This window comes from Rhinoderma darwinii, chromosome 4, assembly GCF_050947455.1.
Source record: "Rhinoderma darwinii isolate aRhiDar2 chromosome 4, aRhiDar2.hap1, whole genome shotgun sequence".
Classification (NCBI taxonomy): domain Eukaryota; kingdom Metazoa; phylum Chordata; class Amphibia; order Anura; family Rhinodermatidae; genus Rhinoderma; species Rhinoderma darwinii.
In genome coordinates, this window is record NC_134690.1 from 373,571,016 (window position 1) to 373,675,842 (window position 104,827).

A 104,827-nucleotide genomic window follows, 5' to 3' on the forward strand; every position below is an offset into this window, starting at 1 on the left:
TATGCTGCAGATTTTCTGCAAAGAAATTCCATTGCGGAAAATACGCAGTATTTACATAACTGTGAACTGACCCTAAACCCCGAAACACCCCCCCCCCCCCACCCCCACCTAGCGGTCCATGGAAAAATTGTCTTGCATGAAACAGGTCCTTGGTTAAAAAAAAAGGTTGGGGACCGCTGCTGTAGACCACAGCACATCCAATAAGAAGAAGGTTTGCCACCATCCACTTGTGTTCAAAACTAAATTGGTGCATGTACATAGCAACATATGTGCTGCTTTCAGCAGATGGCAATAAAGTCGCTGTAAAGTGTCACTATAGTGTAACTTATTTTAGGACGTATTCACAAGGCCATATTTTCTCCCCATTTTAGATCTGTGCATATTCCTTGTCAAATGCAGAAGTCGATCAGAGAAAACTAGGAAATCTTTTCCATCTTTCCTTTACTGCATGATCTGAGCCAAAAGGTTGGGGACAAGAAAACTCACAACCTGACAACTGCAGTTTTGAGACAGGAATTTGCTCACTAGCAATAATAGCAAGCGGGGGAGGGGCAAGCTAGGAGAACCTTGAATATAGTCAATTTTGCAAGTTACTTTCCTGTTAAAATGTATTTTTTCCCACTATGTTCAAATGTGTAAAACTACTTGGTGACTTTTATCAATCTATAGCTGACATTCACCTGCAATGACTATATTGTACTGGTATTTCTGATTAGCTGTAGTACAAAACTAATAGTAATGTTAGTAAATGATTATTTAGATTACACAGGAGGTAGATTAACTTGCTATATAACGTGATCAATAGGAAATGAGTCACGTGAAATCTGTACAGTACACACTGTGTTCTGTATATTTACTTGCGAAGTACTTATTATGTTCTCTGTAACCAGAGGGATCACATGGAAGACAATGATAGCTTTATGGATAGGAATCTTATATATCATGACGAAAGTAAAATTATTCATTGTTAAAACACTCTTTTGGACAGAAATAATTACATTTTTACATGCTCAGGCATTCTAATATATATTATTCTTTTTCATTCCACTTCTGTTATAATGACAGATATTTATTTTTCATATAGGACAAGCATTTGCTGCAACACTGTACAGATATTGTTACCATTTCCATCAGTCCCAATGGGGCTCACAATCTAATTTCCCTGTCTCATACACACTAGGACGTATTTCATAGGAAGCCAATTAACCTATCAGTATGCTTTTGGAGGGCGGTAGGAAACCCATGCAGAACATATAAACTCCATGCTGATGATATCCTTGGCCTGACTTGAACCCAGGACCACAGTGCTGCAAGGCAACAGTGCCAACCAGTCGGCCACAGTGCTGCCCAATGGTTCTTGTGAGTTATATCTATAACAAACTAACAATGTTTTTGGGGTATTAGTTTAATTTTTCTGAGCATTTCTCCAATAACAGAGGTCCTATTCATAAATAAATGGGTCAAACCAAATTATATGGGCATTTAATACAGGGTGAATCCTGTGAAGTGATAATGTCACAGTGCCCTATAACATAGCCAGCCACAATGCCCTATAACATAGCCAGACATAGTGCTCCTCATAGCATAGCCAGCCACAGTGCCCTATAACATAGTCAGACATAGTGCTCCTCATAGCATAGCCAGCCACAGTGCCCTATAACATAGCCAGACATAGTGCTCCTCATAGCATAGCCAGCCACAGTGCCCTATAACATAGTCAGACATAGTGCTCCTCATAGCATAGCCAGCCACAGTGCCCTATAACATAGTCAGACATAGTGCTCCTCATAGCATAGCCAGCCACAGTGCCCTATAACATAGCCAGACATAGTGCTCCTCATAGCATAGCCAGCCACAGTGCCCTATAACATATTTAGTTACAGTACTTTATAGCATAGCCAGCCACATTCCTCTATAAGAAAGCCAGACATAGTGCTCTATAAAAAAAAAAAAAATGAGTCACACTTTCCATAAGATATTCAGACACAGTCATCTATAACATAGACAGCCACAATGCCCAATATTTTCTTTATTCAGGAGCTTTTAGGACCGGAGCCAGGGAGAATGTGGAGAACGGCATCTCAGCGCTGGACTGGGGGGGAACTTCAAGCGTGGGAAACTGCTAGTTTATTATTTTACCCCAACCCCTGCCCTTCAGCCGATTTTGAAAAGTCCCAGAAAACCGTTTTAAGGCTTTGATCAGTTCTGCGTCCTTGTTTTTGTTCATAACGGAAACCAGAACGCAGTGCCGGATCCATCGTACGACAGAAATCACTGGCGTCCAACAGACCCCATTGGCTTATGGGGCCTGTTGAGTTCCATTATGGTGGCCATCATTTTGGCACATGCATCAGGTTTTTTTCTGTCATATATGATGCACTCTTTAACGGAGCCTAAAACGCAGATGTGAGCATATTCTTACTGTATTATTATATTAAGTCATTTCACCTAAAATAAAAAAATAGATATAAGGCTTTGTGTTGTTTTTTTTCCTCCGTTTTGGAAGACAAAAATTTGCTCAGTCGTTTCTTCAACATAACTGATTCTTCTCTGTGTTTTCCAGAGGTAACAGCAGTCATTACAGGTCCTATATGGGTTGTCATCTAGCTTTTCTAGTCAAGGATCAAGCATTGGTATATTGACTGAGAAGCTCTCTTCAGAACCCTAGTAGAAGCAATGCATTAATTATGGACCCAAGGTAAAACACATGAACAGTTCAGGTACATCAGAGCAAGAACTGTCCTGGCTCACAGGAGACACCCTCTATGAGATCCATAACAGGGCATATGAACAGGGTTTGTCTTTATGAGACAACCCCTTTAAAGTTGAATTTCTAAAGGAATTTTGTTTCTAAAGGAATTTAGTTACTGCCCTGGGGAAGCAAAATGTGCATCTATAGCCTTAAGCTATCAATAATAAAACACATTATACATTTAAAATTCTTGGAAATATACAGTTTGGGCAGCTTAAACATTTTCCCTAAGAAACACCAGAGCCTGCAGGCTACATATGTTATCACTTGTCCTGGAATGTACAGGATACAGTAAAATGTGGCTATCCTACATTTTTACCAATATTATGTGCAAGTTCTCAATAAGATAAGTTATTACTCATGTAGCCCAGAGAAGTTACGTAAACTGCACACTCACAAGTATCCAAATAGCTGAGATATGATGTCTTACAGTCTGCAGTGATTATGTAATCATTTTATTAACATTACGTTCTGGCCTGGCCATTGTGGATCACACATGTTTTACAGATAACTTCATAATATTGGAAACATGTTGGATAAGTCAGCATCTTGGCTCCTGCTTCAGCTCAGAGGATCTGGAAGTACCTGAATTGGCAACTTCACAAACTACCCCAAGAGTAATTGGAACAAACTTTTTATGAGCATGTGCTACGCTTTTCTTGACTGAAGTTATAGCGCTGCACGAAATGTCAAACAATTCAACTTCATGTAATGGGAAGAATAACAGCTGACGCCCAGTAACTGAAAAAGCAGATTTAATTATTTTTCTTGGCTTTTCTCTGTGTTTCTAAATGTGGTAAACGGTAAAAAAAAGACTTGCTTCATATTGGTGGCTATTAGTGATGAGCAAATCGATTCTACACAAATTGAATTTGTTACAAATTTCCCAAAAGTTTGGGATTTTGGGTAATACACAACTTTTGGAATTCATCTCGCATGAATCACTCAAAATGGCGGCCACCATTTTACAAATCAGAAGCAGACAAGAAGACAGAAAAGGAGGATCACATGACCACATATTGGTTTGCAGGCAGTCCTCCCTCTAGAACACCCAATCATGAGGGGTATAGGTGTGAGTCACTGAAGATTTGGTGGATGACAGTCATATGAATCATAGCCACTATAAACAGCTCAATGAGGAAATGCTGCTGCTTTGTGGCTGGGGATACAGATAGGAGAGAGAGGACATCGACAGAGAGTGAGAGATAGTAAAACACAGAATACAGATAGTGTAAAGGATCTGCCAGACACAGCTTCTGTGTCGACGCCCGTGGTTAGTCAGTCTGCACCTGCTCCTAAGTCTGGTCGAGTGACCCCTCCTTCTACCAATCAGGCTGGGAGGTTGAGGAGTGGGAGAGCCTATCACAGCCTGGCCAGACGGAGCTAGCTCCCGCCCTCTGTCTATTTATACCTTCACTTCCTGCTCCTCCAGTGCCTGTGATTCTGTCTGTTTCCTGGCTCTGCTACTGCTGCTTGTACTTTTGTCCTCTGCTCCATATAGACTTTGGCTTACAGACTATTCTCCTGCTCTGCGTTTGGTACCTCGTACACTCCTGGTTTGACTCAGCTCGTTCACTACTCTCCTGCTCTGCGTTTGGTACCTCGTACACTCCTGGTTTGACTCGGCTCGTTCACTACTCTCCTGCTCTGCCTTTGGTACCTTGTACACTCCTGTTTGACTTGGCTCGTTCACTACTCTTGTTGCTCACGGTGTTGCTATGGGCAACTGCCCCGTTCCCCTAGCTTCTGTGTACCCTTGTCTGTTTGTCTGTCGTGCAGTTGTACGCCGTCGCCTAGGACGGGCCGTTGCAAGTAGGCAGGGACTGAGTGGCGGGTAGATTAGGGCTCACCTGTCTGTCTCCCTACCCCGGCATTACAGATAGATAGTGGATTAGTGTCAGAGAGTGTGTTTCATAAAGAGGAGAAGAAAATAGATAGTTAGAATTACAATAATTTGATTGAGAGATAGATTTTAGAGAGAGATAGGAGTCAGTCCATGCAGTGTGGTTTTAAACAGGTTGTTGTTATTACCGGCTACCATCCATTTACCGAAAGCCATATATCATACCTTCCAACTTACAAGTAATGCAAAGACGGACAACAGATGCAGTGGTCATTGCAAAATTTTCCCCTGTTAAGCCACCCCTCTAGCCCCACCCAATCCCCGCCCATACACACCCAGTTCAGCCCACACAGTATCATCCTCCCATAGTACCTCCCAACAGTATAATGCCCCCATAGAGCCCACACACACAAAGTATAATGCCCCAAAGTGGCCTACACACAGTAAAATGCCTCCATAGTGGCCTCCACACCATATAATACACCCATAGTTGGCCCCCGCACATCATAATGCCACATAGTGCCTGCCACACACAGTATAATGCCCCCAGAGTGCCCCCACATAGTATAATGCCTCCACACAGTATAATGCTCCCATAGTGCCTCACACAGTATAATGCCCAATAGTACCTCCCTTGCAGTATAATGCCGAATAGTGGCCCCCACACAGTGTAATGCCCAATAGTGTCTCCCACAAAGCATAATGCCCCATAGTGCCCCCACAAAATATAATGCCCCTATGGTGGCCTGCACATAATTATGATGCCCCCCTAGTGCCTCCACATAATTATAATGTCCCATAGTACACCCATAGGGGCTTCCACATAATTATAATGCCCCCATAGTGCCTCCACACAGTATAATGTCCCCATAGTGCCTCCACACAGTATAATGCCCCCATAGTGCCTCCACACAATATAATGCCCCCATTGTGTCTTCCACACTAGTGCCTCTGAGAACACAGATACAGTTAAAACCGGGACATACCACCGGCCACCCTGGATATGGGTAAATTTTGTCGCTTGTCCAAGTCACTCAGGTCCTTATGCTTACCCATTTTTCCTGTGTTTAACCCATACACTTCAAGTACTGACAGTTCACTTACCAGTGGCGGATTATCATATGGGCGGTTCGGGCTACCGCCCGGGGCCCGAGGCTCACAGGGGGCCCATAGCACATAGTCTTATAAAACTATTCAGCACACTAGCGCTCCTAAATGCCGCTGCGGAGATGGGGAGAAGGAGCAGGGAATTGGCCGGGATAGTGGTAGGTAGCAGGCGTTAAGCACGTATGCTAGTATTTAGGACACGCCTCTCAGACACTGTGGGCGCCGCCATTGAGTAACAGAAAATCACAAAGCTGGAAGAGAAGAGCAGGGCAGTCACCGTCGGTGAGGTTAGTGGTACTGGCTGCCGGTTTATCCTCCTGCCCAACTAACAGTAAAGTCATTGGCTGACGCTAAGTGGGGGATTATGCAGTAAGGGGGGGTCTAACCATCTGACAGCAGCTGGCTCTATGGGGGGGATAATAGTTTCCCCCCCTAGAGCGCTCTTCAGTCAGTTAGATGTTTTTATTTTTTTTTAATAAAAATGTGTGTTTGGTGCAACTTTGTAATGACATTTTATTAAAAAATATTTTTACTTTTTGAGATACAGCTGCTTTGTATCCTGTATCCGTCAGGTCAGCGGGACTGACGGGATCAGTGACACGGGTCCTGCACTAAATTATAATCTTAGATGTGATAGATTAGAGGTGGATCCTGCATGTCAGAGACACGCAGGACCCGTGTCACTGATCCCGTCAGTTCCGCTGACCTGACGGATACAGGATACAAAGCAGCTGTATCTCAAAAAGTTAAAATATCCTTTAATAAAATCAATCAATCACACTAATACACACACATATAATATATATATATATAAACGAAAGAAATCCCACAGCACTCTGATGGTTCCAAGAAGTATGTGATTTATTCAGTCAACAGCTGCAACGTTTCCGTCCTGCTATAGGACCTTTTTCAAGACTGAATAAATCACATACTTTTTGGAACCATCGGAGTGCTGTGGGATTTCTTTCGTTTATGCCTTATAATCCACGGATCTGGATTACCTGTTTGTACCCATTACCGTGTTGGAATCTGTCGCAGAGTGCTGCTCATCTCTACCTCTATATATATATATATATATATATATATATATATATATATATTATAATATAACGTTTATAAATGTGTATATAGCCTTTAAGTTATGGGCCTATTTTTTCTAATTATTTTAATATGTTCCCTAATGTAACAGTATTTATTCATGTTTTTACTTTTGTGAGGGCAGCCATCTTTATTAGCATCTGTTTATGTGTCTCTGCACGACACATACACAGGTGCTATACGCAGTGGCGGATCATCATTAGGGCGGTTCGCCCGAACCGCACAGGCCCACTCATGTCCGGTGGTGTCACTAGCACCGGAGGGGGCCCTGGTTCTAGCGACAGCCACATTCACTTGTATCTGTGTCCGCAGGACACAGATACAAATGAATACCATAGGCTGCAGGCTACGTTAGGCCTGCAGCCTATAAGGCACTGGGAAGAATCCCTGCGCAGGCCGCCTTGATGACGTCACTGCATCACGCTGGTCTGCACATGCGTCCCGCCTAGAGGATGTGTAGCACTCTGTCCGTCGCGGGAACAGGGCAAGGTAAGTACAATATATATTTTTTATCGTATATATATTTATTTATTTGGGGGGGTCCAGTGTAGCAGGGGGGGAACGATGTGTGGCAGTATATACAAGGGGGCAAAGCGCTGTGTGACACTGTATGCAAGGGGGGGAAGCGCTATGTGACACTGTATACAAGGGGGGAAGCTCTGTATGGCACTATATACAAGGGGGGAGCGCTGTGTGACACTACAAAATAAGGAGCTATATACAAGTGAGAAGCGCTGTGGGGAATTATATACAAGGGGGAGCGCTGTATGGCACTATATACAAGAGGGGAGCGCTGTGTTGCACTATATACAAGGTGGAGCGCTGTGTGGCACTATATACAAGGGGGAGCGCTGTGTGGCACTATATACAAGGGGGAGCGCTGTGTGGCACTATATACATGGGGGAGTGTTGTGTGGCACTATATACAACGGGGAGCGCTGTGTGGCACTATATACAAGGGGGAGCGCTGTGTGGCACAATATACAAGGGGGAGCGCTGTGTGGCACTATATACAAGGGGAGCGCTGTGTGGCACTATATACAAGGGGGAGCGCTGTGTGGCACTATATACAAGGTTGGGTGGGTGGCACTATATACAAGTGGGGTGACTGTGGCGCTATCTACAGGGGCTGTGTATGGAGCTATCTACATACACACAGGGGGCTTTACTTTACAGTGTTTGGTACAATTTTATTCAGGGGCGCAGTGTGTGGCACCATGATAATTTTATCTTAGTTTATAGGTGTGGAAATGTTGGAAAAGTGGGGAGCCGAAGACTTCTGAGTGGCAAATTGCAGAAATGGGTCGTGGCCGGGAGAAGTAGTCATGAAGTCTGGACTGGATGGAGAAGAAAAGAGGAAAAAAACTGCTAGAATCTGAGAAGTCGTCACCTGTGAGTCACTAGATTTATGGAGAATCTGTCACCTCTCCTGACATGATTGTTATAGGAAATTCTTGTATTTCACATAAAGACTTTGTGCCATCCAGGACTGATAGACAAATGCATGTTACCATTCCCCTTGTCAGGTGGATGTGTCCCTGCACAGTGTGATACTGTCAGTGATGGTTGGAGACTGTCAGTATGTAGGGACACGGCCCTGTGACACGGGAATCGTAACACCCATTTGTTAATGCTCGCACAAAAAGGTGGTGTTAATAGTAGATACGGTGCGGCGGTGGAGAAGGGGGGCCTATGTTTGGGTAACAGCCCAGAGCCTATGGTCTACTTAATCCGCCACTGTCACTTACTGCCTAATATATTCCACCCCTTGTCAGGTGCCATTGTAACAAGATAAAAAATGTTATCCACTTCACCTGTCACTAGTTTTAATGTTATAGCTGATAGGTGTATATACAAAGACATAGAGATCTTAAGGATAGCCAGCCACCTGGATTATCCTATCAAGTGTTCCCCTCTCATCAACCTGATGCGGAACTTGTATCTTCTAAATGTTATATTTATGTACCTAAATGACCCTGTGCTATTGTAAAGCTTTATTCAGATGTGAGTATTGTACTTATGTTTAAAGGAGTTATCTCATGAATAATTTTCATACCAAAAGTCCAGAAATGCTGTTTCTATCTGTTTTAAAGTAATCTGCAGTGTTTCTAGCATATATAAATACATTTCTCTTTTTTTTTTCCTTCCCTGTGTCCCCATTGGTGCTGCTGCTAATCTATACTACTGGGGGAGGGGCTCTGAGTTGTATCAGTCTCCTTCCCCCTCTGCCTGCTGACAATATAGTTCCTACTTCCCCTTCAGATAGGTAACATGGGAGTACTGAAGATATATACTGTGTTACTTCCACAGTATGCACTCCCTAAGAAAGCAATGCAAATATAATGACATAAAACAATAAAGACTGAGTAGGCATGTGCAGGGTTCATATCAGATGTCAGAATGCAGAGCTTTACAGTCCTAGCATGCTGAAAAGAAGGAGTCCTCTCAGCTATGCTGCCATGCTACTGCAGGGGATCTGCTCCTTCCCTGACAAGCAGGGCAGAAGGCTATTTCTATTGGCCGCTCTGCTGTGAATAGAGAATCAATATGCAAAGACCTGGTTGTGAGGTGAGTGAACATGCGTGTCCACCAGCACTGGGTTCATTAGGTGGACGTGTACATTGCTTTACACTTTAAACACCAAGTAGCGCCATAATATGTAAGTAAATATCAACCGCACTGGATGGTTGTTGTTGTTTTTTTTAACAGCATGCAAATGTCAAATTGTTCATTTTTTATGATCTATGGAATTAATATGAAATTTAATGGTGGGAAAATCCCTTTAACTATTCCGGATGTAACACTCGGACTGCCCCACTGTTCTTCTGGACCAGATTTACAGCTTCATAAATCTCTGTACGTTCAGTTCAGTAGAACTGTGGGGGGTCTGTCCGAGGATCCGGAAAACAGACAGTTAATCAACTGAGAAAATCAATTACCAACTGATGCATATTGGGAGAAATGACTTGTTGAATAAAGCAATGTGAAGAACAAATGTGAAAAGAGATGATTCAGAAGTGAATGGGGGTTGTTACTATTTTAAATCACTTGGTGATGTGTGTCTCTTTGTGACATCAGATCACTGGCTGACATATGTGGCTGTTGAATTAATGTACTTTGTTCCTGGAAGTGAGATAATTCTCCTACTGCGGGATCAGAGGGATTCTTCATATAGGCAGCAGCCGTCTGTGAATAGTGGGAATCAGTTTGTCATATATCCTGGAATTCTGATGAAGCAAAATAATAATAAAAAAGAGTAGAAATTGTTCATTAAAGAGGTTATCCCACCACAACTTATCACCTATCCACAAGATAGGTAATAAGCATTTGCTCACTTTGGGGCCCACCGCTGGGACCACTACCAATCAAAAGAACAGAGTTTCCGAGTCCCATAAATGAACAGAGCGGCGGTCGCACATGCGCGATGCCGCTCCATTCATTCTCTAAGGGCTGCCGGAGATAGCTAAGCGATGTATTCGGCTATCTCCAGCTGTCCCATAGCGAAAGAGTGAAGTGGCAGTGAGTGTGGCAAAAGCCGCTCCGTTCATTCACGGACTCCGGACCCCCATTCTCTTAATCTGTGGGGAGTACCAGCGGTAATACTCCAAGAGATCAAAAATGTATCTCCTATCCTGTGGATTGGTGATAAATTGTTGTGATGGGATAATCCCTTTAACCACTTAACGACCGGCGTATGGCCTTTTTACATTGGCCATTCGGAGTAGTTCTTCTGAAGTGCCGCCTTTTCACGTCGGCACTTCAGAAGAACTTTTCCCACATTGTGCGGGGAGCTGCTGAAGCCCGGGCTTTTGCTAACAGCCTCGGGCTCCAGGGCAATGATCGGAGACCACTAGAAGTGGTCTCCGATCATATTTAACCCCTTAGATCCGGCACTCAATAGCGAGCGCCGCATCTGATTGATTTTAGAGGAAGGGGGCTCCTTCTCTCACCCCACTGGCACCTCGCGTGCATCGCGGGGTGCCGATGGTTTCTATGACTGCCTGGGGCCCCCAGGTCTCCCTTTAGTGATTGCCTGTTAGGCTATGCCAGAGGCATGGCCTAATAGATGCCTGTCAGTTTTACACTGACAGGCAACAACACACTGCAATACAGAAGTATTGCAGTGTATTATAATAGCGATCAAAAGATCGCACAGTAATGTCCCCTAGTGAGACTAATAAAAAAGTTAAATAAAGTTTGAAATAAATAAATAAATGTCCCATGTAAAAAAACAAACACTTTTTCCCCTTACAAAATACTTTATTATGAAAAAAAGTAAAAAAGTTACTCATATTTGGTTTCGCCGCATCCATAACGAACCGAACTATAGAACGATTACATTATTTAACCCGCACGGTGAACGTCGTAAAAAATAAATTAAGAAACAATGCCAGAATTGCTGTATTCTGTTCGTCCCACCTTCAAATTTTTTTTATTAAAAGTGATCAAATAGTCGCATGTACTACAAAATTGTACCAATAAAAGCTATGAGTCGTCCAGGAAAAAAAAGCCCTCATACAGCTGCATCGGTCAAAATATAAAAAAGTTATGGCTCTTAAAATATGGCGACACAAAAACAAATAATTTTGAAAAAAAAGTGTTTTTACTGTGTAAAAGTAGGAAAACATAAAAAGCTGTATAAATTTAGTATCGCCGCAATCGTAACGACCCGCTGAATAAAGTTATTATGTTATTTATACCACACAGTAAACAGCGTAAAATTAAGACGCAAAAAAACTGGCGAAATGTCTATTTTTTTCAAGTACCCCACTAAAAAAGTTAATCAATAAATTATATGTACCCCAAAAATGGTGCTATTATAAAAACCAACTTGTTCTGCAAAAGAAAAGTCCTTATACTGCTATGTCGACGGAATAATAATGAATGCAACGATAGAAAAACTTAAAAAATTGCTTGGTCATTAAGGTTTAAAGAGGCTCTGTCACCAGATTATAAGTGCCCTATCTCCTACATAATGTGATCGGCGCTGTAATGTAGATAACAGCAGTGCTTTTTATTTAGAAAACTATCAATTTTGACCAAGTTATGACCTATTTTAGATATATGTTAATGACTTTCTTAATGCCCAACTGGGCGGTTTTTAGCTTTTGACCAAATGGGCGTTGTACAGAGGAGTGTATGATGCTGACCAATCAGTGAGCAATTTGGGTCATACACTTCTCTCCATTCATTTAGTCAGCACATAGTGATCTTGCGTTGTTCACGATGTGCTGTCACTTACTGACACATTAACGTTACTGAAGTGTCTAGAGAGTGAATAGACATTTCTTCCAGCCAGGAGTCGATGTCTATTCACAATCCCGACACTTCGGTAACGTTTGTGTGGGACTTAGGGCTTATTTAGACGAACGTGTAATACGTTCGTGCAGCGCGCGTGATTTTCACGCGCCTCGCACGGACCTATGTTAGTCTATAGGGCCGTGAAGACTGTCCGTGAGTTTCATGCAGCGGGTGTCCGCTGTGTAAAACACACGACATGTCCTTTATTTCTGCGTTTCTCGCGCATCACACACCCATTGAAGTCAATGGGTGCGTGAAAATCACGCGCAGAACACGTGCTTTTCTGTTTACAAACATACAGAGTGTCATAATGATGGCGGCTGCGCGAAAATCACGCAGCATATGGTGATGACACACGGAGCTGTTAAGTAACTTTTGCACACGCAAAACGCACACGCTCGTGTAAATCCGGCCTCAATGACAGCAAGCGTGATCTCGTTTGCGAGGTACTTATAATGTGGTGACAGACCCTCTTTAAAATACCTTCGGTATTAGGCCCCATGCACACAACCGTGTTCGGTCCGTGATATATGGTCCGCATATCGGCTGCATTTCCCGGACTGAACACAGTACAGGGAGCCGGGCTCCTAGCATCATAGTTATGTACGATGCCAGTAGTCACTGCTTCGCTGCGGAAATACCGTTCCGTGCTGAAAACATGATTACAGTACGGGACAGTTTTCCCGCACCGAGGCAGTGGCTCCTAGCATCGTACATAACTATGATGCTAGGAGCCCGGCTCCCTGTACTGTGTTCAGTCCGGGAATGCGGCCGACATGCGGACCATATATCACGGACCGAACACGGTTGTGTGCATGGGGCCTTAAGAGGTTAATGAATTATTTCTGCTGATTTTTACTTAATGTTTATTATTATTATTATTATGCTTTTTTGAATAGCACGTCTTCGTGAGGGGGGTGATGTTTGGAGCAGGCTCACCCATTGAGCCCTCTCCGTACGCAGCGGGTGTCATCTGCATATTACACAGCGATCGCGCTGTTCCTGGCCATTTAACCCCTCAGATGCTGCGATCAATCACAATCGCACCATCTAAGAAAGAGAGAGCTCCCCCTCAGACAGCTCATCGGCGCCCACGCAACAAGATCATGGGGTGCCGATGGTTGTCATGGCAGTCTAGGGACCTAATAAAGGCCCCCAGGACTGCCTTTCTTCATCTCCTCTGGCAGGGGTTTAACAGGAGCCTATAAAAAATACAATATACTGCAATACATTAGTATTGCAGTGTATTGTACCAGCGATCTAACGATCACTGGTTGAAGTCCCCTAGGGAGACTAATTCAATGTGTAAGAAAAGTTTCATAACGTTTTTGGTAGAGTCAAAAAAAAAATATTAAAAGTTAAAAAAAAAACTTTTCCCATTTTTCCTCTGAAGTAATGTCAAAAAATAAAAAAATATACAAAATTGGTATCGCTGCGTCCGTAAAAGTCCGAACTATTAGAATAAAGCATTATTTAATGCGCAAGGTGAAAGCAGTAACAAGAAGAAAATATAAAATGCCAGAATGACTGTTTTTTTTGTCACTTCATATCCCACAAAAAATGGAATCAAAAGTGATCAAAAAGTCTCATGTAGATCAAAATGGTACCAACAGAAACTACAGCTCAATCGACGGAAAAATAAAAAAGTTATGGCTCGAAGAATGTGGAATTAGTATCTTCTTTGTAAAAGTAGTAAAACATAAAAAATTCAAATAAAAAAAAATCGTATTGACCAGTAGAATAAATATAACATGACATTTTTACCGTACAGTGAAATTCATAAAAATGAAACCCCTCAAAAATTGAGGAATCACTGTTTTTTTCCTATTCCACCCCACAAAGAATTTATTTTCCAGTTTCCGAATACATTATATCGTACAATAAACGCCCATCATGTATGGTCCGATACCCTGCTACGTCCAGGCTTCAACTGGTCCCTCAAAAAAACAAGCCTTCATATGGCTTTATCGACGGAAAAATAAAAAAGTTATGTCTTTTGGAAGGTAGCGAGGAAAAAATGAAAATACAAAAATATGGCTGTAACGGGAAAGGGTAAAAGGGAACCTGTCACCAACATTTCACCTATTGAACGCTGGCTGCTGCTGTCAAAAGTTCATTGCCATTATCTCTCCTCATTCCTCATTGAATGCCAAAATCTCGTCTGAGATAGAGCGCATGCGCCCGTTATATATGGTCTGATACCCTTCCCTGCTTCGTCCGGGCCTCAAATATAGTTACTGCGCATGCTTAGGTGTCCCGTTGTGCGCACGCACCAGAACAGGACATCGATGCACAAGCGCGAGATTTAGTTTGTGCTGGAGGGAGGCGAGGATCTGTCAATTAAAAGTAAGGAGGTGAGATTAACTTGGAAATGCTTAAGGAATGAAGATATGACTCTTTTATGCTCTTTAGCATAGGGCACTACAACACTAAAAAATGGAATACTAAAGGTACAGAGACTACTTAGAAGATAATTATATGTTACATAAAAAGATATTGCAGGTTTAATAGGTGAAATGCTGGTGACAGGTTCCCTTTATGCGTTTTTACAGTGATTTGCCACGATTTTGCAAATTGGCAGCCGCACTGCAAAAAACGCAGCAAAACCGCACCTTGTAAATACACCCTAAAAGAACAAGGCTTAAAGGAGTTTTCCAGCCAGTAAAAACTGAGGGCCTATCCTCAAGGTAGGCTATCAATAGTTGATGGGTTGGGGTCCAACTACCAGGACCCTCGCCGATCAGCTGTTTCGAATGGGTTACAGCGGTCAGACGAGCGCTGCTTCCCCTTCATTCACTGTGAATCTTCGACACGCATTTAGCGCCGATCCACAAGTATTGCAGCCTTTTCTCCCATTGAAGTAAATGGGAGTAAAGGCTCGAATACCTGTGAATCACCGCTAAATGTCGAACATTAAAAATTACAACCCGTTCCGCAAAATAAAAGTACTGACTAGGCTATAGAATGTTTCATGTCAAACACATGCCTGGTGGTTGAGACGTTTGCTCTAAAATTTGTGATCGGAAGGCATGAAAACTTGCTGCACGTCCTCATTAGTCACAGGTTTTTAAAAAATAGAAATGGCTGGATAAGTACAATGTAGGGGAGATTTCCTGCATTCTGGTAAAGGAAATGACACAGGAAGCCATAATAAAATTGTGTATGTGCAGAGTAATAAACCAAATGATCCCTAGTGCAGCACAGCATTCCTGACTTGTCTGACCAAGGGTTGCAAAACTGATCAACTAAAACCAAAACAGAAAAGTTTCAATTTCGAGATTATACTAAAGTTCCACCTTAATACCATCATTATAAGCCGCAGCCATTTTTCAGATTTTCATTTTAGTTTATTCCTCTCCACCTTCGAAAAGCCATAACTTTTTTATTTTTCCGTCGATATAGTCCTATGAGGGCTTGATTTTTGCGGGACGAGTTGTAGTTTTTTGTAGCACAATTTATTGTGCCAAATAATATACTAGGAAACGGGGAAAAAAAATATTTGTGGGGTAGAAAATGAAAAAAACAGCGATTCCTCCATTTTTTTTTGCGCTTCGTTTTTTTTCACTGTGCAATTAAAACAACATGTTAACTTTATTCTGTGGGTTAATACGATTACGGCGATACCAAATATATATAGTTTTTTCTATATTTTACTACTTTTACAAGTAAAAACCTAAGTGTAAAAAATAAAATTTATTTTGCGTCGCCAAATTCCGAGAGCCACAACTTTTTTATTTTTCCATCAATTAAGTGGTATGAGGGCTTATTTTTTGCAGGATAAGCTGTAGTTTTTAATAATACCATTTTGGGGTACATGCAACGTTTTGATCAGTTTTTATTTAATTTTTTTGTGGGAGATGAGGTGACCAAAAAATAGAGATTCTGACATTTACATATTATTATTTTTTTACGGTGCACACCGTGCGGGTTAAATAATTATATATTGTAATAGTTCAGACTGTTACGGATGCGGCGATACCAATTATGTTTATTTATTTACTTTACTACTATGCTCTAGGGGGAAAATGGGAAAAGGTTTTTTTTTTTTACTTTTAATATATATATATATATATATATATATATATATATATATATATATATATTTTTACATAATAAAACAACTTTATTTAACTTTTAGTCCCCCTAGGGGACTTCAACCAGCGATCGTTAGATCACTTGCCCTATATACTGCAATACTAATGTATTGCAGTATATCGTGATTCTGACAGGCTTCTATTAAGCATTGCTGGGGGCACGATGAGTTGTTAGAGGGGGTCGCCCCTCTTTTTCTAACAATTTAAATGCCGTGGTCGCTATTGACCGCGCCATTTAACAAGTTAAAAAAACGAGATCGTGCTCGAGCGCGATCCCGCTCGTTACTCTGATGTGTCGGCTGTAACATACAGCCGACACTCGCATCGTATGGATCGCATCGCATCGTTCCATACTTCCCCTACTCGACTTAAGCGTATGGATACGTCAAATGTCGGGAAGGGGTTAAATGGTCACTAACCCTTCAACAAACTTTGCAACAATCAATAGTACAAGGCGAATATAAGAAACTTTGTAATATATCCTATTAGAGAAAAATGCCTTTTTCTCCACTTATCAAGCACTACTCCCTCTCGCCCCTGCCTCCTGCACTAATCATTCACTCTCAATTCACTAGTAAATCGGATTCTCAGGGCACTAAAGGATCAGGTTACAGCTGTCCATAGAAGTCTATGAGGAGGGGAGGAGGAGGGAGCAGCTGCATAGTGAGGTTCATATAATATTGCTGGTATTGAAAAAGTAGAAAAATCTAAATTTTATTAGATCACAACAAATATTAAAACTGTACACAGAGAATTCAAATCAGTATAACTGTATGGGCGACATATAGAATCATCCACATCAAATAACATCTCATATGTAAAGAGTTATATAACCATATCCAAAAAGAAGTTATGATGTGAAATGCCAAACATAATGGGTATGGAGTTCCTATTCTGGGACAATAAATCACAAGTACAACGTTTGCCAGAAAATGCATTTACCAAAGAAATGCAGAGATAAATATATCAATACATAGTAGTAAAAAGTGGGTTCTAATTGAATCCACAAGATGAGGAGGAAAGAGAGTGAAGGTATGAATCCTAAGTTAGTCTGCAGACCATACAGTGGAGAAACACAACATGGACTGGTGATGTGGACTATCGTATAGAGGGGAAAGCCTTCTACCCCCAATCAAAAAGATAGTGTCCCAAAGGTAATTAGAAACCAAGTGTCTTACCCATAGCGATGGTATGTCCTGTACACCCAGGATATGCCCGATGCGTGTTTCGTGTGGTTAGCTTTACCAAGGGGTACTACAGAGATGTTCATAACACAGTTAAATATGGTGCTAGATGAGTCAGGTAGTATTATATGGACCAATGAAGTACCTGGTCTATGGCACCTGTGAGCGATTTAAAAGATCGCAAGAACACGGTCCCAGGCCGTCAGAACTCTATTGTGCATGCGCCGCTCCCAGAACGTGTTACTAGGGAAACAGCGCAGAGACACACAAATGATGGCTGGAGCAGAGCCTCCGAAATTCTGGTCACGCTCCATGTGCAACCCTCAGGTAGTTCAATGTAATAAGGACAGAGGGATTGTATATACATAAAGATAATTGTCAGAGAGACCAATAAAGCGTGTAAAAGATCCACACTCCAACCCTAAAAAAAAAGAGCCTCCTCCTCAGTAAAAGCACCTTGTGGGAATTACACAAAAAATTACTTATAGAGGCTTTGTCACCACATTATAAGTGCCCTATCTTCTACATAATATGATCGGCGCTGTTACATAGTTACATAGTTAGTACGGCTGAAAAAAGACACATGTCCATCAAGTTCAACCAAGGGAAGGGAAAAGGGAAGGAAAAATTTCTACACATAGAAGCTAATATTTTTTTGTTCTAGGAAATTATCTAACCCTTTTTTAAAGCCATCTACTGTCCCTGCTGTGACCAGCTCCTGCGGTAGGCTATTCCATAAATTCACCGTTCTTACTGTAAAGAAGCCTTGTCGCCTCTGAAGCTTGAACCTTTTTTTCTCCAGACGGAGGGAGTGCCCCCTTGTTTTTTGAGCGGGTTTTACAAGGAACAGGATATCACCGTATTTTTTGTATGTGCCATTAATATATTTATATAAGTTAATCATGTCCCCCCTTAGTCGTCTTTTTTCAAGGCTAAATAGGTTTAATTCTTTCAATCTTTCCTCATAACTTAAATTCTCCATGCCCCTTATTAGCTTCGTTGCTCTTCTTTGTATTTTTTCCAACTCCAGGGCATCCTTTCTATGAACTGGAGCCCAGAACTGAACTGCATATTCTAGATGAGGCCTCACTAATGCTTTGTAAAGTGGTAATATTACATCCCTGTCCCGCGAGTCCATGCCTCTTTTAATACACGCCAATATCCTGCTGGCCTTTGAAGCAGCTGATTGACACTGCATGCTGTTATTGAGTTTATGATTTACAAGTACACCCAGATCCTTCTCAACAAGTGAATCCGCCAGTGTAGCGCCCCCTAGGACATATGATGCATGCAGGTTGTTGGTACCCAGATGCATAACTTTACATTTATCTACATTAAACTTCTTTTGCCAAGTGGACGCCCAAACACTTAGTTTGTTTAAATCTGCCTGTAATTCATGAACATCTTCCATAGTCTGAACTATATTACATAGCTTGGTGTCATCTGCAAAAATAGAAATAGTGCTATTAATCCCTTCCTCTATATCATTAATAAATAAGTTGAATAATAGTGGTCCCAGCACTGAACCCTGGGGTACACCACTTATAACCGGTGACCATTCAGAGAAGGAATCATTGACCACAACTCTCTGGATACGGTCCTTGAGCCAATTCTCAATCCAATTACAAACTATATTTTCTAAACCTATAGTCCTTAATTTACCCATTAGGCGTCTATGGGGGACAGTGTCAAATGCCTTTGCAAAGTCCAAAAACACTAAATCCACAGCGGCCCCTCTGTCTAGACTTCTGCTCACCTCTTCATAAAAACAGATTAGGTTAGTTTGACAACTTCTGTCCTTAGTAAAACCGTGCTGGCTGTCACTTATAATGATATTTATTGTCACATAATCCTGTATATAGTCCCTCAATAGCCCCTCAAACATTTTCCCCACGATGGATGTTAAGCTTACTGGTCTATAATTACCCGGGGAAGACCTAGAGCCCTTTTTGAAAATAGGCACCACATTTGCCCTGCGCCAGTCCCTTGGCACTATACCAGTCACTAGAGATTCTCTGAATATTATGAAAAGGGGGACAGAAATAACTGAACTAAGCTCTTTAAGAATTCTAGGGTGTAACCCATCTGGTCCCGGGGCCTTGTGCACATTTATTTTATTTAATTTAGCTTGGACCATCTCCACATTCATCCAATTCAGTATATGAACTGATATATTAACAGCACTGGCACCGGCTACATCAGCTGCTCTTTCTTCTGTTGTATATACAGAGCTAAAGAACCCATTTAGTAACTCTGCCTTCTCTTGATCCCCTGTGATCAACTCCCCATTACCATTATCTAGGGGTCCTACATGTTCAGACCTTGGCTTTTTTGCATTTATATGCTTGAAGAATTTTTTAGGATTTGTTTTACTATCCTTGGCCACCTGCCTTTCATTTTGTATTTTTGCTAATTTTATTACATTTTTACAGATTTTATTAAGCTCTTTATATTTTACAAAGGCTACAGCTGTACCCTCAGATTTGTATTTTTTAAATGCCCTTTTTTTGTCGTGTATTGCCCCTTTCACAGAAGGTGTAAGCCATTTGGGGTTTAATTTGAGTCGTTTATACTTATTACCTGTAGGAATAAATTTTGCACTATAATAACTCAAAGTAGATTTGAAAATCTCCCATTTATCATTTGTTCCATTATTTGACATTAGTTCTTCCCAGTCTATATCCTGAATTGCAGCCCTCATCCTGGGGAAATTGGCTTTCTTAAAATTAAATGTTTTTGCCCTCCCAGCCTGTGTTTGTTTTTTACACTATAGGTAAAATGTAACTATATTGTGATCACTGTTACCGAGGTTTCCACGAACATTGACATTCCCAACAAGATCTGCATTATTAGAAATGACCAGATCCAACAGAGCTTCACCTCTAGTCGGGTCTTCCACAAACTGGCCCATAAAATTTTCCTGCAACAGGTTGAGGAAATGTCTCCCCTTTGCAGTTGAAGCCGAACCATGACACCAATTAATATCCCGGAAATTAAAATCTCCCATTATCACTACAGTACCCGCCTGTGCAGCCTGCTCCATCTGTTTATATAGCTGAACTTCCATCTCCTCAGTTATATTGGGGGGTCTATAGATTACACCAAAAGTAATTTTTTCAGTGTTTACCTCCCTTTCTAGTTCCACCCACAAGGTTTCAACCTCCTCACAGTCTTCACCCACTATTGTCTCTTTCACACTCGCCTTCATATCACTTCTCACATACAGACATACACCACCACCTTTCCTATTTGTCCTGTCTTTACGAAAAAGTGTAAAACCCTGTAGATTTACAGCCCAGTCATGTGAAGAGTCCAGCCATGTTTCAGCAACACCAACTATATCTATATTTTCTTCCAGTATCAAGGCCTCCAGCTCCCCCATTTTGCTTGCTAGACTTCTGGCATTTGTGAACATACACTTTAACTTGCCTGTCAGTTTTTCACTTTTATTATCAGAAATGTGATTTGACATTAATCGGTCCTTTTTATTTACACTGATGTTTTGTAACGAAAGGATCTCCTTATCTTGTTGTCTAGTCCTTTCCCCACATTCTGTTTCTCCCCCCACCAATATAGTCTGACCCCTCTCTAACCTGGCTACCCCTTTTTTTTCTACATTGACCTCCCTCCTCAGCCCTAGTTTAAATACTCCGCCACCCCAGCTAGAATTCTCTCCCCCAGCACAGCGGACCCCCTTCCATTTAGGTGCAAATCATCTGCAGAATACAGTTTGTACCCCAATGAAAAGTCAGCCCAGTGCTCTAGGAACCCAAATCCTTCTCCTCTACACCAAGACTTCAGCCATGCATTTAACTCCCTAAGCTCCCGCTGTCTTTCCTGTGATGCGCATGGCACAGGCAGTATTCCTGAGAATACAACCTTGGAGGTCCTTCCCTTCAGCTTGTAGCCTAGTTCTTTAAAATTATTCTTAAGGCTCCTCCACCTATCATTTATTCTGTCGTTGGTACCGACATGGACCACGACAGCTGGATCATCACCAGCCCCTCCCAGCAATTTGTCCACCCGTTCCACCACATGCCGAACCCTGGCACCAGGGAGACAGCAAACCATTCGGTTGAGGTGGTCTTGGCGACAAATAATTCTATCCGTCTTCCTGATTATAGAATCCCCTACGACTATCAATTGTCTTGGCTTACCTGCATTACCATCCCGCCGACTACTAGCTGGGCTGTTCTCCCGGCTGTTAGGGAGATCAGTATCCACTAGGGCTGCCATTTCTGAGACTGACACCCTCGCATCATCACCCAACTTGGCAATTTTGCCTGGAATGGCAGAAACCGGATCGGCCTTCCTTGTCTTTGACCCCTTTCTACTGCCCCTAACTACATTAACCCAGCTACTTACCTGATCCTGCTCACCCATGTCTTCACCCTCCAGTTGTAACCCACTAACTGCATGCTCTGTGAGCAGCAAGCTCCGTTCAAAATTGTCTATCCTCCTCAGTGTTGCATTCTGCTCCTCCAGATCTCTAATACGAGCTTCCAGGTGAACAATATGCTCACATCTGCCACAGAGATATTCACCCTGGAACTCCGGCTCCAGTCGTGCATACATATGGCAAACTGTGCACTGAAGAAAACCTCCAATTTTGCTGTCCATTATCCCAGTTACAAAAAAACAGCGAACAGGTGTTAATCAAAAAGATAAAGAAGTAGAAGAGCACTTACTTGGGCTTTAACTCCTCGTTTGAACTCCGGTTTTTGGAACTCCACTTAATATACAAACCACTTGCTATTCAAGCCACAGAGCAGAATGTAATGTAGACAACAGCAGTGTTTTTTTATTTAGAAAAACAATCTATTTTTACCTATTTTAGCTTTATTCTAATGACTTTCTTAATTTTCTTAATTCACAATCCCGACACTTCGGTAACGTTTGTGTGGGACTTACAGCACAGCAAGGGTGATCTCGCTGTAAGCTGTCATTTACAGCGTGATCTCGCGAGATTACGCTTGCTGTGCTGTAAGTCCCACACAAACGTTACCGAAGTGTCGGGATTGTGAATAGACATCGTGTCCTGGGTGGAGGTGATGTCTATTCACTGTCAAGACACTTCAGTAACGTTAATGTGGGTGTATGTGACTACACATAGTGATCTTTCTAGCTCATGATGTGCAGAGTAAATCAATGGAGAGAAGTGTATGATGCTGATTGCTCACTGATTGGTCAGCGTCATACACTTCTCTCCACAACGCCCACTTGGTCAAAAGTTAAAACACGCCCAGTTGGGCATTAAGTAAGTAATTAGCATAAATCTAAAATAGGTCATAACTTGGTGAAAATATATTGTTTTTCTAAATAAAAAACACTGCTGTAATCTACATTACAGCGCCGATCACATTATGTACAAGATAGGCCACTTATAATGTGGTGACAGAGCCTCTTTAAAGTGATTGATTATATTAGATTATTACAAGACATGTAAAAAAATAACATCTCTATTTTCGTTCTGTGCATATATATATATATATATATATATATATATATATAAAATGTTGACATATGTGTAACATATAAGTCACCACAACTGCAATACGACATATCTAAATATGTCCTTAATTGCATCGTACATAAATTAAACAGTATATAAACCCATGAAGATACTGTAATAAGTGCCCAACAATATCAAGTACTGTCCTGTACAGAAGCCAAACACCAATTAAACGTATGCTTCATTCCGGGCATTCATTTCCCTGTATGTCTCTGTAGTGGTAGCAGCTGCCTACCTGAGGGAGAGCAAAACGCACATGTTACTCTCTCCCAGAATCATGATCTTGTATACAGGGCATAATGCTCAGTATATAAAACAGTGATCTGTTGTGATCTATGTGAGCTGATGACAGGTCCTCATAATCTGAAAATCCCACAACAGAGTGAAAGTTTCATTTACACGACCGTAAAAAAACTCAGTTTTTGCGGACCGCAAATGCGGTCCGCAAAAACTGAGCCATTCACTTTCATTGAACACGGACACCTTTCCGTAGCACTACGGAAGGGTGTCCGTGCCGTGGAAATGTTCCGGGAATTATGGAACATGTCCGTTCTTTTGCATTTTGCGCGCCGTGCTCCCATACTTTGTATGGGAGCACGGCCCGAAAATGCGGCTGTCAGTCGGCGGCCGGCTGTGCCGGCAATCGCGGGCCGTGATTGCGGGCACGGTCGTGTGCATGGGGCCTCATTCTTTAATAATAGCCTATGTTGTACTAAATAGGCAAAAAAAGAAAGAAAAAAAGCTAGGGTTTTTTCAACGCTTCAAGAAGTGACAAGTTACTTCTATTTACAAGACTTCTTTTTACGAGGCGTTTTTTAAATTCAGCAGCATATAAATACACCTCATCTGAAAAGCACAGTGTATTTCCCATTGAATTCAATGGGAAGGGGTTTTGTTAATGTTTTTCCAGGTGTATTTCAAGGCTTTTAACCTCAGAAATACACCTGAAAAAACTATGTGTGAACATACCCTAAGACACATAACTTTTTTATTTTTCTGTCCATGGCGCACTGTGAGGGCTTGTTTTTTTGTGAAGTGAACTGTAGTTTTTAGTGGTACAATTTTGGGTACATGTGCCTTTTTGATCACTTATTATAAAAATGACAAAAAAACAAAAACAAAGCTTGCATTGTGAATTTCGTGCCAGTGTAATCAAACTTTTTTCTACTCATGGGAATAAAAGGAAACGTGCGAAATAAAGAAAAATTCAATTGACCCCATCATTTTACAATGATCTTCGATGTATAAACATATATTTATATAGGAATATATTGCATAATTTCCACGTGCATTTTTTTGTAAAGCTGCAACGGAACCCATGAACGGAACCTGACACGGATGTGAACGAGGCATAATGTTCCTTTAAAATTTAAAGTGGCTCTGTCACCAGATTATAAATTCCCTATCTCCTACATAATCTGATTGACGCTGTAATGTAGATCTAAGGCCTGATTTACACGAGCGTGTGCGTTTTGCGCGCGCAAAAAACGCGGCGCTTTGCGTGCGCAAAAGGCACTTAACAGCTCCGTGTGTCATCAGTGTATGATGCGCGGCTGCGAGATTTTCTCGCAGCCGCCATCATTATGACACTCCGTTTGGATGTTTGTAAACAGTGGTGCTTTTCTGTTTACATTCAGAGTTTGCCAGATGTTGCGCGAATCACGCAGTTCGCACGGAAGTGCTTCCGTGCGGCATGCGTGGTTTTCACGCACCCATTGACTTCAATGGGTGCGTGATGCGCGAACAGCGCACAAAGATAGGACATGTCGTGAGTTTTACGCAACGCACTTGCGCTGCGCAAAATTCACGCACTGTCTGCACGCTCCCATAGACTAATATAGGTGCGTATATTACGCTCGTGTAAATGATGCCTAAAACTGTATCAACTTCAAGATAGAGCACACTATTCCTATTGTTTTTCATGGATAGTTATCCACCACTCAAGTGAAAAAATTGGAGATAAAAAGGAATTTGCCTACAAATGAAATAGATGCAAAGAAAACAAAATTTAAAGAACAAACCGGCTTTGTTCATATTTGTGTCTATTGATTTTAGAAAGTCAGAATAGCGTAGCATGCTGCACTATGAGGCAATGTTCACATGTAGGTTAAAGACTCCGGGTTCAGAGCCTCCGTTGCTGATTACATCCAATTTGACAGGAAAAATAGAGCTGCATGCAGCACTATTTTTCACGGCAGAACGACGGACACGTTGGCGGTACCACGGGAGAGCGCTGTGATGCTTCGTTTTTGATCGGCTTTTCTCAGTAAGCCAAGCAAGTGGTATAGGGGCTCAATAGAAAGTGTCCGTACACCGCTTGCTCTGCTTTCCGAGCAAAGCCGATCAAGAATAAAGCAGCACAGCGCTGACCCGAGTGTTTCTGCCGCTTCGTTTTAGCAATTGGCTGAGTTTCAGTGGTCGGACCCTCACAGATCAAAACTTCTGACACGTCACTATGATGTGAAAAGTTCTTTATACGTTTAGTTACCCTTCAATGTAACATCTGGCAGCACTAAAAAAAAGCAGAACAAAAAAAGCGCACAAAAATGGCATTAAAAACACCATCAAAAAGCTGTGAGTGAATCCAGCCTTACGCTAGCATTTTTAAAAGCGTTTTTCATGTAGTTTAAATTGCCCGAAAAAAAAATCTGCTCAGCAAATGGAGATTCACTGGCCCTTTAAATTTTTACTACCGAACTACATTTCCCATGATGGCCTTCTCCGGACGTGCGTCGCAACGTTCCAGGTAATGGCTCTCTTCTCTGTGTTTATGGCCGTGCGTGCTGACGTCACCAGCTAGCGATTCCTTTCGCCTCCAGCAGTATCTCCGTCGTTGTCGCCGTCGCTGTGTAGCAGTTCCTGCCTTGCTGCCGGGAGTAGTGGTTACTGTGCTCTGCCGGGCGGCCCCGTCCAGCCCTGGGAATTTAGGAGAGAGACGCCCCGCTACGTTTGTCACTTCTTCACGGCCGTTCTTGTCATTATTCCGGAGGAGCGGCTCCATAGACCACCGTCATCGTGACAGCGCCAGGCCTGTGACTTGTTCTGTCGTCCACTGAGAGGAGCGCCGCACTCAGCCCTATATCGCTGTAAGTCGTAGATAACACCCGGGTGCTGGGTCACTACCATGCCTGGTGCGGTCTTAGTGCCCGCCTGATGCACTCCCAAGCAGAGGCCACATCCTCATATCAGCTGCTGTCACCCATTGTATAGGAGCCAGGCTTTGTTCTCCCCAGTCTAATGTGATTACTCCAAGCTGCTGCACATAGGAAGGGCTCACTGTACGGCAGAGGGGTAGAGCAGGCACTCACCCCAATACCGGTCCCCTAAATATTGTTCAAAAATCGCCGACTTGCGCCAAATTTATGCACAAATTTACCCTGACTCCATTTTCCCATGTTGTAGAAAGGGGCGTGTTTATATATTCACCCAGAATTTTTACGGATGCATCAGACAAACCGCCGCGTGAGTAAACATCAGGCTACACCTGTCGTAGTCACTCCACGCCTAAGACAGGTCTATAGGTCATGTGACTCTTTCAGGATTTGGCGCACAGACCGCGGTGGTTTTAGTGTGACCGTATTGATACATGACCCCTTCCGTGCCGGGTCTGCGTGCACGTCTATACGTGAGATTTCTGCCACGATGCGACATTCCCTCTATTTGTTTTATGGCTTTTATTTGCTCTAATTTTACAATTATTGTTACTAACGATTGAGCCCTTAAAGGGGCAACGCGGTCGCCATAGAAGTCATTTGCCGTTTATTCAATTGGTAATTGCCAATGTAAATGCCGTCTCCTTGCACGGTTATGGTGACCTGTAAGCAGAGCGTAAATATAATCATGTCTCGCGATCATCTGCGAGTAAAACGGTGACACGTAGCTCATATCCCCCACAGTGCGGTGGGTGGTCTCGTTTCTAGTTGCATTGTCTTCAGTATCTTCACTTGAGCAGATGTAAAATCTTATGTCTCCCTTTTGTTATGGCAGTCTGGGACACATTTCAAGCTGGCTTTGGCTGTGTGTGGAGGACGCTGCTGTTCTGTTAACATCCGGCTGCACGATATTTAGGATTGGATGTGTAGGGTTCTTATATAGCATTGGTCGGGGTCTTCTAATGGGAGGCCGGTCATTACTAAATGTGCCGAATCTTATTACAGACCGCAATAGGACGTCTTCGAGTCATGACCTGATTTCTTATATCTTTTATATGAAAATTATATCTTTTCAGGTCATTTAGTTGCCGGATTATCCATTGACGGCGCCAGGGTTAATGAAACTGGACGCCACATCATAGCCCTTTAACCCAGACCTGGCTGCTTGATGACCACTCAGTACATGAAGGGTTATTGCATTGATTATTGTATGCAGAATATTTGCTATTGGCTTTTTATTGGGTTGTCTGCTCAGACTTTTGGTTTTTAGTGAACATTGTCTTTCCAGATACTAACAATCAGAGTGGTGGAGGAAAGCGAGGCCTGTTTGTAACGTGCGGCTGTCCGTTGGCAATGAAAGGGTCAAATTCTGCTTTGATTAATTTTGAGTGTGCCACGCTGCCCCCTCAGGAGGGGCATACATCTGTCTTCCTTGGCAGGACTACAAGTCTTTGTCATGAAGGCTGTTGCCTTGGGATTCGGCTTTTTGACATCTCCTCCTCCCTGTCATGTCGGGGGCTTCCTTTTTGTTTTGTTACTTTTTTTTTTTTTCTCAGAGTTTAATTTTCTTCTATGTTTAGACTTTGTTTCATGTCTTGTGTTCTTATTTTGATCTGTAGAAAGTTTGACATGACCAAAATTCTGTAATCTGCCTATCAATAGTGTACGGAATAGAAATATATCAAGACCTAGCGCAAAGGGAAAAAAAAGATGGGGCAGTTGCCATAACAACCAACCAACCAAATTGCAGCACCTGTTTTTCCTTTGCACTATTTTTAATATTCTCCAATTCACAGACACTTTAGGGTATGTGTACACGGGGGAGGGGATTAGCTGCGGATTTTCAGTTGCGGAAAATCCGCAGCGTATTACAGTAGCAGTAAAGTGGATGAAATTTCAACAAATCTCGTCCGCACACTGCAGAAAAGTGAAAAGCATGTCCGTCTCTCTTGCGAAAACTATGTGGAATTTCCGCACAGAAAATATGGTCGGAATTTCCGCAGTGTTTACGCATTTTGTGGACGTATCCTTAGTATATACGGCTCTGTACACACAACTTTAGGTCATATGCAGCAGAGCTGTGTGTGCGGAGGCTGTACTGAGGCACATCGAGTCTCTGGTTCTGTACCATGTGCTGCTGTATGGTACTTCGTGCAGCAGAGGTCTTGTTTTTACGGAAGCTGTAGCTTGGAGATACAGCGTCTGATAGAACAGAATCAGACAGCGCTTCCATATGAAATCTGAGTCGCACAGAAGTGCAGTAGGACACTAGACGTTTATAGGCACTGTATTACGACTCTGTACATCTTGGATACACTTGTGATCAGTAACCCTTATACGATTGTATGTAACAAAAACAATCTGTTAAGCGGAACCGATAAAAACGTAACATGCATGTTATAGGTGACATCGGGGCTAAGTGCTTGGCTAATGATAGCGGTAGCCAATATAATATATATGGCCGTGTTATGTTCCTTTTTTTTTTTTCTTGATGATTTAGCCGTTTGAATGAAACCCAGTGATGCCAAAGAGTTAAATCCTGTCCACTATGACCCCCGGTCTATGTAGCCATCTTGGATTCTGTGATCTGCATTATATAGAAAGCTGCTGTATTTCCTGCAAGCTACACGAAGGAGGGAGCCTGATAAATGCTGAGGGGGAAAGCCTGTCCGTGCCGACATGAAAAGTGACTGAGTTCAGTGGTAGATGCTCGAACATAAAAACTTGGTTACTAATATTCTTTACTGTGCGTTGATCATAGGCAGCCACTCGATCCGCTGTTCTAGTTCTTCAGTCTCCACCATTGCTTATTGTAATGAGGATCTGTTTGCTATAATGCTCCTAGGGCCTTATTCACACGAATGTGTCCAATTTGTGTCAGCAAAAAACGGGTCCTTTTTCGTGCATATGACTCTCCGTGTTGCGTCAGTGTGGTTTCCGTGTTTTTCACGCACCCATAGACTTCAATAGGCGAGTCTAAAACGCAAAAAAGGACCAGAATACGACATGCAGTGCGTTTCACGAAAAGGACCCGCTTTCTGCAAAAATACACGTGTGAATAGCCCCATGAATTTGCATTGGTCAGTGCGCTGTCCGTTATTGAAATACATTCATGCCAATCAGGCCTAATAATAAGATCCTGTATTTTTGGTGTTTGTTTTGTTTCATGATTTTTTTGTTAATATTTTTTTTTTTTACCACATGTCTTATATTTTTATGCCAGCTGGGTATAGTTGAAGTAATAGAAAGACAAACAATATATCTGAGAAGTAAAACCACTGCGATTGTTGTTATACTGAGCCCTGGTATTTTTTGTTACTGGGTTGGGGCAGATTACCTAACGCTGTGTAAGATTTACACCTCAAAAACGTATAAGTTTGGCGGGCCTTCAGACTGCTTGTTCTAACTGTGGCGCACGCTCTATAATATATTTGGTGCATCTTGCTAGAAATGCTTGACCCTCTTCTCTTCCTTATACCAACTCTTGGTTGGGTTCGTTTTTAGTTTGCCACATTCTGGCTCATTTTAAGCCTTCCCGCTACGCCATGCCCCTCTTCTAGACTCTATTTTTATAGTGTATTGTGCGGCGCAAACATTTGTTCTTAAATTACTCTAATAAAGTTCGTTATTTCTAGATCAGACTATTTCACTGTTCCCAATGCTCAACACTGCAGCGCTTCCTGTTCAGATCGGTTGCCAATGTACCGCCGACGTAGAGTTAAGGCCCGTTTACACGGGCCAATTATCGGGTAAACGAGCATTGATATGAACGCTCGTTCCCGAGCATTGCCCTGTGTAAACAAAGCATCGATCAGTCGATGAACGAGCGTTTATTCAGCATGAGATATTATCACTGTCGGCAGCAGATCTTCCTGTGCGAACAGGGAGACGTGCTGCCGCCATTATCGAAATGTACTGGGACGAGTGATTGTAGTAACGACCCTTCATCCCCATACGTTACTTGTGAAAGGAGCAAACAAGCGCCGTTGATCGTCTGTCTCGTTGATCGGTGCTCGTTTACACGGCCCATGAGACTGTCAAAACAAACTGTCTGGTTTTAGAATCCATATTACGGCGCAACACCCTGACTCAGTTTAGCGGTGTGGGGTTTGTGTCTTTCGGTTGTAATACTACTGCTGAAAAGTCTTACGGCCGTGTGGAACAGGTGTTAAGCCGGGTTCCCACGTAGCGTACAGTAGCAGCAAAGCGAATGAGATTTAGAAAATATCATGCCCACGCTGCGGGAAAAAAAAGCACAAAATTCGTGCCGGAAGTTTTCCGCGGTGCGTTTTTCAATTCCGCAGCATGTCAATTTATGCTGCGTGTTCTGTGCGGAGAAGCTGCGTGTTTGACCCATAGAATTCAATTGGGAGCACAATTTTTGCAACAGATTTATTTGCGATCTTTACAGCGTTTACGTAGTGGAAACGCAGTAAAAATGGATGGAAATCCGCAGGTGCACATATACTTTGTTATAACCAATGAATTCACAGGCAAAATCGCACACAAAATGTGCACCTACCCTGCGTTTATGCAGCATTTTCTGCTAGTGTAAAACAACCGTAGCTACCACAGAAAACGCTGCGGATTTTATATTTTCCGCAGCGTTTTTTCTGTGGTGGAAATTCCACAGCGTTTACGCTACATGTGAACCCAGCCTTAAGGGTGTGTTCACATGCAGCTGAAATGCTGCTGATTTTCCGCCTGGATTTGTGGGCTAATAATCTGCAGCATATTACAGTAGCAGCAAAGTGGATAAGATTTAATCTCATCCATCCGCTGCATAAAATTATCACGCGGAAATTGACCTGTGGAGATTTTAAAACCTGCAGCATGTCCATTTCTGTTGCAGATTTTTCCAGCAGATTTTACGCCCTTCAATGAAATCCGCAACAAATTCTTCAGCAAAATCCGCCATCGGATTATTCCACTACGTGTGAATTTAGGGATGACCTGTCACCTCTCCTGTCTATTTTAGTAAATACTTGCACTCCCCATGAAATACTGGATCATCTTTTCTCAATACTTTGCCTTTAACGTTCCTTTGTTTTAATTTTTCCACTAAATATAGGTCTCCTGCAAGAGGTCACTATACAGAGGTGTGAACGAGCCCCAAGTTATATCTTTATCTGCATGCTGGGTGACAATCGATATAGCTGCCTCTCACCAGCCAAAATGGGGGAGGGATTAGGAGGATGGGGCTTTGCATGCCAGGTTCCCTTAAGGGCTCATTCAGACGAGTGTAAAACTCATCCGTGTGCTGTGTGTGAAAATCACGCACAGAACACTGACCCATTGATTTCAATGGGGCCATTCACACAAGCAGGAGTCTTCTCGCAGCGTGTGTCCGTTGCATGAAACTCACTGCATGTCCTATATTAGTGCGTTTTTCACGCACCCATCGCCCATTGAAGTCAATGGGTGCATGAAAACCACGGATGCACATCCGTGTGCTGTGCGTGATTTGCGCATCAATTCAATTGAAAATAATTTAAAAAAATGATGTGCTTTGCGAGTGCGTGAATAACGCATGCCCCTCACAAAGCACTCTGATGCATAACGGATCAGATTCTCGCGCATTTTTCACACACGTGAATCTGATACGCTCGTGTGAATGTAGCCTAAGACCATTGCATCTTTTGTGCTCTACATTTACTGTCTCGGTCAAAAGGTAGAGTTTTGATTAAAAAAAATGTGCAAGTACACAAAGTTGGTCTCCCAAAGCAACTAATGCAATGTAAGTTGTTCTCTTGCAAGCAGGGATGTCAAAATGTATTTTAGTCTGGTTGGATGAGATTGTTTTGGTGACATTAGTTATGTTTCTCAATAGCGCAGTCAACTACAGTATAGATTCCGTCAAAACAACGCAAACCTTACACAACGGTGACAAATGGAAACCATTTGCATCGGAACCGTCACGATTAAAATCAATGGTGATGCAAACGAAAACCTATGGCTTCCTATGATGGTTTACTATGACTTCAATAACTAGATGTCCCTGATGGTTTTGACAGACAGAACGTCTTCAAAGGTTTTGTCTGAGACTTGTTGTTGGTACTTAAGTAGTGGTTTATTTAGGCACTCGACTTGTCTTCACGAAACAATCTGTGTGTATGCTAAATTTGATAAGTGGCTCACAAGGCCCCAGCGGTGGAAAAAGTCAACAATAACGGCGTTTGATCTCAAGGTCCTATTGACCAAAAAATATATTTTTATCAAGTTTCCTACAACGTAGGATCACACGCACGCATTTTTTTTTTTTAGCCAAACACAGGAGTGGCACGGAAGAAGGGAAAGTCATCAGACTTTTCTTTATACTTTATCTTTGTTTGTTTATATCCACTTCTGGCTTTGGATAAAAAAAAAATTGCACCAATAACTGCTTCAAAACGGCATGTGTGAACCTGGCCTTAGGCCTCATGCACATGGCCATAGCCGTGCGCAGAGGCTGTGATTTTGCGCACGAACGTCCGCGGAGTATCTTCAGCAGGCCGTCCACAATTACGGACCACGCACAAACAAGATGTGCATAAAATGTTCGTAGCGGCCCGGGCTCACGACCAATGCACGGACCGTGGAAACCATGGTCGTGTGCATGGGCCCATAGAAATGAATGGGTCCGCAATTCGTTATTTTTTTTTTTTTTTTGATGAACTGCAGACGCAAAAAAAAAACGGTTGAGTGCATGAGGCCTTGGGGTTTTTCTGACATGGCCGACATGGGCCGTGTGAACGAGAGCTCATTGATCGCTGCTCGTTTGCTCCTTTCACAAGAGGCAATGCATGGAGACGCTCGTTTACCCGATATTTGGCCCGTGTAAAAGGGCTTTTAGGCTCAGAACATAAGAAGCTCATGGCTAATGAAAGGCACTGCCTGGTACCTGTACCTGCTTCTACGTTTCCTTACAGACCATGTATAATCAAGCTGCTCTTCTGTAAATGCTGCTGCCTCTTTAGGCTGGGTTCACACGTTGCGGATGCAGATCACATCCTTTTGCATTGCAAAGAATAAAATCCGCAATGAAAATCCTTGACAAATCCTCGAAATGTGAACTTCGACTAAGGCCAGATTCACTCGACCAAGTGGAAATTCGAACTTGAAAAACTGCAGTTTTTCACATCCAAGTTGCACCCGTGCGGGACCCGTTTTCACAGATCCCACATAGACTTGAGTCTATCGAGGGATCCGTGAAAATATAAAGAAAATAGGACATGGCCCCATTGAAATACATGCGTCCATGTGACGGACGTATGCTATGGTTGTCTGAATAAGCCCTTAGGGTATGGTGTGCTTTTTCTTTAGTTTTTTTTTGTACTATTTTCTAGTAAGAATTTTGTAAGCTTTCTATTTTTTTTTATTTTAGCTTTTTCAAAATCTTTTTTAGTATATAATGGAGCAAACAGACCTTCCCATTCCATAGTTTACCTGAACTCCATTTATGAGCTGTTCTTTTAAATCACAGCACTTTTCTCCTATTGCAGACTGACTATAATGAACAGGACTTGGCGTGGCTTCCGAGATTATAGCCTCATTTCACAATGACAACCTTCAGAAGGTTTATCCATCCAGCTGCTGGTTATAGGACATATAGCCGATAACCTTTCTCCGTAATCCATATGTACAACTAACGCTACATTCACATGAGCGTGTCCGATTTGCGCATGTAAAAAAATGCAGCGTATTTCCAGCAGTTCATGTCCGTGTGCGTTGCGTATGTCATGCGTTTTTCACGTCCGTGCAAGCACTTTTTTTAAAAAATGTCTGCATTTCTTTGTAACTGATGTGTAAAACACGGACAGCACACGGATGTCGGCGCACTTCAATGGGCGACAAGGTGCGCAAAAGCGGTGTCGCGTGCTGTCCGTTATTTCATCGGACAGCACACGGACGAGTATTACGCTTGTCTGAATGAGCCCTAAAAGAGCTATCTCGTTTAGATAACCTTTTTTTTAATAAGAACCTCTCACCTCTCCTGAAGTCTGTTTTAGTAAATAATTATATTTCCCATGAAATAATATTTCTGAAGCATCTTTTCTTATAACGCTATATTATCCCATTTCTCTGTTATTCGCCCTAGAATATACATGAATAAATTGACAATTTGGTGTCACCAGTTGGGTGTGTGTCCATAGACAGACTGACATATTGTCCAATCAATGCTGGCAGAGTAAGGCCTCGTGCACACGAACGTATTTATTTCCTCCCGTGAATACTGGTGTAAATACGGGCCCTTTGTCACACGTATTCGACCCGTATTGCACCAGTATTTACGGACCCGTGCCCGTAAATACGGGTCCGGTGTCACCAGTATTCCACCTGTATTTACGGACCCGGTTTCTCTGCACTAATCGGCAGCCCCTTCTTTCTATCATTGCTGGAAAGAGAGAAGGGGCAGCCCTTTCGGGCAGAGTTTCCGCAGCGATTGAAAGTAAAAGAAGTTCATACGTACCGTTGTCTTGGTGACACGTCCCTCTTTTGACATCCAGTCCAACCTCCCTGGATGACGCGGCAGTCCATGTGACCGGCCTGTGATTGACTGCAGCGGTCAAATGGGATGAAACGTCATCCCGGGAGGCCGGACTGGAGGAAGAAGAAGCAGGTAAGTTAGCTTTTAATACTATTAACTACAGCGATAGTCACTGTCCCGGGTGCTGAAAGAGTTACTGCCGATCAGTTAACTATTTCAGCACCCTGAACAGCGACTATCCCCTGACGTTGCCTAGCAACGCTCCCGTAATTACAGGTGCACACACGTAGCCACCCGTAATTACAGGAGCCCCATAGACTTCTATGGGTCTGCCCGTGCCGTTATTACGGCCTGAAATAGGACATGTTCCATATTTTTCAACGGCATGGGCACCTTCCTGTAAGCATATGGGAAGGTACCCGTGGCTAATAGAAGTCTATGGGCCCGTAATTACTGCTCGTAATTACAGCCGTTTTTTCATTTGTGTTCATGAGGCCTAAGACTGTGTATGGACACACACCCTTGACAAGGGGAATGGTAACACACAGCTGTCAACTTATTCATAAATTTCCATGAGGAATAACAGAGGAATGGCACAGTGCTGAAAATACATTCAAGAATTGTTATTTCATGGGGAAGTTGGAACCTCTCTGTAGTTTTAGTTTGACATTCGTAAATAGGGCAGGTGGCAAAAGGGTGCTTGAAGCAAGTACCAATTGAGGGAAACTATAAATGTTACATGGCCGTCAGTACTGTTGGTGTGATAATGATCTCCATTCCCGAGCAGAATACACAATGATGTTCTCCAAAACGGATACATAGACTTAGGAAACGAAATAAAATGACTTGCAATGTGACGTACGTTATGTTATTTTGAACTAGGACTTATATGTTAACTCAGTGACCCGTTTCCTTCCTCCTTGATAGTTACTTTATTTTCTCCTTGGAGAGAACGTCTTTCCTGTTCATGAGAAAATTCTTGTGTTTATTTATTTTTGTGCTCCGTTAACTGGATTCTAGTTTATGGATCAACCACCGTTCCTGAGGATGCCCGCACAGACCACAGATGTAGCAGAGCCCTAATAGCTTTCTGGCTGCCATCTTCTGAACTGTCATTTACACTTTTATTATATTAAATAGGTTTAGCTTGTTTTGTTTTTTTTTTGTTTTTTTTCTGGTTTCCATCAATGACAAAAAAAATTTAACTTTGCTTGGCCTCATGCCCACTTCAGATTTTTTTTTCATCAGGGTGCGATCCGTTTTTATAACCGATCGCACCCTAACACATTTCAGTGGGGCCATGCACACTTCTGTTTAACGGAACCGTGCGGCCATTCCGTCAAAAATAGGACAAGTCCCACTTCTGTCCGCTTTTGACTGTACAGTCTCTGCCTTTTCATTTATTTAGGCCTCATGCACACGACCGTATTTTTTCCCACCCGTAAATACTGGCGTAAATACGGGTCCGGTGTCACACGTATTCCACCCGTTTTGCACCAGTATTTACGAACCCGTGCCCGTAAATATGGGTCCGGTGTCACCCGTATTCCACCCGTATTTACGGGCACGTTTTTGGCGGCAAAATAGCACTGCACTAATCGGCAGCCCCTTCTCTCTATCAGTGCAGGATAGAGAGAAGGGACAGCCTTTTCTGTAATAAAAGTTAAAGAAATTCATACTTACCCGGCCGTTGTCTTGGTGACGCGTCCCTCTCTTCACATCCAGCCCGACATCCCTGGATGACGCGGCAGTCCATGTGACCGCTGCAGCCTGTGATTGACCTGTGATTGGCTGCAGCGGTCACATGGCCTGAAACGTCATCCAGGACGTCGGGCCGGATGTCGAGAGGGACGCGGACTGGAGGAAGCAGGAAGTTGTCGGTAAGTATGAAAGTCTTTTTTATTTTTATTTTTTACAGCTTTATACTGATCGGTAGTCACTGTCCAGGGTGCTGAAAGAGTTACTGCCGATCAGTTAACTCTTTCAGCTCCCTGGACAGTGACTATTTACTAACGTCGCTTAGCAACGCTGCCGTAATGACGGGTGCACACATGTAGCCACCCGTCATTACGAGAGCTCCATAGACTTCTTTGGACTGTCCGTGCCGTTATTACGGCCTGAAATAGGACATGTTCTATCTTTTTCAAAGGCACGGGCACCTTCCCGTGAGAAAACGGGAAGGCACCCGTCGCCAATAGAAGTCTATGAGCCCGTTATTACGGGTCGTAATTACGACCCGTAATAACGGGAGTTTTTACGGTCGTGTGCATGAGGCCTTAGTCCGTGAAACAACTGACTGCACATATAAGCCATCAGTGTGCGGTCCGTGTTTCATGGAATAGTCATTAGCGGCCGTATTACGGCCGACGGAAGTGTGCATGAGGCCTTAAAGGGAACCTGTCACTGGTTTTGGAGCCAATAAAACCACCAGCATGTCGTTATACAGCTGGAATATAGTGTTCCAACCATGCGCACGTCGAAATCGGCAGCTTAGGCGATGGTTAGTCAAATAACTCACAAGTTACTAAGTTCAGTCCAGGAGCGGCATTGGATCCAGGATGCACAGTGAAGTGAGATGTGCACATTGCGCCTGATGCCGCGGGACTCCTCAGTTTAGTGTCTCCAAACCTAGTGACAGATCCCCTTTAAACTGTCTCGAGTGCCATATGACGCGGTGCCTCTCGTTGCCTATGACGCGGTGCCTCTCGTTGCCTATGACGCGGTGCCTCTCGTTGCCTATGACGCGGTGCCTCTCGTTGCCTATGACGCGGTGCCTCGCGTTGCCTATGACGCGGTGCCTCGCGTTGCCTATGACGCGGTGCCTCGCGTTGCCTATGACGCGGTGCCTCTCGTTGCCTATGACGCGGTGCCTCTCGTTGCCTATGACGCGGTGCCTCTCGTTGCCTATGACGCGGTGCCTCGCGTTGCCTATGACGCGGTGCCTCGCGTTGCCTATGACGCGGTGCCTCGCGTTGCCTATGACGCTGTCTCGCACTATAAGTTTAAAAGAGAAGCTAGGAGATGCAGTCTGTATAATGCTGGAGGTCTCTCCTGCAAAGTCATTTCAGTGTCACATAGTTGATTTGGCAATAGTACTGTTGTCTCCCTCCGTCACTTTTAGACTTCTGTCGGGGTAGTTTGGACATATTTACTGCCTATCTCCTATATTTGTTCAGCCCTTTTCTTGTAGACTGTGCTACTATAACTTGTTTCATATCCTGGTTGCATCTCTGTTGGTATTATTGGTAGGTAATGATGGGTGGTTACATCCTAGGTAACCAATGTACTGAGAAATTTGTTACTTGTGTCTAACTTTTTGGGTTGTCAGAAAAGTCTCTGCTCAGTTGCATCTAGCGCCTCCTGTTTTTGCATACTTTTTATTTTTTTATTTTTTTTCATCCTTTTAGGCCTCATGCACACGACCGTAAAAACTCCCGTTATTACGGGTCGTAATTACAACCCGAAATAACGGGCCCATAGACTTCTATTGGCCACGGGTACCTTCCCGTTTTCTTACGGGAAGGTGCCCGTGCCGTTGAAAAAGATAGAACATGTTCTATTTTTTTATTTTACGGGCCGTGCTACTATACTTTATAATGGGAGCACGGCCCGGAAAAAACGGCCGGCTGCCCGTGGCCGTCCATGCCCGTAATTACGAGCCGTAATTACGGGCACGGTCGTGTGCATGGGGCCTTAGCCTGTGTTTACAAGACAGAACAGCTCCAGGGAAGAGCAGGATAATAGCCTGGGTTCACACAGAATTTTTTTGATGCAGAAACCGCGCCGCAAAACTCGCCGAAAATGCCTCCCATTGATTTCAATGGGAGGCGGAGGCGGTTTTCTCCCACGAGCGGTAAATCCGGCTCGCGGGAGAAAGAAGAGACATGCCCTATCTTTGTGCAATTACACCTCTGACCTCCCATTCACATCAATGGGAGGCAGAGAAAGTGTGTTTCGCGGCGTTTTATGCCCGCGGCGCTCAATTGCCGTGGGCGAAAGACGCTGCGAAAATCGGCGTGCAGGCAGAGGAAAATCTGTCTCAAACTTCCAAACGAAGTTTTGAGGCAGATTTTCCACCTGCAAAAAAACTCAGTGTGAACCCGGCCTTAGGCTATGTTCACACGGGGTCTTTTGCCGAGTTTTTTGACGCGGGAACCGCGTCGCAAAACTCGGCAGAAACGGCCCGAGAACGCCTCCCATTGATTTCAATGGGAGGCGTCGGCGTCTTTTTCCCGCGAGCAGTAAAACTGCCTCGCGGGAAAAAGAAGCGACATGCCCTATCTTCGGGCGCTTCCGCCTCCGACCTCCCATTGACTTCAATGGGAGGCAGGAGAAAGCGTGTTTTATGCCCGCGGCGCTCAATGGCCGCGGGCGAAAAACGGCGCGATAATTGCTGTTCACACGGAGTATTTTGGGGGAGGAATATCTGCCTCAAAATTCCGTTTGGAACTTTGAGGCAGATATTCCTCCCCCAAAATACTCCGTGTGAACATAGCCTTAGATAGGAAATCTTGCTAGTATATATTTTGGTTTGAATTCCAGGCTCACAGTGTCACAAACATCATATCAGTGGGGTCTGGCAGCTAATGGCAAGAACTGTCTGTTCATGTGCTGCTCTTCTCTGAAGTATATTAACTATCGGTTATCTGTGAGTGAGTGCTAGTAGGTTTCTGTTAGGACCTGTTCACATCAGCATCGGGCTTCCGTTCATCGGTTCCGTTCGACCTTTCGGTCGGAAGAAACCATGAACAGAATGCCAAACGGAAACCATAGCTTACGTTTGCATTACTATTGATTTTAGTAGTAATGCTTCCGTTGCGGTTTCCGTTACGCAAAAATGTTTGTTTTATTTATTTTTGCCAAAACAATAGCGTACTCTACTACGCTATTGTTTCCGTGAAAAGAACAGAAACTTTACGGAGCGGAAACCAACTGCAATGGAAGCATTACTACTAATATCAATAGTAATGCAAACGTAAGCTATGGTTTCTGTTTGGCTTTTCGTTCATCGGTTCCTCTGACGGAAAGGTCGAACGGGACCGATGAACAGAAGCCCAATGCTGATGTGAACAGGCCCTTAGTGTGCCTTTTACATGCTTCAATAATGCGTATGACTACACGATTCTTCGCTTGTGCGACGGAGACCTACTGACACTTTGCTCTCTCAATTTTTTTGACTTGAACATGTCAAGTTAAAGGGGTTTTCCCACCAGTGACATTTGACATATCCACAGGATATGTCATAAATGTCAGATAGATGCGGGTCCTCTGGGACCTGCACCTATCTCTAGAACGGGGCACCCTAAACCCTGCTCTGTGTTGCAGATGCACTACGACCATAAAGAAGGAAACCGTGTAGCTCGCTGAGCTACGCTGTTTCTGTAAGTCCCATAGAACTGAATAGTAGTTACGGAAACCGCGTAGCTCGCATGCTATGCTGCTTCCGTAACTGCCATTCACTACTATGAGACCTACGGAAACAAGCTACCCTGTTTTCGGAACTAAGAATGGGGTTTTGGGGGCCCCGTTCTAGAGGGATTTGGGTCCCAGAGGTGGGACCCGCATTGACCTGACATCTATGACTTATACTGTGGATATGTCATAAATGTCCCTAATTGGAAAACTCCTTTTAACTTCACCTTTTTCGTAAAAGTTTCCCAAGTAGGTACGACAGATATCCTTTAAAAGTTCCAGCACTAATGTTTGTCACCTTAGAGAACAAAGCCCCTTTACATGAATAAATAGGCTTTTTACTGTACTTAAATGTTCTTTTCAAACAAGTCTCTACATTCACAACTTGTAAGGCCGTCTCTACGCTGAATGGCTTTTATTTTTCCTGTATACACAATTATTGTATTTTCCTTGAAGCGGACTAGTATGTTTCTCATCAATTGTTTGTTGTAGGGCTCTACAGTGAAGTTTCCCTAGCTCAGGGGTCTCAAGCACGCGGGACACAGAGCCGCTAGTATAGACTCAGCCCAGAGAATCTGGAATTCCCTGACATCGCTGTTCACATATGAACAGCGATGTCTGGGGCTTCCCCAGAGCCGGTGTCCCGTGCAGAGCGCTAGTACAGGCTCTGCTCCGGGACTCTGTGGAATTCCCTGACATCGCTGTCCATATATGGACAGTGTGTCAGGGTCTTCCCCAGAGCGGAGACCCCGGGCAGAGCGCTAGTATCGGCTCTGCTCCAGGACTCTGTGGAATTCCCTGACATCGGTGTCCATGTTTGGACACACGATGTCTGGGGCTTCCCCAGAGCCGGAGTCCCAGGCAGAGCGCTAGTATAGGCTCTGCTCTGGGACTCTGAGGAAGCCTCTGACATCGCTGTCCATACATCGACAATGATGTCAGGGGCTTCCCCAGAGCAGGAGTCCCAGTGATGTCAGGAGCACAGCTGGAGTCCCAGGAAGAGCCTACTAGCACTCTACCCGGGACTCCAGCTCTGGTGTTGCCCCTGACATCTCTGTCCATATATGGACAGTGATGTCAGGAGCAGAGCTGGAATCCCAGGCAGAGTGCTAGAAGCGGCTCTGCTCCGGGACTCCAGCTCTGGGCAAGCCCCTGACATCACTGTGGCAGCATCTGCGGAGGGCACTGTGGCAGCATCTGCGGAGGGCACTGTGGCAGCATCTGCGGAGGGCACTGGGGCAGCATCCACTCTTCACACACTGATAGCAACACCGCAGAAGTAATGCTAACACAGGCTTCCAGTATCCGTAGTTTCAGTTGCTGCACATCTCGTATCATCACAGCATAGACAATTGCCTTCAGATGACCCCAAAGATAAAAGTTCATATAAATGGCCCACCCTGTAGTATTATTATTATTATTATTATTATTATTACTACAGTAATATAGTGTTATAGTAGTTCAAATAACTAATTGATTAACAATAATTTTGTATTGTATCAAATTTGAAAGTAATGCAGCCCGTCAACTTCCCATTTTTTCTATATGCGGCCCACTTACCCGGCCGAGTTTGAGACCCCTGCCCTAGCTGATAGAATTCTGTTCAGTCTCCATTGAACCAGCCATGTTGTTGTAGCCGCTCTTCGTCCTTTGAGAAGTAGACTCCTGTAGACTTTACAGATTGGCATTGGTGACTAGAAGGTGACTTCTGGGCTGATCCATTGCACAAACAGCATAATCTATTTATTATTTCACTTGTGTTTGACCTCTGTTTACTTGGGCTTCTAACCCGTTTGACGGCAATGTGAAACCATGGGATCTTCTTCTGGAGTTTTGTTGCTTTTTTTTAACCTATAGGGAAATTTTTTAATGTTTTTTTTCATTTGGCAACCAGTGATACAGTTCATTAAAGTGTAAAGGCGACCCCTCTAATTTTGTCAAGATTTGTCTAACAATGTAACTCCTATCGGGGCCACCCGACTCTACTTTGATGGCGGCATGTTGAGTTTTAATTTGCCAGTTCCTGTGTTCTCACTGATAAGCTGCTGCCAAGGGTGTCTGGTGGTGGCTTATGCCCCTCTCTCCAGAAATAAAATAACGTGTATTGCCACTTTTACGATGTGGAAGGCATTTGACATTATACGCTGTGAAAATGTAGTTCTGCTGTCCAAAAAAAGCCAAACTGCTCTCATTGTTTAATTTTCATTTAAGGTGTTGTCTCATGAAGATATACCCCCTGTCCATATGCCCAAATGTGGCTTATGGATGTCATAGAGGTTCTATGTCTGCTCTCTGGCAGACTTGAGGTATGTATTACATAGATGGTCAATCTTCTGGCTAGCTGCTTGTGATTCCCAACTCCACCGGCAAATAACAGGTAAAGTCGTGGTGAAATCACATCTTTGCCTTAGTGACCTTAAAGGGAATGTGTCGCTAGAAAAATATATATATATATTTTTTTTAGTTAAACTGTTAGTCAATAAATGATTACACATTGTTCTAATTTTTTCACAAGTCAGGAAATATTATAAATTAGATTCTAATTTATAAAATTTCCATGTGCTGGTCACTAGAGGGAGCAAATCCCAAAATTGCAGCATTGCAATGTGGTAAAGCAACCTCATTGCTATATGCTGCAAATTTGGTGTAGACACACGCTCTAGTGTGCTCACACAATGCCCCCACCTTTATCCTGGCTAGTGCCAGGAGAAAGGAGGGGGTTGAATGTTCAAACCTCCTAGACTGTGTGCCGCCATTTTTTGAGCGAATGCACAATGTAGGAGGATTAGATACAGTGGTAATCAGACAGTATAACACGAACATACACAAACATAACTTAACCAGAACAAGAAACAAGTCACGACCAGGTGTTTGAAAAAATACAAATAATCTTTATTAAAGTCAATTAGACACATGGAGACAACGTATAACACTTAGACATAATAAAATGCCATGGACCCTCGAACACAAACGGAATCCGAACGTAAAAGCAGAGTAGCCCCCCAGATGTAAAAATGGTCTGACACAACCTATATATGGCTAAAGTGCATAAGTACATATTAATGAGCAGGTACTAGGCATGGTACGCTTTGCACAGATGAACACATAAATAAGTATAGAGAATATATATAAGGTACAATCTAAGTAAAAACGACATGTAAAGTAGTATACCTACACCTGCGTATAAGAAGATAAATAGGAGATCAAGACCAAGAGGGGGACCTCTGCTTAACCCAACGCGCGTTTCGCTGGTGCTTCGTCAGGGTGCTTCGCTGGTGCTTTCGCTGGTGCTTCGTCAACCCCTGACGAAGCACCAGCGAAACGCGCGTTGGGTTAAGCAGAGGTCCCCCTCTTGGTCTTGATCTCCTATTTATCTTCTTATACGCAGGTGTAGGTATACTACTTTACATGTCGTTTTTACTTAGATTGTACCTTATATATATTCTCTATACTTATTTATGTGTTCATCTGTGCAAAGCGTACCATGCCTAGTACCTGCTCATTAATATGTACTTATGCACTTTAGCCATATATAGGTTGTGTCAGACCATTTTTACATCTGGGGGGCTACTCTGCTTTTACGTTCGGATTCCGTTTGTGTTCGAGGGTCCATGGCATTTTATTATGTCTAAGTGTTATACGTTGTCTCCATGTGTCTAATTGACTTTAATAAAGATTATTTGTATTTTTTCAAACACCTGGTCGTGACTTGTTTCTTGTTCTGGTTTAGTTTTAATTAGTCACTAGGACCACTAGTATCATTCGGGGTATTATTCGGTTTACAAACATAACTTACCTTCTCCTGCCGCTGCCTCCTCTCCGTCTGCTCCCTCCGCTCCTAGTCCTTGCTTTTGAACATATGGACGGAAGCCGCGACCTGAAGTAGTCATCTTACTGTCCGGCCGCAGCTTCCGATCCACATGAAAATGGCGCCGGATGTCGCTCGGCCGAAGACCTTCCTTTTGGACTGTGTGGGAGTGGCGCATGCGCCGTTCCCACACAGACGGCATACGCTATAGTGAATGGAACGGCTCCCGTTCGCATTCACTATGGGGATGTATGTGCCGTATTCCATCTCTGTATGTGTCGTTAATCGACACATACAGAGATGAAAAAAAATGGCAGCCCCCATAGAGAAGTAAAAGAGAGAAAAAAGTAAAACACAAAAACACAAATAAAATTGATTTTATTAACATACTAAAACCAAAAACATATTAAAAAATGTTTTTTCGCGACACCTGTCCTTTAATGATCTCCTATGGGGGGAAAAGCCACAGACCTCTTGCAACAATCCCAAGATTATGTGTGTGGTGCTATCTACTGTGTGTGTGTCGCGGTCTACGAGGGGTGTGTGTTTGTGCATGGCGCTGTCTACGGTGTGTGCGTGGTGCTGTGTACCAGGGGGGGGGGGTGTGCGTGGCGCTGTGTACCATGGGGGGGGGTGTGTGCGTGCGTGGCGCTGTGTACCATGGGGGGGGGGGTGTGTGCGTGGCGCTGTGTACCATGGGGAGGGTGTGTGCGTGGCGCTGTGTACCATGGGGGGGGGTGTGCGCGTGGCGCTGTGTACCAGGGGGGGGGGTGTGTGTGCGCGTGGCCGCTGTCTACCCAGGGGGGGGGTGTGTGTGTGGCCGCTGTCTACCCAGGGGGGGGGGTGCGCGTGGCCGCTGTTAACCAAGGGGGGGGGGTGTGCGTGGCCGCTGTCTACCCAGGGGGGGGGGTGTGTGTGTGGCCGCTGTCTACCCAGGGGGGGGGGTGTGTGTGTGGCCGCTGTCTACCCAGGGGGGGGGGTGCGCGTGGCCGCTGTTAACCAAGGGGGGGGGGTGTGCGTGGCCGCTGTCTACCCAGGGGGGGGGTGTGCGTGGCCGCTGTCTACCCAGGGGGGGGGGGTGTGCGCGTGGCCGCTGTCTACCCAGGGGGGGGTGTGCGTGGCCGCTGTCTACCAGGGGGGTGTGCGTGGCCGCTGTCTACCAGGGGGGTGTGCGTGGCCGCTGTCTACCAGGGGGGTGTGCGCGTGGCCGCTGTCTACCAGGGGGGTGTGTGTGTGCGCGCGTGGCCGCTGTCTACCAGGGGGGTGTGTGTGCGCGTGCCCGCTGTCTACCTGGGGGGGGTGTGCGTGGCCGCTGTCTACCAGGGGGGGGGTGTGCGCGTGCCCGCTGTCTACCGGGGGGGGTGTGCGTGGCCGCTGTCTACCAGGGGGGGGGGGTGTGCGCGTGGCCGCTGTCTACCGGGGGGGGGGGTGTGCGTGGCCGCTGTCTACCAGGGGTGTGTGCGCGTGGCCGCTGTCTACCTGGGGGGTGTGCGCGTGGCCGCTGTCTACCAGGGGGGTGTGTGCGCGTGCCCGCTGTCTACCTGGGGGGGGTGTGCGTGGCCGCTGTCTACCAGGGGGGGTGTGTGCGCGTGCCCGCTGTCTACCGGGGGGGGGTGTGCGTGGCCCGCTGTCTACCTGGGGGGGGGTGTGCGTGGCCGCTGTCTACCGGGGGGGGGGTGTGCGTGGCCGCTGTCTACCGGGGGGGGGGGTGTGCGTGGCCGCTGTCTACCGGGGGGGGGGGTGTGCGTGGCCGCTGTCTACCGGGGGGGGGGGTGCGCGCGCGTGGCCGCTGTCTACCAGGGGGGGGGTGTGCGCGTGCCCGCTGTCTACCTGGGGGGGGGTGCGCGTGCCCGCTGTCTACCGGGGGGGGTGCGCGTGGCCGCTGTCTACCAGGGGTGTGTGCGCGTGGCCGCTGTCTACCTGGGGGGTGTGCGCGTGGCCGCTGTCTACCAGGGGGGTGTGTGCGCGTGCCCGCTGTCTACCTGGGGGGGGGTGTGCGTGCGGCGCTGCCTACCAGGGGGGTTGTGCGTGCGGCGCTGCCTACCAGGGGGTTGTGCGTGCGGCGCTGCCTACGAGAGGGTGTGTGTGGCCTAATCTACAAGGAATGTGTGGCACTATCTTCAGAGGCTGCTGTGTATATATGTGTCCGCTGTCTACCAGGGGGGGTGTGTGCGCGTGCCCGCTGTCTACCTGGGGGGGTGTGCGTGCCCTGTCTACCGGGGGGGGGGGTGTGCGTGCCCGCTGTCTACCGGGGGGGGGGGGGGTGTGCGTGGCCGCTGTCTACCGGGGGGGGTGTGCGTGGCCGCTGTCTACCGGGGGGGGGGGGGGTGTGCGTGGCCGCTGTCTACCAGGGGGGGGTGTGTACGCGTGGCCGCTGTCTACCGGGGGGGGGGTGCGTGGCCGCTGTCTACCGGGGGGGGGGTGCGTGGCCGCTGTCTACCGGGGGGGGAGGTGTGCGTGGCCGCTGTCTACCGGGGGGGGGAGGTGTGCGTGGCCGCTGTCTACCGGGGGGTGTGCGTGGCCGCTGTCTACCGGGGGGGTGTGCGTGGCCGCTGTCTACCGGGGGGTGTGCGTGGCCGCTGTCTACCGGGGGGGTGTGCGTGGCCACTGTCTACCGGGGGGGGGTGTGCGTGGCCGCTGTCTACCGGGGGGGGGTGTGCGTGGCCGCTGTCTACCGGGGGGGGGGTGTGCGTGGCCGCTGTCTACCGGGGGGGGGTGTGCGTGCGGCGCTGCCAACCAGGGGGGGTTGGGCGTGCGGCGCTGCCTACCAGGGGGGGTTGGGCGTGCGGCGCTGCCTACCAGGGGGGGTTGTGCGTGCGGCGCTGCCTACCAGGGGGGGTTGTGCGTGCGGCGCTGCCTACCAGGGGGGGTTGTGCGTGCGGCGCTGCCTACGAGAGGGTGTGTGTGGCCTAATCTACAAGGAATGTGTGGCACTATCTTCAGAGGCTGCTGTGTATATATAGGGTCACACACTGGGGGCATAAATTCTATATGTGGACCCAAATAGGGCCTAACTTCTATATGGGGGCACAAACTGCTGTTTTCGGCCACCATGAGGGGCCCATTAAGTGTGTCGCCCAAGGGCCCACATAAACCTGGAGCCGACCCTGGGTACAGCTACTCTGTTTACAGAATACAGAGCAGCTGTTAATCTAAAAGTAAAAATAGTCTTTAATAAAAACTATTTATAAAGTTGCACCAATCGCACCTACTGACAACCTCCTATGTTCAAAAAAAAAATAAAAATATGCCATTCAGAGGTTTACCTTTTAACAGGCGAGTACTTTTTTTTTTTTGCTTTATTTTTCTCCTTTATAAAGAACATTTGCTGCCGGTTTGTTTTATTTTTTAACTCTTGGACTGACTCTGTATGACGGACTCCCTAAGAAATAATTACAATGGGAGTCTGTTTTAACTGGAGTTTTCTCTTAAATCAGTCCAAAACTGTAGAATGTTTCTTGTCAAGGATTTGCAGTTCCCTTCTCGAGCGCTCTTCCTTGGCTTCCTCTAGTTTAGCACAAGGTGTTCACATTAGTCTTAATAGCTCCTGGTGTCTTCCAAAATAAATATGTCTGTGTTCAGGTTTCACGTCCCTGTTCAGATCAGTGTTGCTCAGTAACTAGGTCAAAGAATCAGAAAACAGCCTCTTTCTCAGATCAATTGTTCATATCTCACGATTTAGAAAGGCATTCTTAGCTTGGTTTGTATTGGCTTGTGTACATGGCTGCTGTCCAGCATAAAATCCGTGTACAGATTTGTTCTAGGGACACCGACTATTATTCCATGGAAACGAGTACTGTACATGGGGTTTTCCTTACCGTGGCAGTAAAAACCCTTGAAGGAAATAAAAATGCACACTATGGGCTTGTCCACGCACAACGGAATTGTTGCAGAAAATTTCTACAGCAATTCCGTTCAAAGTCAAAGGCTTTCCGCTGCGGCAAAAATGCACCGTTTCCTGTGGTTTTCATGGCAGAAAATGGGGTGTAAATTGCTGCGTTTTTCCCAATGTTAGGAGACCTCTCCTCTGATAAACGCAGCAATTCTGGACACTTTCTGCAGCAGGAATTGACCTGCTGCGGTCCGAAAAATAAGTACTGCAAGTCCATGTCGGCTTGGAAATTATACGCAGTGTGTGGATGAGATTTGTTAAATCTCATCCACTATGCTGCTGCTGTATTCTGCAGCGTTTTTTCCGTCCGGAATTCATGCCGGAAAAAACGCAGCGATTCCGCAGCATGTGGACAAGCCCTTACTGCTGAAAATCCGCAGAAAATACAGGAGCCGCAAAGTGGATGAGATAACACATCTCATCCACACGCTGCGTAAAGACCCGCTTCGAAGGCGGTGTGGAATTTTATTCCGCATTATGTCAATTGTATTTGCGTAAACTCTGCTTATTTGTTGCGTGTTTTCCCCATTGAATTAGATGGAGGTAAAACTCGCAACAAATAGCAGTTGTTGCATTTTTTTGCAGCGGGTTCGCAGCGATTCCGCCGCAAAAAACGCAACTCCGGAAAAAAATAAAATCTTATGCTTACCCAGGAGTCTGTGATGACCTTTCATCCCATGTGATCGCTGCAGCCAAGCACAGGCTGTAGTGGCGGTCACATGGGATGAAACCTCATCCTAAAATGATGTCGGAGGGCCAGCCTCCTGGGATGACGGTTCATCCCATGTGACCGCCACTGCAGTGAATCACGGGCTGCAGCGGTCTCCTGGGATGAAACGTCACTTAACTGCTGCACAGGACAGATACGTTGCGTGCTTTTACGCAGCGTATCCGCCCCGTGTGAACTCAACCTAATGAGTATTTATTTTTTCTAAATTATTAAAAGCGATATATAATTGCTAAACAAATATAGAACCGCTTTAATTTGGGACAGACGTTAATTGCAGAAGAACATCAGATAAACTATTCTAAGACTTAAAGTGAATATACACCCTTGAATACCATTTTGTTTTTTAATCTGAATAGGTTAATAATTTGGTGTCGATTAATTTCCTAACATATCTTTATAGCGGTCTGAGCTATGTTTTTCTGCATAGAATTACAATATAACATTCTGACTGCCTGCTGCCACCACTAGAGGGCGCTTAAGAGCAAACTACATACTGTTCATACATTGAATGCAATAAAACGGTATGCAGTAATCCTCTAAACCCCCTCTAGTGGTGACTGCAGGAATTCCAGAATTTGTAGCTCTGTATCAGAAAAAAACAGCTCCGTCTCCTATAAATGTATATTAAGAAATTAATCTGCACAGAATTTTTAACCCTAAAATGCCCATATTAAAAGGTGGACATTTACTTTGCACTGGCCATACACATTGGTTAGAAGGTGGAGGGTCTATGGATAACAGGTCAATTTACATGGATACCTTTTTGTAATTTTGTGTTTTTATAATCTTTTTTTTTCCATATTTTTTTTTTGCATAGACTTGGTGGGATTAGATATTAGATAGGGCTGCCTTCCAAGTTACACCTACTGGATGGATCATAACCGCTTCTTTTTTGTTTTTTATTAGCGTGCTCGCTCTGCTTTTTTTCCCCCCAGACAGCCACTCTTCCTTACAGCTATAAAGACCTACCAGTTTATTTATTACCCTTTTTTACATTCATGTGTTTGATCACGTGTCAAACATAGTCTAACACAGCCATGGATATAACCAGCGGAGACCATGAGTAAACATTATTTTGTTACACCTGGTGTTCGTGCATGCTTCCAACAGGCGACATGTGAGAATATTTGATTCATGCCATTTAAATACGCTCTTTGGGAGTTAAAGGGATTGTTCAAAATGTGGACCATCGTGTCTGCTTTCGTTCAAAAACACTGCCACACCTGTCTATAGGTTGTGTTTGGTACTGCATCATAGCTTTATTGAAGGGTATAGAGCTGTTCTGCAATGCCACTCACAACCTATGAACAAGTCAGGTGCTGTTTTTGGTAGAAAGTAGCCATGTTTTTTCTAATCCTGGAAACCCCTTTAAACAGGATAGGCTCTTAGGGCTCTTGCACACGACCGTGTGTGCCGTCCGAGTCCCGTCCGTGATCTGTGGAAAGATAGGACATGTTCTATCTTTCCGCGGATCGGCGAGTCAGGTCAGTTTTAACGGACCCGATTCACCCACTGAAGTGAATAGGACAGTGAAAACTATCGGGTGCCACTCGGATGCCGTGAAAAACGGCCCGAGTGGCACTCGGTCGTGGGCAAGAGCCCTTAGGATAGTCCATCAGTGTTTGATCAGGTGGGGTCCAACTTTCACTGTTTTAGACAGGCACAGCAGCTCATCACTTTACTTATTTATATATCGTTGAGCATATTTCTGGTTTAAAAAAGAAAAACAAAACCATTTTGCCTTGATATATATATAGCATTTTTTTTTTCCATTGCCAGCCTTACTTATCTGGAGTCTAGCTTTAGGAAATGTTCAGCACTCTCCAACACATGACTACCATTTGTTGAGATACAGGATAGGAAATACTATGCAGTAGAGGGCATATATCCTATGCAAAATCTCAGGTGGTACATGACCATGCCACTCTGAAGTCTGCCAGGCAAAACAATGCTAGATAACCGAAGAACTCTAGGTAAATGAAGGCCCATTTACATCGACCAATGATTGGGCAAACGAGCGGTTGTATGATTGCTTGTTCCCAATAATTGACCCGTGTCAACAGGGCAGCGATCATCCAACGAATTAGTAAATGCTCGTTCCTTGGCAGATTGCATCTTTTATGCAGCCACAAAATCGTAGTTGTCGGCTCACCAGTTAAACCGGGAACGTGCTGCCAACAATATGTAAATTATATTAAGACGAGCCACTGTAGTAAAACGTTTGTCCCTATACAGTTTACATTGGTCTGTGTAAAGGGCCTTTAAACGAGTGCCAATCAAGCTGTTATTACCGTTGTTTGTTGTGGGCCGAAATCTGCCTGGGTAAACCAATCTTAAGGCGGGCTTCCAGGTCCAAGATTGTCATACTTTAAAGGGGTTTTCCAATACTTTTTTTTTTTTTTTATAATCACTGCAACGCTTCTCAATTTATCTATTCATGCCCCCTGAATATCGTTATCTACATTTTTATTTTTTAATTTACCATTATTCTCTTTTGTTTGCATTGAGAGGTTTGTTACCTCTGTGTGTTCGTTGTCTTGCTCTTCCGGTCATACAGTTCCCGCCATGCACCGCTTGTGTCCCAGCATGCAATCCAGCCAGAACGCGATGTCTATTCACACTCCCAACACTTCGGTAAAGTTTCTTGGGGACTTACTCACACAGCACGGCGTGATCTCGCAAGATCACGCTGTGCTGTCCTTCACAGAAACTTTACCGAAGTGTCGAGTGTGAATAGACATCACGTCCTGGCTGGAGGTGATGTCTATTCACTCTCAAGACACTTCAGTAAAGTTAATGTGGGAGTATGTGACTGCACAGCGTGATCATGCTGTGTTGCGAGTACTGCTAAAAATGAATGGAGGGAAGTGTATGTCCCTGATTGGTCAGCGTCATACACTTCTATTTACAACGCCCAGTTGTCTATTAAGAAAGTAATTAGCATAAACCTAAAATTGTGCATAACTTTCTCAAAATTGATCGTTTTTCAAAATAAAAAACACTTCTCTACATTACGGCGCCAATCACATTATGCACTAGATAGGGCACTTATAATGTGGTGACAGAGCCTGTTTAAAGAAGAAATAGAGGTGAGAAAAGAGTAGGGGAAAAAGGTCTGATCTTGCAACATGTCTATTAAGAAGGGTATCAAATGAAGAGGGACTGAAAGTCATTAGATCCTTTAAATGTTATCCAGTCTTACCAAGTAGGCAAAAATCTGGCACTATCCCCCGATCGCTCCGCCGACCACTCCTCCATCCTAAGTAATGATCCATTTCTGTTTGCCATAGTGGGGACTTCAGCAGATCTCCAGTGGCGAGGTATTACTGTTCTGGCTGCTGTAAGTCAGAATCTTAGAATATTTTTCTTCCGAAAACTTATGGATCTAGGCAGAATTGAGAGCAGAGCGATCCGAGGAGCAGCAGTCAGAGACTCCCCACTAATTAATTGATACGTCTGGAATATTTTATTCCAGAAGGGTGTAAGTTTACAACAATCCCACCATATGTGTGACATAGTGCCTCTAGCAGTTCCACAGCGCCAACACATCTCTGAGACAGCAGGGTACATGAGATATAAGCGGGTAGGATATCTATACCTTCTCGTGACTATTTTATAATTATTTTCCTTTGCTGCGGAAAGTTTGTGTGTAAAAATAAAAGCTTTTTGCCATTCAAGAGACGAAATAGCAATGTCTAGAGCTTTTTAATGCTTGTACATAGCCCAGACTCTCTCTACTTGCGTCTTGTATCAGAAGGCTATACAGAATTGAGATTGTTTGAGTGGGGGAAGCATTCTGTAAAAAGATCCCCCTCAAACATTGTGGGTGTAGATCCAAAGGAGCACCGTTCCCCCAGGGAACCAATGTACGAGCGTAACTGGGTATACTCGAGTCATAACAAGTGAATCAAGGGGTTTTGAGATTTCATGTCTGCAAACGTTGGGAAAGATGTATCAGAGGCAATATGGTACCATCTTATGTCATCTATTTTTTCCCATAAGAGAAAGGTGTCTGTTAAATCCAACAGAAAAAGCGGGGTTATAAAATAACGGCACGGCGCGAGAGGGCCATTATAACGGGACAGGATATTTTTAAGAACCAAGGAGTCCCATACTTTGAGCAGATCTCAACAGAAAGGCCTGCGGTTCAAGTCGCAGTCTATGTGAATGGTGGAGCCACGGTAGGTATTTTAATGGGATAGTAGTGAATACCTGTTCTAGTGATACCCATTGTTTTACATCGCCAGAAAAGTGCCAATCTAAGAACCGAATTAAGAGCGACGCAGTGTGATATAATTTACACGTTTCATTTTAGACTCCTTTTAAGACCAGGTCTTCGTGCCTCACTATACACTTTTGAAAAGGGTCTTAGAAACGGGACATGGCGTTTAAAATTCACCAAAATTCTGTTGCAAAATAAGTCAAAGTTGGTATACGGAGGAGAATAGTGTCTAGCTAGATGCGCCAAATTAATCATGCAGCATGCACAACTTTGATCAATTTGGCACATCTTCTGACTGCCTGGTCTAAGCTTACACTGTCTAAAACTTACACGGTATTATAAATTTTTGCCCCATAACGTCTCTTTGAAAGTGTCTAGTTGTATGGATCTGTAATATGGCGTCCATAGAGGCCGATGGGTCAATACTGTACGTCTGTATGCCTCCGATTTTATACAGTGTTTTTCTTGGATTTATCAGATTCCATATTACTGAGGTATTTGACCCTAGAAGTAGTGCTGCATTTTATCACTGCTAATGTGAAAGGGGTATTCCCAGAATCCATGGGATAGATGGTGGTTATATGATCTATAGAGGCCCCACAGAGTGTGAGAATGGGGGTCCCGAACACCCCAGTTCCTCCTCACTTCTCGACCGCAGTGAGGAGGACATTGAATAGAGCGGCAGTCGAGCAAGCGCGCTGCGGGAGATGCAGTGAGGAGGATCTGGGGTTTGGGATTTCCCGTTGTCCTGATTGGTGGGGGGTCCAAACGATCAGACAATTATCACCTATCCCCAGGATAGGTGATGATTGTCAATTCTTTTACCTATAGGGTGTGTAAAAATTGTATGGTTACACGCTGCTTCATGTGTTCTCGATTTTGGGCCTGCAAAATAAATCTGATAGTGGCTTAAAAAGACTGGCACCTCTTTTGTGTGCCTTCTGTTTGTTTAGACCAATGCATCAAAACTAAGAGGGAATACAAGCCCGTGCCTTTTTATCCTTGTCATTTTTTTAATCTTATTTAGTCTTGTAATGAATCCACTGTCGTGCATGGACACTCAAAAACCTCTTGCGCCTAATGACTGAACTGCGTATCACATGACAGCGACAGGCTTGTATTCCAGCGACTTGCTCTCCATCAGCACACTCTGCTGTCTGTGCTATGGAGGAGGTGTACGTGTGTTAGGAGCTGTTGGCAGAGTCGTGCATCCTTTTACTTGGTCTTCTTCCTTTTGAAGCCACATATTATATGGAAGCTCATGAGCTATGAGTCAGATCCCAGGCTGTCCTATTGGTTGCAGTATGGTGTTTACCTGTTTTGCATAGCACCTTCCCACCCGTCTGAGTCAGCACCCTCACGAAACACATAAGTAAAAGAAAGCAGGCAATCCGGATATTGTGCGTGCCAGCAGGGTAGCAGGAGGATATTGCCACACTTTGCTCTGGATTGTATTTCTCTGTGCTCTCTACATCGGACTCTTTACTGTGAGCTATAGAGGTAAGTGAATATGTACTGTGTATGAACGTCTGATTTATACACCGTAGGTTTATTTAAGGCCTGGTTTTGCTTACAGTATGGACTCCATACTCTGTTTCCTATGAGATCCGGGTTCTGCATGCCGAAAACAAGGCGTAGGGTCTACATTGAATACAGTATCTCTTTTTCACAACCTTCTTAAAGGGCCTGACCGTGAGGAAATGTTATCGGGACACGAAAATTTAAGTCGATATTATCCCCATTTGCTGTACAGGTGAATACTGTCATCTGTTCCCTGTTATCAGCCACTTGAAGATGGTAACTGTTGTCTTTCAAAGGGATTACAGAAAAGAAGTCGAGAAAAATGCCCGACCTGTCTGACCTACTTAGTCACTTCTCTCCAGTTGTGAAACCTTTCCAGGAATGTGTGTCGATCAGGTGCTCACGTTCTAATCTGTTGATTCTCGGTTTGGTGATCAGTAGATTGTAATGTCCTTTTACTTTGTGTCCTTAGTTTTAACATTGTTATGGAATATGGCAAACTATGTTTGTTTGGTCTATGTAATGAAGCGTTTCTCAATGTGGACGATATTTTGTTTTCTGGCTTCTAAACGTGAATTCCTGTAAGTGACTCAGTAAATATGTTTTTTTCCTTTTTATTGTTTCTCTAATATGTTGCTCATGACAGATGAGGTGACTTATCCAACACTCATCGTAAGTGTTGGGTTTAGTTAGTAATCGGAAGGTCACGTGGTTATATTGGGGGTAAGTATTGTCGTCTATGTACCCGAACTGTAAAACTGAAATGATGGTAGCCATGCCTACACAATATATTACAGAATGAAAATGTATAAAATAAAAAATGGATGTTTACGTTTATAGGATCCTTTTTCTGTCCTCTTCCAAGTTGATAGATATGGGTGTAAATATAGTTATATCTGTATTTAATAAAGCTTTGCGAGTTTTCATAGAGGCCATATTAGCCAAGTTCTGAACTTTGTTTTCCCAGGGGAGATGGGGCTGAAGAACCGTATTTAACAGCTTGACAGAAGGAGATAACTGAAGAACTTGTACAGTCCTGTGGTTTTCTGAGGCTGCCACAATGACTGTTATTTTGCATACATATTTCTTGTTGTACATCATGTAATTACGAACATCCAGCTGGCCCCTTCTGACTACTTTGTGGATCTGCAGGAAGGTTGCCAAAGGTTGGGAGACCAAATGCCCCACTTGGTAGCATGTAATAGGGGTTCTGTGACAGCAAACAGCTGCATGGTCTATGCGGTGGGACAGATGGCTTCTTTACTGAGGTCCTCCTACACTTTGCCACCTGTCACTGTGATTTTCTAAGGTGTAAATTCACACCGTAAAGCTAAACCAGAGCAGAATGGTGCTGGTCTGATAGATGTTTACATTCCTCTGGGTAAGTGACCTCCAGCCGTTATTCAGCTCCACGGGTTAAATCCCAGACGATTGCGCACATGACGTTGTTCTGCGTACACTTTTACACCAGGAAGTTATTGATTTTACTTATTCTATACCGAATATATATATTTTACTATATAATTGCTTCAAGGGGGTCATACGCTTTCAATAGCTCTTGGCCGAACGCTGACCGTTATTCCTCCTGACCTAACCATACACGCTTGGTTCGGCCCAGTGTGCACATGTCCTCAATAAGGAGTGGGGAATTAAGCTGCCACTGGAGGTGTCCAGTAGCAGATATCTCCCTTGAGAACAAAGGATCGGGCCTGTTGGAATTCAACATATCCGATCCTTCTTTTTTTTTTTTTTTGACCTTTGACCATCTAATATGTATTTGATGTTCAGCTGATTTTTGTTTGGCAGTCTGTCCTGCCGGTGGGTTTAGCCGACGTTATTCTAACGTGGATGGACCTTTACATGTATCTTATGTATGATCTGTATTTCTGACCAGTAAGTACTATTAGGAAAAATGTAGATTATTATTTTGCCCTAGGACTTGTGTTTTTGTGATGTTTCACTGTACATACAAAAGACCACCCCTTAATTGAGACCAGATTTTCAGTTCCATCATATACTATGTATATTGGCCATCTTCTTTGAGAGGACCCCTCTAGAACACCAGTTTTTAATGCACTTTTGGGTGGCCATCTCAAAGAAGTTTCATTGTATTATGTACAATATAAATCTCAAACGCTTTTCTGAGGTACCAAAGCCACTAAAAGAAGTCCAAAACTCCAGTTTAATCTCTCTTTTTTTTTTTTTCTTAAATCCTCTGGAATTTAGGCCCTACTTATATTAAACCATATTCTTTAACTACTTGGTCAGAATGAGGTTTTAATGTATGCAGTTTTTGCAGCAACTACTGGGGCATTTTTTCTAAAAGGCTGTTAAAGAAAAGATTTATAAAATAGCTTCTATAAAATTTAAAACGAACCCAGCGTATTCTGCAAGAAATCACAAGGATAGGCCATTCAAAAAGAAAAAATGGCGTTTGCCCTAAAATCATGGTGACTGGAGTTTGTGAAAGACAATTCACTTAAAGGGGTTTTCTTAAACTTTTATATCTCCGGAGCATCTAAGCCCAGTAACGAAGACTCCCGACGGTCCTAAACAATGGCCATATTTGGTCCTGGACATTACTGGAGAAGTGGCATGTGGTGGTCTCAATAACTCCCGTTCATTTCAATGGAGAGATCGTGCATATGCAGACAATTCTCCACTGATGGTAGATAGGAACCTGCCTGTTATGATCAGTACCTCACCCATCACCACCACAGATACAGAGACACTTAGGACCTATCCTATTGAAATGTCAAAGAAATCGAATTTGGAAAAACTCCTAAATGTGGAGTTTACCCGTCCGTACAGTAAGCAGCCAGATTACCCCTCACCTCATGGTGTGAACATTTTCCGTGGACCCCGAGCTTGTAAATCAACAGTTGCTGTGGTGTAGGCCTGGGAAACAGCTGGTAAACGAAATGTGCAAATACAGATTGTATTATTTTGTTGCATCTGTTCAGTCTTTAGTTTGGGATAGTTGATGTGGGACATTTACCTTCATAGTAGCTTAACTGGAGAACGGCTTCAGTAATGTGCGGTGAGAGCTCCGCTATCGTGGGCACATATTTGACTTTTACGTGTGGGCTTATCTTTTTGGTTCTGGTAAATTGTGGCAGCTGCTTTTTAAATATCCATCTTATTAACATGTTAAATGTTCCAGACAGCCCACACACAGTTCTGAGTCTCAGCAATGTATTGTGGAGGAAGACTGCGTGGCTTTATGAGGGGAGAATCAGCTGTTCCCTACACACTTCATACAGGAGGGGGGATTTGTTTTAAGCAGCAAGTGCCATGGGTGGTCCTTTTATACTTTCCCTAGTGCTTTTCTCTTTTTTTTTCTACTGAATAAGAGGGGGGATTTCTGCAGTAGGTGTCCATGGAGAGTTAGACCTTTTGTAGGAATTTTACCTCAACATCAATGATGAAAAAGTAGGTTTTGCCACCTTTTATAGGGCTTCACCTCTGATCACTGTTTGGACACTGGTATCTGACTATTATGGTCATTTATACATTATATGGACAAAAGTATTGGGACACCTACGGGTGCTTTTATGACATCCCATTCTAAATCTATTGGCATTAATATGGAGTTGGTCCCCATTTGCTTCTAAAACAGTTACCACTCTTTTGGGAAGACCTTTTTTGGAGTTTGTGGGAATTTTTGTCTGTTCATCCAGAAGAGCATTTGTGAGGTCAGACACTGATGTTGGACGAGGAAGGTCTGGCTCGCAATCTCCGTTCTAGTTCAGCCCAAAGATGTTGGTTTCACGAATTGCTGCAACATTGGCATCTTATTTCCGTGCCACACTCCGATTTAGAGTGACCCATTCTTTTACAAATGTTTGTAAAGGCAGACTGCATGGCGAGGTGCTGGATTTTATACACTTGTGGCGATGGGACTGAATGAAACGCTCGAATTCAATGATTTTGAGGTGTCCCAATACTTTTGTCCATACAGCGTAGTGCGTAATGCTTTGCTTCGTCTTTCTCAGTCATACCATAGTGATAAACATATAGAGCCAGTCTTCTAGGACTGTCCTGTGCAGCATGGAGAATCCCATTTGTTCTGTTCCCTAAATATCTGAAGCTTGCTGCTTAACCTTCTTTTCACTTTCTGACGACATAATGATCTTTGATTTACAGAATTCCTCACACAAATGGACAGGTCACTGCTTGCCGCAAGAACAACACACATCTTCTTTTGTAATCCATACTGTTGTGAACTTGATTATCCGATTAGCTACAAGCTTCTCCGTCCATTTACCCCTTAATTAAGAGATGAAACCGTTAGATTAGATGATCAGCATCTTTCCTTCTGTACAGAGCACTTCTTAGTAGTTGTTTTAGATTACAGCCAAGAGACTAAACTAGCTGTTACACTGGCCAGTCATTGGGCAAACGCTCGTTCATCGGCTGATTGCATCGTTTTAACGCCTTAATGACCGCCCACGTCTTTTGACGGCAGTGACGTCTTTTGGCGTCGCTGCAGAAGAAGCTGATGAGCACTCACAGCAGCCTGTGTCATAGTGACACAGTATGATGTATTAGCATGCAGGAGTATGCTAAGACATTACAAGTAAAAAATTGTTATAAATAAAGTTACCCCTTAATGGAATTAAACAAAAAAAAAAAAGTAACAAAAATAAATAAATAGAAAAAAGTGCAAAAAAATAATTATTATTTTGCATAAAATATATTTTACTGCCCCTACACTAAATAAAAACAACCTATACATATTCGGTATCTAAACGACTGTAATAACCTGAAGAATTAATCAAATTAGCGTGAAACGTGAACAGGATAAAAAATAAGAAAACTCCGGAGAATCGCTTTTTCTTATATTCACGCCGTAAAGATTTTTTTCTACCTCCAAACTATGAAAGAAAATAAATACAATTTCTCCCGCATAAAACAAGGCCTCATATGGCCACGTCAATGAAAAATGTAAAATGTTATGGCTGCTAAAATGTAGAGGTAAAAACGGAATAATGTAGCAGGTCATTAAGACCTTTTCAGGCCCGGTCATTAAGGGGTTAAAGGCATAAAATATTATCGTTGTCGGCAGCACATCTCCCGGTGAAAACAGGGAGACGCGCTGCCGACATGATAGAAATGTATGGGGGCGAGCGATCGGAGTAACTAGTGCTCGTCCCCATACTAGGTCCTTGTGAAAAGAGCAAACGAGTGCCGATCAATGAGCGGTCTTGTTGATTGTCGCTGGTTTACACGGCCCACGTTGGTCCGTGTCATACTACCTTTATATTACGAAGTGTAAAAATGGTTTTTCACTAGGACTTACAGATGAATTAGATGTGATTGTCAAATGAATTTTTACTGCTTGACCAGTCATATTTGTGTGAATTTTAAAGGGGTTTTCCGAGTCATTCAAAATAGTGGAAGTAGTAGGAGGGATGCATTAAAACAAAGAACCATTACTCCCCTCACAGATCCCCTGCATACCAGCGCAGCTGTTCCTCCCTGGCAATATTTATTGGCATGGCTGCAGCGATGACGTGTTCGTATACCCACACATGATCGATGCAGCCAATCACTTGTCTCAGTGGGTATCCGGCACAGGATCGTTGAGGCCAGTGATTTGCTGCAGCGTTCACTTTGGGTATATGGGCACATCATCTGCAGCCATGTCAATAAACCGCAACGGGGAGGACCAGACCCACGGCGCTGGAACGCTGGGGATCTGTGAGGTAATGCTTTTTTTTTCTTTTTAAATTCATCCCTCCTACCTTGGCCAATTTTTTGCATAACTTAGAAAACCCCTTTTAAGTGCATGCTATACTTATACTTACTGCTTCCTCGACTCTTCACCTCTGCCTCGCTACAACCATTTATCTTAATCTGCACTTTGCTCTGAATTAGTTGCTGACGGTCCTGGAAAATGGTTGTTGTCAGTGCTGGGAGAAATTTTTTCGTTTCTTGCCAGTGGAAAATGTGTAACAAGTAGATTTCTGGTCTATTATTTCTAATTTGTTATTGCAGTTACTAGTAGAAGCCTCTTTGCAGTTTCTCCATTGGAGGGTCTGTCTCAGTTCAGTAATGACCCATGGCAGACATCACCACTGCACTGCTGTAGTGGTCCTGCTGGAATGAGGCTGAGTGTTCGGGGTCTATGTCCTAGGCACTATCCTTGTACCCACTTGGACATCTTCGCTCTGAGCAGAAACTAGGGCTTCCAGTTGGTACCAAAGCCCAGGAGACAAAGCATGTCACCTACAAATTCACAGCTGAGGTTTCCAATGCAGAATAATTACCAAACTGAGGTACAGAGATACTGCAGTAACGTATTAAATGCTACTGTGCTTGGAGGTGCGCTTTCATACTTAAACAATAGAAACTTAAACACCGTTATGCTGGAACTGTAGGAATTTTTGCTGTTAGAGCAAGATCAATCTGTATTGCCTAGCTAGCATAGTGCCTAGAGATCCACATGATTTGCCAAATATCTATGAAGCCTGGCAGACCCTAGCGTAGGGGTCTCAAGCACGCGGCCCACGGAGTCCAGTGCAGAGCGCTAGTATAGGCTCTGCTCCGGGACTCTGGAATTCCCTGACATCGCTGTCCATATATGGACAGTGTGTCAGGGTCTTCCCCAGAGCCGGAGTCCCGGGCAGAGCGCTAGTATAGGCTTTGCTCCGGGACTCTGTCCATATATGGGCAGCGATGTCAGGGAATTCCACAGAGTCCCGGAGCAGAGTCTATACTAGCGCTCTAGCTCTACCCGGGACTCCGCTCTGGGGAAGCCCCAGATATTGTGTGTCCGTACATGGACACCGATGTCGGGGAATACCACAGTGTTGTCAGGGTCTTCCCCAGAGCAGAGTCCCGGGCAGAGCGTTAGTATAGGCTCTGCTTTGGGACTCTGTGGAATCTTCTGACATCGCTGTCCACATATGGACAGCCATGTCTGGGGCTTCCCCAGAGCTGGACTATGGGCAGAGCGCTAGTATAGGCTCTGCTCTGGGACTCTGGGGAAGCTTCGGACATCGCTGTCCATACATCGACCGTGATGTCAGGGGCTTCCCCAGAGCAAGTCCCAGTGATGTCAGGAGCACAACCGGAGTCCCAGGAAAAGCCTACTAGCGCTCTGCCCGGGTCTCCAGCTCTGGGATTGTGATAGAAGCGGCTCTGCTCCGGGACTCCAGTTCTGGGTAAGCCCCTGACATCACTGGCCATATATGGACACTGATGCTAATGGCTTCCCCAGAGTTCCGGCACAGAGCCTATACTAGTGCTCTGCTCCGGGACTCCGGCTCTGGGCTTGCCCCTGATATCACATTCTGGTCCAGGAGGATCCCCTGATGTCACTGTGTATGGACATTTGGCAACGCTCTGGCTGGGGATTCCACTCCTAGAGGGAGCCCAAATGGAGCTATCTACTTGAGGTGTGTATGGCAGCATCTGCAGAGGGCACTGTGGCAGCATCTGCAGAGGGCACTGTGGCAGCATTTACAGAGGGCACTGTGGCAGCATTTTGAAAGTAATGCGGCGCATCAACTTCCCATTTTTTCTGTATGTGGCCCACTTACCCAGCCGAGTTTGAGACCCCTGCCCTAGAGGGCTGCTATTGGGATTACAAGGTCTTTTTGAACACTTTAACATAATGTGTGTTTGGCCATCACTTTTTTTTTTTAGAGGTGTTTCTATATTCAACACCTGCATACAATATTGGAAACCATATGCCCAGCACGGCAAAATGACCAGTGGAGCAACAAGCATAACTGGCCATGAACTTGCAGCTGAAAAACGGATCTTACACGTCGCTCAACCAATTAAGGAACTGATTGCCTGATGGACTGTGTAAAAACTTCGTAAGGGTCAATGCACACGATGCGTATTACGTGTGATTTTTGGCACGTGGATTTGCGTGCGTCAAATCCACAGTGTAATACAGTACCAGCATAGTCTATGAGATTCCAGGAAATCTTATGTACACACTGCAGTATTTTTCGGGGCTAAAATTGACATGTGCGTTTTTTAGAATCCGCAGCGTGTCTGTTTATCTTGCATTTCCGCTTGTGAATTCTATCTACCTAGAGCAGAAAAAAATCGCACCAAAATCCGCAGCATGAAAAACGGGGAAAAAACGCATCGAAAAACGCCCCTACAGGTGCGGTTTTTCCTGTGAATTTCTTGTGGCTTTGCTGCGTATTTTCCGCAGCAAAATATGCAAGTATTGCATGTAGCCTAAATAGTACTTCGTACGTAGACCAACATTAGTCATGGTTATGCTGTGGTTGCACATAAACAAATGTGGATAAAAAAAAAATGCATCACAAACGTCCTGTGGACACCCGGCCCAATGGGGGAAATGGGACGAATAACTTTTAGCTTCTTTTTCGGCTGCCAGTTATGACTTTGCAGATGGCCATAAACAAAGGAGGTTAGAATTCATTTTACATGGGTGACCTGGCCATTTGTTATGGCTATTTTAAGACCTTTTGGGGGGGGGGGGGTAGAAATGAAGTATTATTGTTTTTATTCAAAGTGTTCATGTAAGATGGGGTAAATCTCAACATTTGTTTACGTTTATATGTCCACATTTTGTCATCATTATTGACCTTCATTTGCAAATTCCAATATATTCCACATCGAGCAGTTGCTGTAGAACACAAACCTAGCAGGAACCCGTCTCTTCCTGGTCTCTGGGCCTTTTTTTATTTTATTTCTTTAAACAGTAGTTTTTAGTGCTTTTTCAATAAGACGTACAACGTTGTCACATTCCAGGTAGAAGGAGGAGTACCATAAAATAAAGTTGGTGACCCTAATCCTGGCTGACTTATCAGGGCTTGGGACTATAATGTAAGAAGGGGTCCATAGATAGAGGACCAACAATCGTAACGACTTAAGGTCATTTTACATTGGCCAATATGGGCCGTAAAAAAGAGCGCCGTTCAAAGAGACCGCTTGTTGATCGACGCTCGTTTGCTCCTTTCACAAGGAGCTGTGATCAGTAATGTATGGAATCAACGACCGTTACTATGATCGTTCATCCGCGTGCATTTCCATCATGTCGGCAGCACATCTCCCTGCTTATACAAGCGTTTACTCGTTTATCGGCTGATGCCCTGTTTACACAGGGCAATGATCGGGAACGAGCGTTCATGTGAACTCTTGTTGGCTGATCATTGGCCTGTGTAAAAGAGCCCTAAAGAAATATATATGTAGGTCTATGAGACTATAGACTTGCACAGAGAAACTGGCTTCTGGTCCACACATTAGCCGGTGTGTGAATCGGCGAGTCAGTTTACAGATCACGTGACAGCTCGGGGGGAGTCGAATGGAGCCTATGTATTGAAAGATAGAAGCTCGGTGAGGAAATAAATATTGTTTACATGTGCAAGATGCCCATTACAAACGGGCAAAGAAATAAAAAGTGGGAGTTCTTCTTTAAGGCTAAGCTTGGACTAACAGCCTAGCCTGTAGAGCAACCAACAACACTCCATAAAAGGTGCTCAAGTAGCTGGGGAGGTAGAGGCCCTCCAAGGTTCTTGGATAATGGGGCAGAGCTTTGCTTGCCTCGTCTCCATTGCAGACAAAGCATTGTATCAACGTGATTTAGCATAGTTAGTTATTCACATACATTGGCAGCATTGTTTTGTGGTACAGAAATGGATTAAGGAAGAAGTTTATATCCGTGTTGCTCTTGTTTATTTTTGCACTTTGGGGACCCTTTAAGGCCATTTTTGAGATACATTTGAATATTAAAAGCATGAGTGTGTGCCCTTTGGTGTGTATCTTGGCCTTGGTGGTTACATTGGCATTATAAAAGATCAGGTGCAGACTTCCATACACAGTGCTACCTCTGTGAGCTATAATGTAGACTTCTACTGGAAAGCAGCGCTCCCTGTATGTCTTCCAGAAATAATGAGTTTACCTTCGAGGAACTACTGCAACGTCTTTTACCTTAGTTGGTCTTCAGTTGCGGCGGGTGAAGCCTAGTGTAACAAATGCTGCCTTTTATATGTGCCAGCTATTGGCCTCAATATAGAGGCTTTACTGTGTATTGTGGGCTAGACTTAATCGGAGCATTGTTTCAGGATCCAGCACATCTGGGGTTTAATTATTCATGAATGTAATTATACAGAATGAGCTGTAGACGCTCTTTACACCTGGATCTTAAGATTCGCTTACCCTTCAGGTTAAATAAAAGTAAACTAAGAAAAAAAGCAACATGCAGCTCGTTCCTATAACAGTCATTTGCTTACGTCTTAAACACGCTTGCCTGTTTTGTTTTCTACTTAAACAGGACCTGTCACCTCTCCTGACATGTTTGTTTATTTTAGTAAGTACTTGTATCTACGCTGAAATAATAATTCTGGGACTTTTTTTTTTTTGTGCCGTTCCTCCGTTATTCCTCCTAGAAGTTTATTAATTGACAACTGGGTGTTACTGATCGCTGTGTCTGTCAGCACTGATTGGACATTGTCAGACTGTGCAGGGACACACCCCCTGTGTAGGGACAGCTTCTCCTAAGAGCCTCTCCACCCCCCCCCCCTAGCTGCACAGATTAGCAGCAGCACAAAGGGGAACACAGAGTAACAAAAGGTTTATATTTGTTTTTTTTTTCTTATGCTAGAAACGTACTTTAGAACAGCTATTAAGAGCATTCTGGACTTTTGGATTGTTTCATGGGATAACCCCTCTAATTATGCAATGCTATGGAGTCTCTTTAATCAATCTCCAAGACCGTTTTATTAATGTAACCTACTTAAGTGATCATTAATGTGAATCCTCCATCCTAATGTTGTAATCCTGTAGTAAAGTCCCTGACCAGTAGTGCTGCCGAAATATATTTGCATTGCCTCTTCTAACTTTCTGTTAATTACTAGTTCTTTTCTCTGGCGGGATGTTGGGAAGATAATTGTACAATATTGTCCCGGCTAATGTTCTTCAGAGCTTTAGGTTCATTCCTATACTGAATTAATGGCACAGGTATATAATTGAACCACACATCACATCCTCCGTTCATTTTTACGAACGTGTCGCTTGTAATGAAGCAGCGGGGTGCAAAGTCAGGTCTGAATCATGGTTCACAGGAGCATATAATGATAGTGCAATAACTCCCACTTCTCTATCGTTCTTTGTGCCACAGACTTCTTTTGATCTATTGCAACCAACTAAGTTTATATCTCCGGTGTCGTGCTGCCCATAGTTACTGTTGCTATGTTCTGGAAGTTGGTTTGACACGGCAATGAGGAAATGTGAGCCCAAGTCTCCTTGCCAGATTAATGCACTGCTATCCTTTACTTTCTAATTAACCCTTTGACTGCTAATAGGGACGAATGTCAAAATGACATAGGTAAATACCATTGGTACCTGAACAGCAGGTGTCGTACATTTAACGTTTGTGACGTGAAGGGCTTCAGAAAATAGTGGAAAGGCCCACTGATCATGATGGATCATACTGATGGAAGCGCATCCGATTCAGTGAGCACCTACTGTCCACTACAGGGTGCCCCTTTTACTTTGGGCCCTAATGTCATTTAACAATTTGTTGTTTAAGGCCTCATGCACACTGACTTATTAGGTCTCTGATAGAGGTGCATGGGGCCTTACTGAAACTCCATATGCCTCAGGATGTTCTTTTCTCTGTATGCTGTGTATGGGAGACATAATAGCAGAACATTATGCACCAAATGTTCTACACTGCATTGTGTAAACCTAAACTGGGAACACGAATGCAATAATAAAGCTACAAGACATTACACATTGCTGTACTGCAAGTCTAAAAAAAAATAAGTGGCACATTTCCAGCCACATTGGCTACCTGGCTCCTAGGATCTGTCTAGTTCTTCTGTATGCATGAACCCTGCTGCATTTTACTTTGGTGCCAATCCAATTATTTATTTCTATACAAAATTAGATTTCCATTTGTCTAAAAAGTGTTGTACATATCTTATCCTAGAAAACTAGAGGTGGGTGTTGAGAGGGTGTCTAAATACTGAAGGATATCTGCACCCACCAAAAGATTACAAAGACTGCTCCTAGCCGATAGCATAGAACATCGTGTTCAGTGCAAGTTCTTTTCGGTCTCTGTTACTAATTTAAGATTTGACACCATCCAAAATGTAATTTTCCTGCTTGCATTTATAATTCATATTTCATTTCAAAATTAAACATTTCACCCAGGCTGAACATCTGAGCAGGTCATAATTTAACTTCAAATGCAATGAATAAGCAGTAAAATCCTGACCATTTCTATTGCGTTTGTTCCGTTATTTAAAGTTACCCTAAACATAATATACAAATCACCTATATGCTAATAACAAAAAGTTGGTGTACTTTGTAGGCTTCATTCACATCTGGGTTATGGCTCCGTTCAGGCGTTCCATCTGAGCTTTCCATCAGAACGGAACCCTGACTGAGACAAACAGAAACCATAGGTTTCCGTTTGCATCACCGTTGATGTCAATGGTGACTGATCCAGTGAATATGGTTTCCGTTAGTCACCATTGTACAAGGGTTCCGTCGTTTTGATGGAAGCAATACCTTAGTCAACTACGGTATTCGTTCCGTCAAAATGACGGAACCCTTGCACAACTGAGACAAACGGAAACAATTTGCACCGGATCCGTCACCATTGAAATCACTGGTGATGCAAACAGAAACCTACGGTTTCCATTTGTTTCAGTCAGGGTTCCGTTCTGATGGAAAGCTCAGACGGAAAGCCTGAACGGAGCCATAACCCAGATGTGAATGAAGCCTTAAAGGGGTTTTCCACGTTCCACCGGATAGGTCATTAGTACGTGATCTGTGGGGGTCCGACACCCGGGCCCCGCACAGATCAGTTGGTCCGGTGCCCCTCGCACACTGGACAAACAAGCCAGAAGCAGTTACAGTGAAGGAAATAAGTATTTGATCCCTTGCTGATTTTGTAAGTTTGCCCACTGTCAAAGACATGAGCAGTCTAGAATTTTTAGGCTAGGTTAATTTTACCAGTGAGAGAGAGATTATATAAAATTAAAATAAAAACAATAAATCACATAGTCAAAATTATATATATTTATTTGCATTGTGCACAGAGAAATAAGTATTTGATCCCCTACCAACCATTAAGAGTTCAGCCTCCTCCAGACCAGTTACACGCTCCAAATCAACTTGGTGCCTGCATTAAAGACAGCTGTCTTAAATGGTCACCTGTATAAAAGACTCCTGTCCACAGACTCAATGAATCCGTCGGACTTTAACCTCTACAACATGGGCAAGACCAAAGAGCTTTCTAAGGATGTCAAGGACAAGATCATAGACCTGCACAAGGCAGGAATGAGCTACAAAACCATAAGTAAGACGCTGGGTGAGAGGGAGACAACTGTTGGTGCAATAGTAAGAAAATGGAAGACAACTCACCGTGTTTGGAGGAAGAGAAATGCTGCCTATGACCCAAAGAACACCGTCCCCACTGTCAAGCATGGAGGTGGAAACATTATGTTTTGGGGGTGTTTCTCTGCTAAGGGCACAGGACTACTTCACCGCATCAATGGGAGAATGGATGGAGCCATGTACCGTCAAATCCTGAGTGACAACCTCCTTCCCTCCACCAGGACATTAAAAATGGCTCGTGGCTGGGTCTTCCAGCACGACAATGACCCGAAACATACAGCCAAGGCAACAAAGGAGTGGCTCAAAAAGAAGCACATTAAGGTCATGGAGTGGCCTAGCCAGTCTCCAGACCTTAATCCCATCGAAAACTTATGGAGGGAGCTGAAGATCCGAGCTGCCAAGCGACAGCCTCGAAATCTTAATGATTTACAGATGATCTGCAAAGAGGAGTGGGCCAAAATTCCATCTAACGTGTGCAAACCTCATCATCAACCACAAAAAACGTCTGACTGCTGTGCTTGCCAACAAGGGTTTTGCCACCAAGTATTAAGTCTTGTTTTCCAAAGGGATCAAATACTTTCTCTGTGCACAAATAAATATCTAATTTTGACAATGTGATTTTCTTTTTTTTTTTTTTATATATATAATCTATCTCTGGTAAAATTAACCTAGCCTAAAAATTCTAGACTGTTCATGTCTTTGACAGTGGGTAAACTTACAAAATCAGCAAGGGATCAAATACTTATTTCCTTCACTGTAGCTCTGGGAACGGAATAGCAGCCAAGCTGCAGTACTGCAGCTCTGCTCCTATTCAAGTGAATAGGAGCAGAGCTGCAGTTCTGATGCACAGCCACTATGCTATGTACGGAGCCAACTGCTTCCGGGCTCCGTACATAGCATTATGTGCCACAACATCCGGTGCCCGCAGGTCACCGGAGCGGCTTATCGGTGTAGGGTCCGGGTGTCGGACCTGCGCCGATGACATACTGATGACCTATCTGGTGGATAGGTCATGAGTTGTCAGAAGGTGGACAACCCCTTTAAAGTTGAAACACTTTCCTATTTGTCATTATGCAAGCTCTTGACGCAAACAGCCTTGTAAGAATTTGTCAGAGAGAAGAGGGTTCTATCTCCTCCTGATGCTCTTCATCAGCTGGGGACTGACTGAGGGGATGTGGCTGATCTTGCCTGGTCTCGGGAAGTAGGTTTCTGATGCAGCAAGCTGCTTCTAAGCTTGACCCAAGGCATTCTAGGCCCCTGCCCTTTTCACAAATTGACCTGCAATACACACTATGGAGTTTCAGTTCACCTTCCTAACCACCCCCTTATTCATGCTTTTATATTTTCTTTTTTTAATTTCTTTTCTTGCAGACAAAATAATGAAAAAAGTGCACCAAAACTCTTGATAAGACTGGGGTATAAGTAACAGCCACACTCATGTTTTCTCCAGATCAAGAAAACCACCCTGCTAAAGCACCTGTGAAGTATGGGGAGCTTATTGTACTTGGGTGAGTCTGTGAATATCCATAGAATGTACAGCAGCGCATACAAGTAATATAACCAGCCTTTGAGGCTTCAGTCCTTTTTGTTCTACTGAGTGCATTAATAAGAAATGATAGACCTAATATGCACATAGAAAGAAAGCTGTGAAATGTATAGAGTGCCTGCTCACAACCGTAAAGGTGCAGTCACACGTGGCCTTGTATTTCTGTACTTACCGTATATAGCGTACAATCTCGTGGAAAAATATTACACAAATACGATAGTTCTTAATTTCTTGCGTTGCAGAATATTTTTACCGTAGGCTTACGTTGGAAAGTTCTACTGCAGTGTATTTTTATGCTGTGGAAATACAAGGCACGTACATTACGTGTGACTAGACTGTTACAAGGCAATTGGGGGGCGGTCCAGACAACACAGCCAGACTAATGGACAACTGAGATTTTTTTTTCAGGCCGTGTGCCTTATGTAGCATTGTTGTCCGCAAAAAAAGGCCAATTCGAATTCACGAAGACCACGTGTTACACATTAACAATGTGCTTTTTTTTGTCATCTTTGTACTTTATCTTGGCTTATCTTTTAAATTACTGTAGATACAATGGCTCTCTACCAAATGGAGACAGAGGTAGGAGGAAAAGCAGGTTTGCTTTGCTGAAAAGATTGAAAGCAAATGGTGTGAAGCCAAGCACTGTTCATATTGCCTGTACGCCACAGGCAGCAAAGGTAACTGCTCTCTACAGCCAAACAATGGGTGCCCTGTAATGCATTTATATAGAAACTCCCAGTCTCTTCTCCCAGCACCCCCTCTTAATGCAAAGTTCTATTTTAAGTATCTCTGTATGGACCATAGTTGGTAGGTTTAACTTGTATGAGAGCCGGAATTACCCCACTGACCATGCTGTCAGGTAGCAGCTATCTGCCATGTTGGATTTTCTTGGTCTTTTCTTTAATTGTTCTATCCGTGGTTGAGAGCAGTAGAGGTATCTGGCAGCCAATCTCCCCTCCTTTATAGAACAAAAATGCATTCGCCATCCTTTCTGCTTGGAAGGATGTACATGCCCAGTACCTCTATAATGTGTTCCTTTATGAAAAGGTTTCAATGAAGACCCTATTCAGGTTAATGATCACGTCCGTGTGCTTTCTGAGTGTAGAGCTGACCGCACATGGACTGGACACTGACACATGAAAGCTAATCTGCCCATTCACAAATCCGATTTTCTGCACGGACCATCAGTCCGTCGGCACTAAAAGTGCATCAATAAGCAAGTCTAATGCGAGTATCAAACAAAAGTGTTTGATACTCGTGTTAGACTTGCTTATTCAAGTCCATGGATTTGTGAAGAAAATCGGACCGCACACGGACACCATTCAAGTGTGGTTCGTTTTCACGGATGGGTTGTTGGAGATGCTAAAAAGAGGCAGGGAGTTGTTTTTTTTATATTTTTGGCGCTGTCTGCCAATGGAGTGGCCCACAAGTCACTCTGCCTTGGTCAGGGTATTTAGATAATTTGTTAGTGCAGTAAACTGAATCTATGCCCAGCTGTGACTATAGCTAAAATCTATTGATATGTGATGTAATATGTGTTACTTGTTTGTTGTAGGCAATAAGTAACAAGGACCAGCACAGTATATCTTATACTTTGTCACGGGCACAAACTGTGGTTGTAGAGTACACACATGACAGTAACACGGACATGTTTCAGGTAAGGCTTTTCTTATGTCTATAAAGTGTGTTTGTTATTTTAATTTAAAGGGCATTTAAAGTCCAACATTTTTACTTTAAAATAGAATTCATTCTATTCTGGTACAGTACATTTAAAGAGGACCTGTCACTAGTTTAGTAACGCCCAATCTTCTAGCTAATCTAATAGGCGCTGTCACACTGATAATTCTAGTGAAAATGGTACCCCAAAACGTTTATTTTAGAAGTTATGAGCTTTTTTTTCTAAATATGCATATGAGGCTATACTAGATTAGTGGGTGTCAACACCAGCGATTCTCCTGAGGTGGAGCCTCCTCACAGCCTCTGACACTGTCCTATCACCATAAAGCTGCTTCACGCCTTGAGAGTGACTGAGGCTGGAGGGACTCGGAATCACTTCAAATAGCCATATCTCTGGCAGAACAGTGGTTCTGGTGCCATATGAAAGATGAGATTCTATTCTTTCTTATGCCACCAGGATGGCAGTTCTAGCTGTGACACAACCGGAGATATTACCAGTTGAAACACAGTTGGGAATGGAAGCTGTATACTATATGATCACACTGTGTTGCTGGGCAGGGAAGGAGGAGAAGCTGTGTGCTGATTGGACAGCGTCATACAGAAAACATTACACCGCCCAGAGTGAAAAGAAAGAGTCCCCTCTTATTTGGCTATAAGAGCCACATTAGCATATTTAGAAAAATGCTCATAACTTGGCAAATGATAAACTTTTTGGGGAAAAAAGTGACGCTGTAGCAATCACATCACAGCGCCTGTTAGATTAGTTAGGAGATAGGGAATTAATAAACTAGTGTCAGATCCTCTTTAATATTGCAGTCACACAGTTTTCCAAGGACCCTGAATTGGGGGTTAATAAACCATATTGGAACTGCAATGGCTGCCATTACTATTGGTCATTCATCATGATTCCAGTACTTTATAGAACAATTCCTTCATAGATATTACATGTGATTTTTATGCTGTAATGAAATATATTTCCTTGTTTATTCTCTAGAAATATTTCTTATTTGTAATTCTTTATCATCCTGACAAAAGCCATTCACCACTTATCTGCTTCTTCCACTGATTCCGATCTCTGTTGTAATGCACTTCTAGATTGGAAGGTCTACAGAAAGCCCTATTGATTTTGTGGTAACCGACACTGTTCCAGGAAGCCAGAGCAACACCGATACACAGTCCGTTCAAAGCACCATCTCAAGATTTGCGTGCAGAATCATATGCGAAAGGAACCCGCCCTTCACTGCAAAAATATATGCTGCAGGCTTTGACTCATCCAAGAACATTTTTCTTGGGGTAAAGCTAAAACTGTGTTTATTACTGAACTTTTTGTAATACATTTTTGTATTATTTTTAATAAATTAAAGCATACTTGATTTGCTCTCCGCCCCCCCCCCCCCCCTTTAATAGGAGAAAGCTGCCAAGTGGAAGACTGTAGATGGACAGATGGATGGGTTAACAACAAATGGAGTCCTTGTTATGCATCCACGCAATGGTTTCACCGAGGACTCAAAGCCAGGGGTCTGGAGAGAGATATCTGTGTGCGGAAATGTATTTAGTTTGAGAGAAACCCGCTCAGCCCAACAGAGAGGAAAAATGGTATGTGTAGCCTGGTAGTCACCTGAAAGGTGATTATTTTTTTTTTTAATTTAGGGGTCTATTTTCTCATGCTTGAAATATATTTATAGCACTTTTCAAGTGAATTTAATTTAGTCGAGCTCCGAACATGCTGTTCTTCTAAGAAAAAATGTGAATACTGTTTGATGATTCATCTTAACATGTTTTCCTTTATATAACTGGGCTGTTCTTTGACAGATTGAGTTGAAAAGGCCTGGCATTTGACGTAGTTTCTATTAACCACTAGGCTGCTGTTTTCGAAATCCGTATTTGTGGCATGTTAATAGGAACTTGGGCAAGCACACTTTTCAAAGCTGCCACTTGCGTTGTCTGTGTGGGATTATGATCCCTACTGGTCATTGGAGCACACTATAAACAGGAATAACTCTTCCAAATTTTGTTCCTGTCTCCATTCAGTTTCATCCAAGGGGGTGATTGAAGCACCAATGCAAAATCTGTAACCGGTCGCCCCACCTATCATGTGCCATTTATAAGATCTGTGTTTTCTTATGTGGCAAAGAAGCTTTAGGACCCTCTCCGGGCTGGCACTGCCACATCTGATACCACTCTAGTTACACCGCTAGTTGCATCAGTAGATCATCCTTCTAGTTGATGCGCTCGCAGCAATTTAATGTCCTGTACTCCCATATTTTTAATATAGTGAGTTATTTCTGCATTACACATATGCTCAGGTTTTCATTGGGTCGAGGAGAAAAATATTTTTGCATGCCATCATTTCAGGTTTAAATCATTTATAAGCGATTCATGGTCTCCAAGAAAGGCTAGGTTTACATAGGCCAATTCCAAACCTCACTCCTAATCAGACGGATGTCCAGATAATTTAATATCTGGGCGATGAGCTGAGCTTTGTCTCTACAACAAGTAGTGTTCTTCTCAGTTTGGAACAGGAATTCCCTGCCAGTCATAGTTTACATACTACTATTGTGTTAATACTGGTGATCTGATCTGGAAAAACATTCAAATCATTTACACATCGGGTTTATTTAACCCAACATTGTGTAATCCCAGTTTAAAGATTGGTTACAGAATGTTATAGTTAATAGCATAATTACTGTTTGGTTAAAAATCTGAAGTTTTTAACCAGCTCATACCTGGTTAAATGTGTGGGTGCTTAGAGATGCCAGTATACTTCTCCCAGAACCAGATCTTGGGGGAACTGTATAGGTTGCCCGGCATCCAGCTGAAAAGGACATTTGGGAGGAGCATTGTGGACTGCTGTCTGCTCCTCTCAGCCAATCGGCATTGCTGAGATCACTCCAATGATGCTGAATGGTCACTGACATATTCCAGCAAATATCCTTTTCAGCTTGATGATAGAATATTAGCTGAACCCATTGTTAGTATTGTTTAGATGCCTTTGTTTAAAGTGTCTATCACAGTGGCTTTTTAAAGAGGATGTCTCCGCAATACATCTTCTATTTAAAAAGAAGCTGGCCCCCTCGGACCAGCTCTGAGTCGTGTCTAGCCATACGTTTCCCATCCTCCGATGGCTGAGCATGTATGAGTGCAGAATCCAGTTCCTCCAGACCTGGGGTTCCCTCTCTGACATTGATATGACGTAATAGGACATATACACAGGAGTTGTCCTTTGTATAAACATTTTTTCCTTGTGCTGTATGTTGTCCACAAGTGACTGAAATTCTCACATTTTACAGGTGGAAAATGAAAGCAATGAACTTCAGGACGGCTCCCTCATCGATCTATGTGGAGCAACTTTGTTATGGCGTACTGCTGAAGGGCTTTCCAGAACTCCAACTGTGAAACATTTGGAAGCCCTGAGACAGGAGATCAATGCCGCAAGACCTCAGTGTCCTGTCGGCTTTAACACACTAGCTTTTCCCAGCATGAAAAGAAAGGATGTTGTTGATGAGAAACAACCTTGGGTCTATCTGACCTGTGGACATGTTCATGGCTTCCACAACTGGGGGAATAAAGAGGAACGGGATGGAAAAGACCGGGAATGTCCAATGTGTCGTTCAGTGGGACCATATGTTCCTCTATGGTTGGGCTGTGAAGCTGGATTTTATGTGGATGCCGGGCCTCCAACTCATGCCTTTAGCCCCTGTGGGCACGTGTGCTCAGAAAAAACAACTTCCTACTGGTCCCAGATTCCACTTCCTCATGGTACTCACACTTTCCATGCAGCGTGTCCATTCTGTGCACACCAGCTTTCAGGAGAACAAGGTTACATCAGACTCATTTTCCAAGGACCTCTAGACTAAGTGGCTTTTTTGTCCGACACTGAACACTTAAAGCTAAGATGGGTTTAGTTTGCTCTCCAGTGGACTTTCCTGAGTTACTAGGACCCCTCAGCAAGTTTTCATCAGGAAGGAAGTAAACGACAGAAGCGTGGAGAACCAAGAAGAGAAATGGAAAATGTCTCTCTTTGCAAACAGACATTTCAAAACGGGAATATGCAGATATGATTTAAATGCCTTCATTACTCTTTCTGAATGACCCACCTCAGTATTAAATTATTTTGTGGAAACTGGGGAGAATACAGTCAGCTCAAACTACATTAGTTTACAGTTCAGCATACATTGTAAGATCGCATATGACAATTTTGTATTCCACTTTAGTATGGAAAATTCCCAGTGACTTGATAGAACCGTCCTTCGTATTGACCCATGTACTTTCAATGCTTAAATTAGCCCAGGGACAATTCATCCCAAGACAAAAAAGGACCGTGTTTCTTTACTTTGTTACGTCTCTCCGTCACGGTATGGGACGGGCACTTCTTACCATTGAATCATGTAACAAGTTCACCAGGGGAGTCTGAGGGATCTGTAAATATGCAGCTCATTGATGTCCCCCTTGTTTAGTCTTATCAGATGCTAGTCCGTTTGCATACGTTTGCAACATTTCAGGGTTTTATTTATCGTTCGGAACTTTTATTCAGATTTTTATTCCTGAAGTACTTGTGACATAAGGTGTTTGTTCCTTTTCAGCCATTTTGGGTTTCATAATTTTTTTTGAGCAGGCCAGAACCTTTGCACCCTTGTACACTTGGATATTGTTTGTAGCATAGTATTAATTTTAAAACAAAAGGTAACAAAAAAATAAGCCTTTTTATTGGTGGTGTTTGTGATCATGAAAAACAATACAGACAAACACGATTTTTTTTTTTAAAGAGGCTCTGTCACCAGATTATAAGTGCCTTATCTCCTACATAATCTGATCGGCGCTGTAATGTAGATAACAAGTGGTTTTTATTTTGAAAAACGATCAATTTTGAGCAAGTTATGAACTATTTTAAATTCATGCTAATTAGTTTCTTAATAGACAACTGGGCGTTTTTTAACTTTTTACCAACTGGGCGTTGTACAGAGGAGTGTATGACGCTGACCAGCGTCATACACTTCTCATCGTTCCTGCCCAGCTTCTTTCAATGCACACACAGCGTGATCACGCGGTGCTGTCATTCACAGCGAGATTTCGCTGTGCTGTGTAAGTCCCACAGAAACTTTACAGAAGTGTTGTGAGTGTGAATAGACATCGCATCCTGGCTGGAGGTAAAGTCTATTCATTCTCAAGGCACTTCGGTAAAGTTAATGTGTGAGTAAGTGACAGCACAGCGTGATCTCCCTGTGAAAGACAGCAGTGTGATCTCGCGAGATCACGCTGTGTGTGCAGTGAAAGAAGCTGGGCTGGAACGATGAGAAGTGTATGACGCTGATTGGTCAGCATCATACGCTTCTCTTTACAACGCCCAGTTGGTAAAAAGTTAAAAAAAACGACCGGTTGTCTATTAAGAAACGAATTAGCATAAATCTAAATAGTTCATAACTTGCTCAAAATTGATTGTTTTTCAAAATAAAAACCACTGCTGTTATCTACATTACAGCACCGATCAGATTATGTAGGAGATACGGAATTTATAATCTGGTGACAGAGCCTCTTTAAATTGATTTGCCAGCATAGTTTTTTTTTGCACACACTCAGGAAAAAAATAATTATGTGGGTATCTACAATATTTTCATTGTCTAGGATGAAGATCAGATAGGCATCCAGTTTTAGTTTTGTATCTATTCTGGTATTTGTGAAAAACCAGAGTCAGAAATATCGTCATGGAGGGCATTTTAAAGGGGTTATCTAATTTTAAAAATTATGTCCAGATGGTTTACATGCAGGAATATCTCTGATTTACTAATGTGCTGTCTGTAGCTGCGATGCCTCTGTGAGACAGTCCTACATGCAGTCACATGAGCATGCTCCTGGTCTTCATCTTCTGCCTGTATGAGGTCTCGTATACTGAACAAGTAGTTATATCCCCTCTACCCTTACCTGTAGTATGGGACATCACACATTACATGATTCTTATCGCTTCTGCTCCCTGGTTTCCCCCTTCCATCCCTGCTGGGATATTTTTCACAGATCAGTGTTCGTGTGAAGACCGTGAGTAATTACAGCACTACCTTACACCTTGTAATGTAGGGGCATTGTAGGCAGCTGTATAAAATGCAATGTATGAGAGAAATCATGGAAACTATAGTCCTATATGCCAACATCAAATCAGAGCTGCTATACAGAGCTGGGTAACATAATGAAAATTAATATGAATTACTTGTGAGCTATGGTGGTATCACCTAGTGATCAGTCAGACACATACAGGTACGTTTCTTTATTTCTCCTAACCCTGGATAACCCCTTTAAGATTAACTATATACATTAGATTAATTCCAGCAGATCCACCATGATGTAATGTGTGTGACGGCTGCCAGAACCTCTCTGCTGTCTGCTCTCAGTGGTGGAATGGGCTGTGTTGAATATATATATATATATATATATATATATATATATATACATATATATATATATATATATATATATTGTGAGGGTTTAGCATCAGGAGAGGTTGGTACAGCGGTTTCTTTGTAACCAGAGACAGGGACACCGTGCATTAAAAGTCATAACAGGGCTTTGACTGTGTTTTTATTCTTGTCAAAGAAACAGCCTCTTGTACAACAAGGCAAAATACTAAATAAATCCTGCTCGTCTGAGCACTAACTAAACAAGATATTATCTAACTATACCGAGTGCCTTCCTAACAGGCATTGGACACAAAGTAACACAGGTCTTTACTCATATAGCATACAGGCTACTCCAGTCTACTTTTATACACAGGATACATGTGCAGCTAATTGAGCAGCAGCCTTGTCCTACAAACAGAGATGGACTAGGGATTGGGGAACCCGCCCTGCTCTTCTCCAATCCAACTCCAGGCCCTTTTTCCGGCTTTCCCTTAAGCCGAGATTGGAAGGCTAGAGCTTTCTATTGCAAGAACTACTCATTCCCTGGAGCCTAGGATACATATGACAGGATTCTAGGGGAAATGTACCTTCACTCAATGACTTTACCTGTCACTGTCTCACAATATATATATATATATTTTTTTTTTGTTACCAATTTATTTGTTTCCCTCATTAAGTAGAATGGCATCAGAGGAATCACCAAAACACCCCCTATATGAGCTGACATACATATTTGGCTGAGCCGAATGTGCATGTCTATGGAGGAGGGGGGACATGGGAGGTTATACCGGCCAGTTTGGATATATTTTATCTGGCTGTTATCTTATGACAATGGGTAGCTTTAGTGTGTGCCCAACTTATACAGGAATGGAGGACAGCCATTTTCTTTTTTTTTTCTGGGAATGTAGCCTATCAATCCACTAGGAAGTACGTGGGTATGTGTCGTAAACATAGCAGTTCTTAGTGCATTACATTTTAAAGTAAATGTCCATGTAATAGATTTTTATAGCGGTTTAAGCGGTGTTTTTCTGATACAGTGCTTTAAATCCCCTGCATAGGGGACATAGATTTAATACACAATATTCTGGCTGCATGCAGTCACCACTAGAGGGAGTTTAGGAGCTTACTGTATACATTGAACTCAATAATAACAATATGCAGTAAGCTTCCAAGCTCCCTCTAGTGGTGACTCAAGGTGTGGTGTATGCAAAGGATTTGGTGCTCTGTATGAGAAAAATTGAGCCCTATCCGCTATTAAGTTAGATTAAACAATCACTGGAACGACATCATGATAAAAGGTCTGAAGAATGGCTGCAGTCTGTGCACATGACTGATTCGCGTTTAAGCTTGCTTACTGCACCCAAGAGCTGCTTTGTATTCCGAAATGTAAATAACCTGCAATTATTATTTTTTATATATATATGTAAAGAGTCCATACTGTAAGATTGAGTTATATTTCATTTGCAGCATAATTTATTTACTTGGAGACTGAGATCCGGCTTTCGATTTGGGAGAAATACTTGTAGAGGTTGTAAGCATCTATTCATATTTTATGGTTTATGGGCATTGGGGTTGGAAGCGGGTTAATGGGAACCATCCATGATTTTGCAAAAACTTAATTTAAAAAAGGGAAGAAAAAAAAAAGGATAAAATTGTCTTACTATGCATTTACTTACTGCATAAAAAGATTGTGATTGTAGTTGTCTATGAGTTAATTTTTCTCTTGCTTTTTGTGGCGGCTGTGGCAAGATATTTGGATATGAATGTTAAATTATGCAATTTCTGGTCAGCATTAGGATGACTTCTGTTTCCGGTTTACACCTGCAGCCTGTACATTGGTGATTGTGTATCCACATTTAAAGAGATATCCGGAATATCTTTTGTATTAAGTGGAACATTTTTATTTCACTCATTTATAAAGCATTCCTTCTACAAGAACTCTTTTTTAGAGCTAAGCCATAATTGGTGCCCTTTGTGCAGACAAGCATACTGTGTATGAAACCTACATCGAAAATATCTATGGGGCAGTTACTGAGAAACCTTGAGTATCTTTGCATATTAAATGAATTATGTGAAACTTGACATTCTCCTTATAAGCGTCCAATTTTATTAAAGTGTTTAAGCATGCGACCTCTTAGGAACTGGTTTAACTAATAAAGGAGAACTATAGGGGTGGCCATACAAGGGCGGGTGTTTTGCAGATGAAAGCGAAATGTGATCAATCTAAGGCCTCATTTACACGAGCGTAATATACGCGCGTGCTTTTCACGCGTGTCGTACGCACCTATATTACTCAATGGGGCAGTGCAGACGATGCGTGAATTTTGCGCAGCGTGAGTGTGTTGCGTAAAACTCACGACATGTTCTATAATCGTGCGTTTTTCGCGCATCACGCACCCATTGAAGTCAATGGGTGCGTGAAAACCATGAAGGTCGCACGGAAGCACTTCCGTGCGAACTGCGTGATTCGCGCAAGAGCTGTCAAACAATGTAAACAGAAAAGCACCACGTGCTTTTCTGTTTACAAACATCCGAACGGAGTGTTTTAGACATGAGCGAACCAAACTTTACCGGGTTCGGCCGAACTCGTTTTGACCGAACCCGGCAGGAGACAGTCACTGTGCAGGGTGCTGAAAGAGTTTAAACTGGTTCAGCACCCTGGACAGTGACTTCTGATTCCAATATACGTGAACGTGTAAAAAAAAAAAAGTTCTGACTTACCGATAACTCCCGGCTTCTTCCTCCAGTCTGACCTCCCGGGATGACAATTCAGTCCAAGTGACCAAGCCAAGCACAGGCTGCAGCGGTCACATGGACTGCCGCGTCATCCAGGGAGGTGGGGCCAGATGTCAAGAGAGGCGCGTCACCAAGGCAACGGCCGGGAAGTTCTCGGTAAGTACGAACCGCTTTTTTTTTTTAAACCGGTTACTCGATATGGTGATCGGAATGCACTGTCGAGGGTGCTGAAAGAGTTACTGCCAATCAGTTAACTCTTTCAGCACCATGGACAGTGACTGACGTCGACTAGCCTCATCTCTATGATGGCGGCTGCGCGAAAATCACGCAGCCGCGCATCATACACGGATGACACACGGAGCTGTCAAGTGCCTTTTGCGCACGCAAAACGCTGCGTTTTTTGCGTGCGCAAAACGCACACGCTCGTGTAAATGAGGCCTAAGTATGAGGTGGTAATGGCGTGGCTCTCTTCCATATCAGTACTGCCCATGTAACTATACCCTCACTTGTACTTGATCTAAAGGTAAGGAAAGACACCAAGGCCCAAGCTTTTCCACCAAGTATGGTTACAAAGAGGACCTGCACAGCCAGTAGTTGAAAGCAATAAAATAGTCTCCATCATGTTCTGCAGTATCTTCACTTCTGAAGTCGCATATGTTCTTGTTCACACGTAATGGAATTGCTGCATATTTTCCATCCGGAATTGCGGATGGATAATACGCAGCGGGATGCAGTAGCAGCAAAGTGGGTGTAATTCAACAAATGTTATCCACACGCTGCAGAAAAACTCAGTCCAGAAATTCCCCTGCGGTGCGTAATTTTAATTCCGCAGCATGTTTGGTGCGGAAAGTGGACTGATTTCCTGTGTTTTTTTGATGTACTGCAGAAACAATGGGGAGTTTCTTACAGGAGTGGAAATGACCTCACAGGAAGAAGAAATCTCACCATCACATAGCCCTTGGGAAAAAAACGCACCAAAAATCGGCAGTATTTTCTGCAGTAAAAAAAATGCATGAAACTGTGCAGATTGTCTACTAGTTGATGCGTAAATGCTATGGAAACTTTCTGCAGCAAATACGTTGCGTGTGGACAAGCCCTAGACAATGCAAAGAAAGCCATTGAAAAAAATTGTGCTATGATCAAGACTGTAGAATGCATCTTAGGAACTGTTCACATGTGCGTTGGGGTTTCCATTGTTCTGCTCTGTCAGAAGAACATAACGAAAATACTGGGAGGGCCAGTCCCGTTGAATGCCGGAGTCAGCCGGCGCCAGATGGAACCCATTGACTTGAATGGGTTCCGTTGGGGTATATGTGGTTTTACAGGAAAAAAATAGCACAGCATCCGCTGTATTTTCAGCCAGATCTGCAATGGTGGCCACTAAAAGAGCCTTCCACGCAGATGTGAACAGACCTTTACTTAGTAGGTCTCAGTGTATGTGAGTCTGGTAATACTTCTGGACTGTGAGCAGTTCCCTGCATTGTATCAACCATCAAAGCATCACGTTTGCTCATCGGTGACATTACAGAATTGTCTACATTACTTCTACAGTAACAGGCATTTATACTGTTTTATTGAACACATAAAGGGAGTTTCTGTTGAACAATGTTAGTTAAATGTATGTTGCGGCTAGTTCAAAGTCCCTATTTAACCCTTTCGCTGCCTGGGCAATTTGACATGCACAAAAAAAACTTGAAATATAAAATAAAAAGGCATCCTATAGTACCCATATATTTTCTGAAAGTAGGTATCTGGCCCATTGTGAAAATTCTACCTAGTACTTTAATCTCACTGTCGCCTTCATGCAACTTTGTTTCAACCTGTAACGATTTGTAAAAAATACATAAAAATTCATGTTGGTTTCTTAAAATTTGATCCAAACAGAGCTTAGATGCACAACATCTTCTATAAAAAAAAAAATAGTTAGAGTTCATATATGTCACGTATATATCCTTATGTCTACATGTACATAATCACCACAACTGAACAGGCCAAAAATCTCCACTATCCAGATGGTGGTAGACATTTGCGTCAGTTAAAGAGACTTTGTCACCACATTATAAGTGCCCTATATCCTACATAAGGAGATCGGCGCTATAATGTAGGTGACAGTGATGCTTTTTATTTAAAAAACGATTTAATTTCACCACTTTATTAGCGATTTTTAGCTTTATGCTAATGAGTTTCTTAATGCCCAGCTGGGCGTGTTTTACTTTCGACCAAGTGGGCATTGTACAGAGGAGTGTATGACGCTGACCAATCCGCTTCATGCACTCCTCTCCATTCATTTACACAGCAGCATCGCGTTCTTACTAGAACACGATGTGCAGCCACATACACAGACATTAACGTTAATCAAGTGTCCTGACAATGAATCGACATTACCTCCAGACTGGACGTCATGTGTATTCAGAATCCTGACACTTCTGAATCTTTTCTGTGAGATTCCAGCAAGCCACGCGTAATCTCGCGAGATTACGATGTAAACGAGATTTCGTTTCCGTTGCTGGAAATCTCACAGAAACAACGCCCACTTGGTCGAAAGTAAAAACATGCCCACTTGGGCATTAAGAAACTAATTAGCATAAAGCTAAAAATCGCTAATAAAGTGGTGAAAACAGATTGTTTTTCTAAATAAAAAGCACTGCTGTCACCTACATTATAGCGCCAATCTCCTTATGTAGGAGATAGGGCACTTATAATGTGGTGACAGAGTCTCTTTAACAATTGGTCTCATTAGGCGCAGGCGCTGCCTATATTCTCGCCTCTACTAGGTCAAAAATTACCCCCAAATGTGAAACAGAACACCTATCCTTATTGGTAAAAGAAAAGTTCCTATATAAAATCCCCCCGTCCTTTCTGGGATCACTGGGAGGCTGTGATTGACCTTCCTAGTGCACAGAACTCGCAGCCAATGAGATGTCTCTCCTGCTCCTCCTACACTGAAACTCCTGAAATCTGCAGCTACATCCCCCTCCTCCCCGTCTTCTATTTACTGTTTTACACTAGAGAGCTTGGAGGCAGTGAATGGGGAGCTACAGCCTGCTGGAAGGTAAGGAACATACTACCTTTCTCATGTAACTTGTTTTTCAAAGTATCACATGATCACGATTTTCAGGGACATTCAGGTGGCACCACTACACACCGATGCATCTGAGAGAGGACGACTTGGTGCTTTTTTGCCTTGGATGTATTTCTTACTGCCTTGATTGCTAACATTGTAGGTCCTGTGGAGATGGGGGCCCTGCAGAAGTTGGTACCACATATTAAGGATGAGGCCAATTTCGGCAGGGGCAGCTGTATGGTGTGCCTTTATGGTACGTACACCCTTGGTCAAGTTACTGTTGAACTCTGCATCTTAAAGAGGACCTGTTACTAGGTCATATAAGTTTGCGTTGTTTACTGACCTGAATAGCACTGTCTCCCTGATTTCCAATGTTGTTTTCTTTCCCTAGACACACGCGCGCACGCACACACACACACACACACACACACACACACACTTCTACGGAGATATTGCCTGCTATTGTGTTGGCTCTCTCTATACTAATTTGCTGTAGTAGGCAACAGGACGTGAATTACACTCCAGCTGTCTTGCGTGGATTGGTTAGCATCAGAGACAGGAAAGCTAGGTCCACCCCGCTGGCTAACTACAGCAAATTAGCATATAGGGAGCCAACACATCAGTAGAATGGGGGGGGGGGGGAGTCTAGGAAAAAAACTAAAACCAGCGATGGAATCAGGGAGACCGCACTATTCAGGTCAGTTAAAGAGAACCCTTCACTTCCCCATACATGTGCAGCGGAGTGCAGCATGTAATGGGGAGGGCTGCACAAACCCTGGGGCACATTAAAAAAAAATTCTACCTCTCTCCGTTATTTAGATTTCGGTGCCATTGTATTTGGTGCCCAATATTTAAATAACCCCCTGAACAGGCAAGGGGGTGTGTTACTATGGCTGTGACACTGTCCTATCAGATATGGACAGTGCCACAGCAAGAGCGGGGAGAGAGCGTGTGATTGCAGTCTTTTCACCCGAACTGGCAAGGGGGCGTGTCACTGCTACTTACAGTGTAAGAGTTGGGGAGAGGAGAGTGTCTCATCTCTTCAGCTCTTGAGAGATCAGTCTTGTACTTTGTCTGCTGAACTGGCAAGGGGGCATGCCACTGCTACGGACAGTGTAAGAGCTGGGGAGCGCTTACACTGTCCGTAGCAGAGACACGCCCCTTTGCCAGTTCGGCAGACAAAGTACAAGACTGATCTCCCCAACTCTTACACTGTAAGTAGCAATGACACGCCCCCTTGCCAGTTCGGCAGAAGACTGATCTTGAAAGCTGAAGAGTGAGAGAGTGTGTGTGCGCGCGCACTCTCCTCGCTCTTGCTGTAACACTGTCCATATCTGATTGGACACTGTCACAGCCATAGTAACCCGCCCCCTTGCCAGTACACGCCCCGTTGACTGTTCAGGGGGTTATATAAATATCGGGCACCGATATCTAAATAACGAAGGGAGGTAGAATTTTTTTTTAAAGTGCCCCAGGGTTTGTTCAGCCCTCCACATTACATGCTGCACTCAGCTGCACATGTATGGGGAGGTGAAAGGTTCTCTTTAAGGCTATGTTCAATTTATATGATCTAGTGACAAATCCTGTTTAACTATAATCTGGCATAATGTATAAACTCTGGAAGTCATTTAATACATCATTTATATTTAGTCAATATAGAAAGTTTCAAGTACACAAATCAGATAAATATACCATGAAAATAGGTTCTTATAAGGAACTACACACCACTATTAAAGCACAGAAGAGTTGGGTCACATTCGGTTATATATTGTGTTCTGGTTTGTATCTGTAAATACTGATACGAGGATCTTTACTGGAACTGACGTTTAGAATCCAGTAAAATTATCATAAAGACTTGACAGTAGATGGCACCTGCAGGATTCCTTGTGCTACCCTGGAGAATACATGAAAATCTTAATTCTATTCAGAGATATCCAACTCAGGAAATCTACATCACAACTCTCGTCATCTAGCACCTCTGATGTAACTTTAGCTGTGTTTCCCCAGACATTGACAGGTTGTTTGTCGGCACATAATTTATGCAGCCGATAAAATTGTTGTCGGCAGCACAGCTCCCCGTGTAAACCGAGTGATGTACTGCTGACAATGATGCAAATGCATGGGGACCGAACGATCGTTCACCTCCATACAATATCCATAAAGTATCAGCCCGTGTAAAGGGGCCTGTAAACAAGAGCCGATTGACTTGTTATATCGGCACTTATTATGGGCAGAAACCTGCTCCTGTAAACCGGCCTTAACACTCTACAGCAGTGGTCACCGACCCGTGGCTCTCCATGTGTTGTAACATTAGAACTCCGTGCTTTCCGGGACAGCCGCAGACTCGGAGTTGTAATTGTGCAACAGCTGGAGAACCACAAAAGATTTAAATGAGAAATTAATACAGTATCTCACATAATGGGCAGATTTACGAACGTTATTGCGCCTAAAACTTGTCGTAAAATGTGGTGGATTTTTGGTGCGTAATATTGCATCAAGTGTTAAACCTATTTATGAAGCAAATTCACCAAAAAGAACAGATGTTTGTGCCCCACCTTTTAAGTGTCTCAAAAAGGTGGTGTGGCTTAAAGAGACTGTCACCAGGTTTATGCTCCCCTGTCTGATGGGAGCATAAAGTAGTGCCAGAGACCCTGATTTCAGCGATGGGCCACTTAATAATATTTCGTTTTCATAAAATCCCTGTTAATATCCCTTAGCGTGAGCGGAGCCAGGAGTCCTCTTACTGATGTCCTCAGGAGGTTTTGATATTTATGAGCTTGGCTCCGCCCGTTGATTGACAGCTTTCTTGCTGCGCACAATATGACGTGAAAGCTGTCAATCAACGGTGGGTGAGGGAGCCACAGTTCATGAATATGATCAGCTCCCACTGCACGAGATAAACAGATTTTTGTGAAATCGACTGAATATCACAAAGTAGGTCCGGGTCTCTGGCACTACTTTTTCCTAACCTCGGGGCAGCAAACAACTGGTGATAGGTTCCTTTTTAATTGCACCCAAAACTGTGGTGCGCTAAGCCAACCAAGAGGTGGTGAAAGGAACAGAAAAGTGTCTAACGTCTAGCAAGATGCACCAAATTTATCATGGAGCCAGCACCACTGTGATAAATTTGGCGCATTGTCTGACTGCCTGATGTAAGATTACGCTGCCTAAATCTTAGACTGCATCAGTAAATCTGCCCTAATAAGTCTAAAGCAGGGGTCTCAAACTCGGCCGGGTAAGTGGGACACATATAGAAAAAATGGGAAGTTGACGGGCCGCATTGCTTTCAGTTATTTGAACTAAAATTTGAGTTTTCCAGTTTGTGTCGCTAAATACAGTGCGGCGGCTCAGTTGGCAGTGTTTGGCAGACACATGTCGAGATTGGGCAGCCCCTTTTTAGATCCTGCCCTCTGTGGATGCTGCCACAGTGCCCTCTGTGAATGCTGCCACAGTGCCCTCTGTAGATGCTGCCGCAGTGCCATCTGCAGATGCAACACACCCCTAGATAATGCCAGTGTCCTCTGTACATACTGCCACAGTGCCCTCCGTAGATGCTGCCACAGTGCCCTCTGTAGATAATGCCACACACACCCCAAGTAGATAGCTCCATTGGGGCTCCCTCTAGGAGTGGAATCCCCAGCCAGAGCGTTGCCGACGCTTTGGCTGGGGATTTCTCTACTGTTGGAGCCCCTGACATACACAGTGACGTCATGGGATCCTCCTGGACCGGAATGTGATATCAGGGGCAACCCCAGAGCCGGAGTTCCGGAGCAGAGCACTAGTATAGGCCCTGCGCCGGAACTCTGGGGAAGCCATTAACATCAGTGTCCATATATGGACAGTGATGTCAGGGGCTTGCCCAGAGCTGGAGTCCCGGAGCAGGGACGCTTCTAGAACTCTTTCTTGGATTCCAGCTCTGCTCCTGACATCACTGTCCATATATGGACATGGATGTCAGGGGCAACCCCAGAGCTGGAGTCCCGGGCAGAGCGCTAGTAGGCTCTTTCGGGGACTCCAGCTGTGTTCCTGACATCACTGGGACTCCTGCTCTGGGGAAGCCCCTGTCATCACTGTCGATGTATGGACAGTGATGTCAGAGGCTTCCCCAGAGCTGAGCCGATACTAGCGCTCTCCCCGGGACACCAGCTCTGGGGAAGCCGCAGACATCGCTGTCCCTATGTGGACAGCGATGTCAGAAGATTCCGCAGAGTCCCGGAGCAGAGCCTATACTAGCGCTCTGCCCGGGACTCCGCTCTGGGGAAGACCCTGACAACACTGTCCATATATGGGCAGCGATGTCAGGGAATTCCAGAGTCCCAGAGCAGTGTCTGTACTAGCGGCTCTGTGTCCCGCGGGTTGCAGATGACAGCCCCAGGGGCCGCATGCTGCCCGCGTGCCTGAGACCCCCTGGTCTAGAGCTACTTGCTCTTCTAGATTGTTCCCAAATTGACAAAATTTCCTTTAGAATTTTATGGGAATGTTCCTATTGCTGAGAAGCAGAAAAACTGGTTTGAACTCCTATGTACGTCTTTAATCTGTGCCGTATGCTGTGGCACTTTTCATACCTCATGACCTCAGAGTCCATACAGATTTATAGAACCGGTTGTACAACAGTTTGTCTGATTTTTTTTCTCCAGCTATCATATCTGAAGAATTTCTGCGGCAAGCCATAAACTCTTTATATTACAACACTGCAATCTTCAATATGAATGTGTGGACATTTACTGGCCTTCAAAAGATCTGAAACTATTAAAAAGGGGACCAATATATGTTAATCAATGGCTTCTCGGGATACTAAATATGTGTAGAGAACGTATTCTATGTATAGATATTCCAAAATAATACAAACCAGTACTGATCATGATATTCTCCTCTTCATGTATTCTGTTATGTACTATATTGCTTCTGTTTGTGACCCAGGAGGCATCCATTGTGCCCCTTATCCTTCTTCCCCCATAAAAGCATGGACTATAGAATTAAGGGGGTTTTACACAGAACTATTATCGGGCAGACAAGCGTTCATAGAATGCTCGTTGCAGATAATTGCCCAGTGTAAAAAGGGCAGCGATCAGCAGATGAATGATCGTCGACCGACCGTGCCCGTAATTACCGGTTGTAATTACAGGCACGGTTGTGTGCATGGGGCCTTACCGTTTGCACAGCCAGATTTGTGTAAGAGAGGGAGGTGGAGGAGACACAGGTATGCACATGGCTTCTATCTCTTCCAGGACTTCACTAGTGACAGCTACATTACCTTCAGCATCAGCTCCAATATCCCCAGTTCAGCAGTCACTCTGCAGCCAGTCAGCACAACTCTTAGGCCCTATGCACACGGCCGTGCCTGTAATGATTGCGGGCACGGCCGGCCGCCGACTGCTACCCGCATTTTCGGGCCGCGCTCTCATACAAAGTATGGGAGCATGGCACGCAAAATGCAAAAGAACGGACATGTTCCATCATTTTCTGAACATTTCTGCGGCATGGATACCCATCCGTAGTGATACGGAAAGGTGTTCGCGGCCAATAGAATTGAATGGGTCCGTAATTGCGGACCGTGTTACGGTCCGCAATTACGAAGAATTTTGTGGTCGTGCGCATGGGACCTTAGAAAATGTGAAAGATTACTTCTGACAGGACAGAAGCATTGTGTTCACACAGTGGGACTGGAATGATGACTCTGGGATACTTTGGAGGCATTCCCTGACTGATCAAAAACTGGAGTCCCACTTTACAGTTTAAGACGCACAGGGCTAGAGCATTGAGAAAAAGGGATGAGAGTAGAAAAAAACACCTCATGGGGAACACCCACTGAGCTCTAAATTTACTGCTCCGCAATCAGGCGTTTAACAATAAGAGACAGAATTTAACCAACATCAGTGGTGTTTCTTCACTTCCTGCAAATAGTTTGTGTTGGGACATCATTGCACACAGTCTTTGGCATTGTAAAATACCTATATAAGTGTCGTGTGACATAATATTTTCGCTGCAAGACATTAGGTGACAATGTGGCATCTCCGGTTGCCTTAAAAGGGTTGTATCAATAAAAAATTATCACCTTTCTACGGGATAGCTGATTAGTTTTTGATCATTGGGGGCCCCACCGATCCTGAGAAGGGGAGTCCCGAACGTTGAATGGATCTGCGGTCGAGCACTCTCTCACTCGCTGTGTATAGGTGATAATTTTTTATTCTGGGAATACACCTTTAAAGTTAGCACTCCGAAACAGGCTTAGTATATATGCATTACAATAATACCATACAAAACAGCTTGTATACATGCAGTATAAGATTCTAAAGTCAAAATTTTAATTTTTCATATTTTATACTTCTCATCCCTTCAGCCCACTTCATAGCTGAAACTTGAATGGTAAAGAGAGGAGAAAATCTGTTGCTGGATGAGTTGGTACATCACCCCAATATAACCGACAGTTCACTGTATTCCTTAAGGCACATGAGTTCTTAGGCAGCGCTGGGGTTCCCTTTTTCACACTGCCATTGGATCCTCCATCGGCAGTTCCGTCACATTTGACAACAAGATTAGCAGCTTAGCGTGCAGCTGTAGTCTAGCCGTCAAAATGCCAGAATCCCAATGGATCCTATTATTATTTTTTCCATTGAGATCCATAACGATGGTTCCGGAACAGCATAGCGGTTTCCATTTTAAACAGAAGCCACAACCTAGATGTGAACGAAGCCTAATTTTGCCAGGCCAACCACTCCTGGGAAGATTCACCACTGTTCCAAGCCTTCTCCTTTTGTAGATTGTGGTTCGATGGAGTCCCAGAGACTTTGTAACATTGATTACAAAGTTATTGAGGAGTTCCTTAACAGCCAGGTCAATGTATGGCTGAAAGTATTAGATGTTACTATCCCTTTAAAAAAACTAATTTGGCTCCATTCAAGCCCTGTTAAATCAGAAACCTTCAAATATATTTAAGTAAATGTCGAATTTTCATCAAACGCTCCATGGTCTATTACACCACCACAAATGAGCGTGATGAAGTAGTGTTCATGGATTGTTAACGTTTCACTCCAGCTGCCTCTGAATTAATGGCGTATTCATGGTTCTGACCCAGCTGCTCGCCCTTCCTAATGACATTCTTCTATTTGATTTTCAACTAGTGCTATGTATTCACGAAACACAACTGCACTGAATGGTTATTTATAAAATGTACAAGACGCGTCAATTACATCTCCTTTCACACAAAGACTTCTCATTAAACATTCTGCATCCGTAGTCGCATGTGTATATACATGAGAGACAACACTAAATCGTCTCTGTCCCCAAAACACCAACCTAATCCTCTACGTGGATTAATATGAGCCAAAAATGATGCATTAATGTGTTAATTATGTTATTCCTACACAATGGGATGGGAGGAGGTTTTCGCAAATTATTCCTTCACGAACGCTACACTAGATCATGGCTGTCATTTGAAAAATATAATTTTCAAGTTATAGTCCCTTAAATTGCTTGCTATGTATTGATTTTATTTGTCACATTAATATTTTATTTACATGTAATTAAAGGGATATTACCGGTTTAGCATCTAAAGCTTATTCATTTTAAATTGAAAGGGTATTCTTTCTGTATTAAATCCTCACAGTTTTCAAGATCTCTGCTTTCAGTACTTGTTTATTGCCAGGGTATAAAATTCTGTCCGTGGTTATGTGATGGACACTGCTTATTACAAAACAGAGCACTGAAATACATACGGTAAGGCTGTGGTCAGACGCCATGGATCACGTCAAAACACAAATGGACTGTGACGTAAGAAGGCAGCATAAGGTTATGTTCCCAGGGTGCATAAAAGTGTGCAGAACATCCGACCCAGGACCCGCAGGGAGTTCTGGCCAAAAAAACACCAAATTGTGGTGCAGATTTTAGGCCAGAATCTCAGCTGCGTTAAACAGTCCTGGTAAAAAAGAAAAGAAAATACTTCCCTCCTCCCCTCCCCCACCCAGGCATTGTCATCCCTCTCCCCCTCCCCCACCCGGGTGTTGTCATCCCTCTGTTCTCCGTGCAGCTCGGTCTGCTTTGATGACGATGCAGCCCATGTGACTGCTGCCGCTCGTGATTGGCTGCAGTTGCACGCGGATAAAAAGTCGTCCTAGGAGGCCAGGCTGCATGGAGAACAGAGGGACGCGCCGCTATGACAATGCCAAATATTGTGTTTTTTTGTTAATTTTAATTTAAAAAAGGGTTTTGTTTTTTTAAGATTTGCATTTTTTGCAGCAGAATCGCAGCGTTTTCACTGCAAAAATCGCAACATATACTATTGCGTGTTTTACCTCCTCATTGAATTCAAAAGGGAAAACCTGCAATGTTGCAACCGCACCGCATGTCACTTTATAAGGGCATGGCCACACTTGGTGGATTTCCTCCGCAACTGTCCGCATCAATGCCGCACAGAATCTGCGTTGCAGATTCTGCGGCGGATCTGCCCAAAATGTGCAGTAAATTGATGCGGACTAGCTGCTGCGGACTGCGGGAAAAGTGCTTCCCTTCTCTCTATCAGTGCAGGATAGAGAGAAGGGACAGCACTTTCCCTAGTGAAAGTAAACGAACTTCATACTTACCGGCCGTTGTCTTGGTGACGCGTCCCTCTTTCGGCATCCAGCCCGACCTCCCTGGATGACGCGGCAGTCCATGTGACCGCTGCAGCCTGTGATTGGCTGCAGCCGTCACTTAGACTGAAACGTCATCCTGGGAAGCCGGACTGGAGACAGAAGCAGGGAGTTCTCGGTAAGTATGAACTTCAATTTTTTTTACAGGTTGCTGTATATTGGGATCGGTATTCACTGTCCAGGGTGCAGAAACAATTACTGCCGATCGCTTAACTCTTTCAGCACCCTGGACAGTGACTATTTACTGACGTCTCCTAGCAACGCTCCCGTAATTACGGGAGCCCCATTGACTTCCTCAGTCTGGCTGTAGACCTAGAAATACATAGGTCCAGCCAGAATGAAGAAATGTCATGTCAAAAAAGCAAGACGCATCCGCAGCACACATAACATGTGCATGACAGCTGCGGACTTCATTGTGGAACTTAGAATCTCCATTGAAGTCAATGGAGAAATTCCGCCATGAGTCCGCAACCAGTCCGCCACAACTCCGTAACATCCCTTGCATGCTGCGGACACCAAATTCCGCACCGCAGCCTATGCTCCACAGCGGAATTTTACGCATCGTCTAAACGAACACTTCTAAATAGAAGTGGAAGTCAATGGAGAAACGGCTCCGCTGCGGATTAACGCTGCGGAGTGTCCGCAGCGGAATTCAAGTGAAATTCCGCCACGTGTGAACCCAGCCTAAAAGTTTTTGCAGCATATTTTTTCTGCAGCGTGTAAATGAGATTTATTCAAATCTCATCCACTTGAGATGGATTTTCCGCACAGAATTCCGTTGCGGAAATTCCAAAGCGTTCAGACTACGTTGGAACCCAGCCTTAGGGTATGTTCACACGCAGTGTTTTCAGGCGTATTTCAGGGCGTTTGCGCCTCGAAAAACGCCTGAAAAAATGGAAGCTGAACGCCTACAAACATCTGCCCATTGAAATCAATGGGAAAAACATCATTTAGTTCATACGGGGCATCTTTTTATGCTACTGTTTATAAAAAAGAAGCGGAAAAAGACGCTCCGTAAAAAGAAGTAGCATGTCACTTCTTGAGGCATTTTTTTTAGCTAATTTTTCAATTGAACACTATGAAAAACGCCTCAAACAAACGCCTGAAAAGAAGCCTCAGGGTATGTTCACACACTGAGTCAAAAATGTCTGAAAATACGGAGCTGTTTTTACAGCCGGTTTTGGAGCTGTTTTCAATAGAGTCTATGAGAAACGGCTCCAAAAACGTCCCAAGAAGTGACCTGCACTGTCGGAGCAGAACGCCATTTTTCCCATTGCAATCAATGAGCAGATGTTTGAAGGCGTTCTGCTTTAGATTTTTCGGCCGTTTTTTGGGGCGTTTACGGCCCGAAAAACGGCCGAAAATAGGCCGTGTGAACATACCCTCAAAAGAAGCTCCTAATTTCATTTTCAGCTTCAAAAACGCCTGAAAATCAGAGGCTGTTTTCTCTGAAATCTGCTCCATATTTTCAGACGTTTCTTGTTAAGCGTGTGAACTAACCCTAAGGGTATGTTCACACGCAGTAGCAAATTACGTCTGAAATAACAGAGCTGTTTTCGCCTCAAACAAACGCCTGAAAAGAAGCCTCAGGGTATGTTCACACACTGAGTCAAAAATGTCTGAAAATACGGAGCTGTTTTTACAGCCGGTTTTGGAGCTGTTTTCAATAGAGTCTATGAGAAACGGCTCCAAAAACGTCCCAAGAAGTGACCTGCACTGTCGGAGCAGAACGCCATTTTTCCCATTGCAATCAATGAGCAGATGTTTGAAGGCGTTCTGCTTTAGATTTTTCGGCCGTTTTTTGGGGCGTTTACGGCCCGAAAAACGGCCGAAAATAGGCCGTGTGAACATACCCTCAAAAGAAGCTCCTAATTTCATTTTCAGCTTCAAAAACGCCTGAAAATCAGAGGCTGTTTTCTCTGAAATCTGCTCCATATTTTCAGACGTTTCTTGTTAAGCGTGTGAACTAACCCTAAGGGTATGTTCACACGCAGTAGCAAATTACGTCTGAAATAACAGAGCTGTTTTCGCCTGAAAACAGCTCCTGATTTTCAGGCGTTTTTTAACAACTTGCGTTTTTCGCTGCGTTTTTTTTACGGACGTTATTGGAGCTGTTTTTAACTGGAGTCAATGAAAAACGGCTCCAAAAACGTCCCAAGAAGTGACATGCACTTCTTTGACGCGTCTTTTTACGCACCGTCTTTTGACAGCAACGCGTAAAATTACACCTCGTGGGAACAGAACATCGTAAAACCCATTGAAGGCAATGGGCAGATGTTTGTAGGCGTAATGGAGCTGTTTTTTCAGGCATAATTCGAGGTGTAAAACGCCCAAATTACGTCTGAAAACTATGAATGAAGAGATCTTGAAAATTGTGAGGAATTGATGGCGAAAGTATATTGGATAATAGCATAACTTTTTATTATACAAAGAATAAACTTTATTTGCTGAAACCGGGATACTACTTTAATGGTGAAATCACGATTGTCCTCTTGTGTCAAGATCTTAAAAATCCTACTCCGCAGCTTCCTAGTTATATCTGTTTCTGGGAAACCTGAGTGACAGCCAAAAGTTTGGTGACCGTTCACGAGATAGCTATAATGGCAGCCATATTGGTTGTCACCCAACTAGCAGACGGATGGGTAGACTTTTCAAAACCCTGAAACAAGAGGATAATTCAATGATGTTTTTACTTTAGGGTGGAAATACTGTTTAATTCTTTATTCACATCATACATCATGTAGTTATTCGTAGATGGGGAGACTGTTTCCAAACCGCACATGTGGTTTATATAATTCATCACTTCTGTCCAAGATAAATATTTGCATTTCTATCTTCTCGCAGTGCACCGTACTTACATTTTTTTCATGGCTATTACACATTTCAAATGTCCAATGTTGTTTACATCGCTCATCCTCAAATATACCACGCTTTGAAGATTAACCGATGTGACCCTCTAGGAGGAAATTCACACAACAAAATGTCCCACAGAAATGACTTTTTTTCGAACGTATTGGAGGGCGTATCAAGGGCGTACTATGGAGGCAGACTATACTACAGCTGGAATGGGGCCCTTAGAGAGAGGCGGTCCGGCCCTGGCTAGTCCCATCCTCTTACATTTCAGGTGGCAGGTATCTGTACAGGACTCCTCTCTAGAAGAACCGCATAGTTAACAAACAAGGGGAAATAGGCCCAAGGGCCATTGAACAGCCATAGAGGGTGTTATTTACTTGGCCCAAATCCAGTGCCACGTACCGGTGAGCGGCCGTGGCTCCTGCCGATGGCTGCGTACGGTTACTAGGAAACCGGACGCCTCCATCACTTCTGCTCCTGAATTCCTGCTCCGGATACTTAGCGGCATCACATTGCTAATGTAACCACTGATCACAGATGATGTCAGGCCTGGCGGCCTATTGAAAGTGGAATCGACTGCCATGGATTACCTGGTAGTTGGTGTTCTTTTTCTGGCTCTTGCTCCTGTGCGTTGCTGTTGACTGCTGTGTTTGATCCTGATCTCGGCTTTGTTCTTGACCACACTCCTGCCTCGTCTTTCTGATTGTCAGCCAGGTACCTGTTGACCTTTTCCTGGCTCTGACCCTTGACTATGTTTCTGAATACTCGTCCTCTGGTTTATTGCATCCTGTCCGCTGGTAAAGACCCTTGGCTCTGTTCCAGAGCACGCTATTACTATATCAGCGCTACTGCTGTCAAGTTGTGACTATACTGGTGACCGCGACCTGGAGATACTGTAGCAAAGTCCATACCTCCTTGCGAAGGTTAATGGTGAAGACCAGGGGTTTTCTTGGACTCCGTACCCCAGTATAGCCAGCGCCAAACGGATTACGGCTGACCATAACACCTGACATTGTGATAGGGGCTCATTTTGATCTTTGCTATGGTGAGCCCTGTTTTCTATGCACACCACTGTACCTTACAGCAAGTTCCTATGTCAGAATTGCCCTCATGGCAGAGTAGGCCTTGTTGGGTAATTGGAGAGATAAGACGTGGTCAATGTCTATTCTAAGACTTTGTTCACATCTGCGCCAGGGTCACGTTCTGTCTGAGCTTTCCGTCGGAACGGGACCCTGACTGACACAAACGGAAACCAAAGGTTTCCATCACAATTGATTTAAATGGCGACGGATCCGGTCCCACGCTATTGATTCAGTCAAAAACGACGGAACCCTTGCACAACTGAGACAAACGGAAACCATTGGGACCGGATCCGTCACCCTTGAAATCAATGCCTGTGCTTTCCGTTTGTGTCAGTCAGGGTCCTATTCCGACGGAACGTGACCCTGATGCAGACGTTAATGAAGCCTAACATGGACATGACCGATGGTCTCTGAGTCGACTGTGTCATGTAGAGATGTTTGCCAATAGAAGTGCTACTACAATAATCTAAAATCAGTCAGTAAATATTTGTAGATGAATACAATGTGGTCATGATGTTTGTTAAATGAGTCACGTCTGTATAGGCTGCTATGAGGATGCAGTACTACACACATTGATCTCTATATATTTCTCTGTATAGTTAAAGAGGACCTGTCATGGTGTTGAAAACACATTCCTCCCCTTATTCCCAGCCTCCTGAATCCTGCGATGTAAATTTTTTTCTTATTGCCCCCCATGTCCCAATAAGACCCCCGCTCCATTTGTCTCCTAATATGCTAATTCTGAGTAACAGTACCGAACCATGAGAAGTAAATATACAACATTAAAATGTTTAGGCTAGAGCTATACACGCAGCCTGATGGTTCCCGATTTCCTGCAACTGTCATGTCGCGGGAGCAGCAACCAGCGGGTCGCAACGCGGGCACATTGAATTTCATTACCTGTGATGCAGGAAGGCGACACATCAATCTTTGGCTGCACAACCTGTGTCACGGCCAAAGTCGCCGTGTAACCCTAGCTTTATTCAGATGACTGCAGTCTAGAAACTGCAAACAGTCCTTTCATTGTATTAATTCTGTGTGGTTTAATACGTAGGTGAACAATGAATATGTCTGGTCTGCACTGGCTGAATATATATATTATGCTGAAAATAGATTAATTTGGCAAAAAAATAATTTCACAATCACATTAAATTGTAGTTTCGCCTTCCCTGGTAATTACTGGAGTTGAAACAACAATTATTCTGGATATAATGATAGGATTAACGTTCCAAAGCTATCAGCAATAAGAGGAGGAGGCCGGAAATAAGCCATGAATCATACATGTTGAGTGCCTCTGATCTAGAGGTGTGAGATACAGCAGCAGACAATTTATCATGACCTTATTACCACTAGAAAACACTGGGGAAACCAATATATAGTTCAGCAGATTAGTTTAGTTAGACCTCAACGGTTAATGCTTCGGAGTATAAAACATCATAATGGTAACCGCCTCTAAGTTGGGTTTAAAACACGACAAGGAGCTTTGGAATAAATCTAATAGTCAAGTACAGAAAATGAGCACAAATGCTTTAATTTACATTAATGCATTTAGTTGCATTGCTCTTGGATTTGAATGCGTGTACTAATGACTTACAAATGTAGCAAACTTTAACTTGACGCTGATAACTTGGTGCAGCGTGCCAACAGCGTCCCCCAAGTGAAAGTGCAGATAAAAGGAACGTAAATGTAACTTATTTTGCAATTGAAAGTAATTAGTGAAAACTTCTTTCTCTAGATATTAACTATTGTTCTTTGAGCTGGCGCCCCCTGCTGTTTCCTGTATCTCCCTCCCTGTACATCCAGCGATGCTGTACCTGGAGGACAGGCATGCTCAGTGTTAAGGGGCTTTTACACTGGGCGATTATCATGTAGACGAGAGTTCATATAATGCTCGTTGCCGATAATTGCCCTGTGTAAAAAGTGCAGCGATCAGCAGATGAACGATCATCTGCTGATCGTGTCGTTTTAAAATGTTTTAATATTATCGTTGTCGGCAGCACATCTTCCTGTGTAAACAGGGAGTAGCCCTGCCGACATGATAATAATATATAGGGACCAACGATCGTAGTAACGACCGCTGTAAAAGGCCCTTTATTTTCTCTGTGGCTGGATCTAGAGAAAACTTAGCGGCACAAGAATGCACTAAGGTGGGAAGCTACCAACCTTTCCACAGCAGTTTTCTGGATGATTGAAAAATTGAAGAAAATTTGGACCAACGGCGCTGCTTAAATGAAGGTATTTAGCAATAGGAAGATTTAGACGACCATCTGAATAAAGGGACTTTATTGTCGAGATAGGCTACGCGTTTCAACACTGAACCGGCGTCTTCCTCAGGCCAATACAGACTGTGCGGTTTCCAGCCTATTTATACATACAAAAAGGCAAGGAAAAGACCACCAGAACAGACAGGCTAAAGGTCACAAGAAAAAAACAGGATTAAAATAACAGCGAGAACATACATGAATAATAGTTTTACATATAAAAGAAGGGGATGACGATGATATTCTAAAGTACTTCACGTAATACGAGTGCATATCAGTTATGCCAGATTCATTATACCGTTTTACTAAGAATTTTTGAACGAACAGATTATTATATATGTATATTGTGAAGGATCATACAATCAATTTGTTAATTATACATGTGTGTTTGATCTAAAATAATATAATAATAAAATATTAAAATATCAAAAGACTAATGAGTCAAGCGTCGCTGGTTGTCAAAACGACAGAAAAAACTACGGAAGCCGGGGAGGGACACAAACCAACGTTGGACCCCATAATGAACCGCACGAGACCGCGGAGCTTAGCAGTGGAGGACCTGAATGGAACTAGGATGTTAGGAACGGTAAGTACTAACAGATAGTTCCATTCAGGTCCTCCACTGCTAAGCTCCGTGTGCCTGTTTCTTGTCTGTTTGGCCAACAGTTACTCGGCTGGGACCACCTCAAGAGGTAGCGACCTGGTGGCAGCACAGACCAGATCCCAGTATAGGGGTTAAAGGGTGAAGACCGGAGAGGCTACTTAAATAACGCCCTTAGAGCCTAAGCCAATCTGGTGAAGTAGCCCAGTGGGTTCCCAAACCTGCTGTTCATAACAGCATGAAGGTCCCTCCTACTGTTGATGACTTGTAGCGCGTATTACAGGGGGAAACTGAAAGGTTAATAAAAGCGGATAAGGTATGTTGGTACACATTAGATCACTTTATTCAATATTAAATCACTTTTACACCGATTTATGAGGTTTGGGCAGCAAAATGGGTGGTGTAATGGCAGGAAGGAGGTGAAGGGAACAAGTGAGCCCTAATCTACCCACCGCCCTGTCCCTGCCTACTTGCAACAACCCGCCCTAGGCGATGGGGTACAACTTGGCGGCGGTCCCTACGCTGTCTAATTGCAAGGGAGTACAAACAGGGAACACGCAAGGGAAGGGGCAGTAGCCCACGGAACGCTGCGAGGAAACGGAACGGTGAATGAGCCAGTCAGGATCAGGATGTAGTGGAGTATACCAACGAGAGCACGGAGCAGGAAGCAAGCCAGGGGCAAAGCGAAGCAGGATAAGCGGAACTGAAGCAAGGCAGAAGCACGGCAGAAGCAGGCTGGAGCAAGGCAGCAGTGGGGCCAGGAATCCAAGAGGAATAACAAGCACTGAGGAAGAGAACACGGCAGGTATAAATGGACAGGGGGCGGAGCTAACTCCGACTGACCAGGCCGCGATAGGATCTCCCACTCCTGAGCCTGCCACCCTGGTTGGTGGGAGCCGGTGTCAGTCTAAGAGATCTGGCCTCAGGTGTCGACTGATTAATCCCGGGAGTATACACAGACGTAGTACCTGGCAGATCCTTTACAGTACTCCCCCTTTTATGAGGGGCCACCGGACCCTTACTAAGAGGACCCGGTTTAGTGGGGAAGAGAAGGTGGAACCTCCTGATCAATACCCCAGCGTGAACATCTCGAGCAGGTACCCAAGTCCTCTCCTCCGGCCCGTATCCTCTCCAATGGACCAGGTACTGGAGGGAGCCCTGGATCATCCTACTGTCCATAATCTTGGCCACCTCGAATTCCACCCCCTCAGGGGTGAGAACGGGAACAGGAGGTTTCCTCGAGGGGGACCAGGACGGGGAGCAGCGTTTAAGGAGGGAGGCATGAAAGACGTCATGTATGCGAAAGGATGGGGGCAGCTCCAGACGGAAGGATACAGGGTTGAGGACTTCGATGACCTTATAAGGTCCAATAAATCGGGGAGCAAACTTCCTGGACGGGACCTTTAGGCGCAAGTTCCTGGACGACAACCAGACCAGATCCCCGACGACAAACTGGGGGTTAGCAGAACGTCTACTATCAGCCTGTATCTTTTGTACGCTCTGGGACGCCTCTAGGTTCTTCTGAACCTGGGCCCAGACTGTGCACAGTTCCCGATTAACGTCCTCTACCTCGGGATTATTGGAACAACCAGGAGAAACGGAGGAGAACCTTGGGTTAAACCCGAAATTACAGAAAAATGGGGAGACCCCTGACGAGTTACTGACCCGGTTAATCAGGGAAAATTCGGCGAGGGGAAGGAATGAGACCCAATCAAATTGACAGTCAGAGATGAAACACCTTAAATATTGTTCCAGGGATTGGTTAGTCCTTTCCGTTTGGCCATTAGTTTCGGGATGGAAGGCGGAGGAGAAGGACAGATCAATCTCCAACTTTTTACAAAAAGCTCTCCAAAATAAGGAAACAAATTGTACCCCTCTGTCAGAAACGATATTGACTGGGGCCCCATGGAGACGCAGAATGTGTTTAACAAACAAAGAAGCTAACGTCTTGGCGTTAGGTAGTTTCTTAAGGGGCACAAAGTGGCACATCTTGCTGAAGCGGTCTACTACCACCCACACCACCGACTTGCCCTGAGATGGAGGCAAATCGGTGATAAAATCCATGGAGATATGGGTCCAAGGTCTCTGGGGAATGGGCAAGGAACGTAGTAAGCCCGCAGGTCGGGACCTAGGGGTCTTGGACCTAGCACAAACCTCACAAGCGGCGACATAAGCCCTAACGTCTTTAGGCAACCCAGGCCACCAATAGTTTCTGGTAATGAGGTGTTTGGTACCCAAGATGCCAGGATGACCAGATAGTGCGGAGTCATGGTTTTCCCTGAGTACCCTTAGCCGGTATTGCAGGGGGACAAACAGTTTGTACCCAGGGAGGTTCCCGGGAGCTGAACCTTGATCAGCCGCGATGTCAGAAGCTAAATCAGAATCAGTGGCAGAAACGATTATACCAGGGGGTAAAATACAAGCAGGATCCTTCTCGGAAGGAGGATTGGCCATGAAACTACGTGACAGTGCATCAGCCTTAATGTTTTTGGACCCAGCCCTATAGGTAACCAAGAAATTAAATCTGGTAAAGAATAGTGCCCAACGAGCTTGTCTAGGATTAAGCCTCTGGGCAGATTCTAGGAAAACCAGATTCTTGTGGTCAGTAAGGACCGTTACCTGGTGTCTGGCCCCCTCCAGGAAGTGACGCCACTCTTCAAAAGCCCATTTAATGGCTAAAAGTTCGCGGTTGCCAATATCATAGTTACTCTCCGTGGGCGAAAACTTCCTAGAGAAGTAAGCACAGGGGCGGAGATGGGTGAGGGAGCTGGTACCCTGGGACAAGACGGCCCCCACTCCCACCTCGGATGCGTCAACCTCCACAATAAATGGCTCCCTTTGGTTGGGCTGAACCAGCACGGGGGCCGAGATAAAGCACTTCTTGAGGGTCTCAAAAGCCTGGACGGCCTCAGGGGGCCAATGGAGGACATCAGCACCTTTGCGAGTAAGGTCCGTAAGAGGCTTAGCGACGACCGAGAAGTTGGCAATAAATCTCCTGTAATAGTTAGCGAACCCCAAAAAACACTGTAGCGCCTTCAGGGAGGCAGGTTGGACCCATTCCGCCACAGCCTGAACCTTGGCAGGGTCCATGCGGAATTCATGAGGAGTGAGGATTTGACCTAAAAATGGTATCTCCTGTACCCCAAACACACATTTTTCGGTCTTCGCAAACAGATTATTTTCCTGGAGGACCTTCCTGACATGCTCCACATGGGAGGACCAGTCCTTGGAAAACACCAGTATGTCATCAAGGTACACTACAGGAAAATTACACAGGTAATCTCTCAGAATTTCATTAATAAAATTCTGGAAGACGGCAGGGGCATTACACAACCCAAAGGGCATGACCAGGTATTCGAAATGACCTTCGGGTGTGTTGAACGCAGTTTTCCACTCATCCCCCTCTTTCATGCGGATAAGGTTATATGCCCCCCGTAGATCGAACTTAGAAAACCATTGGGCCCCCTGAACCTGATTAAAAAGATCCGGAATCAAAGGAAGGAGATACTGGTTCCTTACGGTGACCTTATTCAGGTTCCGATAATCAATGCACGGCCTAAGACCACCATCCTTCTTCCCCACGAAGAAGAAGCCAGCACCTACAGGAGAAGTCGAGGGGCGAATAAAAACCCTTGGCCAGGCATTCTTGGATATACTCCCTCATAGCTTCACGTTCAGGACATGAAAGATTAAATATCCTACCCTTAGGAAGCTTGGCACCAGGCACCAAATCGATGGCGCAATCGTAATCTCTATGAGGGGGCAACACCTCGGAGGCCTCCTTAGAAAACACATCAGCGAAGTCCTGAACAAACTCAGGAAGCGTGTTTACCTCCTCCCGGGGAGAAATAGAGTTAACCGAAAGACATGACATCAGGCATTCACTACCCCATTTGGTGAGATCCCCAGTATTCCAATCAAACGTGGGATTATGCAGCTGCAACCAGGGAAGACCTAATACCAGATCGGACGATAATCCCTGCATCACCAGTACAGAGCACTGCTCCAAATGCATGGAGCCAACAAGGAGTTCAAAAACAGGAGTATGCTGAGTAAAATAACCATTAGCAAGAGGAGTGGAGTCGATACCCACTACCGGGATAGGATAAGGCAAATCAATAAAAGGCATTTTTAGAGACATAGCAAATTCCACAGACATGATATTAGCAGATGAGCCAGAATCCACGAAGGCACTGCCAGTGGCAGACCGGCCAGCAAACGAGACCTGAAAGGGAAGCAAAATTTTATTGCGTTTCATATTAACGGGAAATACCTGTGCGCCCAAGTGACCTCCCCGATGATCACTTAGGCGCGGAAGTTTTCCGGCTGTTTATTCTTGCGCCTGGGACAGGTGTTCAGTAGATGCTTGTCGTCCCCACAATAGAAGCAGAGACCATTCTTCCTGCGAAACTCTCTACGTTGTCGAGGGGACATGGAGGCCCCCGAGTTGCATAGGTACCTCCGAGTCCTCCGTGGAAGAGCGAGGAGACGGGACCTCGGGGGGAATCGCAGGGAAGTCAGAGGGGAAAACATTGAAACGTTCAAGCTGACGTTCCCTGAGACGTCGGTCAAGTCGTACTGCTAGGGCCATAACCTGGTCTAGGGAGTCAGAAGAGGGGTAGCTAACCAGCAGATCCTTCAGGGCGTCAGATAATCCTAACCTAAACTGGCACCTTAGGGCCGGGTCGTTCCACCGAGAAGCTACGCACCACTTTCTAAAATCAGAACAGTATTCCTCAACAGGTCTCCTACCCTGACGTAAGGTCACCAGCTGACTCTCGGCTAAGGCAGTCCTGTCAGTCTCGTCGTAAATGAGTCCGAGGGCAGAGAAAAAACGATCAACGGAGGAAAGTTCAGGGGCGTCAGGAGCCAAGGAGAAGGCCCACTCTTGGGGCCCTTCCAGGAGTCGGGATATAATGATACCCACCCGCTGGTTCTCGGAACCTGAGGAGTGAGGTTTTAGGCGGAAATAAAGTCTGCAACTCTCCCGGAAGGAGAGAAAAGTCTTACGGTCCCCTGAGAACCGGTCAGGTAACTTGAGGTCGGGTTCTAGAGGTGAGGTGAGGGGTACTACTAAGGCAGCGTCAGCCTGGTTGACCCTCTGAGCCAGGGCCTGGACCTGTAGGGAGAGGCCCTGCATCTGCAGGGTCTCAAGGGGGTCCATGATAGCGTCAGCGTAGGAGAAATGGTAGACTAGGTATAGGCTTGTTATTATGTAATGGCAGGAAGGAGGTGAAGGGAACAAGTGAGCCCTAATCTACCCACCGCCCTGTCCCTGCCTACTTGCAACGACCCGCCCTAGGCGACGGGGTACAACTTGGCGGCGGTCCCTACGCTGTCTAAGTGCAAGGGAGTACAAACAGGGAGCACGCAAGGGAAGGGGCAGTAGCCCACGGAACGCCGCGAGGAAACGGAGCGGTGAATCAGCCAGTCAGGATCAGGATGTAGTGGAGTATACCAACGAGAGCACGGAGCAGGAAGCAAGCCAGGGGCAAAGCGAAGCAGGATAAGCGGAACTGAAGCAAGGCAGAAGCACGGCAGAAGCAGGCTGGAGCAAGGCAGCAGTGGGGCCAGGAATCCAAGAGGAATAACAAGCACTGAGGAAGAGAACACGGCAGGTATAAATGGACAGGGGGCGGAGCTAACTCCGACTGACCAGGCCGCGATAGGCTCTCCCACTCCGGGTTTTCCTAGACCATTGTTTCACATGTGCACAGGATTTTACATATGACCATGGATGTCATAGAGGGAGGCCTCCCACCTGGAACGCCTCTATATGAGACAGAGCTCCTACTCTAGTGAACCCAGCCCGTCTATGTATTAATTGGTTGACCATTCGTTTTAATACTACCATTTCCATGCTCATATATAAAAACTAAAGGGGGTTTTACACAGGGCGATTATCGGGCAGACAAGCGTTCATATAAGGCTCGTTGCCGATAATTGGCCAGTGTAAACTGGGAAACGATCAGCAGATGAATGAGCAAACCCTCGATCATCTGCTGGTTGTATCGTTTAAAAAAAGTAAAATATTATCGTTGTCGGCAGCACATCCCCCTGTGTAAACCGTAAGACGCGCTGACGACATGATAATAATGTATGGGGACGAGCGAGCGGAGTAACGACCGTTCGTCCCCATCCATAGCTCCGTGTGACAGGACCAAGAGAGCGCCGAACAACGATGTCTCGTTGATCGGCGCTCGCTGCACCGGCCGAGTGTTGGCCAGTGTAAAAGGACCTTAAATGGTGGCCAGACCACTTGTGTATCACTATGCGCTGGTTTGTGTTATTCTCATGTTACCCAGCTATTCTCCTGGCCTCTTGTGGTCCAGGAAGTAGCTAAGTTACAGCAGCCATGTTTAACAGATGTGGATCTATATTTTTGTCACAGAGTCACCAAGGTTTCATAGGAATTCATAGCTCCTGTTCGTTTCTACTCGCTTCCTTCCCACTTCCCCTCTCTCTGTGGCTCTTCCTGTATAGATTTTATACTAAATTCAATTCAGTGTTTGATGTCTGTCAGCCTGGGAGAAAAAAATCAGATAAGTCCTGGCAACA

General features: G+C 44.1%; 1 protein-coding gene across 2 annotated transcripts; it reads left to right on the forward strand.

Annotated features, from left to right (window-relative positions):
- Positions 1–25,668: 25,668 nt before the first annotated feature.
- PELI1 (pellino E3 ubiquitin protein ligase 1) lies at positions 25,669–75,451 on the forward strand. 2 transcript variants are annotated; one of them, XM_075863136.1, is made up of 7 exons: positions 25,669–25,977; positions 68,808–68,944; positions 69,530–69,659; positions 70,538–70,639; positions 71,755–71,952; positions 72,067–72,255; positions 73,950–75,451. In XM_075863136.1, exons 2-7 carry the CDS (start codon positions 68,874–68,876, stop codon positions 74,514–74,516), a joined length of 1,257 nt encoding a protein of 418 aa, XP_075719251.1. In that variant the 5' UTR covers positions 25,669–25,977; positions 68,808–68,873; the 3' UTR covers positions 74,517–75,451. The 2 variants fall into 2 exon arrangements, with proteins under 2 accessions (XP_075719251.1, XP_075719252.1); XM_075863137.1 differs by lacking the exon at positions 25,669–25,977 and adding an exon at positions 53,748–54,074.
- Positions 75,452–104,827: the final 29,376 nt, after the last annotated feature.

Excerpts from the sequence above, each read along its gene's own strand:
- PELI1 (XM_075863136.1), top strand. The coding sequence starts at position 68,874 with ATGTTTTCTCCAGATCAAGAAAACCACCCTGCTAAAGCACCTGTGAAG. Across the intron at positions 68,945-69,529 it reads GGGGAGCTTATTGTACTTGG|ATACAATGGCTCTCTACCAA; the intron begins GTGAGTCTGTGA and ends AAATTACTGTAG. Across the intron at positions 71,953-72,066 it reads CCAAGAACATTTTTCTTGGG|GAGAAAGCTGCCAAGTGGAA; the intron begins GTAAAGCTAAAA and ends CCCCTTTAATAG.